We start from the raw sequence: 128,725 nt of genomic DNA, 5'->3' as shown, positions 1-128,725 counted from the left end.
CACATAAAAACTGGGAATCCCAATGAGTTAACAGTTGTTCTTAGAAGCTTGTGAGGGTTTCCATTTTGAAAGTAAAACTGGGTACTAATTCTGAGTTTGCTAAAGTACTCTTTTTCTCATATTTGAAATTTGTGTGAGAATGATAGTTCTCAGACAAGTCCCTACCCTCTCCCTGAACAATTTTATCTTTTTCTTAAATCTCAATACCACTTATAATGATCTGCAATTTAAGTCCACTCTTCCAGCCAAGATCGCTCTCAAGATCCAGGCCTAAATTTCCAGCTGGTGAACATTACCACATGGGTGGATCCCACCACCACCCACCCCAACCCCTCAAACTCAAAGCCCCACACGAAATCACCCACTTCCCCACAAACATGTTCTTGTGTCCCTTATCTGGGTTAATTGCATCACCATCATGTCAGTGGTCGTTTTCGACAACTTCCTCCCACTCATGTCCCCAAATTGCCAACAGTTACCTCTGTAGTGCTAACTTAGAGCTTCTCTTTTCTACCCCATTAATCACAAACTGAATTCAGGACTTAGTTTTCTTTCTTTGGAGGATTACAGTAACCACCCCCATGCCTTTTACCTTTATCTCTCACACAATCATCAGAGAAATCTTTCTGAACACAACCTTCAGATTCTTTTAGTGACAACTTGCCTGGAGTTGATTTGAAATCAACCTGCCTTTTAAGCTTTATTACCCTCTACAATCTCTGAACAAACAATCCTGCCACACTGAGCTGGTCTTTATCTTGACATTTACTGCCTTTGTCCTCACTTCCGTTGCCATACTCATTCCTTTTCCTCAGGCTTTAGTGCTCCTTCTTTCTCCTCCTTCCTTGTCCTTCAAAGCTTCGGTTTAGATGTTCTTTCCAAGAAGCCCTCCCTGGTCCTCACACTTAAATTAGCCCCCTCTTCTGTACTGTCTTGCTGCAGGGCCTTCATTGGCACTTGGTTATATGTACATCTGTTTCTCTCCTCCACCAAATTTTAAGCTTTTTAAAGAAGAGTTCCACATCTCTTATCTGCTAATTGAAGAAATAGATTCAGAAGCAATGTTTTAAATAGGGGAAAGGCGCTCATGGACAGACCAGGCACGGAGTTGTCTTCCTAGAGTCTGGATTGTTGAGCTAATGAAAAGTTGCAAAGTGTCCAAGAGTTCAAAATAAGCTCCTAATTCTACCCTGATGATCATTCCCTTTTTTCATGAAACGGGAGCCCCCAAATTTGAAGACTATTAGCAGTTACCTTTAATAACTTCCACTTCTTAAGGATGGTGTTTTTAAAAAGTTAATGCACAGGGGCACCTGGGTAACTCAGTTGGTTAAGCATCCAAGTCTTGATTTCAGCTCAGGTCACGACCTCACGGTTTGTGAGATGGAGCAAGTCTGCGCTGTCATCGCAGAGCCTGCTTGAGAGTCTCTCTCCCCCTCTCTGCTCCTCCCTCACGTGCTCTCTCTTGCTGTCTCAAATAAATGAAAACATTTTTTAAAAGTTAATGTACACGTAAGTTGCTCAAAAGTAATACTTTATCATGCTCCCAAGCTTTATGTTTATAGATGATATATGCTTCTATTAAACATTTTACTTTTCTCAGAAATTACTTCCCCGCTGAAAATCAGCTGATTGGTTGACTACAGTCTTAATTGAAAAACTAGAAAAGGCAAATCAGGAGAGACAATCTCCCAGTTTTCCCTCCCCAAATGAGTACAGATCTTACTTGACTTGTGATGGGGTTATGTCCTGATAAATCCATCGTAAGCTGAAAATCACATTAGCTGAAAATGCATTTGCTACACCAAACCTGCCGAACAGAATAGCTTAGCCTAGCCTACCTCACATGTGCTCAGAACAACATACATGAGCCTACAGTTGGGCACAACCGCCTAACACAAAGCCTATTTTATAATAAAGTGTTCAGTATCCAATAAAATTTTACTGAATGCTGAAAGTCAAAAACAGAATGGTTGCATGTGTGGATACAGAAGCGTCAGTGTGTTGATTATTCACCCTTGTGACCGCGTGGCTGATGGAGTTGTGGTTTGCCTCCCAGCATCGTGAGACAGTGTTGTACCTGCATATCACTGGCCCAGGAACATAACCAAATACAAAATTCAAAGTGCAGTTTCTCCTGAGTGCATATTGCTTTTGCACCAAGAAAAATTTTGAAAATTTTTAAGCCCAACCATTGTAAATCCAACCAGAAAAAATGAGGGACTATCTGTATATAGAATGCCCTGCTGCATCTTTCATTTACAATATAATACCTCTGAGAAGTGATTCATGATGAAATTAAACAAGAGGACGATGGGTCTTTGTGAAATACCTATTAATTGGCCTTTAAAACCAGAGCCTCTGGAAGGCGAGTGACAACTTGAAAACGGATACACGGAATAGGTCGATGAACAAGAAGATCTTTCTCCAACAGAACAAATGTCCTACCTGGAATTCCCTTCCTCACACCTGAAGAGCTGGTCCTGCTCAATTTTGCTTTGTTTTCGAATCTAAAGTAATTCATTAGACACCTGCCTGTACTAAATTTTAGGCCGCATCTTCCCTGTTCATTTTCTTTTTTAACTTGCAAACTTTTATAAAATAGTCATTTTTGCAGCCACATCATCCCAGCTGCCTTGATCATCTCATGCACCCTCCTTACTAAGGTCCCAGCTTTCCTCCCCACTCACAGCAGATACATCCTGTACCTATCATCACATCAATCTTCCTCTTGGATCACTGGCGCTTCTTCAGAATTGCTTACATCCCATGCTGGGGAGGAGGCAGAATGCTTTATCCCCACTTCTGTCTTTATAGAGTGAGTTAAGGAACACAGTGCTCCTAGCTGCCCCTCCCCCAGCCCTTACTCTTCCTTGTGCGGGCTGTACAAATAACCTACTTGGTGGATGATTGCCTTTGGTCCACGTTTCTCAGTTGGGTGGAACTAATCTCTCAAAGTTTGATAGACTGAATATAGGGGATTTGTTCTATTTGTACTTTTCCACAGAACCAGTAGGAAGGAGCAACTCTGGTGATATCTGCTCTGCCTGCTCACTTTCCTTAGGACAGGAAATTACCAAGCCCATTTAGGCTATCATATAAAGCTGTATCTTCCAACCCATTGATAATAAAAGTGACATTTTGTTCCTCCATCTGCTTTTCATCATATAGTTACCAAGAAACTATGTTCAGAACTTGGGTGCCACCACCTATTTGGCCCTTGCAAAACCCCCACAGCTAAAAACTGGGTTTGGGCCAGCATTCAGGACATACTATATCTGGATCTTAAGTAAAGGAGAAGTTTGGAGATGTGCTAAGCTTAACAACAGAGGACAGCTAAAACTTGTGAGGCAATCATAGCCAAACGATGTGGTTCTCAGCCATTTTTCCACGCTAACACCTTCCAAACAGTAACTGTGGTTCACTGTTGCCAAGATTCTCAACCAGGAAGCAGTGCACGCTCTTAGGATGGCATCTCAGAATCTGTAGGGGAAGATGTATGTTGATTAAATGACAATAAAACGTGATTTTAAATGCCCCTCCAGGGGAGCCCTCTGCATTGTGCCAGCCCTACGAGAAGCAGTGACCTAGGCACTGATTCTCAGCTCTACCAGTTCAGAAACTCCATCTTGTCAGCTCATCCAGTGATAATTGGACTCTAGGGTATTGAGTCACACAACTCACAGTCACAGGAGGCTGATTTATAATACAGAATGCCAATTAACCAATTTAAAGTGGAAGATCCAGCTTCCCAGCACTTGAACTACTCATGACCCCTTTTCAAACCACTTTCTAGTAGCTAGATGGCTGAAAACCAAATTAGTAGCCAACTATAGGAGGTTAAGAGAAAACTGGAATGACAAAAGACCTGGTTTTCAGTGCCAGTTCTGCCACTGACTTTGATCTTGGGCAAGTCAAAGCCTTTTTGAATTTGTAAACCTGAGATAAGGGGGCCTGCATCGCAAAACTGTCAGGATTGATTAGCACATATTAACATTAACAAGTCCTTTGTTAATTCCAAAACGTTTTTCACATATCAGAAACTTACCAAAGCATAGGAGAGTCTTGTTTTCAAGGATGTATCACCTATTCTAGGGCTTGCAGCACAATCTTTGTTTTATTGGCAAGTACCTCGTTTTTTTGGAAACTTAGTACGGAAGGTCAGATATACTGTATTTGTGCCAGATTCTTGCTCTCCATGTTGTTCTAAATCACACACATTTATTCTTCGTCTTTTAGGCTGACTGCCTCCTGGGACCAGGCTGCTTCTAGATAGCACCAGAGTTTCTGATTCAGTGGGAATGGGGTAGGGCCTGAGAATTTGCATTTCTTTTATTTTTTTTAATGTGTGTTTATTTTTGAGAGAGAGAGAGAGAGAGAGAGAGAGAGAGAGAGAGATGCAGCATGAGCAGGGGAGGGACAGAGAAAGAGACAGAATCCCAAGCAGACTCCAGGCTCTGAGCTGTCAGCACAGAGCCCCATGCAGGGCTCAAACTCATGACCAGCAAGATCATGACCTGAGCTGAAGTCAGAAGCTTAACTGACTGAACCACCCAGGTGCCCCAAGAATTTGCATTTCCAATAAGTATCCAAGTGATGCTGATCTAAGGACCACACTTTGAAAACCAATGATCTAGTTCAAATGACAGTGGTCTTGGCTGATACTAATAAGAAAGTCTGCTACTTCCCTGCTACTGGTTTGCGCTCACTCGGGATCAACCATGAATATCTGTCCTTTCCCCTCTTGGGTAGAAGTTTATACTATTTGTCCTCAGATCTCAGCTTTCGGGACTTGCCTGAGCTGTTCTGTCTCAGCTATATACACTCATCTCTCTCTTGGCTTTATCACTGTCTTACAGCAGAATTCAGAATTAAAAAAATATTTGTGTCATTTAGAAACATTTTCCTAATTGTCTTGAGTGGAAATAGCAGGAAGCGCTTCATGGTTTGTGGATGGCATCACTCTCAAGCAGAAAGGGAATAAGACAACTGACTTACTTGACTGAAAGCTCTTTGAGGGCAGCTCTTTGAGGGCTGCTTAGGTCCTAGCACCAAGTGCCCATGCACTGTCCTAAGGGACCTGTACATACTAACACATTTAATCCACAGAGCACTCCTGTACATTCTTATTCTACAATGAAGGAACTGGGGCTCAGGGAAGTTGACTTGTCTGAGTTCACACCATTTGAATGTATGAGAGCCAGGATTTGGACTCAGGCCATTTGACACTAGAGTATGAGGTCTTAACCACTATACTTTGCCATATAATACAGTGCTCAGTAAGTTTGTTCAGTGTTATGAAAGGCTATAAACTTCCTACTTCATAGAAGAAAATTAAGTCAATAAGGATAGCCTTCAACTTTCTCCCTTCTCCAATCTGTAAACTCATGTGTGTATATATATACATATATATATATATATACGTGTATATATATATATATGTATATATATATATACACGTATATATATATATGTGTGTATATATATATATATTTCCCCACTTCTTTCCTCCAGTTTCATTAAAGTCTCTCTCTCTCTGTGTCTCTCTCTCCCTCTCTCCCCCCACCTTCTCTCTCTTTTCAAGGCCAGTCCTTCCCTATGTCCTTAACCCCACCTCTTCCCACTTTTTCTGGACTTTATCAGTTATTCTATGTAGTAACTTCAATCTCTCTTCTCCTTACTCTCCCTCTCCTCACCCATAAACTTGCTCAGACGTCTAAGAAAATTCCCCCTATGGGACCCAGCATTCACCTTTCCAACCCCCATTCAATCATTCTCCCATTAGAGCTTCTTGAATAGTCCTCACCTCTTGCCTCCCCTCCCATTTTTGTCTCAACAGATGGCAGTCGGAGTCCCATCCTCATATGCTATTTCAACTGCTTTCAGCAAGTTCACCAGTATGTTCCCAACTGCTGAATGTTTTCAGTACTTATACACGGAAATTCTGTGCTGCACTCGATTGCTCTCCCCTCCTTGAATCTCTTATTCACTTGGCTTCCCGGAATCGGCTCTGCCCTCAGCCCCCCAGCAATTCTCCATCCACTCTTAGTTTCAAACAACCGTCTCTTATAACAGAAAATCTTTGTATCTAGTGTCTTAGTTGTCTTGGTATCTAGAGGGAAAGGGGAAGGTCTACCCACATTACCTTGTACAATCTTCTCCACATAAATTATCTAGGTTTCTGTCCTCTCATTAGATTCTTCGCTACCTGAAGGCAAAAACTTCCGTTCATCCTTATGTCCTCAACTCTAAATACAGCCTGCCACAGTAGACTTGCAACAGATACCTGCTGATATTACCCTTTATAACCTTTGCTTCACAGATGTCCAAACAATTTCTGTAGATGTCTCCAAATGTTTATAGAAACATGTAAAACATTGTACAGAGTGTTCTAGAGGTTCAGAAAGGGTGTTATCATTTGGGGCTGGGTAAGACTCGCTGAAGGTGATCAAACTTGAGCCAGAAATAGTTTAAAGTCCAGATGTGGGAATGGGGAGGGAAGAGCATGAACACTTGACTCCCAGGCCAGAGACCCGCAGGCGGCAACTGGAGTACCTTGTTGAAACCTCAAGTTTGGATACAGAAAGAGTAGAAGATAAACTTAAAAAGGTGGGTAGGAAATATAAATGTGGAGGGTCTGAAGGCTAAGCTGAAGATGTTACCTTTATTCTAAGAGCAAGTAGGAGTCTATACCGAACAGGGTGCTCAATGGTTCTAAACAAACCTGGTGTCAGAAAGTCTGCTGGACGGTAGCCAGGACACACAGGAGTCACCAGTGGGACACTCCGATGAACAAAATGAGAGCCTGATACCGGGTGGGAGCCCTGAAAACTACCATAGCTCTAGTACTTGACAAATTTCACCAAATACATACGTATTTGTGTGTATGCGCGCACGTATGTGTATTTTAACACCTTTGAAACTGAAATACATCTTATGGTTAATCACGTGTCTTAACTGGCAGCATCTCTTCTTTCTTAACAACATGTAAAGTAATGGTGTATCTTGAAATTGATATTGTCCTAGATTCAATGAATATATCTAGATGTGAATAAGAAATAAAGAATTCAAAGGCAAAATTGAAAACCTGGGTGACTGGAAGAACTCTATTATTCCTAATAAAGAAGGAAGGGCGTTCCCTTGATCCCTGGATAGGAGTCTAACCAAATCTTCTATTTGAGCCATGACCCACGGACAATATTGCTGCTTACCTACTTTCCCCATCTGAACAAATCAAAAATAATTAGAGGAAGTACTTATTAATGACAACTTTAATATGAACATGTGTTTGACCCTCCAGAAACACTCACAGCCTAAAGAGAAGAACGAGTTGCCATTGAAAGGAGTACACGATGCTCAGGGATAGATGGCATGCAGTTTCTGGATCCAGCTGATAAAGATATCAAGGCAACTGATAGCATGAGTCACTTGAACAATCGATACTTCTTCAAATACTGGTTCACTTCTTCTTTGGGGTAGGGACGGAGCGCAATGCAAGTGGCGATATTCTCTGGCTGCTCCAGCCACAGCATGTGGTCAATGTTGCTCTGTTGCAGGGTCTCAGCCAGCTCCTTCAGGGTGCTTTCATCTGCAGCCTACCAGGAGCAGAGCACAGAACACAGATTGAATGGCCCCTTTAGGAAGTGTCAGAAGGCAATGAAAAAAAAAGTGTGTGTGGGGGGGGTGGGTAGGGGGGTTTCCTCCGGACTGAAAAGTGGAGAGCAGCTCCCTCAACGAAGGAGCTGTAGAGCGTGTCTCCAGAAGCAACAGCTTTACTGCCCCACTTGCCATTCACTCTCTGCAGGACCTTAGATAAGCTGCCTGGGAGTAGGAGAGGGACAGGCTTAATATGCTTGTTTCTAAAATGGAGATTTTTCTCTTTCCTCTTGAGATGCTGTATGCGTTGTCAGTAATTATGCTCTCTAGATTTTCTACTTCGCTTCTGGCTGGTGTCCACACAGCTATCCCTAATGCTTCAGCCAGCTGTGATGTTAAGAGTGGACTATGAAAAGATTTCTAACAACACATCACCTCGAGCTCCATCCTCCCCTCCCATCGGACACCCTCCTAAACCTGGAAAGGTTTTCCTTTCGCTGGGACAGTTCCCACTTGTTAGCTCAGAGGGCAAACCATTCTCTAACATCCTTCTCAGATTGTTTCTCTGTCACCACACTGACTCCCATTAATAGGAGGTATTAAAGCTAGCACTCAAAAGGAAGATAGTGTGTTAGGGGCGCCTGGGTGGCTCAGTCAGTTGAGCATCCAACTTCGGCTCAGGTCACGATCTTGTGGTTTGTGAGTTCGAGCCCTGCATAGGGCTCTGTGCTGACAGCTCAGAGCCTGGAGCCTGCTTTAGATTCTGTGTCTCCCTCTCTCTCTGCCCCTCCCCCGCTCATGCTTTCTCTTTCTCTCTCTCTCTCTCTCAAAAAAAAAAAAAAAAAAAAGATAGTGTGTTATTTGGCATAATGTATATTTTTTGCCTGTGAGGGCGGAAGCCATTAAGATAACTAGAGGTTTGTCTTATCAACTAGGAGGATGCAGGGATTGCCACTCTTTAGCTAGAGTCCTCTGGGCACAGCCATGCTGGAGGAGAACTCATGGACTCCCCCCACCCCCACTCCTTCTTCAGCACCACATAGCAGCATAGGACAGTGAGTCAGAGGGAGTCCATTGCTCTGCCACTTAGTGATGGTGCAACCTTTGAGTTTATTTTGAGGGAGAAAGAAAGCATGAGTGGGGGAGGGGTATATAGGGAGAGAGAGAATCTTAAGCACGGCAGGCTCTGTGCTAATAGCTCGGGCTCCATCTCTCTCCAATGTGAGATCATGACCTGAGCCGAAATCAAGAATCGGATGCTCAACCGACAGAGCCACCCAAGCACCTCTCATCAGGTATCTTCTATACTTAAGGGAAGTCGTCTAATCTCTGTGGGCTTCAGATCTCTCATCTGAGAAAAGGGGTAAATAAATATATTATCTGCCTGAACGTGTGGGAGAGGGAGATGTCTGAACCAGATGATTTCTTGAGGTCCTCTTCCTATAAAAAGTCTAAATGAAAAGCTATCTGTTTCTTTTCTGTCTACTCATAGATTCTCAAGACCCTTCCCCCTAGGTTACTGACTGATGTTTTACTACCCAACAGAAATCTTTCTCTTGAAAGACAATCTGCTTTGTCAGCTGGCCATTAAGGGATTATCCCATCTCCGCCCTAGGATTCTAGTTTGTTTATAGTACATTTTATAATGTAAAGTAAAATATGTGTTTAATGTAGAAAACTAAAAAGAATAGAGAAGCATTAGAAAATAACCCAAATCTCACCACCTGCTCAATATGTGGATGTATTTCCTTAGTTTTCCCTTTCAAAATCTGGATCATTTTGTAGTTAGAATATAGTTCGGTTAGCATAACATAATGAGCACTCTTCCATGCCAACTAAATATGCTTCAAAAACCGTGATTTATACTAGCTTTATAATAGCACATTTTAAGCATAAAATTAACCAATCACTAGTGCTGGAAATTTGGTGATTTCCACATTCTTTACTATTATAAAGTGTTCCTATGAATATTCTTGATCTATACAATGCTCTTCGATGCGTCTGGTATCTGGTATCTTCCTAGGTTACACTTCCAGAAGCAGAATTGACAAAGGGAAAAGGTAAGGGTAAGATCTGTTTGGCCGCCTGCAAAACGAACCTTACCTCTATTTTACACCAGCGGTATCTGGTTATTTATGAAGCTAGGTTCAATATATGTACACATTTATTTTTCAAATAATTAGGTGTCATACCCCTCTATTAAGAGGGACGCCGATGAGAGCGGAAGGGGGCGGGAAGTCTTAATAACCCAATGTCCACTCACTCTTCACACAGGCCCCCGTCCCGCCGAAGTAAAGCTCCCGGGGCCATCGCTCAAGTCTCGGCAACCTTCCCAAACCTTACTTAGAAGACTCCTCCCCACTCACGCCACACCTACTCGACCAAGTAAGGCCTCTGCACCAAGACCACACCCACTTCCGGTCCCGACGACTTCGGCACCCCTCCCCCTCCGCCGGGTGCCTCACCTCGAGGACCACCTTGCGCATGCGCCCCAGGTCCCGAAGGTAAGCGGCCGTGTGGGGGTGGTCGCGGTGAATGTGCAAGGCCGCGGTGGCTGCGTGACAAGCCTGCGCTACCATTGCGCCTGCCGGCCAGGAGAATGGAGCCTGCGACAGATCCTTTCGTAACACCAAGTACTGGACTAGGATCTGCGGCTCTGCGCCAGAGGCCGCCATCTTCCGGGCCCACAGAAAGACCGGCCCTACTCCCTGGTGCATGCCGGGATGAGGGAGGGGCCCTGAGCGCAGCCATGTTTTTGTACGGTGGCGGCGCAAAGCACGCTGGGTCCGATTGGTTTGGTTTTGAAGGCGTGGACGGCGGGAACTCCACCTTGGCCTGGGTGAGCGAGAGAAGAGGTAAGGGGAAAAGAAGACCCGGTGGCGGACGAGACCGTGGTCGCGGTGGAAGGCTGAACAGCCTCTTAAAGCCGTGTTGTGGGGCACGCGCGGGGGCAAGTAGACTGCCGGCTAGGACCGGGGAACGGTCAGGGTAGGACGGGTCAGGGAAGGGGAGTCCTAGCAGTGTCACTTGGGGTGTCTCGCGACACCCCAAGTGTGAATAGATGTGACTTTCTTGCCTTTTCTCTTTTACCAGCAAGGACATCTGGGTCCCTATTAAGCCTTGCCTGCACAACTTCGTAGGAAGGCCGGTGGGAAACCGAGGAGATGGAGTGGGCGAATGACAAGTCCAAAGGAGGTATTCAAAGGGTCGCCTTTTCCCCCTTAGTACTGCTGCCAAAGAGGACGCCTAGATCAAAACAACCCTTTCCTCCTCTAACGGATGTGTGACCCGGCCTGCTGGGAGCATTATGGTGAAAGATCCAAACACTGAAGACTGAAAAGGCACAGGCCAGCTAAGATTATTCATTGCAGATGGGAAATTATTTCAGACATTTCTAGGCTCCTGCCCCTTTTTAAACGGATAGGTTGCACTCATAATAATGCTTAGTGTTTATTCGGAGCTACAGTTCTAGTCACTGAGGTCTCATTCCTTTCCAGGATTTTTTTGGGTGGGGTCATTTATGCATTACACCTGTGGAAGGATCGGAGCCAAGCAGTGACTTCGGTGTTGGTTAGACTTGGGCGTGTCCTGGCCCTGCCATTAGAAATAACGTGGCCTTGGGCAAGTTATTTTGCCATTCTCTGCTCTCATTTCATCTGGAAAATGGAGGCAAGTAGTAGCCTTATGGTGATGGTTGTGGAAGGAAAATAAGAACTGAATTATCTTCATGCTTTATTTTTTTTTTAAGCTTATTTATTTTGAGAGCGAGAGCGCGCGCGCGCGAGCATGAGGAGGAGACAAGCGAAGAGGGGAGAGAGAGAGTTCCAAGCAGATTTCACATTGTCAGCACAGAGCCTGACCCAAGGCTTGATCCCACCCTTGAGATCATGACCTGAACTGATATCAAGAGTCGGACACGTAACCGACTCAGCTACCCAGGGGCCCCTTCATGCTTTAATTCTTTACATAATGTGCAAGTAAAACATCTAGCACGGGGTCTTAATGTGTAGGAAATGTGCAGCAAATGCTTTATTGTTAGACTTGATTGGCATTATGAAACTGTGATGGTCCTTAATCTCTTGGGAACTGATATTTGCCTTTGAATTTCTGTCCAACTGTGAACTTGTTTTCCTTTCTAAATCCCAGTAATATTGGTAGACAGTTCCCTTTAGTGTCCTTTTAGTCCTGTGTGAATAATACTTCTCAGAGCTTCAAAACACTTAAGACTCTCTGGATGTCTGAATCCAAAGAGCTATGCATTAGCACTTTGGGGAAACATGCATAAAAGCCAATGTAAAAATCTACATTTTTAATAACAGTGTCTGAGAGAGTCAGTGAATTTGGTGACCCTGTTTTCCCCAGTCCTTATCATAGATAACTGACATGAGTTACATTCAGATTATGCTCACGTTGGACTGTCTTGGTCAGGAACTGCTTGTACATTAGTGCTCAACCTATAAGGCTGCTCATTCTTGATTCTTTTTGTCAGGTCCTCTGGTTTTATAAATCATGGCCAATGTCTAACATTTTAGCTGGTCAAAGTTCTAAGAAGGGAGTTAACCCTCTGTTCATCCCTGAAATTCTTCCTGTGGCCAGAGTCAGAAATCCCTGGATGCTTGTGAAATTGCCTTTTTACTTTCCTCAGGTGTTTTAGCTCACTTGGAAAGACTAGAGACTCAAATGAGCAGATCCTGTAAAAACTTAGAAGACCCACCGAGAGAGACAGCAGAGAGCGATCTTGGGACCAAAATTCATAAACTGAGGTGTCTGCGTGATAAGCTCAGGGCTGAAGTGAAACAGCGTCAAGCCAGAGTGAGTACAGGGGCCATGTTAGCAAGCTTTGCTGGAGCATAAAGAATAAGCATGATCTGGGAATTAACAGTTTGTATAATGGGTTTTACCTGTGATCTTACTGGATTGATTTCAGTCCTTGACCTCTCAAATGATCAGTTCTGTAGAGTCAGCTAATATCAATGTCAACCAATAATTGTTAGGCGTTACTGATAGGCCAGGCAAGTTCTTCATAATAGCCTCTTAACCTGCACTTGTAGACAGGAGCTTGTTACTTCAGTCTCAGCCTGATGGGTCATTGGTATTTTTGTCATTACCTCCATCTTTCCCTTACAGACTTGAAACCTCACAGTGAACTTTGACGCTTCCTTCTCTTCAGTTTTCTCTCTTGGCCAGGATAGGTCAGCAAGACCTGCCAAATTTTCCTTTAGGTTGTCTTTGTGCTTCCAAAGTATTATCCACATATGTTGTAAATATTTACCAGGGGATTGGGATGCCGGGATTATTGGAGTAGTCTGCTCGTTGTTTTCTCTTCGTGTATATCTACTTCTCCAATAAATCTTACACAGCCAGGAAAATGCTTCATAAGACCCTACATTGAATTTTATATAAATGTAAAAAGTGTAAACTTATGTCTGACTTGTTATTTTTGAATGCTGTCTGTGAGATTTATCCATACTGGTGCACATAGTGGTCATTCTTTTTTATTGCTGTGTAGTAATTTCATTTTATGAATATTCCACAATTTATTTGCTTAAGTGTATTGGCGACATTTGGGTTATTTTATTTCACTTCAGGGCTGTGAAACATTCTTGTTCCTGTCTTTTGATGTAAAAATACGTACTTTTCTATCAGGCGTATACTTTGTAGAATTGCTAGGTCATATTTGTCCTCAGTAAATACTGCCAAACAGTTTTTGGAAGTGATTCCACCAATTTTACATTCCCAGCACCTGTGTAAAAGATTTCCATCATTTTGCATATTTACCAGTAGTTGATATTGTCATTTTAAAAAATTTGTCACTCTGCTGAGTGTCACAGTATCTCATGGCGGAGTAATTTGCAATTGCCTGATAACTAATGCTGTTAAGTACCTGTATTGGATACTTGAAAGTCTTCTGTTGTGAAATAGGCTTTTTGAGGCTTCTGCAAAAATTTTATTGCGTTGTGTATCTCTTACTGAATTGTAGAATTGTTTACATATTTTGGATATGAATTCTTTAGTATATGTATTACGAATCTTCTCTTAGACTGTGGCTTGCCTTTTCACCCTAATGGTGTCTTGTGATGAAAAGAAAGTCTTCATTTTAATGAAGGTTGATTTAGGAGTCTAATTTTATACTTAACTGCTCTTGTTTCCTTTTAATAAATCTTTGCCTAACTTGAGATGGTGAAGATGGTCTGTGGTATTTTCTAAAAACTCTATTGTACTTTTTACTTTCAGAACTACAGTCTGTCTGGAATTGATTTTTGTGTATGGGATGAAGTAGAGGTCATACTACTACTTTTGTTTTTCCATGTGAATATCCAGTGCATTTGCTGCCACTTTTTGATGTCCGTTCTTTTCCCGTTGTGTTGTAATGGATCTTTGGGTCCACTGTGGGCCTGTTCTGTTCCATGTGGGTACAAGAGATTTATTTACTGTAAGTTTGGATACCTGTCATATATGTCGTCATCTTCAGAATAATCTCGGCTATTCTTGGCCCTTGAATTTTACATAAATTTGGGAATCAGCTGTCAATTTCCAAAAAACCTATAGTTTTGATTGGGATTGCATTGAATCTATACACGAATTTGGAGAGAATTGAAATATTTTCAATATTGCATTTTCCAGTCAGTGTACATGATGTATCTTTCCATTTATTTAGTTCTTTAATTTCTCTTAGTAATGTGTGCAGTTTTATGTGTAGAGATGTTTATTTTTTTTATTATTTTTTTAATGTTTATTTATTTTTGAGAGAGAGTGCAAGCAGGGGAGGGGTAGAGAGAGAAGGAGACACAGGATCTGAAGCAGGCTCCAGGCCCTGAGCTGTCGGCACAGAGCCTGATGTGGGGCTCAGACTCACAAACCGTGAGATCATGCATGACCTGAGCCAAAGTCGGACGCTTAACCGACTGAGCCACCCATGTGTAGAGGTCTTAAACATCATTCAGTATATTTATCTTTATGTATTTGATTTTTCCTGATGTTAACGTACGTATATGGCAGGGGTCCACAGACTTTCTGTATAAGGCCAGATAGTCATTTTAGGCTTTGTGAGCCACCTGGTCTCTATGGCAACTATTCAGCTCTGCTGTTGTACTGTGAAGTAGCCATAGACAATAACTACGTGCGTGGGTGTGTTCCAGTCAAACCTTATTTACAAAAATAAGTGTCAAGATAGGTTTGACCCACAAGTCCTATTTTAATAGCCCCTGATGTATTATCTTTTAGAAATTTTATTTTCATATTATGTAGAAATATATTTGATTTTTATATATTGACTTTATGACAACTTTGCGAAATCTACATTCTATTTATCTCTCTATTCTTTTGGGATTTCTACATCTGGAATCATGTCATATGCAAACACTAACAGTTTTACTTCTTTCCAATCCTTGTAATTTGTTTTCCTTGCCTTATTCTACTAGCTAAGTTGTTTCCTATATTGTTGAGTAGAAATAATCTTAGGGTCAACCTGTTTGCTCTAAATTTTGTATACATGCTCTTATCAGTTTAAGGAAATGGTCTTCTATGTCTAGCTTGCTCATTTAATTGTGATCAAGTATTGAATTTTATCAAATGTTTTTACTGCATACATTAAGGTGGTTGTATGGCTTTTATTAATGTGGTGATACATATTGATTGGTTTTTGAATGATAATGGCTTACATTTTTAGAATAAACCTAAGTTGGTTTGATGTATTACCTTTCTATATAATGTTGAATTCTATTTGCTAATATTTGCTAATAGGACTTTTACATCTAAATTCTTGAGATTGTCTTGTGCTTTTTTTTTTTTTTTTTTTTTAATGTCCTTTTCGGGTTTTGGCATCAAATTTAACTGGGTCTTATAAAGAGAGTTGATATATTTTCCTCTTTTTCTGTTCATTGGAAAAGTTTACATAAAATTGGTATGGTTTTTCCTTAAATATTTGTAAAGAACTACCTGGTAAAACTTTGGGCCTCCTTTGTGGGAAGGTTTTAAGTTTCTGATTCAATTTCTTTGATTAATATAAAGCTTTTATATTTCCTGTTTCCCTTTGGGTCATCTTTGGTAAATTGCATTTCATTTAAAGTTGTTTGAACCTTCTTGTTTTTGTTTTTATTTTTGTTTGTTTTGTTTTATTTTTGTTTTTTTAATTTTTATTAATAATTTATTTTTTAATTTACATCCAACTTAGCATATGGTGCAACAATGATTTCAGGAGTAGATTCCTCAATGCCCCTTACCCATTTAGCCCATCCCACCCTCCCACAACCCCTCCAGCAACCCTCTGTTTGTTCTCTATATTTAAGAGTCTCTTATGTTTTGTCCCCCTTCCTGTTTTTTTGTTTTTTTTTTTACTTTTTAATGTTTATTTGAGAGGGAGAGAGAGAGAGGCAGAATGTGAGTGGGGGAGGGGCAGAGAGAGGGAGACACAGAATCCGAAGCGGGCTCTGGGCTGTCAGCACAGAGCCTGATGTGGGGCTTGAACTCACGAACTGTGAGATCATGACCTGAGCCGAAGTTGGACACTTAACCGACTGAGCCATCCCGGCACCCTCCCCTCCCCCGTTTTTATATTATTTTTGCTTCCCTTCTCTTATGTGCATCTGTTTTGTATCTTAAAGTCCTCATATGAGTGAAGTCATGTGATATTTGTGTTTCTCCGACTGACTGATTTCACTTAGCATTAACACCCTCTAGTTCTATCCATGTAGTTGCAAATGGCAAGATTTCATTTTTTTTGATTGCCAGGTAATACTCCATTGTATATATATACCACATCTTCTTTATCCATTCATCCGTCCTTGGACATTTGGCTCTTTCCATACTTTGGCTATCGTCGATAGTGCTGCTATAAACATTGGGGTGCATGCGCCCCTTCGAAACAGCACACCTGTATCCCTTGGGTAAATACCTAGTAGTGCAATTGCTGGGTCGTAGGGTAGTTCTATTTTTAGTTTTTTGAGGAACCTACATACTGTTTTCCAGAGTGACTGCACCAGTTTGCATTCTCACCAGCAGTGCAAAAGAGATCCTCTTTCTTCACATCCTCACCAACATCTGTTGTTGCCTTTGTTGTTAATGTTAGCCATTCTGACAGGTGGTATCTCATTGTGGTTTTGATTTGTATTTCCCTGATGATGAGTGATGTTGAGCGTTTTTTCCTGTGTGGGTTGGCCATCTGGATGTCTTCTTTGGAGAAGTGTCTATTCATGTTTGCCCGTCTTCACTGGATTATTTTTTGGGTGTTGAGTTTGATAAGTTCTTTATAGATTTTGGATACTCTTATCTGATATGTCATTTGCAAATATCTTCTCCCATTCCATCAGTTACCTTTTAGTTTTGCTGATTATTTCCTTTGCTGTGCAGAAGCTTTTTATTTTGATGAGGTCCTGATCAGTTTTGCTTTTGTTTCCCTTGCCTCTGGAGATATGTTGAGGAAGAAGTTGCTGTGGCCAAGATCAAAGAGGTTTTTGCCTGCTTTCTCCTCGAGGATTTTGATGGCTTCCTGTCTTACATTGAGGTCTTTCATCCATTTTGAGTTTATTTTTGTGTCTGGTATAAGAAAGTGGTCCAGGTTCACTCTTCTGCATGTCGCTGTCCAGTTTTCCCAGCACCATTTGCTGAAGAGACTGCCTTTATTCCATTGAATCTTCTTTCTTGCTTTGTCAAAGATTAGTTGGCCATACGTCTGTGGGTCCATTTCTGGGTTCTCTATTCTGTTCCATTGATCTGAGTGTCTGTTTTTGTGCCATAAAGTTGTTTGAAGCTTCTTAAACAACTATCTTGTGAATAGGATTGATCAGTAGCATTGTCTCAGTTTTTAATCTGATTGGTAATTTGTGATCACTCTTCTCTTTTTCTCTCCTTGATCAGTCTTGTTATCAGTTTTGTATCAGTTTTATTAAAGAACCAACTTTTGGCATTATTGATTTTTCTCTTTTACACATTTGTGTTGCATTTTCATTGATATTTTCTCATAATTCACTATACCCTTCCTTCTATTCTTTAGATTTAAGTTGCTTTTTAGCTTCCTGAGATGAATACTTACTGATTTTTTTTTTTTTTTAGTCTTTCTTTTCCCCTTTTTGTTTGTGAGGTTATAAATTTTTCACTAAGCCCAGTGTCTTGGTCAAATATGGGCTGTTGGAACAAAAATACCATAAACTGGGTGACCTGTCAACAACACACATTTCTCACAGTTCTAGAGCCTGGGAAGTCCAAGATTATGGACCCGGCAGATTCAATGTCTGATGAGGACCTACTTCCTCATTGATGGTAGTCTTCTCACTGTAGTTGAAGTGCTAGAAGTGTAGTTTACATGCTGGAAGGGGTGAGCTAGCTCTCTGGGGTCTCTTACAAGGGCACTAATCTCATTCATGAAGGCTCCAATATTGTGACCTAATCACCAGCCAGAGGCGCTGCCTCCAAATACCATCACATCGGGCATTAGGTTTCAGCATATGAATTTTGAGGGATACAAACATTCAGTGCCTGTCACGTGGCTTTAACTGTATCCCGCAAGCTGTGGTAGGTCATGTTTTCATTGCTTTGCTACCCTGTGCTTACCCTAGACTTGCTTTACACCCTTTTCTTTTTCTTCTCACAATATTCTCCATTCCTATCAAAGTCCTGATTCTTCTTTGGGCCAGCACAGTTGCTACTCTGATTTCTAGCACAGTGACCCACAAAATTTTTCCTTTCTTGTGGATTCATAGCACTAATGGGTCACTGTAGCATAATACACTTATTACATAATAAAAAATACTCTGCATTTATGTGAGGGCAAGGACCCTGTGCTATGCCCCTTTGCACCCAGTTTGATTTGCTGCATATTTTGCAGATTAAAGCATCTACTGCCAATGCAGAACCTGACCAAACATTGGAGATCAGTGAGCAAGAAGCTGTGGGAGGAAAAGAGGAAAATATGAAAGCCATTTTGCAGGCATATCGTTTTACAGGTATAATTTATTTTCTGACCTGTTTCAGTCTGAGTCTCTTGTCTCTAGTGCATTGGTTTGCTAGATATATTATTAGTCCTGGACTTATTTCATGAGCATGGATTTTGCCTTCTTCAGCCTATACACACAAAGCTGGCATACTGTTTGTGGGCATCTTCACCTACAAAATCGGCCACTTTTTGCAGAAGATTGGTTGGTGGCCAGCTTAGATTATTCATTTTAGCTCTCGTGTGTGTTGGACCCTGTGGTAGAACTGCCTTTGCTGCTGGCTGGCTTGATATCACTGGTCAAGTTGTTTCAACCTAGTAAGTCTCTGTTTTCCTACTATAATGGGGATTTATCCTGCCCATTATCTATGGCATAAGAGGATTGTGGAAGGAACTGCACTATCATACATTATTTGACACTCAGAAAAAGGAGTAACATGAAAATTTCTAAATCTCTTCTTCCATAATTTGATATAAGGATGTTTTATCTTTTCCACCATCTTCCATGGTTTTAACAACTCAAATGTGAAGTGAGGCAGCGTCAGAATAAAGAGTCTATTATGTTCATTCAACAAACATTTGATTGTTCGTTCAACAAACATATTGTGTGTATGAGGCAGTGCTGAAGTGATTGCACAGCCGAGAAAGAAACTACCTTTGCTGACATGTGTTGACAGGTATCAACTTGTTTGCTTCAGGGCTCAGTGGGAAACGGACCAGCCGAGGGGTCTGTGTCTGCATCAGCACTGCTTTTGAGGGAAATTTGCTGGATTCCTATTTTGTCGACCTTGTCATACAGAAGCCACTTCGGATACATCACCATTCAGTTCCAGTCTTCATTCCCCTAGAGGAGATATCTGCAAAATACTTACAGACTAATATTCAGCACTTCCTGTTCTGTCTCTGCGAATACCTAAATGCTTACGCTGGGAGGAAGTACCAGGCAGATCAACTTCAGGTATCTGTCTGGGATCTTATATAGGATTTTATTAGCCCAGAATAGGCTCAAAAGGTGAAAAAAGGTGGGGGGCAAGTTATTTTTTATATTTTACCTTATTTTAATTTTTTTATTTTAGAGAGAATGCTCAAGTAGAGGATTGGGCAGAGGGAGAGAGAGAAAGAATATCTTAAGCAAGCTCCACACTCAGCACAGAGCCCATGTGGGTCTCTATCCCATGACCCTGGGATCATGACCTACTGAGCCACCCAGGCACTCCTCTTTTGTATTTAAAATGCTTTATAATTCTGAGCCAGAAGTTTGACCATTGTCCTTCTGATGCGTGTTTCTTATTTATATACAAGTTATTTTCCACCTTGTTCCCCTTTTGAAATTCTGGATGCTGTTGAAGCATGGATGCTGGTTAAGGGATTTTTCACTCCCGAATGGTAGTCGTCAAGCTTTTATACTTGACCCTTTCTTCCCTTCACCAAGTACAGTCATACCTCATTTTATTGTACCTCTCTTTATTGCACTGGGCAGATATTGTGTTTTTCTACAGATTGAAGGTTTGTGGCGACCTTGTGTTAAGCAAGCCTATTTGTGCCATTTCTCCAATAGCATTTGCTCATTTTGTGTCTCTGTGTCACATTTTGTTAATTCTCTCAATACTTCAAACTTCTTCATTATTTGTTATGGTGATCTGATCAGTGATTATGATTCACTAAATGTTCAGATGATGGTTAGCATTTTTTTATTTTTACTTATTTATTTATTTTATTTTTTCAACGTTTATTTATTTTTGGGACAGAGAGAGACAGAGCATGAACGGGGGAGGGGCAGAGAGAGAGGGAGACACAGAATCGGAAACAGGCTCCAGGCTCCGAGCCATCAGCCCAGAGCCTGACGCGGGGCTCGAACTCCCGGACCGCGAGATCGTGACCTGGCTAAGTCGGATGCTTAACCGACTGCGCCACCCAGGCGCCCCAACATTTTTTAGTAATAAAGTGTTTTTTAATTAAGATCTGCATATTGGCAGGGGGGTGCCTGGGTGGCTCAGCTGGTTAAGCGACCGACTCTTGATCTCAGCTCAGGTCATGATCTCACAGTTTGTGAGATCAAGGCCCATGTTGGGCTCGGTACTGATAGTGTGGAGCTTGCTTAGGATTCTCTCTGCCCCTCCCTCTCTCTCAATTTTTCTCTCAAAATAGATAAATTTAAAAAGATATGTACATTGGTTTTTTAGACATAACGCTATTGTGTACTTAATAGGCTACAGTATGGTATAAACATAACTGTCCTGGGAAACCAAGCAATTCATTTGACTTGCTTCATTGCAGCAGTCTGGAACTGAACCCACAGTATCTCTGAGGAATGCTTATACAGTTTCTGTACTGTTAATTCAGCAGGGATTTATAGAGTACTTACTCTGTACCAAGTGTCTTGCTGAATCTTAGGTATAGTTGCAAAGCAGAGTAATACATAGAGGAATACTGTCCATCTTTGCCTGAACTCTGGCCTACCTTCTTGGGGTTGCATTGGAGCTAGGGTTGGGTGAGAAAAAAAGTGCTTTTAAGTAGACAGGAAATGAATACAGATAAGGAATATATGACTTTTAGAAGCTGTGTTCCACCCATGCATTTAGAATGACTCTGAAGCTCTTAGTTGTCAGTTAAACTTACACTGATAACGTGGACACAGACACAAAGGATCTTAGCCAACTGTATGAAGACAATGAAATTCTTGGCAGAAATTGTATCTCCCTTACGCCCCCAACCCCCAGCCGTTTATTTAGTGTTTTCTGCAGGTCTTTCTAGGATGCCACTAACTCTTCACATCTTTATCATTAGTCCTTTTTACAGGCTTTTCTCTTTTGTTTAGTTCTCTGAAATTTGATTAATGGGCCCTATATTTGTAGACATGTTTGTTTGAAGTGTCACAACCACTCACTGCCTTTGGAACTGTAGTCATCATACATTGTGTCTCTCTTCTGACCCCCACAACCCTTAGAGAGACTTTGCAGCCTTTCTGGCTGGGCCCTTGCAGAGAAACTCGCTGTGCAACTTGCTGTCGTTTACTTACAAAGTGGAGCCACAGGGTCGGTCTTTCCCATTTTGTGCTAGACTGCTGTATAAGGACCTCACGACAACCCTTCCAACTGACGTCACCATTACGTACCAAGGTGAGAGGAAGGATGCCTCAGTGAAGAGATTACAATGTGCTCAGTGTTACTCAGGTTGAATGAGACGGTAAAATAGGTAGATTACATCAGTTGGACCTTTGGAGACCCGTTCTTCTGTTAATCTACCAGAAATTTACTCAGTAAAATACAAAGAATATTTTTCTTTTTTTTAAATATATTTTTTAATGTGTATTTTTGAGAGAGAGAGAGATTGAGAGTGAGTGATCTGAAGCAGGCTCTGTGCTGACAGCAGAGAGCCTGATGGGGGGATTGAACTCAGGAACTGGAAGATCATGACCTGAGTGGAAGTCAGACGCTTAACTGACCGAGCCACCCAGGTGTCCCAAATGTTTTCCTTCTTTCTACCAGTTTTTCTCTCCTTTTTGTGGGTAGTAGACATAATTTACCCTTGTTCCCTCTCCTTTGTTCCATCCAAGTCTGCTAATGCTCCTCCAGTTTAAGATTTGTTTTCTTTGGAGACCCCTCCTGAAGAGAGACCGCTCATGAGGCTGTCAGAGGGTCACTTGTGATGAAGAGAGCCAAAAGACTCATTTCACTAAGAAGCCAAGTAGACGAGTGTATATGTCGCTCTCTAGAGACCCTTCTCTGGATGGGAATTTTTTAGGGCTGGCTGAGAGAGCTTTATGATACAGTTTTATAGTTAAATATACCATCATAATGTGACATGGGCAATAATGAAAAATAGGAAAAAATATTTTTAGGAGGTGGAAAATTTGAAGCTGCCGCAGATTTCACACCATAGATTTTAGGCTTCCTTCTGGGCAGGGTCTGTTCGGGTCTCAAAACTTCATTGGTCCAATAAAGGGCAGCCTCTTTCCTCCAGACCAAAAGAAAAAAAAAAGTTACGTGGGTCCAGAACACCAGTGATCCAGGTTCAGGTTCCCCCAGTTGCACTAAATGAGATTGATTTAATTTATTTTAGGGACGGACGCCTCGTCCACTTCATGGGAAGAACAGCGAGCATCCCATGAAAATCTGTTTTTTACGAAGCCCCTGCATCAAGTGTTTACTTCGTTTGCAAGAAACGGAGAAAGGTTGGATATGAGCCTGGTCTCCTAGAATATTATTTTCACTGGGAACATGTCAAAAGTGAGTAAAGTAATACTGTGCACAGTCCCAGGTGTGGTCCTGGGAACTGAAAACTATTGAAAGACTCAGAGCCCTTGCCTAGGGACCATCCTTGTAATGAGAACATTCATCTCATCATGATGGTAAGGGGCAAGTTTGGACAATTGAGGTATTGATTTGATCATATATTTTAGCTGAAAATCAGAATGTGTGTGGGGCAGAAGGCATTTTGTGAAAGAGGGAGTATGTACCATTCAACTGAAGGGTAGCTTTTATGAAAGCTTTAATTCTGCCTCGTTTTCCTGAGTCTTTTGAAAATAAAGTTTTTACAACATTCTGGGTTCCTGAATGACAGTTAAGGAAAACGTGTTTGATCCTTAGATTGAAGCAGTGTATTCTAGGCCCGTTTCATAAAGAATATGGTGTGAGAACATACTGTGGATAATCAGGGCTCTATGTGGCAAATGCTTTGTTTTCTAAAACACGTCAGTTGAATTGTTAGGTCAGCTATAAAAAAGCACGATCAGAAGTCTGCTCAAACTCAGCGGTTACAAAGGGAAGCAGACCTCCCTCATCTGTCTTCTGCAAGCTCTCCCATGCTGCACAGGCCTGATAGGAGTCCTGACCCCCCTTCCTGCCCCAGAGCTGCAGCCAGGTCTCTACCGTGGTCACTCTTTGGACCCGAGGACCAGGAAGTAACCTATGTGTGTGGGAGCACAGGGGACTCGTAGAGCCAGCTCGGCCCACCATTAGAAGGAAGCAGCTTGAGAGTAAGAGAGATGTCTTAGTTCAGGCTCTTGCCTTCTAGGCATGTGGTAAGGATGAGTGGTGAGAGTTAGCAAAGCACTTAGCACTTTTCAGATGATTGGTATTAACAGTTTTCACAGTGATCACATTCAAGTTGAATAAAGCTTTTAATAAAACAGTCTTCTTTATCAATACCTGTAAATTCTCTTTTAAAGCAGTAGCAAAGGCGACTGTAGCAAGAGCTCAAGAGGCAAGGCAATATTGGAAAGTGTTTAACAGAAAGTTAAAAATATAAATGTAGAAGATCTGTTTATATATTTTTCTCTCAGAAATAAATTCCCTTTCCCTCCCTCCCACCAGGTAAAAGGAAATATTGCACTTTCTGCTCTCATGACTAAGGTGGCAGGGGTTCCAGAAGAACCTTTCAAGATTATCAGGAACATCAGCATGAGGGCCGGTTCACCTAGCCCGGACCATATGGAGACCAGCCGCTCTCCAGCCTGAAAGAGGCCTTCCACGTGCACGCCAGGGAGAGCAGCTGGCCGCTCGGTTGTCGAGTCCTGCCAGGTCCTCGTCCGAAGCACAGCTCTCCCACCTGTGCTCCCAGCCCCGCAGCAAAGGCAGCTCTGTCCCACCTCGGATACGTTCCCGCTCACAGTGGCCGTGGCCTCTCTGGGGGAAGGAGGGCTGGTCAGACCCGGGCTCTGGAAGGATTGTTCCAGTACTATGCCTAAGACCCCTACTCTCTGAGGAAGCTGCAGGCACGCTGAGGAATAGTATGGCCACCCTCCGAGCTCACGTATCCATGAACAAATGAAGGCTTGAGATTTTTAAACCTAAAGTCTATGTGAGTGTGCACTTCCAACAGTTTGGGCAGGTTGGGGCTTGGTCATTTGTCCTTTCCCAAGGCCTTTCTTTGATTCCAAAAAACAGATTCTCCCCTCCCATTTGGACTGTTGTGGGGCTCGCGGCCATTCAGGAGTTGTCCACCACCTGGTGGGGCAGGGTGACCGAGGAGCCGTTAGGGAAGACAGCTGGCTTCTCCCGCCCCTTCAAGAAAAAGGTTAGCAGCTCCCCCTTCCCTTTCACAAAGATGGGCCCTCGCCTCACAAAGCGGAAGCCGTACTCCCGAAGGATGGCTTGTGTTTCTTCCACCACCTGTGGAGGGAGAACATAGCGTGAGCTCAGCTGCCCAGAGGGTGTCCACATGTGGCCCACAGGCCCCAATCAGCCTGCCTGGAGTGTTGCTCTCCAGAACTGTTGGGCTAAGCCCCTTATCTGCATGCCAACAGGCACAGAGTGGACAGTGGCAGGATGCGGGGTTGCCTAGGGCCTTTCCCTCTCCCAGTGACCGTGCTCCCTGTCCCCAGAATCACTCTGTTTTGTCTCTTCTCCCCACTCTGGCGCTTTCTTGCCATGCGGGTGGCTTCAGGGTATTGGCTGTTGGCACAAGATGTAGTTCATTCCAAGAGGCAGGACAGCCTTACCAGAAACTTAAATCTAAATTTTGGAAATGGGGTCGAAGTATTCCCTCCCTTCTCCTGAGGCATCCCTTTCCACCCTTGCCTTTAATCTTCCAAAAACACCAACTTGATAACCTGGGCCAACAGAAAGGAGGCAGTAGCATGTGGCAAAGCACCCCCTATTCTGACTTTGTGCCCGGTCCCTGGGTCTGAGCACATGCTCGGCTCTCGCTGGACATACCTGAATGTTACCCATGACCCCTGTGGACTCCATCCTGCTGGCTACGTTGACCGTATTGCCCCAGATGTCATAATGTGGTTTCCGGGCTCCAATGACCCCAGCCAGTACCCCTCCTTTGTTCATGCCTGGTGTAGAAGCATAAAATTAAGCACAGCCACATGTCACATTTTGTCATCATCCCATCTCAGAAGCCCTCAACTCCTCCCCCAGAGAAGTTACCACCCGACCCCAACCACAGAGCTCCTAAATCTGTAACATTACTCCTGAAGCTTGTCTCTAAGCCACCAGAGGGCAGGCATGTCTCCTGTTTATCCTGTCCTTGGCAAATGTCAGCTGTCCCCAGTATGCTAACTAATGTATGCAGTGTGGAAGTTGACAGTTGCAACACATATCTGGTACTTCCAAGTGTCTTGTGACCTCACCCAGGAGTGAGGATCCCACCCCTACCCCCAATAAGGGCAGCAGGTGACATTAACTCCTAACAGGCTGGACAGAGGCAGCAAAGGCCTGGGCAGGCACACAGGACTGCTTGGGGAAATATCCTGACTTCCCAGCCGGACTCCTCAGGCATGCTTTTCACGGTCAACAGTACAGGACAGACAGCTAACCATCATTTTGTCAGATGTGTGGTCTGAACATCTGGAAGAGATCCCTGAGGTCCCAAAGCTGTGACCATGTGGCCTTCCTCGACCTAAATGCCTCAGGGCTAAGTCCTCTTCCCTCCTGATGTGCTGAGTCCCTTGTGTCAGAGGAACACATCGAGGAGCAGACAAGCCTGAAGCCCTTACCTATGCGCAGCATGAAGTTGTTGAAGGACTGGTTGTTGATGTTGGTGAGTGTGTCCTTCATGGCCAGAGCGAAGTCAGCCAGGTCAGCCAGGTGCTGCCAGCGCTCCCGGTCAGACTTTTCCTCCTGCGCCAAGGAGCGGCCGTGAGGGCAGCAGGAGCCAGCGTGGGCACCTTCCTCCCCTTCACGGTATTATTGAGGTGAGTTCTTACAGCTACATGTTAAAGGCCTTATTCTCCACTTCCTCCCACAGACAAGTCCATGACCTCTGCCTCTGTGTGTCACTGACGCTTCACCTGGGTCCCTTTGGATCCAGGGCAAAGCCCGGGCGGTGGTGGGGAAGACACGTCCTGTCAAGTCACTTCCTGTCTGCCATGTAGCAGATCAGTCCTGCCTCATCACCGCCTTGCCCGAACCTGGTCTTATAATTTTGAGATAGCTGTCCTCACTTTGATTCCTGAGCTAGATTATAAGCACTGGAAGGTCATGAACCATCTTAGATGCATTTCTTTAGCCTCAGCCATAGAATGGAGATGGTAGCAACACTTACATAGTATAGGACAGTTGTAAGACAAAACAGGATGATCACAGTGTAGGAAGAGCTCTTGGGACCAGGGCCCCCACAGCTCCTCTCCTCCCCTGGAACGAGCTAGCTAAATGGCTAGGTCCACAGGTCTGATTCAACAAGAGGACAGGCCGACGCCAGCCGGTGAGCTCTGAAGACCCCTCTTCTAATAAAACTGCTTCCAATCTGGATGTCGTCATTGTTACATAATTGTGTGGATGGTTTCTACTCCCTGGTTCTTTCCAAAGTATAGAACACGAAGGGAGCATGGCCACAGTTGAAGCAGCTTACACCTGGGCTAAGCTGTGCAGCAATGGAGGGGTTGTGTGTCCTATTTCTCTGCTCATTAAACTTTGCCAATAAACCTGATTTTAAATTTGCATTGCATGGTGCTGGCGGTGCATGTGTCCCTTTGGCACAACCGGTACCCGGGAACGTCAGCTACCCTCGTAACTTCCCGTTTCACACGTGCTGGGTGCGGGCCGCTGCTTTCTTGCCTTGGAGGCAGAGCCCCATCTCCTCCAGCCACAGAGGTGGTTAGCTACCTTGTTGGAGTTGGCGAAGCCATTGGTGTTGACATCCGGGGTGACTCCTGAAGCTGCCATATAGGTGCTGCCGATGGTTTTGATCTTGGTGATGACCCGGAACTTAGGATTGTCCAGGAGCTGAGGCCAGTATTAAAGAAGAAATGTCAGTCAATGGGGATAAATGAGCCAACTAAGTGACAGGTGTGCCTGTTTACAACAACCCCACAAGACAGCCCAGAGATGGTTTCCTGAAGTCTGATCAAGTCTGCCGCTTATCAGCCATGTGATCTCAGGCAAACTTCCCGATGAGCCTCAGTTTCTAGGACCTTAACGTGGGACAAAACTGCCAGTCCCCTAGGGTGATTGAGCATATATGTAAAAGCATTTTCCTTGGTGTACGAGTTACCTAATTTTACTGGATCTGAATTTGAGGGTGGGGAGAATCCGAGGGGCCTCAGGATCTTGTTTTAGCTAGTCGTACCATGAATTTGCAGGCGATTTCCCAGGCTCCTGCCTGCCCACTCAGACCCACCAGGCAGCAGGAGCTCCTACGTTAATGGGGAGGGGCTCAGCCAGAAAAATGGAGCAGCTAGGGTAGGGTAACGACAGCTTCTGACTTCTGCAGCCTGTCCTGGGATGTGATCCAGAGTGAGCTGGCTTAGGGGCAGGACGGGGACTCACAGAATCAAAATCTGAGATGATCTCGTTGAGGAAGCGCAAACACTCGATGCCACCATTATTGATGCTCTCCTCTGTGTAGAAGTCGGCGAAGTTGGGCAGGGAGGCAAACATGACTCCGATCTCATCGTAAGACTGGCTGTACAGCTCCTAAAAAGAGGCAGGCCCGAGCGCTCAAGGAAATGCTGATGGAACGGTGTGCCACAGAAATGACGATCTCCCGTGATTGGTGTACTCAGCTTTTTGGATACCTCCCAGGTTATCCCAACTTTGAGCTGTAAGGAGGTAGACTGTCACGACTTTGAACAAGAGTTTTTCTGGTCTCTGGAACAGCCCTAGCTTTGAGCAAGTGGGTGGGATGGAATTGGGAAGTGAGACAGAAGAACCCTTCTACGTGAGGGGATGGCAGCTGACAGGGGAGCTCTAGCCAAGGCCTCGGCGGAAACGGGGCCTTCCGGGGATGTGTGGCCCACAGGTTGGAGCGCTCTCTACCGAGCGCCTGTGAATTTCCCTCTTGCTTATGATGCAGCTGCAGCTTGGGCGTAGCCCTGCCTGGAACGGTGCCAGCTCCTGAGAAGACCTTGGGCCCAGAGGGGCTCCCTGACAGAAAGCCAGACGACACACAGCCTTACGGCTGCGAGCTATCGCACGGGGCCACCCCTCACCTCATCTCTTTTCTTGGACCCCAGGAAATGGCGTGCCACGTGCTCAGGCAACATGTTGGTGACCAAGGCCTCATTCCAGCGCCGCATCTCGTAGACGCGTTCCTTCTGGTCATGGACCTCAATCTTCCACAAGAACAGTGTCCGTGCCAATTTTTCCACCTGTGGACAGGCACAGGCAAGGTGTGTGCTTCAGCTGACCATTTGATGGAAAGATGAAGCGGGAATTTGGATGCAGGGGTTCCACGTGGGAAAACCGGAAGGAAGGTGGCTAAATGACAAGAGAAAGAAGCCCCGGAGAGACCCACCTACTCACAAAGGCCACCCTGCAGCTGTAGTGAGGATTCCAGCCTCACTGTGGTTATGCAGAGCTCCCAGAGGCCTTCTGGAGATGCGGGGCCTTCTGGGACCTAATTCTAGCTACAGGTCCGTCTTGGCCTGGGGGACGTGGGCAGCAATGGAGATCTAGCCCAGCGGGGCGTCCCCATTTCCAGCAGGCTCCATTAGGCCAAGAAGTGCCTCGGGAAGGCTGTACTTTCCCTCGCCAGCCACCGGGGGGCACCTGGGCTAACATGGAGCTACTTCACTCTCTCCCTCTCTGCTTATTTTTTTTCCTTTTAACCAAACAAAACTTCATCAGCTTCTTTCCCTTTCTCTTCTGGCTCCATGCGTGTCAGTGACCCCTAGAACCAGGGTGAGTGAAAATCCAGGAGCCCTTAGCCTAAGAAACAGATTTTCTCCAAGCTTTTATGCCTCCACTGTATGCTTCCTTCAGCATGTTGGAGGAAGTCAGAGGAAAGAGGTAACGAACTGTTCTCCTTGTATTGCAAGGGAGGAAACCAGAAAAAGGAGGGGGTGATGGTTTGGCCAGGGCCACATGCCAAGTTGGGTAAGGGAAACCAGCACTCCTGAGGAGCCGGGGTTCTTAGATCCCGAGACTGCTCTTTTAAGAAACCCTGACGGATTGTGCACAAAGACGGGAGAGGAGGGTGTGTGGGCACTCACGTGGCGCGAGAAGTAGTAAAAGCTCAGCATCATGATGAAGATCATCACTGTCATGGAGTACTTAGAAGGCACCAGGGGCAGCCTGTGGGACAGACAGTAATTCATCCACCCCTGCTGCCATCTTGGAAGGCAGCTTCACTCCCTCCAACTGGGCTGTGCCCTTCCCATCACCCTGAGCTCCAGAAACTTCTCCCAGCTCCTTAAGCACCTTCATATCAAGCCTGGACTCAAAGGTAAATAAATCTTAATCACTGGGCTCCTAATAGGCAGCCCTGCGGGGCAGCTCCTGGAATCCACACCAGGGCCACTCCCTCGATGTTTTAGTAAACACTGCAACTGATTGATAATAGAAGTAGGTGCAACCATGGAAGCCTCTGGAGAAAGGCGAGATGAGCATCAGAGTGATGGAACTAAGGCACCGTTTTATCATGCTGCTTTATAACTTCACGTTTTTGTACGGCGCTAACAGTTTTCATTACCACATAGTAGCCTACTGCATGAGTAGGTCACAATTTGTATACCCATTTGCTGTTGATGGGATCTGGGTTGGCTTCACCTGCTTTGGACGTGTGTGTGTGTGTGTGTGTGTGTGTAGCTATGATGAACACGACCGGACGTTTCTGCCCACACGTCCTGGGATGTACAGATGTGCATGGGTTTCTGTAAGGAACGTACGGAACAGCAGAATTGCCGGGTCATAGGTCTATTTGCAACCTCACTAAATAACTCCAAATGGTTTTCTAAAACGGTTGTAGCAATTTATACTCCCATCAGGAGCGTGTGTGTTACCATCGTACTGGATATTACCAGACTTCTTAACTCTTGAGAAACGGGTAGGTGTGTAGTGGTATTTCGTCCTGGTCCTAATTTTCATTTCCTTGATTACGTGAGTGCCTTTCATTTATTAGTGGCCATTTAGATTTCTTCTTTTGTGAAGGGTCTATTCAGTTCTTCTACCCTAATTCTGTTAGGTATTTTTTTTTTAACTTAAAAGTCTAGTCAAGGCACTGAATCATAAAATTCTAAAACTTTAGCGCTAGAAGGGACCCTGGAGAACTTCTAGTCCACTATCCTCTTCAAGTTGTGAAACGGACTCGAACGATGGCCTGCCTGCGGCCCCTGAGAGGACTCCTGCAGCTGGGGAAGAATCCATGCCTTCTAGATCAAGTGCGGTGCTCTTTCCCTCCTCCTCAAATGCAGCTATCACATCCATTTGGCCGTCTGTTGCCTCTCCCCTCACCTGAGCCCGGCCTCCACCCGACCCCCCACACCACACTGCCGCTGCTCTCCCGGCTCGCTCTCTGACCCGGATAGGCCACAACGGCCAGGTCCGTACCCGGGTCATTCCACCTCTGCTCCAGCCCTCCTACCCCTCCTACAGAAACACATGCTGCTCTAACAAATCTCCCACAGCGTGTGCCTTTGAAGGGGTGAGATCATGGCCTTCTCTTGTCTCTAGACGAAAGGGAGACTAAATGCAGAACGAACGGGGAAAGCAGTTGCCCTTACCTGTCAGTGCCGTTGAGCCCGGGGGTGGAAAGTACCTGCATCTTCTCGAAGGCGACCGCAGGAAAGCTGTTGGACAGATAATCGCACACTCAGGCCCCACCTGAGTACAAGAGGCTGATGCCCAGAAGCTGAACACGGAGGCAGCCGCGATCTTCCACTCATCGAGAATGGAAAGGATCTCAGAGGCGTATCTGTGAGAAGCCACGAACCCCGATTCCCATCCAAGCCTCGAAGGAGCCCAAGGCCCATGACCCTGAAGTGGAGACTTGGGCGGCGGGGGGAGGAAGGAGACAAAACAGACCCCTAAAGAGGCCTCATCTTACTCATGTTCCTGGAAACGTTTGCGGTCATATTCATCAAAGATGGGGCGCCAGGCGTAGATGTTGATGACGGCCACAGCACCCGTGACAAGCAGCATGAGTGTGAGCTTCACCATGTGGCTGACCTGCACCAGCATGATGGTGGCGATGAGGGACAGCACAGCGACATAGCTGTAATACTTGGGGTTCTCTACGCAGCCATCCTCTGCCTCCGTCCCTGCGGTGCTGTTGACGGGGCCTGTGTGGTACTGCAGGCAGCTAAGCTGGAGGGCAGGCCCGGGGTGGCAGGGGGAGAACACAGGGTACAGGGGGACAGCAGACACTGGTGAGAGAGGGCTGTGCACGGCAGTGTCCTTTCAGCTGCCACTTCCCACAGCTCCCTCAGAAACACTGACAGATGGGAAAACTTACCAAGGAATGATACAAAGGCCACTAGTTCCTACTAAGAGCTTAACCGTCTCTCATTTGCCGTCTATGAAAATTCCAGTATTTTTGCTATTGCCACCTTTGTATAGAAAACTCAGAGAGGCTGGACTTGCACAAAACAGCACAATGAGCAAGTGGTAAAGCCAGAGCCAGGAGTCCAGTATTTCAGTTTCAAATACAAATGCTCTTGCCCACACCACACTGTTGCTTGAGGGGTGGGGGGCTCCCCCACAGCGTCACCGCGATGGCAGCCAGTCTCCGCGCAAACACTTCCGTTTCTCAAGTCCTGCTGCCGAGCACATGGAGTCAAGGGAAAGTGCACCCATAAACTGAATCCAACCCACTTTCTGTAACTTGCAACCGCTGGTGCTCATCTGCCTTTGGGGAAGTTCTCAGCACGTGAAAAGTTTTCCTATACCTCCCTGGTCTTGCACCCCTCCATTGGCAACGGGCTCTCCCGCTGTCCATGACCCGGCACCAGGCTCCAGGTGGGTTCAGACATGCTAGGGGCCTGGGGCTTCTCTTCCCTGCGCTCGCGCATCGTGCGACCAGGGGCGTGTTAGGCTCTGGAGCCCCCAGCTTCTCATTCTAGTTGGACTTTGGCTCAGTTGGCCCTAGGGATTTTTCACCTCTACTACCACCAGATTCAGTCTCCATGGTGAGGTTTTGTTTTGTTTTTTTTTCCCTGTGCTTCAATTTTTAAAGAAAATAAAGCAAGTGCTATAAGATTTATTTGGAAAATGTAGGACTTTTTAAGAGTGTATATAATACTGCCAAAATTGTCGGGAGCCGTGACGAATGACAAGAAAGTCAACGACCGCTCCAAGCTGCCAATGCTCAGCAAATGACTGGCGGCTCTGAGTCAATAGATCGGGGTTTCCAACTGCTGTCCCCTCTCCCCAGGAAAGCATCTGGCTGCCCCCTTGGGACCTGCCGCTTCTCCGTGAATTGAGGAGAGCAGAGAAGAGGATCTGTCTGCCCCAAGCCATTTGGGCTCTAGGAAGGTCTGGCAACGTTCAAATGGACGAAGGCCAAACAGGAGAGCTCCTTTAGCGGAATGGGCTTACCTGCCCCCTAGATACCCCTTAGATACCTGGCTTTCACCACACTGTAGGGAACACTTCAGATATGCAGAACGCATACAAGTACTGTGCCCCTTGAGCAGCGAGATAGGGAGTTTCTTCACAGGGTTGGGGTTTAGACCTGCTCAGTCCTTTACTCTGCCACTTACTGGCCGTGTGACCTAAAACAAGTGAATTAACCTCTCTGAGCCTCGAGGCTGTAGGCAATGGTACCAACATCTCTTGGGACTGTTAGATTAAATGAGTCAACATCCAACACAGGATCTGGAGCATGGTGTCGGGCTCCTGCACTCTGGGAGAGCACGGAGCTGGGGGCAACAGGTCAGTCTCAGGTTTCCGGGGTAGAAGACGCCCTCCATTTGGCCAAGATAATCTGTTTAGGAAACTCAGCCATGTCTAGTTGGGAGGACCGGTTGACAAACTGCTCATGCTGGCCAATACAGAAGCCTTTCTCCACTGAGAGAAGGGGTGTCCCTTCTACAGCGACAGCTGGAGCTCACCATGTCCACAACGTTTGCCATAACCAGAATGAAGATGGCTAACATGGCCCAGGTGTTTCTGGCCCAGCGGGTCCGGTCGATCCAAGTCGAGAAGGCCACGAGCTTCTTAGGAAAGGCCTAGAAGAATGGAATTTCAGGGGCCATGAGCCTTTGACAGTCTTCTCTCCTGTAAATACAGCTGCTAATGACCCTTTGCCTGTGAGTCAACCAAAAACTGACCGGCAGACCTGAGGAGGTGGTGCAGGAACCTGATGCTCTGTATCAGTCCCACTGGAGGGGTCTGTGATACAGCGGGGCCTCCAGATACCAAAGCCCTTTCTGGAGCAGACACGGAGACCAGCCCAGGAGGCTGTGGGCAGTGCCAGCAGCAGCAGCCCGCTCCGTAAGTCCAAGCGGCAAGGCCACGTCAGGGAACAATGTTCGGGGCCGGCCATCTTTGCCTGGCTGCTCCTGCCTTTCCTGGGTCGGTGTGCCCTAAGTCCTGCAAATGACCCGGCAAGTCACCTGCCAGACCCCCTTCCCTAAAACACTGTTTTTCTCTGGTCATTCTGATCCCAGACTCTGCATGGGACCCCGGTGCTTACAGGAGAACGTCTCAGTCCCTTTGTCTGGCTTTCGCTGCATGTCACAATCGGGACCAACCCCCTTCCGGCGGGGCCTCCGCTGCTTTTCTACGCAGGTCCCCGTTTATCCGGACTCTGGCTTACACACCCCTGCTTGCTCAGCTGGAGCGAATGAATGACCGGTGTGGGACAAATGAATGAATGGATCAATGCCTGCACCATCCTAATAAAGGCAGCGTATCTGTCAGGATCTGACGGGATGCAGAACTCCGTCGATGCCACCTGCACTTGCAGAAGGTTTCGGAGTCAAAGGGGAAGCGGCTCTTACCCGGGGAAAGATGGCGGCCAGCGAGCAGACCGTCAGGATCAGAAGGAGAACCTCCCCGACCACAAAGGTCATGTAATTTGTCATCAGCCTGTGAAGGGGAGACGACAATGAGAGAGGGGAGCAGATGGGTCAGTGAGATCAGGTGAAGGGCCAGGAGAGAAGAGGAGGAGGGAGAGGGCAGGCCCTTCCATGCCGGCACCTGAAACGTTCACGGAGCCCTGCCTCCTGTTGTGGAGACGGGACGGAGGCCCTGAGTGCAGGGCCTGGGCATGTGCAGCCCTCCCCAGCGGTAGTTGTTGCTGGGGCACAGATGCCCTGGGCAGGGCCCAGGAGAAACACGGGTTTCTCAGGAATGAGCGCCCTGCCATGAAGGGAGAGCGGGGGACAGAGCCTCTCCCCTGCAGCCGAGGGCGGCAAGGCCCCCCCTCTGCCGACCGCACAGAGCTTCACAGCTGAGCAGGGACTTCCACACCCACCTTCTCAATTCCGAGAAACTCGGGGTCTCCAGATCCTCCCCGTACTCACACCCCCACCATTCGGTTCCCTAGGAACCTCTGTTGCCAAGCCAGCGCCTGATTCTCGGATTCTCAGTCTCTACTGAAGTATCTCCCTGTCGGTGAGGCCGTTCCGCCCGGGGTCATACACAAACGCCGACACAACGAAACTCGCCGCCAGCATTCCCCGCTCCCTTCTTCACCTGACTTTTATCCATGCCACCTGCCCCTGTCTGCATACGTGTTTTGATTATTCAACTGTTTATGTCTGCCTCCCTCTGCTAGAACGGAAGTTCCACGAGAGCGGGGCTGTTTGTACGCTGTCCTTGCTGCATATCCCTAGACCTCAGCGCCGGGCACAGAGCAGCCCGTAAATTCCTGTGCAGCGAATGAATGCATTTGATCCTTCCAACAGTCCTGGGAGTTAGGAGAGAGGGCATTATGATCTTCAAATTGTTATTACCATCATCATCTTTGGCTTTACCGATGAGTAAACTGATACTCCGGGAACCTTAGAGACACGGCCATACAACAAATAGGCAACACAGCCGTGTCTAGAAACCTGCGACTAAGTCCGAGGCTCCTTACGGTGCCCCCAACTGCAACTGGGACAGGGCTCCGCCCGCCTCCTTCTGAGGGGGAACCCCGTGCAGGAGTGAGCTGCTGATGGGCCACGGGGAGGGGGACCTCTGACCTTTACTCGGGCCTCAACGGTTGGGGCAAGGACTCCAGAACATGCCCCGTGCCCCGGAGGACCTGCTGCTGTGTTGCAGAAATCCGTTTGTGCCCAGAGCTTAAAATCACCTGCTAAGATGAGGCAAGAATGGGAAGCCAGGTCAGCTTGACGACTGAGGTTGAAGAGGGTCCCCCATCTTCTGTCTTCTTATCCCAAGACCACTGAGGCCCACACAGCCAAGGCCTCCATCCTCCTGGGCCCCTCTCTACCCCTCGGCTTTCTCCATCCTGGTTTTAAGGCTAGTGCTATTCTGGAACCCGAGGTAGACAGAAGGAAGGGGGTCCAGGGCACAGTCCTAGCTACACCTGGGCCCGAGATCAGCTGGGGCTGTTCCACCGAGGCGAGGAAGAGACCAGGCTTTTGCCCCAGTGTCAGGCTCCAGATGATGCACTCACACCCTTTACACCTCTGGCCTAGGATGCTCATCACCTTTCCTCTTTCCTGGCCTATCGGCTCCCACCATGCCCTCCTCACCAGGGGTCGATGAGTATCTCGACCAGGGCCGTACAGAGCAGGACAACACAGGAGCAGCTAAAGGCGGCCCCACTCTGCTTTTCCTTCTCCACGGAGTAGCGGGTTTCCATCTCGGGGTCCATGAACCGCATGGAAAGGAGGAAGGTGTTTCTCTTCTTCACTCTGCGGTGGAAACACGTCCCATGAAACACAGATGTCACATCTGCCTTGGCCTAACAGGAAGGGGCCCCGTTCAAGATGGCTAACTTCCTGAACCCCAAGTCAGGGCCTACAAGGTATATGCAGAGGATCCACTTACACCTGGGCGGACTCTCGCTCAAGCAGGGCCTCATTGAGTAGCTGGTTGAGCTCATGCTCGTCCTCAGAGGCGTCCACCACTCGATCAGCCAGGTCCTGAAGGCGCAGCCTCCGGCGCGGGTTGGGGAACGAGGGATTGTCCGCCTGCAAGGCAGTGCCCGAGGTGGGGGCGGGTGGGAGGAGTGGGGGCGGAGTTGGGGAAAGAGGGTGGTGCAGGGGTGGGGGGACAAAAGGGATCACACTCAGGAGGACTAACTAAGCCCTTCTAGAAACCACTTTACAGGAAGTCTTCCCTATGCCCCCACACGGCTCCATCTTGCTTGGGTCTGGACCCAAAGCCACAGTCCTTCCTGGTTTCCCAGGACCGTGGCTCTGCAGTGACCAGCCACTAACGGCAGCATGTGGGGCAGCAGCCACTGGCCCCGAGGAGGACACCCGGGAATGTGAGACCGCTGCTGGGGCAGCGCAGTCCCGGTACATCCTGCTACGAGGACGGGGTCCCACACAGCCACGCAATCGGCGTCCCTGGGACGTGAATGACAACCCTAGGGCTTAAGGGAGTGCACATCTGGTTCACTTGGGGGAAGGAAGGTCTGAGGGGGAAAGTGCTGGGAGAAGAAGGGACACCCTTGTCACTGGCGGGGTGACGGGGCTGGGGGACTTCTACCATTTTAATTCGCACAGAGGAAAAGTATCAGCTCGGGGCACCTGGGTGGCTCAGTCGGTTAAGTGTTCGACTTCGGCTCAGATCATGATCTCACGTTTTGTGAGCCCGAGCCCCGCGTCGGGCTCTGTGCTGACAGCTCAGAGCCTGGAGCCCATTTCAGATTCTGTGTCTCCCTCTTTCTCTGACTCTCCCCCATTCATGCTCTGACTCTCTCTGTCTCAAAAATAAATAAACATTTAAAAAAAAAAAAAAAAAGCATCAGCTCCAAAAGTATGACCCCAGACTGCGATTACACGGCCATCAGCCCAAATGGTAACTGAGACCGGGCCCGTTAGTGCTGTCTGTGCCGGTCCAGATGTATCTGGAAGCCAGAACCAAGACAGCCCGGTCCTAAGCTCGGGCGTGCCACTGGTTGCCAATTTGATCCCATGTCACTCGTGTTGCCCAGCTCCAGCTTTCTCCTCTGTAAAATGACGAGGAGGGGCGCCTGGGTGGCGCAGTCGGTTAAGCGTCCGACTTCAGCCAGGTCACGATCTCGCGGTCCGGGAGTTCGAGCCCCGCGTCAGGCTCTGGGCTGATGGCTCGGAGCCTGGAGCCTGTTTCCGATTCTGTGTCTCCCTCTCTCTCTGCCCCTCCCCCGTTCATGCTCTCTCTCTGTCTCAAAAAATAAATAAAACATTGAAAAAAAAATTTTTTAAATGACGAGGAAGGTCTGTTCCAGCACCAAGAACCTCTGTCCCTGAAGCGCATGCTGGGGAGTGTGGCTAATCGTGAGGACAGAAAAGTTACAAGCTGCTAAAAGGATGTGTGTTCTTGTCAACGAGTTATGTTGAGTCTACATTTCCACCTTCTATCAAGGAAATCACAATTGCTGAACGTCACGGTGATCCAGAAAACCTCCGTGAACTTTCAGCCCTGTCTCCCCTCTTGCTCTGCAGCTCCCTCATCTCAAGGCGCCGGGGCCGTTCGTCTGCCCCCCACCTGCCGCCGCCGGCGGCAGAAGGCTCACCTGAGCAAGGCAGAGACCCCCGTCTCCCAGGACCTGCCTTTATCACTGAGTGGGCCCAGGAAGCTCTTTAGTAACGGACAGGTCCTGGACGCTGTCCCAAGATGGGCCCTGTCCTCAGGGCGGAAAGCATGTTAATTCCTCCAGAAACCCCTGCCATCTGTTCATGGGACTTGTGGAACAGAGAGGTGGGCCCACCCTGAAGTCTCACTTCCAGAACAGTCTTGGTTGAATCCTACAGAATTCTCCACGGATGTCCTCGCTGCCCTCAAAGCCACAGGATTCTGGGACAGGAGGGCTAGACAAGGCCTCTGAGGTGAGCACCTCTTTGGACTTGCCCCCCTCCACCCCAGGAAGAGACAGCGGAACCAGGGTAGGAGGTGACGCCCAAGGTGGCACCGGTAAAAAAGAGAAGAGCCCAGGCCAGTCTCCCACTCCTGCAGCAACCTTCCCTACCCCGTCCCCTGCCCACACCTGGGCATCCTGCTCCTCGGGCTCCTCCGACGTGGAGCCGCTGGTGTGGATGCTTCCGTTGGGCTCCTTGGTCTCAATGAGGGCGGGAGAGCTGGGCTTTGAGGAAGCTGGCGCTCCGTTCAGCAGGGCCTGCGGTGGAAAGACGTGGCTGTCGGCCCCAGCAGACCTGGTTGGTCCACGCACTATCGGTCTGGAATCTTCCCACTAGAGTTCGGAAGCTCTAATTTCTAAAGAAGTTACCGTTTGACTCCTCCTCTAGAACATTAATTTTAAAATGCTGTACTTTTCTGGTATCTTTTTCCACGAGTAAAATTATTCAAAGCAGAGAAAGACCCTATTGTTCCAACTCCTATTTCTGAAACAGTCGCTTGACACAGTGATTCACAGAGGTCTTTTTTTTGGTGTAGAGACCGTCAGATGCCTTCCGAAAGTCTGAATAAATTCCACAAGCCCATGTCCCCAGTGATTAAGTACTCTTCCTTGACAGAGTAAGTTAAACGCTGAAACACAGGGCAGCAGTGTTACTGAGTCCCTGCTCTGTGACAGGAACTGCTCTAACTCCTGGGGATACATACAGAACGTCCTGACCGGGACAGCTCACGTTCTACTGAGGAAAGGCAGACAACAGGGAAGCAAGTAAGTAAAATTAGCAGAGCACGTAAGAAGAGGGTATGTGCTCTGGAGAAAGATAAAGCAGGAAAGGGGCACAGGATCGCAGGGGAGCGGGGCAGTGGAGAGGAGGTCAGCGAAGGCCTGAAGGAGCGAATCGCCTGGCTCTGGGGGGACAGAGGCCCTGGGAAGAGGGAGAAGCTGGTGGAAAGGCCCGGCAACGGGCCTGAGCAGCTGCCGGGAGGTCAGAGCCGCTGCCGGGACGGTGAGTGAAGGCAGAGCAGGGCGGCGAGGGCCTGGCCATGCCGGGGCCTTCCTGGCCTCCGCAGGGCTCGGGCTTTCCCTCCGGGTGAGATGGAGACCAACACAAGTGACAGGACTTCACCCGACACCTCAGCAGGAACACTGCCTGCCATGGGGACGGGGCCCCGGGGCCAGGTCAGCGGCCCAGCCCCTGGTGGCCCAGACGGGGGTGGCTGTGAGGGGGTGTGGGGGGGTCAGAGCTCTCTTTCGCAGGAGGGGTCAACAGAGCGCGCTTGTGGACGGCAAAGAGAGGGCTCGAGCACGTGTTCACAGTTTTTGGTCTGAACTGTTGAAAGAATGAACTTGTCGCTGACGGAGACGGGAGGGCGGAGGGACCGGCAGGCACTGGGCCTCGGACCTGGGGACCGAGCTCCCCCGTGTCTGTGCAGATGGACACTTACAGGGGCCACAGGGTGAGTGCAGGCAACAGCCGGGGCCGAGGGGGAAATCTGGGCATCATGAGAGATGGCATGTGAGACAGAGAGAGCAGGCGGGCCTGACAACAAGGGCAGTGTGCGCAGGGAGAGGTCTGGAAGCTTTTTAACACTCGGGAAAGACTCATCATGAGGACTTCCTGAACAGTTGTTGACCACACGAGCTACACGGGCCGTGATGAGTTCCGCGTGCCCCGGCGGCCGCCATGCCGCCTTGCAGAGAACACAGGAGGCGGGAGCTCCCGACCACAGCCGAATGTTCGAGTTCCCTGTGACACAGCGGCGCTGGCACACGACGGATGCCCCGCCGATGGCTGCTGGCCACCACATGAGCCAGGGTTCACTTCTCTAATAAACAAAGAGCCCCTACAAAGCAGAGAGGGGACTGGGCCCTCAAAGGCCACATAAAGCACAGAAGAAAACACCTAGCTGACAACCTAGCTGTCAACCTAGCTGACAACCACGGTAAGCGTCCAGCCTTACTAATGATTACAGAAATGAGGTTACAACAGTGGCCTATCACGGTTCTGTCTTTCAAATGAACAAACCTAACAGTGAGTAAAGAGCTGGGCAGTGAGGGTGCCCTCCGGGGGTGGGAGGCAGGTGGTGATGAGCGGGGGTAAAAGCTTTCCATGTGCAGAAACCTTAACCCAGCCTTTCTACTTTGAGAAATTGATATTTTCAGGAAGGGGCAGTAAGAAACTGTTAACAGGGCATCTGGGTGGCTTATTTGGTTAACCCTCTGACTCTTTGAGCTCGGCTCAGGTCACAGTCCCACAGTTCATGAGTTCAAGCCCCGTATGAGGCTCTGCGCTGGGGGCGTGGAGCCTGCTTGGGATTCTGACTCTCCTTCTCTCTGCCCCTCCCCGACATGTGCGCACACGCTCTCTCTCTCTCTCAAGATAAACTTTAAAATAATTTTTTTGGAGACAAACTGTTAAAATTCAACTTTACAAAAGTACTGAAAACCTGAATGGCCACAAAATGTCACTGAGAGAAGTGCTGAAAAGAGAACACCATTCACGTTTCCACGGGAACCAGTGCCGGCTGTCTTGTGTGATGGTGCACTTAAGAAGAAGAGGTTGGTTCTCTCGACCCGCAGTGCCTGTGCTCCGTCCTGTTCAGGCTGCGGCCTCGGCATGGGCCGTTTCCTGCTGGCTCACAGCTTCAGAGCTGATGTTTTAAGCCATGCAAGCACAGACTCAACTTTTCTCTCATTTGCAAGTGGAAGAATGGCTCAAGCACAACGGCTCCATGGAGACGGGCTCTGCCCAGGCTCCCTGGGCCTCCCTTCCCTCATCTGCACTCTCGGAGGGGTTCAGGTGCTGAGGAAAAGCCCTGAGCCAAATGACATGCCATGCAAGGGTGATCGGAAGAAGCGAAATAAAATACAAGATCAGAACACAGCGGAATGAGTGCTATCCCAAGGACGTGTTGACTGCTTTGTGACTTCAAGGTGGCCCTCCCGGTAAAACCAAATTTGTGGGTAAGTTTTGAAAGGAGTAACATTGCTCAGTTTCTTAAAAATTTTGTATGCCAGGAATTACAAATCTCCTACCGCTTTACAAAAGTAGCTGATTGCTTAAATTACTGTCGATTACTGTCTGGTAGAACAGCTTTGAAGAGACATTTTCAATGCGTTCCAGTGAGTATGTGACAGTTCCCCAAGGAGCACTCTTAAAAATATGAATGAACTTGTTAATTCTGTGGCAAGGTCAAGTCTTGGTTCCTAATTTTCTGAAAAACAGCTTCCTACTTTTCTGAGTTCCTTGGAGCATTTAATTGTAGCTCAGACTTCACATGCAGCCCAAAATACCTTGAAGTGTCCTTTGCTTTAACACGGGCACCTCGTGGGACTTTAAATTACTCAGGAGTGAGGCGGTGCCCACATGTGCAGGCTTCCCAGTGCTGAGTCCGTGTGAACACCTTCACACGGGGGCGCCCACATTCTGGGTTACGGGGTGGCTGGCAGGTCGGGGGCAGGGCCCTGCTCTGCCACCTACCAGATCTGCAACTTACGCAAAGTTCTGGGCCTCAGTTTCCTCCTCTGTAAAGTGGGTATGACGACAGCCCCCTTCTCCCAGGGCTGTCTTGAGGATTAAGTGAAATTACGGAGAAACGGAAGTACTCACGAAACAGTGGTTGCAATTCGATTTAAACGGATGAATCTTCTGTTTGTGTTTGATTTGCTAGTCATCACATACACGTGGGGGAAGGGGGAAGGCGTCTAGTTTTCTTTCCAGACTTTACAGGGGTCACGTCTTCAGCCACAGAAACCTCACCGGACCAGCTCAAGCCCTGCTTTAGCCATCATGAGACACAGCCTCGGCCATGGGATGGTCTCCACGTGCCAGCTCTGGGAGCACCAAACCCCCCAACTGTCAAATTCCCACGACTGGTGGGGTTTTTAAGTGCAAAGCTTCGAGGAGTAAAACGCCTTCCAGGCTCAGCAGAGGATGACAGACGGCCCAATTTCTGCAGCAGCCACTGGTGGCTTCTAACCAGACAGCCTGTCAGGAGGCTGGTGGGGGCAGCTGCTGAGGGCACTGGGTCTGACAAGATGCAGGAAATCAGCAGAGAGGCCAGGGCAGGACGGCCTCACTGCTTCCATCCGGTTCTTTTCTCATTTCCCGCCCCGCAAAGTTCCCAGCCCGGTTCTCCTCCGTGACCAAGCCAACCTCAGTGCCTGCCCCTGGCATCCTCACCCACTCCGCGAACTCGCTCCCTGGGTGCCCACGTCTCTCCCGTGATTCTGACTGCCTCCTCCACGCAGGGAGCCCTTCCCTAGCCAGCTGCTCTCCCGAGTGCCACGTACACCTCTCCGGGCGCCTGTCCTCTGCTGTACCACTCACCGTCAGCCTGCCGGGAGCCATGTGCACTACTCCCCCCGGAGCCCGCTTTCCCCCTGCGAGGGTGCCCCCCACGGCCCCGCCCGCTCTTCCCCAGGCCCTGCTTCTCGAACCCTGCCTTTCCACGTCCCGTGCGAGGCGGGCAGGGGACTCACCGGGCCGTCGAGGCCGTGCTGGGCGGCTGTTTTCTTCACCTCTGGCTTGGACGCGATGATGAGGTAGGTCTCGATGCCCTTCTCGTCCAGGTACTCACAGCGGCTGCCCCCGTCGCCCGGCTCCACATCGAACTCGCCCTTTAGGCAGTCCATGGTGCTCTGGGAGATGTGCACACGCCTGGACGGCAGCAAGAGGCCCGGGACCGTCAGCGGAGGGTCGGGCCACCCAGAAGCCCAAGGCTGCCGGGGAGGCGGGGACACACGTGCCACCAGAGCTCCAGCCGGGGCGCCCCTCTGGGCCTCAGTGCCACATCCGCGAAACAGGAAGGAAACACCCTCAGGCTGCCCGCAGCACCGGGCCAGGTGAGGAGCGTAGAAGGCCGCTCTGAACTCGGTGGTGATCCTCCCGCTATGCACCTCACATGGCTCCCACCCGCCATCAGGGGGTTGTTACCCGTTTCTGGGGAGTCACCACTGAGGGACAGAACCCTGACTGCCCCGGAGGGCCGCTCCCTGACCCAGGCGGGGAGGGTTCCTCTGCGTCCTCAGCCCGTCCACCCTGACTGGCTGCTGGTATAAAGGAGCTCGAGCCAGGTGTGCACCACGTCAGAACCTGTTCCTTGGGTTTGGCGCCCTGCAGGGAGCCTTGGAGGTGGAGGGAGTCTGTGCCGGCATCTGTGGCCCCACAAGGAGAGGACGGGGACGAGGACACATGGCTGCAGAGGCCCAGGCAGGAGGCAGCTGGGCCCGGGGCAGGCAGGCAGGAGCCCTGAGGAAGAACACTGCTCCTGGGTGTCTCCCGGCTGAGTCCCAGCCCTGACGGATGGACGGTCCCCTCCCTCAGCACCCACGCCCGCCCGCCGGGAAGGAGATGCTCGCTCACCCGGGGATGCCACCGGCCTCCATCTTGTTGGCCACAGTGACGTCAGTGGACCACACGTCATACTGCCAGCGCTTCTGGCCCAGGACGCCCCCCAGCACTGTGCCTGTGTGCACCCCCACACGCATGTCCACCCCAGTCTTCGTCTTCTCCCGCACGTACCTGCCAGGCACACACGGAAAGGAGGAGGGTCGGGCATGGCCGTGGCAAGGTGGCCGGCCCTCTGTGCCCTGCAGGAAGAGTCCTGCACTGGCTTTCTCCCACTCCAGGCCGAGGGGGCCGCTGGGCACTCCACAGCTCTCTGCCTGCACTTCAGCTAAGTGACCTGTGGCTAGGGGTCCAGCAGGTCGGCCCGGGCCCAGGCTCGCGTCGCGAGTTAGCGTGATGGGGGTGCAGGCAGGAAGCCACAGAATAATGGCCGCTACCTCCCCGCGTCCACCTGTACCAGGCACCCGCGCGCAACAGGGAAAGCTGCCCCGAGGTGAGGGAAGTGGAGGTGAATGATCCTGAACTACCCACCCCCCACATGTTCCCAGCACAGCATTTGTGTCTAGGCCAATGTCAGAGAAGCTCTAATCCAGAAGATGGTAACAATGCAAAACCGCCCTCTGGTGGCAAGGTGTCCCTTCCCCACCCCAACCACCCAGCCTCCATCCTGGTGGTGGGGTGGGAAACCTCAGCAAGGAGCCCCCTTCCCTCCTGGTGCCTGATCCCAGCCAGGGCCTGCCTGCTGGGGCCTCTAAGCCACCTGCAATGTGACAGCGACAGGGGAGGGCGAGGGGGGAGAGGGCAGCGTCTTCCCAGTGGCAGAGGCAGGAGCCCTGGCTGGGAGCCCAGAGCAGAGGCCGGGGCCCTGTCCCACCTCTGCTGCCCCACGTCGCTGCCACACTCAGACTTTCCGACCTGAGACGGGCCTGGAGGCTCACAGTGAGAAAACACGGAAAGAAGGGACGGGGAGCCTGGGGGGACTCCAAACCAGTGTGAGGAGGTGTGACAGCCTTTACCACGACTGCCACTTCTCTAGAAAACAACAGTGGATGCAGGCTGGGCCCCTCAGAGGCCACGGAAGGCTTTCGGCCCCTCAGCTGGCAAGAAGGCAAGCCACGTCCCCCCTTCCCAGAGCCGGGGGCTGAGCCGCCTGCCGACGAACACGGCACCCACGTCCCGTGGGGGCCTGGGGTGCGCCGAGCCCCCACGCCGGACCACGGAAGGTCCGCCTCTCCTGCGGTCCAGAGCCCCTCCTCCCAGAGGCCCCACTCACGAGATGGCCTCCACCATGGCGAGCCCCATAAGGATGGAGCAGACGGCGTGGTCCTCCCGGTAGTCGGGCAGGCCGCAGATGCAGTAGTAACAGTCGCCCAGGATCTTAATCCGCAGCTGGTGGTATTTCTGAAAGAACAGGGTGTGCGGCATGGCTCTGAGTCCCTTGCGGGCACGGAGGGCGGGCAGGGGGCAGAGCAGGCACCCGTGAGAGGCGACCGTGGGAGCCCCGAGGGTGGCCCCCCGGCGCGCCGGAGGCCGAGCGGGGGCCGGGTACTCACGGCCGCCAGCTTGTCAAAGCGGGCGAAGAGCTCGTTGAGCAGCTTCACGAGCTCCTGGGCACTGCAGGCGGAAGACAGCTGGGTGAAGCCCACGATGTCCGCAAAGAGGATGCTGGGAGAGCAGGGAGGGCGCCACCGTGAGGCTCCGGGCAGCGTGCCTGGCCCCACCACCAGCTCCTGCCCCAGGACCACAGCAGAGGGGTCCCTGCTCGACCCCAAAGCGGCAAGCCCTGGCACTCCCAGGGCGAATGCGGGGCTCTGACGTTTAGTTTATCCTCGTGGGCCTCTCCTCTCCGGGCCTCCTTCCCCCACGCTGCCTGTTCCTGCCCCGTGATGAAGTCACCCGTCTTGGTAGGAACACAGCTGTTAGCCCCTAGCCGGCCCAGAATGGCTGGGTGACCTCACAGACGTCACCCCCGCACTCTGGGTGACGTCTGTGCGATGATGGGGACTGACTACATGGCCCAGACGGCTCATTCTCGGCATTGGTCTGCAAGACTGCTCCCACGGGGGCCGAGGCTCACACTGAAGGCGTGGCCTAGCTTCTAGTCCTGGGGGAAGACTCTCGAATCCCACAGTGCTTGGCTGACCCCAGCCCCTGTTCCGCTCTTGGAGCCCAGGCCCACGGGCCGGCGCACCTGACATTCTCGTGGCGATACATGTACATGGTGTTGAACTGCTGCTGGTCCTTTTGGCTCTCGTCCTTCTTCATGTCCTTTAGCATCTCGTCAGCCACATGCTTGGGCAGGATGGAAAGCATAAGGTTCTCCTGGGAGGAGGAGGAGAGGGTTGGTGGAGAAGCAGGGTCTGTCTGGTCTGCACCCTTCCACGGGCAGGTTTGGATACTTCCAGGAAGAAACACCCCGATGCCGGTGACACACATCAGCCAGGAACCAGCTGACCTTCCACGGGGCCTTACAGGGGCCTCCCCCATGCTGGGAGGCAGCCGGAGGCCCAGGGCAACAGGCTCAGGGCTGTGACGGCACACCTTAAAAGCCCTCATGGGAGTCAGAAATCCATGAAGAAACCCAAGCTTGGTTCTGTACCTCCAGAGTGTCCTCAATGCCACAGGAAAGGTGGCAGTTCCTACGTGGACCCGTTCTCTCCTGCACCGGGAGGGTGCAGCATCTGGGTCACTCACCCCACCTTGCACAGAGCGATCACCCGAGAATTCTGACTGAACATGACTGAAGACCGACTAGGTGCCAGGCGGCATGCTATAACGTGCCAGTGCCACAAAACGAGCGAGTCGCTGCCCTCAGAGGGCTGAGGGTCTCATGGGGTGGGTAAGCAGGCCCAGCGCAGTGCATTACGGTCAATGCCCAGACAGAGAGGGACAGCGGGCAGTAACAAAGAAGGGTGGGTGTCAGAGTCTGCCGGGGGTGTTGGGGGCAATCAGGGACACTTCCTAGAAGTGAGGCTAGCCGACTGACATGCTGGGAACATCTCGTCAGAGGGAGCTGCTCACACCAGGCACAGAGACCTGGGACATGAGGTTCAGGGACCTGCAGTGGTTTCCATGGGGGCGGGAACAGGGAACCGCGGCCCCACCGCTAGGTTTGGAGGGGGGTCCACACTGCCACCTGCGGGCCAAACCTGGCTGCCGCTGTTCGCACAGATAGTGTCTCGTGGGGGCCCCCAGCCAAGCTCGTTTGTTTACATGTCACCTCTGGCTGCCCCCTTGCTCCAACAGAGTCGAGTTGCTGTGACAGAGAAGACGTGGCCTGCAAAACCGAAAGGGGTTTCTGGCGCTTTCCAGAAAACATCTGCCGACCCCTGGTTCGCATCCTGAAGGGCCTTGTGTGCCAGGCAAGGAACGGGGAGCTCCTTCCTGAAAGCTGTGGGGTAGGCCCAGTGCCCAGGGCTGTGACACAGGAGGGCGGGCCAGGTGACCAGTTAGCAGTCATCTGGGCAAAGTGGGGCTTGGCGACGGCTTGCATCAAGCAGGCGGGACAGGCCTGTGGCTTGGGCCTCTGGGTGGAAGGTGCCGGTCTCTTTAAGTGAGGAATAGAGAAGGAGAGAGAGGTGAGGGGAAAACCAGGGCAGATTTGGGACGCGTGGCAGGCAGACACTGAGCTGGCTCATGGGTTGAGCCTGCAGCCCCGCAGCACGGCTCAGGCTGAGCAACAGGGACAGGGGACAGGAGACAGCCCCCGGGAGTGGGTGCAAGTGGGTGAAGCCAGAGCCAGAAGCCCAGGCAGGGTGCTGTGCCAGGAACCCTGCGCCCCAAGATGGGAGGCAGGTGACGATGGGGAGAACCTGAGGTTCGCAGGATGGAGGCCGGGAAGTGGGGCTACGGCGAGGCTGAGTGGAGGCCTGCAGGGCACAGCAGCGAGAGAAGCGGGGAGGGGGTAGGGGAGGAGACCGAGGCAAGACTGGGAGCAGAGGCACGGCAGGGTCTGACCCCAGCGGCGGAGTGGTTCTGAGGGAGCCATGCCGCACAGGGCAGCGGACAGGGAGAAGGAAGGCGGGCAGGCGTGGGAGGGCCAGGCGTGCTGTGTGTCGAGTGCTGGCTGCCGGAGCCACCTGGGGGCTACGCCACGAGCTGCTGCCTGGCCTGCCCAGGGGTTACTGGACCCCAGAGGAACACAGGCTTGGCAGGGACACCAGCCTGGTGGGTACAGGGCTGGGGGACCTCGTCTCGCACCAGGGCCCTGGGCAGGGTGAGGGCCCCAGGCACAGGGGTGCGCCGGGCAGGGTGAGGGCACCGGGCTCCTGTTCTCCCTTGTGTTCAGCGGGCCCTGAGGCCAGAGAACCCAGCTCTACCTGTACTTTTAACACACCTTCTCTGAGGCAGGAGAACCAAGGTGGGGAGGTTCTGCTCCTCTCCTCCGGGTGGGGCAGCCCAAGAGGCTCCCCGGGGTCTGGGCAGAGGGCTGGGGCCTCACCTCCTCCGGGAGAAGTCAGCTTTGCTGCAGGGACAGCCCCTGCCCTTCCGCTCCTGGACAGTCTGAGACCAGAGCCCCCGCCCGCTCACCCATCGCACCACAGGAAGGTCCCTCTCACTTATCCCGGTTTTCGTGGGGGAGAATCGGTCCTCTTGCGGAAGTCACACCGTCGTAAGCAAGCGAGGCCCCCTCGGCCCGGCGGGCCTGGCACTTACAGTGACCACCGTTATTCTTCCATTTCCACAGCTGTCTCCAGCACTGCTAAAACCCTCACGAGCAGCAGCGTTGCAGGGGAATGAGAAGCCGAAATAACCCGTGTTATGACCTCCATCTGAGCCCAGGAAGGAGCAACGGGGTCTCCTGGACGCTGCACCCCGGCACACCCATCTGCCCTGCCGGTGTGTGGCGAGGGGGCTTCTGAAACCAAACTAAACCCAGGCACCTTGGAGAAAGCGCTCAGCTGGGGAAGAACAGGAGCCTCCGGGAGGATTTTCGAGAAAAGCCAGAGAGACCCGGGGCCCTGCGGGCTCTCAGGGCAGCCTGGGGGGAGGAAGCAGGCTGGGAGGTGGCAGCGAGCCTGGGGCTGGAATCCGGGGTCGTAGTCCCCGCCTGAGTGTGAGGCGCGCTGGTCTGTGCCAGGCCGGCAGGGACAGGAGGGCGTGGCGGTTAAGAGCCCGACGGCCCAGCTCCCTCAGTTCCCTATATTGCCACCGACTCACTGTGTGACACCAGGCTGCCGCTAACTCCCCTGTGCCTTGGTTTCCTCGTTGGGAAAGCAGGACGAAGTGACCCTGACCCGAAAGCACTGAGAACGGTGCCTGCACACAGCAAGTGCTCAATGTATTACAGCTCTTCTGTCACCTGAGGTGAAGTGTTACTGAGGGTGTGGGGTCGGCAGGTATCTCAGGAAGATGAGGCCTAAACCTCCTTTGGGCTTTGAAGTTGGCCACAGGTTTATAGCTTAAGAGTCCCAGTGGGGTGTTCAAGGTGAGCAGAAAGTCCTCAGCGTCACTTGGCCAGGAGTAGGAGCTCTGTCTGGTCAGGCACAATGACGAAGGAGATGCAAACAAGGGTCCCAGCTTCCATGCGTGTCTTAGCCTTTCTCTCCCTCCTTCCCCACCTCCCCTCCCCACACCCACACCCCACCAGAGGTGCATGCAGGTGCTCACTAGGGGGAGGAAGAGGCAGATGTGTGAGGAGCGTGGGGGGCACCCGCCAGCCTGGGGAAGAGGTCGCTCAGGTGTGTGAGCCAGCAGGGGGCGCGGGACACCAAGGATTAGGAAAGTCACAGTGCTGTGCTGGGCCAGCCTGTGCAACCCCAGCAGCCGTTACCCACACGGTCAGGCCTTTCCCGCCCTCTCAGACCCTGACCCTCCAGAAGAGCTTCTCTGGGTTCCCTTGGAGCCAGACTAGTCCTGAGAGGTGCTTCGTGCCCCTGACCACAGTCCCAGTTTCTCTGAAAACACAGCCAGGCATCTTCAGGGGTGCAGGGCCACCCAGAGCAGGTGCGGGATGTGGCTTGGCCTCCCCGGCATAGAGGCAGAGCCCGCTCTTCCTAAAATAACAACTACTATATGTTTCGGAAGTCATAAGAATGTTCCAAGTCTCTGACCCATCAATAGCTCTCCTGGGAATTTCTCCAACAGAAATAATCCAAGAAAAGTAAAAAGATGTGTGTGCAAGAACTGCATTGTAACCTCACTTATACTCGAGGAAAAGACTAAGTGGCCCAAATGCCCAGCTGATGGCTCATTCGACCGGGACACATCCTTCAGATGGAAGATTATGGAACCTCAGAAGTGACTATAATGAAAAGTGCTACGATAAGAAAACGACCAGACAGCAACTGTATCCTGAGAAGGGGACCACAGACCCACATCTGCATCTGAGTCAAGGCGGAAGAGTCTGCACGAAACACAAAAGGGTAACTTGATCTGGCGAATGGAATTCAGAGAAAACCTGAAATGTTTTTCAAAACTGCTATATAGTTATACTGCTGGGGCTGCTTTTTCAAAATACTTTCTAAACCGGAAATAAACACAAAACTTCCTGTTGCCGCCAGCTGTGACCCTGACCCCAGCTTGTCCGTAATAACCGTTCCTGCAAGTCCGGGGGTGGGGGGCGGGCTTTGGACCCCCATGTCTGCTTGGATGTGAGCTGAGGGAGAAGACTGATGGCCGGGGAGGACCCCTGCCCCACCGCACAACGGAGAGGAGGCAGAGGCCCTCTTAGGTTGCCGAGTGACAGAACAATCACCATAGGCTGGTTTCTTGCTGTAGCTCTCAAATACCACAACCCCCTGGGCAAATGGACACCAGTGACCAATATCAAAATCGTCCCTCTTCTTTGCTAAGACTTTCTCATCTGCCCTCGACTTTTACATACGTGTAATACTGTCTCCATTTTGCAGGTGACCCAACCAAGGCATGGAGGAGCTAAATGGTTTATCCCAGGTTCCTCAGAGTTAGTGACAGACAGCACTGGAACCCAGGGCTCTTTGACCAAAAGAACGGGTGGTGTTTTCTTCTACACCAAAGGATGTGCTTTTCACACACGAATTCTCCCACCCACACTGGACGCTGTTCCGCTACAAATGTGAAGGCACAAGAAGTGCCCAAATCTTCCCTAGCAAGGACCTGACAACACTGTTCTAGAAACCCAGAGGTGAGCCCACTGGAACATTCTGTGGGCCCCAGTGCTCATGGAGTTGTTAGGGCACCTGGCTACTCCTTGCAGACGGGGACTGAGCTGAGACGTCCGCGGTGCCCCAGCACGGGGCCCGGCAGCATCCCAGACCACCTGTGGGGCTCAGGGAGGCCAGGCCGGGCCAGTGGCAGCTGCTGGAATTTCTTCTGATGGGTCAGCAGGGGAGAGGAGGTGGGTGCTGCTGAGGTGGACCCCCGGGCCTCCATGACAGACCTGGGCAGGCCTCAGTGACCTCCCTCAGCCTCAGTGTCCCCCCCGCCCCTCACTGGCTGAGGGCACGAGAAAACGGGCCAGTGCTGGGAGGCCCTGTCTCAGTGACTGGCAGTGGACCCTGAGTGTAACCAACAGGGCCAGACATGAGGGCCCGGAGATGCTGAGCCACCCCAAGTCCGTGAGGGAGGCCAGCTGCGTCAGTTCCAGAAGGCCTCTGCTAGGACACATGTGCAGTGTGATGCCACCCAATGGACTGAAAGCGGCCCAAGAACACGTGGTTGATGTGGGGAACTTGGCATTCAACGCTGCTACCTGGAGGAGAAATCTATGGGGAGTCCCTGGATGTCGGGCTCAGGGAGGTCCCTGGTTCGGCTGAGTCATCCCTCAGGACATTAGGACCCACGACCCAGTCTGGCCTTCGGAGTGGCAGCCTCAGCATCACCTGAGGCTGGTTCCTCAGGAGGCCCAGATACCCTCAGGCAGCTCGCAAGCACATTGAACTTTGGAGGTGCCACTTCAGGAGCATCAGAGGAGAAATGTTTCCCCAAGGACACAGTTTACCCAGGCCCTCACTGGGGAGTGACCACAGGGTGTAGGAGCCTGAGGCCAGGCATCAAAGGGGGGCTGAGGAGCTGGGGAACCCGGCCAGAGGAGTGGGGGCTCTGCAGCGGCACAGAGCGACCGTCACGTCTGAGGACGGCAGTTGTATGGAAAAGGGAGGACACTTGCTCCGGAGGTCCCCCCGGAGGAAGCTAGTGATGGAAAGCTGTGGGGAACAGACTGTTGTTTCCAGTGCAGAAAGAATGTTCGAAGAGTCAAAGCAGTTCAGTCGAAGAATGCGCTGCCCTGAGAGCTAGTGAGCTCCTGCCCCAGACGCTGGGTGAGCAGGGAGTCAAGCGCAGGATGGAAGACTAGCCCGGGGACAGGGAACCACCAGACGCCGTAAGTCCAGAGGGGCCCTGCGACATGGCGCCACACAGAGAGACGGAGAAGGTGGTGAGCTGCCTCACTCGGTCTCCCTCTGGTCCTGCCGTGCTTGGATGGTTATCCTAAAAATACACGCAAAGTCAAGGCCGTGACCCTCTCTGGGAAAAGAACCAAATAAGCCAAAAGAACGAACAAGCCCTGAAAGTCTCTAGTGGGCTTTCTGGGTACAGCAAAAAAACTACCCAGGTCCTGGGGAGAAGCACCTGAGGCCCGTCCTGGGCGGTGTGCCACCCGGGGGTCGGCCGGGGGGGGGGGGGGGTGGGGTGCGGCTGGCTGGGGCGCAGCGCGCGTCCTGGGCCTGGGATGGAGATCTGTAAACACGCATTTGCTGCACTGCTCAGGTGAGCAGTGAGCCCCTGACCGGGGCGGTCTGTCAGCATGGTCCCCCCCAGGCTCTGGGAAGGAACCAATCGAGCCTCCTCCTCCTCAGTGGTGACTCAGGCCAGGCCGCGCCTCTGTGCTGGCTCAGGATTGAGACAGAGGCAGGAGGCCTGCGCTGTTCCCAGGGGCCCTGATGAGGCATTCAGGAGTTCATTACAGCAAGGCGGCCGGCAGGGATCTGGATACATGAGCTTGGCTGATGAGAAGCTAAGTTTCTGCAACATCCTCGAAAAGGGGGCAGCGGCAGGGAGGGAGACTTCAATGGAGAGAGAACTCAGCAGTGATCTGGTGAGATGCTGCATGAAGCAAACATGTAAAGTCTGTAAGGTGGGGCCTCGTGTATGCCCACGTGTGCCCTATACATGTGCTGTGTGTACACACACGTCACTACAACCCATCACGGGCGATGAGCAGAGACACAGCTGTCCGCAAACACATCTGTTCTGGGCCTGATTTCTCCAGACTCTTAGAGCTTCCGGGCCGCTTCGAAGCCAAAAAAGGCCAATGGACTCCAACAGTGCCCATCCTGGCCTGACCCGCTGGGCAGAGGAGGCAGCAGAGGAAGGACATGGGGGGGCAGGAGGCCCTGGGCGGCTAGCCCCGGGAGGTCAGAGCCCAAACGGCTCATCTCTCCCCGATGAGAAGGCGAAGGACCACGGCATGTAAAATCTGGAAACTCCAGAGCCGTGCCGGGGGGCAGGCAGCCACCATGTAGACTAGGGACCCACATGTGCTACTCTGCCCAAAAGACACGGTCACAACCTCACTCAAAGAACAGTCACTGGTCGTCTCTGCAAGTCCCCAAGCTAAATGCTGGGCAGGTCAAAGGTGAAGAGCACTCCTAAGAGCTCGGGTGGTCAGGGCAGTCAGGTCACCTGGGAGTGACTGGTCTCGGGGGGCAGGAGTGCTATGCTGTCTTCAGCCAGGGGTGTGGGAATTCACAGGGGACGAGGGGCTGTAGCACTCAAAACCCAGCATCTCTTTAAACAAGACCCTCCAATGTGAAAACAGGCTCTGAGCCAGCATCCCCAGGGTCTCTCAAGATGTCGGCTCCAAGAAGGAAGCAGGGCCACACTTAATCTTGGCATTGTGGGAGCCAGACTAACAACTAAGTCACCACCAGGACATGTCACCTGGAACAGAACAGAAGTTGCACAGAGCCAGGGGCAGCCCAGAACTCTTACCCTGCTGGAGGGGAAGAGGGGACACAAACCATGGGACTTCGGTCACTTGCCCGGAGGCCTGCCTAGTCTCTAGAGACGGGGGCCAAGGTGACTGCAATTATCAGATTGCCCTTTAGGCGCAAATACGGTCGCGTGTGTGGAATCTACAGCCCTCGCCTAGTGTGGCTATACAGAGCAGGTGCCCCTCAGAGATCTGGTGAGATGCTGAGCCGTCAACAAGGAGACGTGGCCCGAGGGGCAGGCCGTCACCCTCTAGCACAGCACTGCCAGAACTTTCTGCAAAGAAATGCTCTGTAACCTGTGCTGTCCAGTATGGTAGCCGTAGTCACTTGTAGCTGCTGAGCACACGAAGAGTGGCCAGTCCAACAGAGGAAGTGAGTTTTAATTTTTAGATTTTAATTCATTTCACTGAAGTAGCCACACGTGCCTAGTGGCTACCACATCAGACAGCGCAGCCCTAGAACGCCGCGGCACGTAAATACGGCTTCCGCGCCCACCGTGGGTAGCACAGAGCCGCTGCCTAGAGTGCCGCCTTGAGAACGACGCTGCAGCCGCCTCTGTGATCCATGGGAAAGAGCTCAGTATCCGCTTCCGACCTTGACCTGGAAGCAACAGCTCAACCCACCCCGGGGCACGAAGTTTCCAGCGGGTTAAACAGACCCGCTCTCTACTTGTGAGGGTCGCTCGTGGTTTGGCTTCACTCCCTCTGCCTCCTCCCAGGGGGGGCAATAAATCTTGCTGGTGCTTTTCCCAAACACAGCTTCCACCTTCCTCTTCTCCCTGGGCCTCCCCTCCGGTCCCACTCCAGGGCTGGCCGGGCTCCTGACCTCCCCCCCCCCCGCCCCCCCCAAACACACACAGGGCTGGCCTGGCTGCTGACTCTGGTCCCTCCCACACCAGGGATGAGCCACTGCAGTCCGGGGAGGACTCCCTCCGCCTCCCCGCTCAGCCCTCACTAACCTGCCTCTGCCCTTCCACGTGGATCAGGACTCCATTCTCCCCACCGCACACTGGCCAGCACCCACTCCTCTTCCTGAAAAGCCACCCAAGAATCCACATCCACCTTGTTAAATCCAACTCCGAACACACCTCTCTGAGCCTCCTCAGCAGGTGCTGACGCCCTCCACAGCCACCTTCCCCGGCGCCCTGGGCACCGGCTCCGCGCCATGCACTCTACTTTGCGCTCACGGCTGCTCTCCTGCTGCGTATTTAAGGAGCCGCAGAAATGCAAGCTCCCAGCTGTGCCCCGGCCAGATCCTCTGGGTTATACCGTCCCGTGTTGCTTCTGCCCTCTGGGCACGTAGCGCCATGTTCCCGGCGGCACATGCCAGGACCCAGAGGGACTTGGCGTGCCGAGGCAGTCGCCGGGGAAACAGAGTTTCTACTGGGTGCTTCTCTCCTTGTCCCCCGCTCTGGCTGCCTTCTGCAAGGCCCTGAGAGCCTCTGGGGCAGAAGAGAGGGTGCAGGTCTGAGACTCACGTAGCAGAATCACCTCCTATTGTCCTTGAGGAGAAATGATAAAAGTTTCCCCAGGTGCTGCCTGGTTGCCAACTGGCGTTGAGCTCCCCAGCCTGAGGCGCTGTCCTACAAGGCCCACCATCCTCGCCCCAGGAGGGCCCAGCAGGAGTCTGCAAATGCAGGCACAGCCCTCCCAGCCTGCCAGACGTGGGTTTAGCGCGCAGGATGACTGCCTTCCTGGATGTCTGTGAGACATCTCCAACTCAGCGGGTCCTGACTCTCCACCCCCCACCGAACCCATTCCTCTCACCATCCTCCCCATCTCCGTAAAGAGCCACCGGCCCTTCCGATCGCCTCCGGGTAAAATCCCGACAGCCATCACTGACTCCCCACTCCCCCATCCCCCATGCCACTCAGCAGTGAGATCTGTTGCTCTGCCTTCAAAACACACCCAGAATCCTTCCCCTCATCACTTCCATCCTGGTCTAAGCCATTATCCGCTCTCCCTAAAATTACTACATAGCTTCTAACTGGCCTCCCTGCTTCCACTGCTGTCTCTTCTCCACCGGCAGCCAGACTGATCCATTTAAAACCTACAACCCTCTATATGTCCATCAAACTGATGAATGGATACATAAATTGTGGTTTATATACACAATGGAATACTACTCGGCAATGAGAAAGAATGAAATACGGCCTTTTATAGCAATGTGGATGGAACTGGAGAGTGTGATGCTAAGTGAAATAAGTCAGGCAGAGAAAGACAGATACCGTATGTTTTCACTCTTATGTGGATCCTGAGAAGCTTAACAGAAGACCATGGGGGAGGGGAAGGAAAAAAAAAAGTTAGAGAGGGAGGGAGCCAAACCATAAGAGACTCTTAATAACTGAGAATAAACTGAGGGTTGATGGGGGTGGGAGGGAGGGGAGGGTGGGTGATGGGCATTGAGGAGGGCACCTGTTGGGATGAGCACTGGGTGTTGTATGGAAAGCAATTTGACAATAAATTTCATATTTAAAAAAAAACAAAAAAACAAAACCTACAGCCCTCCAATGTCTCCAATCTCCTTCAGGGAAAAAGCCATGGTCCTTACAAGGTCCTACAGGACTTGCTCCTCATCATCTCCCTACTTTACCTCCTACTTCTCTTCCTCTCACTTCTACTCCACATTCACCTGCTGCCATGATGTCCTGTGAACGTACCTCAGGGCCTTTGTACTTACTGCTCCCTCTCCCTGGAACATGGCATGGCTCACGCCCTAACTTCAGGTCTCTACTCAAATCTCACTTTATCAGAAGGGCTTCTCTGGCCATACAATATTAAATAGCAACCTTCCTTCACCCCCAGGCAATTCCTATGCTCCTTTTCCTGCTTTGCCCACCACTGTCCTACCTCTAATAGCATATGCTCATTTATTTAATATCTATCTCCCCCACTGGAATCTGTTCTGCTTACAACCACATCCCTAGTGCCTAGAAGAATGCCCCAAATATTTGTGCAATGCTCTCCTTTAGACCTTCTAACAATCTTATTCCAATCTCATTTCACAGACAAAGAAACGGGGCCAGAGGGCATGATAACTGACTCAAGGACACGGGGCAAGTAAGTGGCCTGGCGAGGATGTGAATGCAAACCTTACTCCTGAGCCCTGCGTTGTCAGATCCTCCCATTTCCCAAGGTGGTCAGAAATGCAAGTTTTTATATAGAATGTCCAAATCCTTAAGTATTAGAAATTTAAAACTCGGGGCAGGTCAAACAAAGCCGATGCCCACAGGCCAGATGTCCAGAGACTACAACTGAAACGCCTAGTAAACAGAACTGAACAGAAGCCGTGGCCAGGAGGGAATGCGTGCCAACCCTTCTCTGGGTTTGCTGTGATGATTAAATGAGATAATCCAGTAAAAATGCAGCCCCGGGACTTGACACCAGGTAACTGTCCAATCAACTACGCCATTACTAAACAAGATGTCGGTCCCACAGCCAGAGAAAGGCGGGGATGTTCCATAGCTGGTCATGGACAGCAGATGCTAAAACCGGGGATATAAGTGCCGTGGCAGGATGTGACCCCAGCAGGGCCCCAGCTCAGAAGCCACGCCCCCCCATACACAGTGCCGTCTGCAATGCTGTCATCACCACCAGGGCCCGGGTCTACCTGACACAGCAGATGTCCTCCCACTGCCAGGAGCCGGTCAAGGCTTTAGAACAACCTGTGCTCCGCGGGCTCATCACCTGCATTATCTAAAATGCGGATTTGTTCTAAGTGCTGAAATGCTAGAATGAAGAACATTCTGTGAAATCCAAGAAGTGGGGGGTGGGAACCAACAGAAGCACGGATTTCTACCCCACACCATGGGAAATCCGCCTTCTGGCTTTTCTCAAACCAAGATACATTCAAGGCTAAAAACGAAAACGTACAACTATTAGCTATATTCACGAGTGGGCGTGTGAGGAAGTTAAGACAGCAAGTGTATTTCTTGGTTGACGTTGGGATGAGGGGGTCCTCTGTGGCTGTCTAGTAGACGGCGGGTCTGTCCCACCCACGTCAGGTGCCGCTGGCACAAGAGCCTGGCCCCAGGCCACCACACAGCAAGAGGCAGAGCTGTGGCGCAGTGGGACCACGTTCCTCCCACCCCACCAGCCTCCTCTCCCCCGGCGGCTCCCCAGGAGACGGGTCCCCAGCCCCAATCTCACTGTTGCCAGGACAACAGTCACGATGGACAACTGAGGACAAGAGGTAGCTGATTTCTCGGTTCTTCTCGCTCGGTCTCTGTGTGTCTGTCTCTCTCCCGCCCTGACTTCCCTCTTCCCCACCAGCCTCTCGTGAGAGCAAGGCTCAGGGGCGGGATTAGTCTCTGCCTTACCCTCACGGCCAAAGGCCTCGAAGGGAACAGTGAAGCAGGCGTGGGCAGAGTGCAAGGAGGGACATCAAGAAGACAAGACAGCCGAGCTTACGAAATGGCAGCATGCCAGAATCCCAAGCTCGGGGGCTCCCGGGAGAGAGGTTTGTGGCTTTTATGGTAAAGGGGTGGGTCTTCCCTCCAAGACATGCTCAAGGGCAGAAGGTCCTGCACCTAGGGAAAGACTCCACCGTGAAGAAGAAAGGCCATCCCTGGTCACAGTGACCCTGGGCTTTGGGTTTAAGTAAAAGGAAAGGCAGAGCAAAGTGGCCATTCTGCCCTGCGTGTCCCCCCAGGAGCTAAGTGGAAAACCACCCAGCGTCAGCCTACACCGCACTCCCTAGGGCGCCCCGGATGAACATGACCTGGCCCTCACTGGGGCCGGTGGGTGGTTTTCTGACCTAGACTCAACCCTGCACGGTCAGCCCTGGGCTCTCCCTCCTCACCTCTGAAGGGTGGGGACAGAGGGCAGCCCTCTCTTCCCTGATAAGGACAGGCTGACCCATCTAACGGAACGTGGTCTGAAGGAAAGGCTGGCTGCCCTCTGTGCCATCCCGTCGTCCCTCCACCCTCCACCGCTTCCTTGACTTCAACCACGTCCCCCTCCCTGGGAAGGGAACTCGGAGCGTGAGATCCAGGGGAGCTCATGATTCTGCAGTTTGTACCTGGCAGTAGGTATGTACCGGGTGGATTTCCCTGATGCCTGTCGTTCCCAGATGGCTGCTGGGGCGCTTAGCAACCTGCAAGGTCCCCAACTAAACTCTGGTGTATGGCCACAGGGGAATAAAGGAAAACAACCCCCGTTCTTCAGTCCCCTGGGCTTCCTGCTCTACCTTAACGGGCCCATGGAGCTGGGTCCTCAAGTCCACTTTGACGGCCATGTGTCACAGGTAAGGGCCATGGACTGCCTACAAAGTGAGACACGAGCACGCCAGGGCCACCCTCCCGGACCTCAGCTCCGCAAGGACCTCAGAGCTGTCCGGCCCCGCCCCTCCCTGCAGAAAGAAGCCTGGAGCCAGGGAGGCTTAAGCAGGCGTGACTGGAACCTGAGACGCCCATGCCTCTTCTTTTCACTACCCGGACATGCCCACCTTGGTGGCAAAGCAGAAGGGGAAGCCTGTGCACCAGGCCCAGGGCTGGTTTGAACCTTCCCTGGGGACGACGGCTGATGTCCACCTGTTGGGAGTTGCCTGCCCTTAGCAGAAGGCTGGGAACTTTCACATGAGAGAGCAACCTCCCCGGTGACAGCAGTAAAGAAAACCGAATCAGAGGATCTGGGATGGGATCCCCTGGGCCTCACTAACTGAGGAGGGGCCGAGGCCCAGAGAGGAGCCTGCCCGCTGGAGGCCACACAGCCACCAGGGCAGGACTTCCCCTCAGCACACGGTGCTTCCTCCCAAGGCAGTTTAGAGGACAAGATAAAGCCACGCCGACAAAATACAAAGCGGGATGCGGATCGTAAGAGCCAAATTCTGAAATGGAGCCGCCTCTGCAAAGGAGATGCCGGCAGGACTTGCCTCTGGTGCAAGCTTCAGACTCTCACAGAGAGGAGCATCCAGCACGTGTGTGTGCACGGATCTCGGGCTCCTGTCCTTCCGGGCAAGGAAAGGAACCTACTGCTCGAGGCTGTCCCGACACTCACCAGGTACCCTTCTCTGCGGTTTTAAAAATCAGGCTTGGGCGTGGGGTTTTCTTTTGAGGCGATGAGTATGTTCTGAGACCAGACAGAGGTGGCGCCTGGACAACCCGGGGAAGGTACTCGACTGCACACTTTTACGTGGTTAACTTTGTAAGAACGTCCCCTCCGCGGAAAGGAAAAAGAGAAAGAAGCAAAGCAAACCCGCAAAGTTCTAAAACCTTTCCTAGCTGAGCACACGACTGATCACGTTTGTATTTTTTAAAATTGTTTTTAAAAGAAGCACCCAAACGATGGGAAGTTTGGGGGTCTTTTCTATACTTCTCTGTTTCTGCACACTTTTATCCACCAACAGCAGCACGACAGTAGTCAGTGCAAGTGGCTACGGGGTCCAGACACGGCGCTGAACACGCTCTTTACGTTTAATGTCCACAGCAGCCACAGGACACAGCCGGAAAGGCTCGAATATCTGGTTCTCGGCTGCTACTCTTATATTCTTATAAGAATTCTTGGCTGCTTTCTACGAGAATCCTCTACGAGAATGAGGAGGTACTTCTATAATCAGAAAAACATGGTTTTAGGACCCTCTCAAAACACAGAAGCACAAAAGACTTGAAAGAATAATTGTCTATCAGCGTTTTTTTCTTTACACTTGCGCTTAACAGACATCGCACGACATACGTCAAAAAATACACAGAAGCCTCTCCCAAACCCCAGTCTACCTGGCTGTGACTTGAACCAAAAGAGTCAACAGCAGGAAAGGGCTCACAGACCACCACGACCGCCGTGGGGCCCCTCCCCTGCCACTGGGGTTTGTCAACAGGCATTTCTGGAGGAGTTGCAGGTTCCACGTCAAAGAAGCCTTTTCTCAATAAACAAGGAAACTTTAACCGTCTAAGTGCGCTCCCATTCACGGTCGGGAGGAGTGCCAATTGTTAGAACCTCTATATGAGATGATTTGGTAATATTTCTCAACATTAAAAATGTGCCAGGGCGCCTGGGTGGTTCAGTTGGTTAAGCATCTGACTCTTGATTTCGGCTCAGGTCATGATCTCACGGTTGGTGAGATCGAGCCCCGCAACGGGGGGGGCCCGCCTGGGATTCTGTCTCTCCTTCTTTTTCTGCCCCCGCCTCAAATAAATAAACTTTAAAAAAATAAAATCACTAAAAAATAAAATAAAAACGTACGTGCCTCGTTTCTCAAAAAATTAGAACTCTACGTAGAACTACCATATGACCCAGCAACTCTACCTCAGGGTATATGCCCCCAAGAACTGAGAGCAGAGACTCAAACAGGTACCCGCACAGCCATGTTCACAGCAGCTGAAAGGTAGAAACAACCCAGTATCCCTCCACAAATGAACGGATAAACAAATGGGGTATACACATGCAACGGAGTATTATTCAACCTTGAAAAGGAAGGAAATCCTGACAGGGGCTGCAACACGGATGAGCCCCGAAGACACCATGCAGAGTGCAACAAGCCGGTCCCAGAAGGACAAATAGTGTCCGATTCCACTTTTGTGAGGTGCCTGGAAAAGGTACATTCATAGACATAGAAAGCAGAATGGCGGTAGCCAGGACCGGGGGAAAGGAGGTGGGAGAGCTCATGTCTAATGGCCACGGAGTTTCGGTTTGAGATGATGAAAAAGTTCTAGAAGCGAATAGTGGTGACAGTTGCACAACACTGTGGGGGTACTTGGTGCCACTCAACTGTACAGTTAGGAGCCCAATTAAAGAAATGTCACATCCCTATAATGGAATACAATGCAGTCACTAACAAGGATGAGGCAGTGCCACGTGGACCTAGAACCCTCTCGAAGCCAGCAGGTGAAAGATCAAGTACGGAAGAGGGGATATACTGTTTGCGTGGGTGTGAAAAGTCTGTGTCCCAGATCCAGATTTGGAAAGAACTGGAATCCTGCAAGGGCACACGAGACATGACGGTGGCTGTCTGAGGGATGGGGAAGAGGACGGCTGTGTGTGAGAAGCTTACCTTCCACGGTATAACCTTTTTCACACCTTCATGATTTTATACTATGTACATTTCTAGCTACTTAAAAATCAACATAAAGAAGTATAAAATAACATCCAACCTTTGCTTCTTGCTATTTTTAAAAAATGTTTATTTTTGAGAGAGAAAGCCAGTGCAAGCAGGGGAGGGGCAGAGGTGGGGGGCGGGGGGGGGGGGGGAACAGAGGATCTGTGCCGACAGCAGCGAGCCCAAAGCGGGGCTCGAACTTATGAACCACGAGATCATGACCTGAGCCGAAGTTGGACGCCCAACCGACTGAGCCCCCTAGGCACCCCTCTTTCTTGCTATTACAGAGGAGCTTACACCAGACCGACACTTAAGCCACGAACAACTACAGAAGCTGGATAAGACAGCTATCTGAAGCCTATGGGAAACAACCAAGGTGGCTAGGATGGGAGGGGACAAGGTCTCTGAGGGCAGGGAAACACACTTGAGTGAGCCCAACACACTCTGTCACTTTTGCCCTTGAGGTCAGGGTTCAGAGGATGGACAGAGAGCAATGGCTTCAGCTTTCAAGGGGGTGGAGAAGCAAGGATGGGTGAGCAAGCATTCCAAGGCAGAGCAGCGGGGTGAGGTCCTGGAGACAAGAGAGCCTTTCTCTACACAAATCCTGCAAGGCGTCTGCCCACCGCCAAGCGACATGGGGTGAGAGACCAAGAACCCAAGTGGAAAGTGAGAGCTGAGAGGCTAACACTGAAGGGTAGTTTGGCTGTCTTATTGTGGCCGGGAGTCCAGGGTCCTTCAAGGGGAGGACCAGCCTTTGAGTTAAGACCCTTGAAGGACTATTTCCTAAGAGTAGGCACAACAGAAACCAGCTCTCGGACTAAACCCCGGCCCCAAATCTTCTAGACCCCACATTGGATCAAGGTGAGGTGCAAGAAAAGTCAGTCCTCTCTGGAGAGACACATCCTTCAGAGCTGCTACTATTTTCCATACATGATATTCAGCATTTAATTTATCCAGCATTTTTTATTTAAAAAAAATTTTTTTTTCAACGTTTATTTATTTTTGGGACAGAGAGAGACAGAGCATGAACGGGGGAGGGGCAGAGAGAGAGGGAGACACAGAATCAGAAACAGACTCTAGGCTCTGAGCCATCAGCCCAGAGCCCGACGCGGGGCTCGAACTCCCGGACCGCGAGATCGTGACCTGGCTGAAGTCGGACGCTTAACTGACTGCGCCACCCAGGCGCCCCATATCCAGCATTTTTTAAAAAAGGCCAGGATGCGGGTGGCTCAGTCAGGTAAGCATCCGACTCATGGTTTTGGCTCAGATCATGATCTCACAGTTTCATGAGTTCGAGCCCCATATGGGGCTCCACGCTGACAGTGTGGAGCCTGCTTGGGATTCTCTCTCTCTTCCTTTCTCTCTGCCCCTCCCCAACCCGTGCTCTGTCTTTCTCAAACTTAAAAAAAAAATTTTTTTAATTAAAAAAAAAATGTTAAAGGCCATGATGCCATGAGATGGGACCAAAAATCAACAGGGAAAAGCAGACACGTCAGTATTTCAGATGTTGCCGTTGTCCAAAAGTTTAAAATTTTTACTATGTTCCAAAGAATAGATGACAAAATGGAGAACTTCACCAGAGAAGTGGAATGTGTCTTTTACTTAAGTCAAATGGAAATTCTAGAGATGAAAAAAATGCAATATTGAAATTAAGGATGCAACAGAGGAGCTCAAGCACTGAGCAAAGGATTAGTAACCTGGAAGTCACATCGGTATAAATATTCAGTCTGAAGCAAAGGAAAAAAAAAAGGAAGATTCAGAAAAAAACACAGAGATTTCTGGAACATGGTAATGTCTAACAAGGACATCTAGAGTCCTGGAAGGAAAGGAAAGAACGGGGCAAAGAGATACTGGCTGAACATCTCAAAACTGATGAAAGACATCAAGCCATCAATTCAAGAAGCTCCTCAAATACCACGCGGGGTAACTGCAAAGAAAACCGCCAGGCGCGTCACCATGAAACTGCTGGACACCAGAGACAGACTGTAAGAGCAACCGGAGGAAAAAAATACAAAAACTACGTATTACTTTAAAAGGAGCAAGAGTGTGTCAGCCAGCCAGCCGGCATTTCAACAAAAATAGCAGAAGCCACAGGATAATGGAATGACGCCTTCAAAGGGCTCTGAGTCCAGCGCTGTCGACCTAGAATTCTACCTCTGACAGCAAGTGACTTCCAAAACCGAAAGCAAACTGAACACATTTCCAGGCAATTAGAAATGCAGAGACTTCCCTAACAGACCTTCGTGAAGAGTGACACTAAGGGGAATTCTTCAAGAGGATGGAAGAGCTGGACTGACAGGGCAGAGCTTGCTTGGGATTCTCTCTCTCTCTCTCTGCCCGCCCCCCCCATCTCTCTCTCTCTCAAAATAAATAAATAAACTTTAAAAAAGGGGGGGGGCGCCTGGGTGGCTCAGCTGGTTTAGTATCTGACTTCAGGCTCAGGTCATGATCTCGCAGTTCAAGAGTTCGAGCCCCGCATCGGGCTCTGCGCTGACAGCTCAGAGCCTGGAACTTGCTTCAGATTCTGTGTCTCCCTCTCTCTGTGCCTCCCCCGCTCATGCTCTGTCTCTCTCAAAAATAAATACACATTAAAAAAAAATAATAAAAATAAATAAAAAATGGATAAAACTTGCAATAGCCAGAAAGTCTGGGGGGAAGGGGAATTAAATGTTGGGAGGCCCTTACACTGTGCCCAAAAAGGTAAAAATTTGGGGTAGATGCAAATGCATCATGATGGACATGTATCAGCATTACTTCATTGTTGGAAGATATTTTGATGCATTTTTGTAAAAATCCATGTTGTCTTTAAGTACATCAAAATCAATCAAAAATGAGAGGTCAAAAATCAAGTTCCGACGGATTTCAAAGGACTGAGATTACACAGAGTATGTTCTCTGACTGCAGCAAAGTAAACTGAAATCAATAATAAAAAGAGGGCCTTAAAAATTCCCTGTATGCTTGCAAACTAATTGATGTACCCTCAAACAGCCTGGGGATCAAAGATATCTCAGTGGAAATTAGAAAGTATTTTGAACTAAATGACAACAGAAATAGGACATATCAAAATCTGTAGAAGGAAGCAAAAGCACATAACGCAGGACATCCGAGCACCAGGAGCGTGTTTTAGAAAAGAAAAATGCTAAAATTAGTTAAATTCCATCTCAAGAAGGTAAAAAAGGACATGATGTCAACGTCAAAGAAAGTAGAAGAGAATCAAAGTCAAAAACATAATGCATTACTGAAGTGCACAAAGAAAGCAACAAAAAGGTGGTTCACTGAAAAGGCTCAAACATTAATAAACCTCAGCAAGACAGATTAAGGACAAATAAAAAAAAGAGAAGGCCCAAACTAGCAATATCAGTAATGAAAAGGGAATATCGCTATAAAACCCACGGAAAGACAAAAATCCCACGTCAAAAATGGGACATATTCATATGAAGTTGGTTAAGTTCCTGAAAAAACAAAAACACGTTATAACTTATACAAAAAACCTCGTACCTTTGAGGGAGACTGAATCTCATAAAGAAAACTCCTGAGCCACAAGGCTTCACTAATGAGTCATTTTTTTTTATTTGAGAGAGCACGCCAGAGCAAGAGAGTGTGCATGAGAGCTGGGGAGGGGGCAGAGGGAGAAGGAGAGGGAGGGAGGGAGGGAGGGAGGGAGGAAGAGAAAAAGAGAGAGAGAGAGAGAGAGAGAGAGAGAGAGAGAGAGAGAGGGAATCCCAAGCAGGCTCTGTGCTGTTAGCATGTAGCCTGATGCGGGGCTTGATGTGGGGCTCGATCCCACGACCCTGGGATCATGACCTGAGCAGAAATCAAGAGCTGAATGCTCAACCGAGCCACCCCGGCGCCCCAAGAGTCCTACTCCTGCAAAGAACCCATATCTTCTTCAAACTCTCCCAGGTTAGAAAGAGGAAACACTTATTTCCTAAACCCAGCACAACCATGACGTCCAAACCTGCCAAGGACACAGAAAGGAAGTAAAATTGCAAACAGATCTCATGCACACGGTCACAAGAGTCCTAAGGAAAACATGGGCAAACTGCAACACCCAGTTTTGGGGCGGGGGTGTGTGTGCAGAATTCCACCCCTCCTGATGGTAACAGTGCTTTTCTCATTCCCAAAGGGATAGACGCAGATTATCTGATTTTCACCAAAGGTTTTATTCTCACGTACACTTTACACATAGGGAAACTGAGGCCCAAAGAGGCGAAGGAGCTGGCCCAAGGTCACACTCAGGCTAGAGCTGGGCAAGACCAATTCATTCCACTCGATAGATACTTACAGGCACCTGCTGTGTCCCAGTTAAGCCTGGGGGTGTGCATCTGTGCCTCTCCACCCTGTGCGCCTCCCTTCGGCCTCCCTGGACCCCTCTCTCCTGGAGCCAGTGTCTGCTTTGCTACTGCTCACAACACAGCAGAGGAGCAGCGTGGCCCGGAGAGGCTGCCAGCGCCCCCTGGCTGCTACGAGGCGCTCGGGAGTCCCGGAGCAGGTAGGAATGGCCCTCTTTGTTAGGCTCCCAACCCTGCCCCTGCCCAGCGGGGCCATTAGAAAATGCCCATGTACTCCACGGCCTGTGCACTGCAGCCTGACCGTCCCCATTTCCAAGATCTACAGGTTACAAAGCACTTCTGCTTGTATTTCTGCCTTCAGGGAAACCTAAAGACAAGCATCAATACTCCTGCTCTGGAGTCTCAACACCCCCACTTTGCAGATGAGGAAAACAAGGCTCTAAGAGGGGGATAACTTGTCCATATTATCTATGCAGAGAATATCAGATCCAGGTGAGACACAGGACCTTCCTCTACTGCACCGGGACACCCCCCACCAAGCACTGTTTGATGTGACTGAGGATGTCCTGGATTATACCAACTATATGTCCTGAGACAGACAAGACTGACGGGTGTGCTGAAGGCTGCACAAATACTCTAGAAAAAGAACTCCTGACCTAGATAAGCGATGACACAAGCTTTTTTTTTTTTTTTTTTTTTTTTAATGTAGAGAATCCAGAGGGATGCCTCCACGGTATGAGAGAGGAGATACAGAAAGAACCCAGCCAGCATGTAAAACAGAAACTGAAGAACGCCTTTCAAGACACTCTAAAGCCAGTAAAGGACGGGATTCTTTACATACATTCAAGCAGAAACAGCTCGTGGGTAACCACAGGCTATAGGGGTGGGGACAAGGAGGCAAATTCAATGACCTGCTAAGCTTGGCCCCTTGTGGCAACAGAGGCTGGGGAGATTCCTCTTCTGAAACCTGTCTTCTGAAGGAGTGGAGTCTGAGGCCCAGCTCAGAAGCTTCTAGATCTCCTTGGTAAACAGAGAAAACACATCCCCAGGAGAGAGGAAGTGAGGACTCATCAGCAAATGACTCAGTGTGTGCCTTCGAAGAGCATCATCTAGAAAAGGGGAGGCCCGCCAAGGAGGCCCCCAGGCAAAGGCTCCAGAGAGGCCCCCGAAACTCTGGCCCTGTCCACCTGAGTGGAAAACAGCCGTTTCAGTGAATCCAGAGCCAAGAGCACCACCTGAACACAAAATGACATGGTTCCCAGAACAGGGAATCCTCTATTTTCAAACTAGTGAGTTTGTTTGTTAGCAGGAAATAAACCTATGGATAACAGGAAGTTGGTGGATGTAATTTCTGCAGACCTTCAAAAGGCATCGGAGATGAATCCAGACCAGAAACTATTTAAAAGACTGAATCACACGAGAACTGGGTGGTTCTGTGGTGGATCAGGCTGGAGTAAAGCCAGTAAACAAAGAGCGGGGGCAGCAGGCACTTCTCTCAAAGGAAAAATGTAAACAGTGGGGTCCCCAGGGTTTGGACTGGTTTTACTTCTTCATCGAGGACTCAGAAGGAGAAGGAAGTAGGAGACGCACAGAGCGTGAAGGAAACTTAGCGCCCTGGGTGGAGGCGAGCAGGTTGATGGGCCTCACCCAGAAGGCCCCCCTGCTATGGGCTGGGCCCACCCCGCTGCAGAGAACACGGCTCGGAGTGCACAGCAGGGACACATGGCGAATCTGCCATAGAACCGGAAAGGGTGGTAGAGGAGGACTGACCTGAAGTGATGCCCATGGGGGGAAAAGCACTTAGAATAAACCCAGAGAACTTTTTCACCTGAGAGAGAGGAACACAAGGAGTCGTTGGTGACTGCTTGGGCCAATGTAGCTCTTTAAAAAGTTTTAAATTATAGGGGGGAAAAAAACAGGAGGAGGGGAGGAGTAGGTCAAGCACAGAGGAGGAGAGAGGACAGGGCTTCCAGCAAGGCAAGCTCTCCGAAGTCAGAAGGAGCCCTGTGACGGTCAGAGGCCCAGGAGGCAGCCAACACCTGGCCCTGGCAGGTGATCCCCGAGCCCCGGGGAGCCCTGGGGGCGGGGGAGAGGGGGGGCTGCACTGTCCCAGGCCCACCCCCTCCCAATCGGCCCCTCTCTGGCCCTGGTCGCTGGCCCCGGGCTCCAGGCCTGCACGGCCGCATGGCCACCCCGCGAGGACCTCACCTGCTGCTGGCTCTGCTCCTCGAGGTTCATTTTCACCTCCAGCGACTGGCGGGCCTCCAGGAAGGCCTTGCGGTGCTTGCGGTCCGCCATGTAGTAGGACATGACGCCCACCATGATGGCGCACAGGTAGAGGCAGACGTTGGCCAGGATCTGTGCCCCGAGGAGAGAAAAGGACAATGGTGAAGGCACATGCTCAGGAGAGAGGATGGAGAAGGGGGGGTGGGTGGTAACGAAAATCAAACCCCTAGTTGTCCAGTGTCCAGGGAGGGCCCCGGCGAGCCTCTGACCCTGATGGGACGTTTAGGGCCCTGGAACAGACCCTGCCCCGCTTACCATAGGCGGGTGAGGCCCCGGCCTGGAAGGCTGGTTATGGGGCTGTTTGCCTCTCCTGCTCACAGCGCAGCTAAATTGGCCGATCCCGTGCACCTGTGTGGCCTGACGGTCCCTCTGCTCCCCAATTCATTCATTCTCTCATTTGTTCAACCACCGCTTACTGAGGACTCACTTATTAGGCGCCCTTAGGTGCTGTGCTGATTAGCTGGGAGGAGAGTGTACAAAACCCCGATCTACTAGCTGGGGGTGTATAATCCTAAAAGCTGCAGGTTGCACTGAAGGTCACAGATGTGAAGCCGTGTTGGGCCAACTCCCAGCCCTCACGCTACCTTCCACGTGACGCTGCAGGTATACAGGTGTCTGGCATTCACGGGCATCCTCCCAGCCAACCCCACCTGCCAGCAGATGAGGGGTGGCCGGTACCAGTACCGAGGTCCCATGAGGAAGTTACGGGAAAGGGACAGGGCAGCTGTGCGACGGATGTCTGTCCTGCAAGCTCGGTACATCGATACAAAGGCCTTCTTGGGCACTGAGTCTGTTCCTCCATCCTTGGCACCCTCCAGGCTCCCCTAGGTGTCTGTGGTCCCCAGCCCGTTTCCACAGGCTGCTGGGATTGCAGACTCAACCGCCTCCTGCTGCAGGTAACCTTGGATATGGACCTGAACGTTCAAACCACATCTCATTTCCTGGTGCTCATTTCCCGGGCCCCAGTCTTTGACCCTGACTGGGCCCCATCTGGGGCTGCACCAGGTTCTAGCTCCTCCTGCTTCTCCAAAGCCACCTGCCAGGAGCCAGCTCCAACAAGGTCTGGCCCTGCCCATGCCCTGAGGCTCACACCCTCCCTACCTGGGTTCCCTGAGGTCCCGCCTGAGGAAGGCAGACCCCTCCTCTGAAGGGCGTGGTTTCTCAGGCAGAAGTCTAGCTGAGATGTGGGTAGGGAGGCAGAAGTTCTTCATTTCTGGCCCCAGGGGGAGAAAGTGTTCTTTTAGTGAAGGATAATGGATTCTGGGTAGGTGAAAAATGCAGGGAAGTCAATTTTAGATTTTTAAAGAAGATGGCTTAATAGACGATGAGAGGTTAATTCTGACATTAATTTTCTGGAGACTCTTGGTTATGCCATATTCCCCTCTGTTTTTGTGTTTTATCAGGGCTGATCAGTGCTAACCCTGAGGACCCACCACCCCCGGCAGAAAGTTCCTGCAGGCCTGGGCACTCATCACAGGCCCACTGAATAATGAGTTAGTACATGCGACGTGTCTTGAGACTGGTCATAAAGTCACCAGACGCAGACCTCACAAGCTCCTTAAACTGCTGGTTCCAGCAACTAACAACTCATTGTGTTCTTGGGGCTGGGCAGCCCCATCACTATACCATTCATGGGGCAAGTGGGCAATTTCAAAAATCCTAAGGGATATCTCTTGAACTTTTGCTTGGACATGATAGGCCATTCCCACCTGAGCACTATCAATATGGCCTCAGGACACTTATTAAATACCTGATAACCCAAAGAGCTGCCAATTTACATTAAGTGAGTCAAAGCAAATCACAAAGATCACGCTGCGTCTCCAAGCCGGTCTGGCCTGAGGTCCAAGAATGTCTACCAGCCCAAAGGTCACCTTCCTTTAGGGGCTGTATAGCCTTAGAATCTGCCCAGTCCCAAATTCATGGCACAGGAAGCTAGTCAACAAGGTCAGGCTGTACCTCAGGCATCTCACCGAGTGGGGGCACTTTGCCAAAACCCACACAGGGTCCAGATACAGCAGTCACCAGGGCTGAGGGTCTCTAGGTCCTAGAGGTCAAGGGAGTAGCTGCACGCAGACGAGCCACAAGTCTGGGCCCCATACCTACCGGTGTCAACTCTGAACCAGAGGCTCCAGACCCATCTCTGGCCCTGGCCACCACCTGGGCTGTCACACTGAGCCATGGACAGAGCTCTACACCTAGGGGTCTCTTGCCCCCCAACAGGTCCTGCTGTCCACCTCACGGGGTGGATAGAGCAGACTCCATAAAGTGTAAGCACTGAGCCGGTGTCAGTAATAACTGTTTTACTCCCCATCGGGGTCCCTCCTTAAGTAAACCACCTGCTCTGTAGACAGAGAGCAACTATAACAGGAAAGCTTTAAACCAACTCCCACCAAAGGTTATTATCCAAAGAGTATAACAGGGGTGCCTGGGTGGCTCAGTCGGTTAAGCGTCTGACTCTCGATTTTGGCTTAGGTCACGATCTCTTGGTTCGGGAGTTTGAGCCCTGCGTTGGACTCTGTGCTGACAGTGTGGAGCCTGCTTTGCATTCTCTCTGTCCCTCCCCTGCTCCCTCTCCCTCTCAAAACAAACAAACAAACAAACAAAGAGTATAACAGGATTCAGGTTTGGTTCACAATGGAAACCATCTCTACGGGACAGCACTCCCTTCAGCCTATTTTAAAATAAGACCCACGTTTGCATTCCCCTTGGCAGGTGCAGAAAACAAACTTAGGAGGAGCCCTGGACTGTTGCCCTGCCCCTCGCCGGATGGGGAACCTGCTACGTCAAGAAACTTCCCTGAGCCCCCACTTCAGCACCTATGAGCTGAGGGGCCGCCTACCTCATCTCGGAAGTCCCTGCAGTCCTGACCCCGGCTGGCCCTCATCAGACCTCACTTCTGAGGGCAAAGGTGGGCCTGGAAATGACCTGCTTGGAAAGGCTGGAGGGAAGGCAAGGCGGGTCGGTTCCCAGGGTGGCCAGAGGGTCATACCGCTTCCTGTCCCCTGCCCACCCCTTCTTGACCTGCACTCTCAGCTCATCTGTGAGGGGATGTGGAGGCAAATGGCCATGTCCAGGCCACACGCCGGAGAGTCCTGTGGGTCCCGCACGTCCCCCCCGTGCCAGGGAATTCTCTCCCTGCATCGCAGTGAGCTTATTCCTTCCTAGAGGATTCTCCCAGGAGCCCCAGGCTGTGCTTCTCAGAGCTCCCCCAATTCTCTAAACTTACCTCAACGAAAGGGTCCTCAGGGTTGCTGTGGATCCCGTGCTCCCCAGAGCCACCTGAGGTAGTGCAACCACGTCACAACTTGCCCCTCACCCCGACCCCTTCAGAGGGGTCCAGTATGGTCTTCCCCCTACTTGCCCTTCCCCTTCTGGGGAGCAGATGAGCAGGCCAGAAGCCATCACAAACCTGACCTCCCAGCCTCATGGTCTCCCCGGGACGCAGCCCTCTAATATCCCAGCTGCTGCACCCCAACCCTCTCCCACGCCACCTCAGCCCAAGAACAGAGGAACGAAGCTCGGTCACTTTGCTGGGCGGGGTACAGGCCAGGACAGTAGTGGGGATGGTCCCGGAAACATCCAGGAGATGAGGCTGCGCAAAGATGCAGACAGAGGTCGGGTGGGTGGGGATCACATCCGATCAGGGAGGTGACGCACGGCTTCAGGAAGACGCGGGCTCTACAGAGATGGGGTCTCAGAAACAAAGACTGCCTCGGATACCACACTCAGCGACCAAGCATGGCAGGAAGGCTTCTCCTCTCATCATCGTCAATGACTGCCTGAGGGAGCTCAGTGCCAGGGGTTTGCAGACATGACACCTGACCCTGTGAACAGACAGGGAGGTTCCCAGCTCAGGCAGTTCCGAAGGCCAAGCAGGAGCCCTGATGCAGCCTCCTGGCTCTTTCGGGGTGGCCCAGGAGGGGGTGGGGGCAGCTTGTCACACTGGACTCAACACACATTTCCGTCTCGGGGGGGATTCCCCCGCACAAGCCTGAGAAGCTCTGCTCTGGGGTGCCACGGAGGTCACCTCTTCTTACCCCAGGGAACCCCTTTCCCCAGTGAAAGAGACTGGGCAGCAATCTCATTGCAAAAGAACTGTTATTTTTTCTTAAACACAAGATTTTTAAACTAACGAGGAGAATGAACGAATCTCCCAAGTGGGTAAACATTCAGACTCAACAGCTTCATCTAACCCAGGACAGCCGGATGAAATGTTTGTAATACCCCAGCTCAGAAATGCAGCCGTGAGAAAATTCCTTTACGAAGTCCTTCCTCTTGGAATTTGATGAATCACAATATCCTGCACATTTCTGCCAGTCCACAGGGACTTGGGGCTGCTCTAAGCAGGGCTTTAAAAGAGAAGTCATCCCCCTGGAGGCAGGCTGGTGCCTCAACTGCCGAGGCTGACCCCTCCCCATAGGCTCATTCCAGCCTGGAGATTCCAGAATACTCCAGAACTGGGGAGAAGAAACCCAGGGAGAGAAGGCTGCTCTGGGAGCCAACATCCTTGTGAGCTGCCCTTGGAGACCTCATGATGCTCTGCTGTCAGGGGAAGACCATACTGGAGCCTCTGTTCATTAAAACTAACTTAGATGTTTTGGGGAAAAAAAAAAAAATTCCACGGAGCCGTAAAGCAGGAAGGAACAGGGCAGAAGTTATCTCTGCAGGCAACCAACCTCCCCAGCCCAAGGAAGACAGGCCGAAGCCTGGGGTGGCCACCACTCAGTGCCTGTGGGCCCCACTCTGGAGCCGTGCTCCCTGCAGACTGGAGGGGACCTTCCTCATCAGTCAGGTCCCTGCTGACATGTCCCCTCCTCACAGAGGCCTGCCCTGACCTCCCCCCACCCCCCCCCCAACACGCTCTCTCTTTTCCTGTTTAAGACCCTGCAGAGAAGTATCTGCATTTTTTATTCGTCCTTTTATTTGTCCGTTTACTCTGTTTACTTCACTAGAAAGCAAGCTCCAAGGGGACGGGGCTTTGGTTCTGTTTCCCTGCGGATTCCCCAGTGCCTAGGACCGGGTCTGGCACACGGGAAGCCGCCAATGCCTACTGGAAGAACGAGTGGCAGAAAGAGGCTGGGCCGTGCAGTCACGCAGACCTCGCCTACCACCAGCAGGCTGTGTGGCCTGGAGCAAGTCACTTTCCCTTTCTGAGATGTGACTTCTTCATCCTCGCAGGAACCCCGAAGGCTGGGCCAGTAAGATCAAAAGAGAGGTTATATGCGACACGCCCGGGACAGGGCTTGGCACAAAATATGTTCTTAGTGACTTTCTATTCCTCCGGAGGGGAGAAGGGAAATTCGTGCCTAACAATAAGACTAATGGAGTTTCATCACACCTCCATATTCACAATCCTACTGGCCACAACAAGCAAAGTTCTTATTCTCATTTTACGGAAGACACTTGAAGCCCCCAGAAATGAGGCTGTGAGCCTGTGGTCTCCTGGCAGTGCTGACGCTGGAGCTCAGATCTCCTTACTCTTTTTTCCCCGCTACAAGCAGAGTTTGAGTTTTAAGGCATTAATTAAACATCTGCTCTGACCCACGGGACTGCGTATCAGAAGCCAGCCTGGCCTCGGGGTGGGTCCACCGCGGCTCTCATGCCCAGCTAGCAAGACGCCAGCCAAGCATGATGCCAGGGCTTTCCCTATGTCACTCAGCCGAGTTGTGACGAGGGTCAGTGGAGGCTGAAGTCCCAGGCACTGGGGGCCCGTGGGGAGCACAGAACCCAGGAAGGACCTGTGGCATCTATACAGGTAGGGAGGTCTGCAGACAGCGGAGGGGGTAGATGCTCTCGTGCTGGCCCACAGCAAACTCCAGCATCGCTGTGCCAGGAGATGTCTGGGGTCTCCAAGAAATATAACCCTACCCAGCACAATTCAAGGTTTGAGCCTTGGGGTACCGCTGAAGGGTCCTTCCAAGCTTGTCCGGTTTCTACCACGTGCCTCAAAACAAAAGGACCTCTAGAAACTTCCAATTTGTTTCATAGCTTGGGCGAGTCTCTGCTAACAGATACGCAATGTCCACCTTCTTCCAAAACAAAGACGACTTCCAGAATAGGCATCTAGCCAATGTGACATGTTACACAAGGCCCCTCATGATCTGCCAGGTAATCCCCAAACAGAATCAATCAATCAATCATTCATTCATTCATTCAAAGACTTAGTGAATGTCCACCCTGTGGCAGGTAGGTATTTGGCAGGTAGCAATGAATATGGCAGAAAAAGTTCCTGCTGTCAGGAGCTGATGTTTTGCTAACAGTAGATAAAAAAGAAGCATGATTCGATAATAAAAGTATCAGAGCCCAGCAGAGAATAAAAATGATAAAGTAACAGGTAGCTGCTTTAGACTAGAAGGTGAAGGAGATTGTTGGCCCCAATTCGTCACTCCCCCGTACAAGTATCACAGAGCCACACACTTGTCATAGCCTCACGGAGAAGGTTCCCTCCCGCTGACTCTGACCACGGGATCTGCTCTGGTCAAATGGATGTCAGCACATAGGACACGAGCAAATGTTTGTAATTTGCCTGCACTTCCTTCTGGGCTTCCACCGTTGCCATGAGAACAATATGCACCAAGAACCTCACTGGTACAGCGCATGAGGGACCTGTGGAGCCAAGCAAAACTCAAGCTCCAGCCTGGAGCAAAACCCAGCTGAACCCAGCCCAGGTCAGGCCCCAGCCTAGCCATGGATGTACGAGTGAGAAACGTGTGCTTGCGAGCCACTGACTTTCGGGTTGTTACACTGCATTAAGTGACAAGAGCCAGTTAATGCAGGTTGGTTAGGACAGGTGTTCCCGAAGTGGTGGCATCTGTCTTTAATTTACACCCAAGTTAGTTGGCATATAGTGCAATAATGATTTCAGGAGTAGATTCCAGTGATTCATCCCCTACGTATAACACCCAGTTCTCATCCCAGCAAGTGTCCTCCTTAATGCCCCTTCCCCATTTAGCGCATCTTCCCACCCACAGCCCCTCCGGCAACCCTCAGTTTGTTCTCTGTGTTTAAGAGTCTCTTCTGTTTTGTCCCCCTCCCTGTTTTTATATTTGTTTTGCTTCCCTTCCCTTATGTTCATCTGTTTTTTATCTTAAATTCCACAAATGAGGGAAGTTATATGATATTTGTCTTTCTCTAATTTTGCTTAGCATAATACCCTCTAGTTCCATCCACATTGTTGCAAATGGCAAGATTTCATTCTTTTTGATTGCCGAGTAATACTCCATTATACACACACACACACACACACACACACACACACACACACACACACACCACATCTTCTTTATCCATTCATATGTCAGTGGACATTTGGACTCTTTCCACACTTTGCCTACTGTTGATATCGCTGCTATAAACATTGGGGTGCACATGCCCCTTTGAAACAGCATACCTGCATCCCTTGGATAAATACCTAGTGGTGCAATTGCTGGGTCGTAGGGTAGTTCTATTTTTAACTTTTTGAGGAACCTCCATACTGTTTTCCAGAGTATTGCACAAGTTTGCATTCCCACCAGCAGTGCAAAAGAGACCCTCTTTCTCCACATCCTCGCCAACATCTGTTGTTGCCTGAGTTGTTAATTTTAGCCATTCTGACAGGTGTGAGGTGGTATCTCACTGTGGTTTTGATTTGTATTTCCCTAATGATGAGTGACGTTGAGCATTTTTTCATGTCGGTTAGCCATCTAGATGTCTTCTTTGGAAAAGTGTCTATTCATGTCTCTTACCCATTTTTTCACTGGATTATTTGTTTTTTGGGTGTTGAGTTTGACAAGTTCTTTATGGATTTTGGATATTAACACTTTATCTGATATGTCATTTGCAAATATCTCCTCCCATTCCATTGGTTGCCTTTTAGTTTTGCTGATTTTTTCCTTTGCTGTGCAGAAGCTTTTTATTTTGATGAGGTCCCAATAGTTCATTTTTGCTTTTGTTTCCCTTGCCTCTGGAGATGTGTTGAGTAAGAAGTTGCTGTGGTCAAGATCAAAGAGGTTTTTTGCCTGCTTTCTCCTCTAGGATTTTGATGGCTTCCTGTGTCACATTTAGATCTTTCACGCATTTTGAGCTTATTTTTGTGTATGGTATAATAAAGTGATCCAGGTTCATTTTTCTGCATATCACTGTCCAGTTTTCTGAACACCATTTGCTGAAGAGACTGTCTGTATTCCATTGGATGTTCTTTCCTGCTTTGTCAAAGATTAGTTGGCCATACGTCTGTGGGTCCATTTCTGGGTTCTCTATTCTGTTCCATTGATCTGAGTGTCTGTTTTTGTGCCAGTACCATACTGTCTTGACGATTACAGCTTTGTAACACATCTTAAGGTCCAGGATTGTGATGCCTCCAGCCTTGGTTTTCTTTTTCAGGATTGCTTTGGCTATTCGGGGTCTTTTCTGGTCCCATACAAATTTTAGGATTGTTTGGTCTAGTTCTGTGAAGAATGCTGGTGTTATTTTGATAGGGATTTCATTGAATATCTAGATTGCTTTGGGTAGTATCAACATTTTAACAATATTTTTCTTCCAATCCATAAGCATGGAATATTTTTCCATTTTTTTGTGTCTTCTTCAATTTCTTTCATAAGCTTACTATAGTTTTCAGTGTATAGATTTTTCACTTCTTTGGTTAGGTTTATTCCTAGGTATTTTATGGGTTTTGATACAATTGTAAATAGGATTGATTCCTTGATTTCTCTGTTGCTTCACTACTGGTGTATAGAAATGGAACTGATTTGTGTACATAGACTTTATACCCTGTGACTTTGCTGAATTCATGGATCAGTTCTAGTAGTTTTTTGGTGGAATCTTTTGGGTTTTCCATATAGAGTATCATGTCGTCTGTGAAGAGTGAAAGTTTGACTTCCTCCTTGCCACTTTGGATGCCTTTTATTCCTTTGTGTTGTCTGATTGCTGAGGCTAGGACTTCCAACGCTATGTTAAATAACAATGGCAAGCATAGACATCCCTGTCATGTTCCTAACCTTAGGGGGAAAGCTCTCAGTTTTTCCCCATTGAGGATGATATTAGCAGTGGCTCTTTCCTATATGACTTTTATGATTGAGGTATGATCATTTTATCCATTTCTTGAGGGTTTTTATCAAGAAAGCATGCTGTATTTTGTCAAAAGCTTTCTCTGCATCTATTGAGAGGATCATGTGGTTCTTGTCCTTTCTTTTATTGACGTATCACACTGATTGTTTTGCAAATATTGAACCAGCCCTGCATTCTAGGTATAAATCCCACTTGGTCGTGGTGAATAATTCTTTTAATGTATTGTTGGATATGGTTGGCTAGTATCTTGTTGAGGATTTTTGCATCCATGCTCATCAGGGAAATTGGTCTGTACTTCTCCTTTTTAGTGGGGTCTTTGTCTGGTTTTGGAATCAAGGTAATGCTGGCTTCATAGAATGAGTTTGGAAGGTTTTCTTCCATTTCCATTTTTTGGAACAGCTTCAAAAGAATAGGCGTTAACACTTCTTTAAATATTTGGTAGAATTCCCCTGGAAAGCCATCCAGACCTGGACTCTTGTTTTTTGGGAGATTTCTGATTACTAATTCGATTTCTTTATTGGTTATGGGTCTGTTCAAATTTTCTATTTCCTCTCATTTCAGTTTTGGTAGTTTATATATTTCTAGGAATTTGTCCATTTCTTCCATATTGCCCAATTTATTGGTGTATAATTGCTCATCATATTCTATTATTGTTTGTATTTCTGCAGTGTTGGTTGTGATCTCTCCTCTTTCATTCTTGATTTTATTTATTTGGGTCCTTTTTTTCTTTTTGATCAAACGGGCTAGGGGTTTATCAATTTTGTTAGTTCTTTCAAAGAACCAGCTCCTAGTTTCATTGATCTTTTCTACTGCTTTATTTATTTCAATAGCATTGATTTCTGCTTTAATCTTTATTGTTTCCCATCTTCTGCTGGTTTGGGGTTTTATTTGCTGTTATTTTCCCAGCTCTTTAGGTGTAGGGTGTATCTGAGACCTTTCTTCCTTCTTTAGGAAGATATACTTCCCTCTCATGACCACCTTTGTTGCATCCCAGAGGTTTTGGCATTATCATCTTCATTGACTTCCATGTACTTTTTAATTTCCTATTTAACTTCTTGGTTAGCCCATTAATTCTTTAGGAGGATGTTCTTTAGTCTTCAAGTATCTATCTTTCCCAATTTTTTCTTGTGGTTAATTTCGAGTTTCATAGCATTGTGGTTTGAAAATATGCACAGTATGATGTCGATCTTTTCATACTTGTTGAGGGCTAATTTGTGTCCCAGTATGTGATCTACTCTGGAGAATGTTCCATGTGCACTCAGGAGGAATGTGTATTCTGCTGCTTTAGGATGAAATGTTCTGAATATATCTGTTAAGTCCATCCAGTCCAGTGTGCCATTCAAAGTCATTGTTTCCTTGCTGACTTTCTGTTCAGATGATCTGTCCATTGCTGTAAGTGGGGTGTTGAAGTCCCCTACTATTATGGTATTATTATCAGTGAGTTTCTGTATGTTTGTGACTAATTGATCTATATATTTCGGTTCTTCCACACTGGGGGCATAAATGTTTACAATTGTTAGGTCATCTGGGTGGATAAACCCCTTAACTATGATATAATGCCCTTCTTCATCTCTTGTTACAGTCTTTATTGTAAAACCTATATTGTCTGCTGTAAGTATGGCTACTCTAGCTTTCTTTTGGTGATCATTAGCATGACAGATGTTCTCCATTCCCTTACTTTCAATCTGAAGGTGACTTTAGGTCTAAAATGGGTCACTTGTAAACAGCACAAAGATGAGTCTTGTTTTCTTATCCATTCTTTTTATATGTCTTTTGACTGGAACATGTAGTCCATTGACATTTAGAGTGAATACTGAAAGATATGAATTTATTGCCATTGTGTTGCCTGTAGAGTTGGAGTTTCTGGTGGTGTTCTCTGGTCCTTTCTAGTCTTTGTTGCTTTTGGTCTTTTTTGTTTTGTCTTTTCTACCCTCAGGAGCCCCCTTAAAATTTCTTGCAGGGCTGGTTTAGTGGTCATGCACTCCTTTAGTTTTTGTTTGGGAAATTCTCTCTCTCCTTCCAGTTTGAATGACAACCTTGCTGGATAAAGAATTCTTGGGCGCATATTTTTCCAATTCAGCACACTGAATATATCCTGCCACTCCTTTCTGGTCTGCCAAGTTTCTGTGGGCAGGTCTGCTGTGAACCTGATCTATCTTCCCTTATAGATTAAGACTTTTTTTCCCTTGCTGCTTTCATGATTCTTTCCTTGTCTGTGTATTTTGTGAATTTGACTATGAAAGGCCTTGTTGATGGTCAGTCTTTGTTAAATCTAATGGGAGTTCTCTGTGTTTCCTGGATTTTGATGTCTATATCTTTCCCCAGGTTAGGAAAGTTTTCCACTATGATTTGCTCACATAAACCTTCTACCCCTTTTTCTCACTCTTCATCTTCTGGGACCCCTATTATTCAGATTTTATTCCTTTTTAATGAGTCACTGTGTCCTCTAATTCTTATATCATACTCTTTTGCCTTAGCTTCCCTCTTTTTTTCCTGCTTCATTATTCTCCATAAGTTTGTCCTCTATATCACTGATTCACTGCTCTGCTTCATCCATCCTTGCCACCATGGCATCCATTCAAGATTGCATCTCAGTTATAGCATTTTTCATTTCATCCTGACTAAATTTTACCTTCTTTTATCTCCACAGAAAGGGATTCTATGCTTTTTTCAACCCCAGCTAGCATTCTTATTATCATGATTCTAAATTCTGGTTCAGGCATCTTGCTTGTACCTGCATTAATTCCCTGGCTGTCATTTCTTCCTATTCTTTCTTTTGGGGTGAATTCCTTTGTTTCATCATTTTGAAGGAAGAAAAAGAATAAAATAAAATTAAATTAAATTAAAAAATTAAAAACAACACAAAAAGGCTGTCATCAAAGGATGCTAGATCCTAGGTGTGTTTTGGTCTGATTGTCGAAACAGCTTGATAGAATAAAGGAAAAAGGGAAAGAAAAGAAAGGAAACAAGGAAAAAACAAGGAAGATGTTTGAAAAAATTTTTAAATGAATACAATAAAATAGAATAAGATGAAATCATGAAAGTAAAATAGAATAAAAACTTGCAAAAAATAAATATTGTAGAAAAAAATCTTTTTTATAAGAACGGAAAATAAAAATAAGTTTTTTCTCTTTCTGTATTCAAGAACAAGAAAAAAAGTGAACAGATGGACCAGCGAACAGAATGAAATATGATTGAAATTACATCCAGTTTCCCCTAGAATTCAAACTATGAAGACTTTATAGTCTGTAAACTAAGCAGGTGGAGAGATTTATGATGTTCCTCTACAGCATGCTTGGCACAGTTGGATGGGGGGCTTCGTGAAACAGCTCCGTTCTCCACTAGATGGAGCTTAGTTTACTGGGGTGGATCATTGTAGCACATATATGCATGTATGTGCATGCACAGGAGAGGTGAAACTGGTGTAACCCAGCTACCCAATCTCTAATATCAGAACTCTTTGCTCTGACTGGCAATCAAGCACCCCTCTTTTGTCTCTGGCTTCAGTCCACTCCCGGCTTCTACACTGTCCATGACCATGCCGTCAGGCTGCCAGGCAGCACCTCCGTCCCAAGTTTCATCTCAGATGGGGCTGTGTTTCCAAACCCCTCACTTCTGAGGGCCCTGTGGCTTTGACCTGCTCAGACCCTCTGGGCGAAGGTCTCCCCGAGCAATGGCTAGGTGCCAGCCTGCTCCCAAGAACGTTCATGCAACTGCACTGCTGCAGATGCCCAGAGACTGAGACCGGGTTCCAGCCCACCCCAGAAAAAGTTCGCATGATCATGTAGCAGCAGCATTTCAGGGATTACGGTAAATCACAACACACATCTGGTGCCAGGCTTCACCGCCCCTTAACATCCTTGTTCCAACACCAGCAAATGTGGCTGTTCTCTGGGGTCCACTGGGACCTCTGCCTGTGGGGAGGCTGTACAGCCTCTACCAAATGTCCTCTCAGCTGGGGAACTGCCTCTCCCCATGTGGCCCAAGGACCCCACTTTCTGCTCCTGGGGATTTGCCCTTCCCACCAGAGCTCTGCCAGGTATCAAGCTGAGGAGTTTCAGACTCTGTGCTCCCCTGTTCATAGTCTTATGGTATCCAAACCCTCTCCTTTCTCCTTTCTCACTTTCTTGTTAAGTCCTTTATGGGTGTTTCCACTTTCTCTTTCTCTCCAGCTGTTTTCAGGGGGAAGTGCTTTTCCTGTGCTTCCCCCACCCCCATCTCCAACCTCTCTCCACAAGCAAAAACAGCTCCCTACCCTCTGCGGGTTCTCTCTCCCCCAGTTCACCTCTTCATGCCATATATTTGCCGAGTTCTGTGGTTCAAGTTATGCAGATTGCTGTGTTAATCCTGAGATCAATTTTCTAGGTGTGCAGGATGGTTTGGTGTTGATCTAGCTGCATTTCAGAGATGAGAGATGCAAAAAACTTCCATGCTGCTCTGCCATCTTGGCCCCCCCTCCCTGAAGTGGTGGCATTTAAACAGAGATATGAATGACAAAAAAGACATAGCCATGGGAAAACTATTAACCAAGACCATCCTGGATGGATAATATATTGCAAAGGCCCTGGGACACATGCCTCTTTTCCATGGACACCCCCACCATACCCTCTGATACTTCTGAGTGTCTCTCTCCCAAACTAAAACACAGGAAGTCCCCAAGGTCAGGGTGTCTCACTCACATTTTCAGCCTCTGGGGCTGATACACTGGCTGACATAGAGCACAGCTAGCTGCATGAATAGCTCCAGAAGGCAGGCCAGAGAATAGTTCATTCTTCACAGAGGTGTTCCCCTTGATAAGAGAGCCAAAATCAAGCTAGAGAAAGGCTAGAAGCAGTGGTTTTCAAGTGGTGGTGGTGGTGGTGGTATGTGTGTGTGTGTGTGTGTGTGTGTGTGTTGGGGGGGGTGATCCGACCCTGCTGGGGGCTATATGGCCATATGTCTGGGGACATTTTTGATTTTTTGGTTGTGGTGAGTAGGCGGGAGAGTGCTCCTGGCATCTACTGAGTGGAGACCATGGCTGCTGCTGAATACCCTCCAGTGCACAAAGCAGGCCTCACAGTAAATAATGACCTAGCCCCAAATGTCAACAGACCCGAGCTCAAGAAACCTTGGCTAGTACAATGCAGTCTTCCTTTTGGATCCCTGAGCATTCATGTGAAATTTCCTAAGCTTTAATTACTGAACAATAATGAACTCTGAGGACAAAGATATGAGCAAGCAGATTTTTATGTCAATCATAGGCCTTGGGGCTAAGAGGAAAATGCCACTAACACGCGCTGAACATAAGGACACGATGTCTTGATAAATGCTCCTATGATGCAAAGCCAGCTCACATCACTGAGGGAGAGACGATTAAGACCATAGAAGGCCATCCGGTCTGTCTCCCTGTGGGAGGAGATGCAGGAATGAACACCCAACATTTAATATTTTATAATGACCCAGGGATTATTCACTTCAAATCTGAGGAGTAGGATGGGAGAGTCAGTGAACCCCCAAAATTAGGGGCAAATTGTGTTTTGCCCTTTTCTAGGGGAGCAAATCCATTGCTCTAATCGTATTCTCAAAAGGGCCTGTTAGCCCAGATGATTAAGAATCAAAGAACTAATCAAAAGTTCCCCCTCTCCCCTGGTGGCTTCACTTTAGAAACAGAAAACATGTGGTCACACTATTCTGTGTCTTCTCTTAGTCACCTTGGTCTTTTTTCTCTGGGCCAAATAATTCTAATTTTGCTTAAAGGACTCTATTTTAAAATGTTTAATCATACTTGGCTTCCAGATCCTTTAAAAAAAAAAAAACTCAACCCCACTGACATCTTGGTAAGTGGCAGGGCTCCATCCTGGGTCCTGAACAGTAAAAAAACGATCTCAAGAGCAGAGATAAAGAAGCTACTGGAAAAAGAGGAAGCACAGATTGATCCTGATGGAGAAAAGGGTAGGTCAGCAAAGACCCCCAAGAGGGAGTAAAACTTGAGCTGGCCCACTCAGTTGTGGTCCTACACACACACTCACAACACCAAGCTTGTGCAGACATTTTAGTATATGGATTCTGGATGGTAAAGGAAATTTAAGCCAATCTCTGATTACCAAAGTAAAAAAAAAAAAAAAAAAGAAGCGGTGTCTGGGTGGCTCAGTTGGTCGGGCATCGGTCTTTGGCTCAGGTCGTGATCTCCTGGTTCGTGGGTTCGAGCCCCATGTTGGGTTCTGTGCTGACAGCTAAGTCTAGAGCCTGCTTTGGATTTTGTGTCTCCCTCTCTCTCTGCCCCACCCCCCACTCATGCTCTCAAAAATAAACATTAAAAAATTAATTAAAAAAAAGAAAAGAAAAGAAAAGAAAAGAAAAAGAAAAGGGGCACCTGGGTGGCTCAGTCGGTTGAGCGTCTGAATTTGGCTCAGGTCATGATCTCATGGTCTGTGAGTTCAAGCCCCACATCAGGCTCTGCGCTGGCAGCTCAGAGCCTGGAGCCGGCTTCAGATTCTGTGTCTACCTCTCTCTCTGCCCCTCCCAGACTCACGCTCTCTCTTAAAAATAAATAAACATTAAAAAAAAGTTGAAAAAGAAAAAGAAAAATTAGCTACACACTTACGGGAGTAATCAGAATGACAACACAGTCCTATGCTGCCTGCTCAGGTCCTGTTAACCTCTGAGCAATACCAGTTGCATTTAATGTACAGATCCTGACTTTACTCAAGAGCAAATGTACCAGCCCAGAGGAAGAGGAGCACATAATCTGAAGACAGAAGATTCTTAGAGTTCCAGAAATATAATCATCACATAAACCTAGCATGAGGAAATGTGGAGGGAGATCACCAATCACACAAAAACATCAAAGCCCCTCTGTACGTACCCACAGACCAGAGCAAGCTCTTAGGATTCCAGAGTTCCCTACCTCTCAATTCAGAATGACTCCAGTCTTGAGAGTGAAACTTTTGGCAGACTCTCAAGCTGCAGAAACCAGCCAGTGCTCCTCCTCTTTGGGGACTCCCTCCCGTTTCTTCTCTCCCACTGTGCTTCTTAGGCATTACCCGGTGGTCTGTCTTCCCTACAGCCCCTCAGAGCCTGTCCAAGGACATCTGGAATGGTATTTTTAGTCCTTGGTTTCAACTCAACCCTTCGGGACTTACTCCTTAGTTGCTATTTCTCTAGGTCAGTGCTTCTGAGCCAAGTGCGCTGGGATCCCCAGGGGAACAGGTGAAGAAGGGAGATTCCTGGGTCCCACCTGCCTACTGAGGCCCACGGATCTGCAGTTCACACTCTCTTCTACGAGTTACTGTTCTAGGTGGTGTAATAAGCATTAAAGCAAAGCCAAGATCCTCTCACTTCCCTGGCTCTGGAAACCAAACTCTAGACACACAGGACTGCTTCATGTCATCTCCCTGTGCCTGTCACCTGCTTCTCTTCTGTCCACTGATTTGCTTTCCTTTTCTAATATTCACCCCTCACCCCAAGTGGCCACACCTCCTCCCCGTCTGACCAGCATCTCTTCGTTATAGTCAAAGCCACACCCACAGAGATGTTTTCCATCTATTAATGTGGTTTCATTGGTCCTGCCTTGAGTCTAGTCTCCTAGTCCTCAATTCGGATTTTAAGTCATTTTCCAAATTTCCTTCTTATGGTCCCTTTTTCTGATTGCCCTTCTCCAGTCTCCCAAAAGAGCTAGCACATATTAAGAAAAAGACTGGCCTGTGAGGACGCTGCCAGGCCGTGGGCCAGGTCGCTCAAGGAGGTCTTAATCACACGGCATATTCAAATTCCAAACTTTAAATTCAAAGGCCTGGCAAACTATCACATCTCCTAAATTTCTGTTCTTCTACCTCAACTGTCTTGGATTAGCACCACCTGGGGGTGCTCTCCGCATCCTTACCAGGGGTTCCCACCCCAGGCTTCACCTTAGAATCACCTGAGAGCTATACCCAGGCAGCACCCCAAAACAATGGAACCAGAGGCCCAGATATTGACATTGTTTAAAAGCCCCCAGGTGACACTCAGGTGCAGCCAGAGGTGCGACACAACACTTCGAGTGAGTGGGAATACCCAAGCCTGCCATGGTCTTCCCCACCCAGACTCATCTGAAGGTCCATTTCTGCCAGCTTAGGGATGGGACCACAGCTCACCGACCGTGCACTCCAGATAACTAGAATCCAGCGCTGAACGTTGTGCACACCCAGTAAACCTTTGCTGAACGCCTGAACGAGCACTAGCCCTGTCGGGCTGGTGGTCATTTTTGTGCCTCTAGTGGGTCATTCGTCCCGTGGGTCATTCGTCCCATCTGGTCTCCTTCCTTGTCACTCCTCTGGCCACTTCCTGGCCAAAGCCTTACCTCCCATAGGACTAGACACAGACTTCTCCCTGGGCCCTCTCTGATCCTGCCGACCCATCCCCTGGTATCACATTAATCTTCCAAAACTGTCTTTTCACAAGCCCTACCTCCTGCTCGAAACACATCAATAGCTTCCAATCGTCTAAAAGGTAAAAATTCAAAGTCTTGTGTGTGGGGAGTGGTTGCTGTGGATTTAGGACAACTTCTGTTTTCCTTTTTGCTTTATAACCCCTCTGTTGTGAATCTCTTTGTGAGAAGAAAATAAAGACAATGAGCACTATTTGAAAGTTCCTATTCTTCTACTCACTTGGAATACCCGGCCCACCAGCAGACTTGGGGACCCTTTGGGACAGAGACTCAGCTTCCTGGAAATGCCCTCCTCGCATGGAGAAGGCCCTCAATAAATGCCCCGTGGAGAGCAGCTCCACCACAGAGCCTCTGTATCTGGTCCAGGGGTCCACTGAGCAGCTCCTCTCTGTGCACCTGTTTCTACGGGACACACTTCTCCACCCACGTCTTTCAAAGGATCAGCCAGGAAGATGTATCTTCCTCAAGTCCTCAAACAAGACCTGGGCCCAGAACCAATGACTTCACCCTCTGCCCTCCTGCTCTGCTTTGTGAAATGCAGGAATTGGGAACCATAGGGTCACCGCCACCAGGAAGGACGGGAGAAGATGCCTTGCTTGCCCCAAGATCACTGTGCAGCATGCTGCCAGGCTAGTTGTTTGTCCCTCATCATTCAGTGCCAACATTTACAAAGGATGCATTCTCCTTATAAACTGGAACTGGTTCAGGCTGTCCGCACAGAATCACCATCTCACTCAGATGAGCCTTTCCTAAGGGAAGATCCTGAGTGGTTCTCTACCAGCTGATGCACATGGCACAGCCACCCCATCACCAGGGCTCTGCTGGATCATTGCTGTTGGCATGAAGGGCCTATCAGCATCAGCCTGACAATCCCTTACAGATGATGCCACACGACTCACTTGATGGGCTAATCTCCTTTGCAACCACCTAGTTTCCTTCCTCTTGCCCTCAAATGCTTTTTCCACCTGTGAGAGCCAACCGTCCATCCTCTCCCTCAAAGACTGGCCTCCACCACCCAGCCAGCTGGGATTTTCTCATCCTGGGAACACACATTTTCCAGGCTTCCAAACGAGTTCTAAAGCCAGCCCTTGGCTTCCTGAGAGGTTCTTGACTTTTAAAGTCTTTCCATTGGTTTTTGCCTAATTTTCCCATCTATCGTCCTTATGCTTTTGACACACAAATGACCTGATCAGGACCCTCTCTGCCCAAGTGTGGGACTTAAGCCCATCGTCGCCATTGCCAGCTCTGCCCACAGTGGCTACTGCACCTCTCCCAGCTCACAGCCTGGGCACCATGCTCCCAAGGCATCCTCCTGTGGGTCCCTGATGACCATCTGTCCCAACACACACACATACACACACACTCTTCCCTCCCTTGGTGAAATACAGCTTGGGGCCAGGAACACAGCAGTTAGACCCCGAGCTTGAATCCTGCCTCTACCACTGTTGGCTGTGGCCTTTGCAAGTCACTTCTGCTCTAAGCCTGCTCCCTTTTCTGTGAAACCAGGATAAAACGGTCCTGCCTTGGTGTGGGGGCGGAATGTGGTAAGACGATGGGGGTGAAGCGCCCTGCTTCATACCCTACTGGACACAGTAAGGCTCAATAAATATTAGCTATTATAATCAGACATATTATAAATTCCCAACATTGCCACTGAACTTCATTCCCAGTTTTCCAGCTTTCCTAGCCTCCTTTAATGTCTTTTCATCGCCCGGCAAGGTAGGAGTATCAATGGTTCCCAAACCTGTCTGCACTTGTATTCTCAGGCTCCACCCTCAGGGACTCTGCTTTAGTATATCTGGTGTAGGACCGGGAATCTGTATTCTGAATAAAGCCCTCCTCCCCTCCTCCCCTCCTCTATTCTGAATAAAGCCCTCCTCCCCTCCTCTATTCTGAATAAAGCCCTCCTCCCCTCCTCCCCTCCTTTATTCTGAATAAAGCCCTCCTCCCCACTGAACGGGATCCTGGCGTAGCCCGTTCTACCTGGGAACCACGAGATTCAAGTATAATCTTACTGCCACATTTTATTATTTAAATGCAACTTCATGGTCCTTAGCCTCATCCTGTAAGGTTCACCCTGATGCCTACTCAAGCTGTCCCCCCCATACAGCTTTCAGCGTCTTCCTGCTGCTGTGACCCTCCCCCATTGCCTGTCAGCTCTCCCCACATCGCTATGTGCTGGCGGTGTGCTCCAGCTAGACCCCAAGACCCTGCTGCTCACTCCCTCTCCTGCCCCCTTACCCACTCCAACTGGGAAGACCTTCTAGCAGTGCCAGCAGCTACTGGAACCACCTGCCCGAACTGCCCTTCCAAGTACCTCGCCAGCCCACGGTGCTGCCTGTTGTCCGGGGACACCAAAGAACCTGTCATGAGTCAGCAAGCCCTTCCCCTGCCCCTACAATAGGGGGCAGTGTGCTGCCATGGCATAAGCAGTGGCTTCGGAGCCAGACAAGCTCCTATTCTATCGTTTTGTTGCAGGTCCCATAAAACCTCCTCCTTCAACTTCCTCACATGGAAGGTTAGCAGCCTCAATACTCCCCTCCATTCAAGAAATCTTTGCCCAAGGTCACAAAGAGTTTCTCTTGTTTTTTCTAAAAGTTCTATAAGTTTTACTGTGATCTATTTCAAGTTAACTTTTATATGTGGGATGAGGTACACTTTATATTTTTCCCATACGGATATCTAATTATTCTAGTATCATTTGTTGAAAGATTATCATTTCTCCATCGAATTACCTTGGCATTTTTAGTTGACTATGAATTGATCAAAGATGTGTTAATTCCTGGACTTTATTTGGATTCTATCCTTAGGCTAGTACTGTACTGTCTTGATTACTATAAATTTATATTACATCTCAATCAGGTAGCATAAGTCCTCTTTTTAAAAAGTTTTAATTTTTCTAGCTCATTTACATACCCATATAAATTCTTAATCACCAATTCATACAAAAAAGACTGATGGGTTGGGGCGCCTGGGTGGCTCAGTCGGTTAAGCGTCTGACTTCAGCTCAGGTCACGATCTTGCGGTCCGTGAGTTCGAGCCCCACGTCGGGCTCTGGGCTGATGGCTCGGAGCCTGGAGCCTGCTTCCGATTCTGTGTCTCCCTCTCTCTCTGCCCCTCCCCCATTCATGCTCTGTCTCTGTCTCAAAAATAAAAAAAAAAAGCTGCTGAAGATTCAACTCAGTTTAAAAAAAACAAAAAACCAAAAAAGACTGATGGGATTTTGATTTGGACTGAATTGAATCTGTACCAATTTATAGAGAATTGACATCTTAATATGGTTATTTGCGATCTCTCCATTAATTTAGGTCTTTGATTTCAGCAATGTTTTATAGTTTTTACTATAAAGGTCTTGCACCTATCTTGTTAAATTTAGCTTTAACTATTTCATGGTTTTGGATGCTATTTTAAACGGATTTTTTTTTCAATCTCCAATTGTTGCCAATGTACAAAAATACAGATCGTTTAATACTAATTGTGTAACTTCCAAATTTGCTAAACTTTCTTCTAGGAGTTTTGAGGATTCCTTAGGATTTTTTACATAGATGACCATATCACATGAAAATGAAGACAGTTTCATTTCTTTCTGATTTGTAGGAGTTTTTTTTTTTTTTTTTTCTTGCTTTATTGTACTGGATAGGATCTAATGGAAGAAGTGGTGAGAATGAATTTTCTTTCTTGTCTTGTTCCTGAACTGAGGGACAGAGCCAGCTACGTAACTTAGAGGCCTACTGCAAAGTGGAAACAAAGGTTCCCCTCCTCAAAAAGCAGGAAAAAAGAGCCACTAAATGTACTAAAACATATAGCTTTGCCCTTTCCTCTGTGGCTTATTTTTACTTGTCATGATAATTTTTATTTTCTATTCAACATTGGTCTAAGAAAAGTTAAATTTTAAAATCATTAGCCCTGATTTCACTACCTTAACATTGTACAATGCCAATTTTATTTTTTTATGTTTATTTATTTTTTGAGAAAGACAGAGACACACAGAGTATGAATGGGGAAGGGGCAGTGAGAGAGGGAGACACAGAATCCGAAGCAGGCTCCAGGCTCTGAGCTGTCAGCACAGAGCCTGAGACGGGGCTTGAACCCACAAACCGAGAGATCATGACCTGAGCTGAAGTCGGACACTTAACTGAGCCACCCAGGCGCCCCTGTACAATGCCAATTTTATTTTATTTTATTTTTTTATGTTTTAACATTTTATTTTTTTTTCAATATATGAAATTTATTGTCAAATTGGTTTCCATACAACACCCAGTGCTCATCCCAAAAGGTGCCCTCCTCAATACCCATCACCCACCCTCCCCTCCCTCACACCCCCCATCAACCCTCAGTTTGTTCTCAGTTTTTAAGGGTCTCTTATGCTTTGGCTCTCTCCCACTCTAACCTCTTTTTTTTTTTTCCTTCCCCTCCTCCACGGGTTTCTGTTAAATTTCTCAGGATCCACATAAGAGTGAAACCATATGGTATCTGTCTTTCTCTGTATGGCTTATTTCACTTAGCATCACACTCTCCAGTTCCATCCACGTTGCTACAAAGGGCCATATTTCGTTCTTTCTCATTGCCATGTAGTACTCCATTGTGTATATAAACCACAATTTCTTTATCCATTCATCAGTTGATGGACATTTCGGCTCTTTCCATAATTGGCTATTGTTGAGAGTGCTGCTATAAACATTGCGGTACAAGTGCCCCTATGCATCAGTACTCCTGTATCCCTTGGGTAAATTCCTAGCAGTGCTATTGCTGGGTCATAGGGTAGGTCTATTTTTAATTTTCTGAGGAACCTCCACACTGCTTCCAGAGTGGCAACTATAGAAAGCTTATGAAGGTAGTTGAAGAAGATATAAAGAAATGGAAAGACATTCCCTGCTCATGGATTGGAAGAATAAATATTGTCAAAATGTCAATACTACCCAAAGCTATCTACACATTCAATGCAATCCCAATCAAAATTGCACCAGCATTCTTCTCGGAACTAGAACAAGCCATCCTAAAATTCATATGGAACCACAAAAGGCCCCGAATAGCCAAAGTAATTTTGAAGAAGACCAAAGCAGGAGGCATCACAATCCCAGACTTTAGCCTCTACTACAAAGCTGTAATCATCAAGACAGCATGGTATTGGCACAAAAACAGACACATAGACCAATGGAATAGAATAGAAACCCCAGAACTAGACCCACAAACGTATGGCCAACTCATCTTTGACAAAGCAGGAAAGAACATCCAATGGAAAAAAGACAGTCTCTTTAACAAATGGTGCTGGGAGAACTGGACAGCAACATGCAGAAGGTTGAAACTAGACCACTTTCTCACACCATTCACAAAAATAAACTCAAAATGGATAAAGGACCTGAATGTGAGACAGGAAACCATCAAAACCTTAGAAGAGAAAGCAGGAAAAGACCTCTCTGACCTCAGCTGTAGCAATCTCTTACTCGACACATCCCCAAAGGCAAGGGAATTAAAAGCAAAAGTGAATTACTGGGACCTTATGAAGATAAAAAGCTTCTGCACAGCAAAGGAAACAACCAGCAAAACTAAAAGGCAACCAACGGAATGGGAAAAGATATCTGCAGATGACATATCGGACAAAGGGCTAGTATCCAAAATCTATAAAGAGCTCACCAAACTCCACACCCAAACAACAAATAACCCAGTGAAGAAATGGGCAGAAAACATGCATAGACACTTCTCTAAAGAAGACATCCGGATGGCCAACAGGCACATGAAAAGATGCTCAACGCCGCTCCTTATCAGGGAAATACAAATCAAAACCACACTCAGATATCACCTCACACCAGTCAGAGTGGCCAAAATGAACAAATCAGGAGACTACAGATGCTGGCGAGGATGTGGAGAAACGGGAACCCTCTTGCACTGTTGGTGGGAATGCAAATGCCAATTTTAAATGCAAATATAAGAGCATTTAACACATATGCAGAACACAGAAATGGAACAATTAGTATTTCATGGCTTAGATGCACATATGTGTATTCCATTCTTACCGAAACAGTGGAAACACTGTACAAAAATAACTCAATTGTTTGTGTTTCACTTCTTGATATGCACACATTCTATTAACACTGCCCATCTTCAGCTTACTGATGAAGGACTGAAAAAGAAAAGGAACTATGGCTTCTATCCCTCCCTTTCCTTCTATGCCATCAATTTCTACATTAAATAGTTGGCTAACACAGGGACGCAATGGATAATAAAGAGATGACGTGGTTCCTCGCATGCTCACCCTTCTTAGAATGTCACTGCCCTCCTCCTGAATTAGAAGCAAGTTCTAGTTTGAACAGAAAGCATGGCCTCTCAGGATCCCCACTTGGTCGTAGATGTAACATGTTTACCTTGTACTTGCTTTGCATCTTGCTGAATCCCAGACACCGTGAGTTTACCAGAATTGATGCTCTTGGGGCACTGCAAACACGACATGAACATGGGCCAGGCAAAGAATGGAAGACACCCATACTGTGCATATTTCCTCTGCACGTGGGCATGTTCCACTATACAAGTAGCCTTTAATTACAAAACACGAGGTCAAAGATAAAATCAAGAATTTCAAGACTGCACAAGTCACATGCCCAAAAAGCCAAACCTGCTTAGGAGGAGAAGATTCAGATTTTCACTATTAAATACGATGTAGGTTTTTCATAGATGCCTTTGCTGAACTCAAATTTCCTATTCCTAGTTTGCAAAGAGGTTTTACCATAAATGGGTGTTCAATTCTGTTAAGTGTTTTTCTGTGTTTATTGAAATAATCATGAATTTCCCTTTTTAGTTTGCTAATATGTTGAATTATATCAATTGATTTTAACATGCTAAAACATTACATTCCTTTGAAAATCCCTAACTGGTCATTATGTTACCCTTTTTACATATTGCTGGGTTCTATTTGCTAATGTTCTATTAAAGATTCTTACATACACAATGAGAACTATTCCCTGCGGTGGTTTTTTTTCCTATGCCTTTTTCTGGTTTTGATATCAGGGCAATGCTGACTTACTAAAATTAGTAGGGAAACGTTCCTGCTTCTATTTTTTGGCATAGTTTATATAGAATTGTATTATTTCACCCTTAACTGTTTGGTGGAATTCAGTATTGAAACCATGTGGGACTGGGGTCTCTTTGAGACTGGAGTGTTTAAGTTCAAACTCAATTTCTTTAATGGATACAGGACTATTCACCTTTGGTAGTAGGTCTATCAAGTAATTTGTTTATCTAATTTGTCAAATTTGTTGGCATATAGTAGTTTATAAACATTTTATTTTTCTGTAATGTCTGTAGGACCTAAAGTCATGTTCCCACTTCCATTCCTGGTATTTGTAATTTGCATCCGCTCTCATTCCCCTGATCATCTAGCTAGAAATTTATCTATTTTGACTTTTTCAAAGAACTAGCTTTGGATTTTCCAATTTTTCTTTATTATTCGTTCAGATTTTGTTATTTTTTTTTATTACTTCTTATTTTTTTAAAAATTTTTAACGTTTATTTATTATTGAGTGACAGAGAGAGACAGCATGAGCAGGGGAGGGGCCGAGAGAGACGGGGAGACACAGAATGTGAAGCAGGCTCCAGGCTCTGAGCTGTCAGCACAGAGCCTGATGTGGGGCTCGAACTCACAAACTGTGAGATCGTGACCTGAGCTGAAGTCAGACGCTCAACCGACTGAGCCACCCACGTGCCCCAATTACTTCCTATTTCTTACTCTGGATTTTTCTACTTAAGGTGGAAGCCTAATTGATCTCAGACATTATTTTTTCTAATGTTTATTTTTTGAGAGAGAGAGCGTGAGTGGGGGAGGGGCAGGGAGAGGGAGACACAGAATTGGAAGCAGGTTCCAGGCTCTGAGCTGTTAGCAGGCAGCCCAACGTGGGTCTTGAAGTCATGAACCATGAGATCATGACCTGAGCTGAAGTCGGATGCTTAACCGACTAAGCCACCCAGAAGCCCCTAGACATTCTCTATTAATATAAACATTTAATACTATAAATTTCCCTCTTAGTGCCACTTTGCCTACATCCCACAAGTTTGGCCATGTTTTCATTTTCATTTAATTCAACACATTTTTTTTAATGTTTCTTGTGATTTCTGTCTTGACTAATGGGTTATTTAGGCATGTGTTTAACTTCCAAATAATTTTGTGATTTTAAGACATATTTATTTCTACTTCAATCCATCATTTTTGTCAGAGAACATACTTTGCATACTTTTAATCATTTTTTAATGTATTGAGTCTTGTGTTTTGGTCCAGCAGATTGCTTGTCTTCACAAATATTTCCATGCACTTGAATGCATTTTCTGTAGTTGCTGGGTGGAAGGTTCTATAAAATACCACTTTGGTCCAACTGGTTGATCAGATGGTTCAAGTGGTCTATATATTTACTCATTTGTCTATTTGTTTTACCAGTTACAGAGAGGAGTGATGCAATCTTCAAATATTATGGATTTGTCTATTCTTCCTTTTCATTCTGTCAGTTTTTGCATCATGTATTTTGAAGCTTTGTTATTAGGTACCTATGTATTTGGGATTATGATGAATTTTTGATGAATTGTCTCCTTTATCATTATGAAAAGTTATTTGTCCCTCTTTGTCCTTGATAATATTCCATATTCCAAAGTCTACAGGTTCTTTATGTATTGCTTAATACAGTCAGCCACTCCATCTTTCTTTTGATTGTCTGCATGGAATGTCTTTTTCCATCCTTTCACTTTTAATCTATTTCTGTCTTTACATTTAATCTGAGTTTCTTTATGATAGCTTATAGTTGGTTCTTGCTTCTTTTTTAAAATATTTGTTTTTTATTTATTGAGAGAGAGAAAGAGAGAGAGAGAGAAAGTGCACAAGTGGGGGAGGGGCATAGAGGGAGGGAGACACAGAATCCGAAGCAGGCTCCAGGCTCTGAGCTGTCAGCACAGAGCCCAGTGCAGGGCTCAAATCCACAAACTGTGAGATCATGACCTGAGCCCAAGTTGGACACTCAACCAACTGAGCCACCCAGGTGCCCCATTCTTGCTTTGTAACGTAACAATATCTGTCTACTAAGTTGCATCGTTACATCGCATACACTTAATATTTTCATCAATATGGCTGAATTTAAAACCATCACATTGATCGTCTTCTATTTGTCTCATTTGTTCTATTACTTTTTCCCTTTTTTCCTGCCACCTTTTGATTTTATCATTCTCCATTATTGGCTTATGTGCCATATGTCTTTGTTATGCATTTGTAATGGTTGCTCTGATATTTACAATACACCTAACTTAATACAGTCTACTTCAAATATTATTAACTTACATACATTTAAGAAAATCATGAGGTGCATCTACTCTTGGTTTTGGTTCAGGTCATGATCTCACAATTTGTGAAATTGAGCCCTGTATCAGACTGCACTGACACCATGGAGCCTGCTTGGGATTTGCTCTTGCCCCTCCCCTGCTCATGCTATCTCTCTCTCAATGTGGGGCTTGAACTCAGGACCTCAAGATCAAGAGTTGCATGCTCTTCTGACTAAGGCAGCCAGGCACCATCTCCCACAAAAAAAAAAAGTATTTCACCTTCATTTTCTGGAGAATATTTTTGTTAGGTATAGAATTCTAGATTTTATCTTTCAGTTCTATTGCCTTCTGCCTTAGAATAATTTCTGACCAGACATCTTCTATCATTCTTTGTTGTTCTCTATGTAATAGGTCTTTTTATTTTCTTTCTGATTGTTTTTATTAGTTTTTCCTTATTATGAGTATTAGGCAATTTGATTATGATACACCTTTGTGTGACTCTCTTTTTAGTATTTGAGTTATGTTGTGCTTCTTAAACTGTGGTTTTATAGTTTTTGGACATTTTTCTGCCATTATTACTTCAAATATTTTTTCTGTCCTCTCTTTTTCTGGGATATCACTGCTCCCTGCCCTCTACAGTTTACAGTCAAAGCGATCTCAAATAACTGTCTAGGTCCCCTGCTTCAGATCCAAAATTACCTTCCAGTTTTCTCTCTTACTATCTCACACATTTCTCCAAAGGATATCTGTTAATACATACATGCTCATCCTCTAGACCACTGCTCACCAAAATCTGCTTCTGCCTCTTCTCTATCAATGTAAGGCTCAAAATGGAATTTGCCCTTCATGGCCCAGCTCAGTAATGCCTCCTCCATGAGCCCTCTCCTAACCGAGGCAGAAAGATGCTCTATCTCTACACTCTCAGGTCTTGTGGGTCATAGTGGCCCCTTGAAGGCTTGAGGACATCCTTTCAGTCAACTTGGGATGAGCCCCACTCTCATACCCAGGAGAAGGAAAGGTATTGGACCATGCTCTCTCTGTGACAGGAGTACAAGTAATGATTATATCAAAATGTGCCTGCACGAGACTTTCCTAAGGGAGAAGGTGAGCAACAGTATCTTATGAAGGAGTGAGTCAGGCAGCATCTCTCTTTTTTCCAAAGGGAATAAATGAGCCACATCACAGATTAAGTCAATTATTCTGAGCCAGAGGAAATACATCTAAGGGTATTTACTCTCGGATCGGTCTCTCTCAATACGGCCTCTCAGGAGTTGGGGGGAAAAAAACATGCCAGCCGGTGACTTCCTTCGTACAAAGCCAGGAGATCTTATGGGCGGGCAATCGTGTCCCAGGAAGCCACACAGCTCCTGGCTCCAGGTCTCTGGGGAGAGAGCCCTGACCCCAGGGCAGCAAACAAGTCCCAAGATTGGGAGAACAAAAGATTAACCATACAACCAAGAGCAGTTCCCCAGCAAAAATCTGAAGCCTGAAGCCACTTCAGTTTCACACTGGAAACTCTTTCAAGGCACAGAACTCCAGACCAGCTCCTTCGAATGCTCTCACACCAGGTCACCTCCCCTCCCTCTATCCCCACCTCCTGTTCCCATCATCTTCCCCACACAACCACACACTCAAAAGCCTTCCACCTGAATAAATTCCTAATACCCCAGTAGCCCCTCACTCACCCTTGTCACCCCAAGTCCCAGTGCCCACCTACCCCTCCACCCATATCCCTCTGAAGCTCTCCCATCTCCACAGAAGTTCCTGGAGCAGAGCCACAAAGGATACTCATGAACAGGCCCTCCATCTCCTGTACTGTTGCAGGTCCCTGCCTCACCACATAAACAGGTGTCGTGGTGTTCCTTAGCTCCCTCTTTGAGTGGGTGGAAGAGTACTGGTTTGGGGGCCAGGAGACTGAGGCTACAGATGGGGGCTGGAATGACTGACACTGTCTGTGTGACCTCAAGCAAGTGACTTCCCCTCTGGGTCTCAGCATTCTTTCTCTGGAAACAGTAATATCCCCAAGGCTATCCCCACCTGGCAGAAGCAACAAGGGCAGTAGGGGACAGAGCGCAGCAGGAACAAGATCCTCTTAGATGCAAACCTCAACCCATCCCAATTTGTAAATTCCACTCAAGCAAAATGCTGCTGAGCACCTCTCAATGGGGATACATTTTTGGATTTAACATAGTTATCAACACATAATAACACTTGCATCTAAACACGGCTTCATTGTTTACAAAGTACTTTCACTCATTATCTCATACAGTCCTTGCCACAACCCAGTGGTGGGTCATCATCACAGCAAACCTGTGAGGTAAGCATTAGTCTAAGAGCTTTACCTATGGTAACTCATTTAGAGGTTTCATGAAGAAGGCACAGACAGGGCTAAGCAACCTGACCAAGATCACAGAGCTGATAAATGGCAGATCCGGCCCTGGAACCCCAGCATCAGCCTCGGGTCTGGCACTTACTCATCGGGTACATGCCCCTCTATCCTTCTCACTTTCTTCAGAAGAGCAAACCAAACTCAGTGACATCAAATGGCTTGCCTAAGACCCCAGCATCCACAGAGGGGCAGAGTTTGAACTCCACTCCTGTTCACTGACAAAACAACAGTGAAATGGGCAAAATCAGAAACACAAAGGATGTCAGCACTTGACAGAAACATGGGCACTACAGAGCTCCAACCCTCCAACAGAGGCTCAGGGTTCACCGAGAGATCCGCGGGCGTCTAGCTCCTGGCCTGGCTTCCCTCCTCCTGTACAAACCGCCACCCTCTCTCTTTCGCCCTGCAAGTTGACTTGTGTTGGATTTAGATGCTTTGGAGCGTCCCAGTGAATAAACCACTTGGACAAGGGCCACTGCAGGTGCCAGGACTAATGGCGGCCCCTGGCTCCCAGCTGAGATGCTGCTGTCCTGTACCCAGCAAGCTGGGCTGGGCTGGGCCCACGCTTCCTGCTCAGTGGGCCTTCTTGCTGTGTCACATGGAGGCTGGCGGGAGCAGCTTGCCACGCCAGCCTGGCTCTTCCTCCACTCAAGGAGCAGCCACACGACTACACACAAGAAGCCACCAGTGTGGACCTCAGGCGGGACCTCCTGGCTGGAGGAGGAAAGGGCTGTGGACTGCCCACCTTGAGAGGGAAACTGGTTACCAGTGAGGAGCATGTAGGCGTTAGCACAGTCATACTTTCACTGATTTGCATAAATGTATAAATAATCTCTCAATCCTAAATGTGCATAGATTCACATAAATATGCAAATTCATAGAAAGCTCTCTGCAAATACACCAAAGACTTGGCAATGGTTGCCTATGGGAAGGGGAGTGGGGCAGGGGGCTGGGAAGAGGGGCTTTCACGGCTACTCTTTACAACTCCTGCCTGGGTGGAACTGTTTCTTACAAGCACTTGCACAACATCGAGGGAAATCAATCTTCATACCTATTGATCCAGATATAAAAGGGGGCTCAATGCCACCAGTAGGCACCCTTGAGGGCTAATACTACGGGTAATATTTTTCCACACTATTTAGTATTTTCCGGGCTTTCCATAATGGACACGTTTGTTACTGTTGTAGTAGATTGAACCATATGAAATGCAATTAGCATTTCTTGCAGATTGAACATGGTTGGATATTGGTAATTTCATGTGATTCAACCTAATAAAAATTCAAGCATTAACATTCAACAAATATTTATGGAGGGACCGCTCTGTGCCGTGTCCATATCTGGACAAACTGTTTTGGTGTTAAGAAAGTAAATAAACCAAGTCAGGTCCCTCTTGCAGGCCGGACCCCAGGTTATTCTTCTCTGTAGCCCCAGCACCTGGCAACTTGTGCAAACATGCATCTAGAACCTATGTGTTTGGCTGAATGAAAAGATAAATTACTAGCTAGATGGACAACAGATACCCGTCAATAGACAAACAAATAAGATTACACAGTCTAGATGATCAATACCACATGCAGCATCCCTGTGACGAAAAAGGCAAAAAAGAGGATGGGTCAGACTCTGGTTAACTTGGCAATCCTGTGAATCTCGGCTGCTCTGGCAGGGTGACAGGAGCAGAGAAGCAACAGAGAAAGGAAACAGCGTGAGGGGCGTGCAGGCTGCAGAGGGTCACGGCCATGGGCAGAGGGCAGCCAGGTTGGCAAGCACAACCCCTCAGCCATGACCGGCGGTCCCCAGCTGAATGGTCCCTTGAAAGGGCTCCTCTGCCTCCCCCCACTCCCTTAAACAGCACATGCTGCCAGGCAGGGGAACATTCTAACAGTCTCCACAGAGCTGTCCCACCATCCAGGCAGCAGTGGGTTTCTCTATATTAATGTAAGTGTTTACACAGACTGTGATTCTTTCACGAAGGTTCGATACCTAAATTTTCCAAGAGTAGAGACCATTCTCCCCACCAAACCTTAAATTATAACTGTAGAAGAATTTCTGCCTCTAGTGTTCGTGTCCTGCAATGAGGCAGAACAGCATCTGTAAAACAGGAACAGGGGTCCCTGGGTACGGAGTTGCAGTTTGCATGCAAAAAAAAAATGCCTGGGATCCTATAAGGTTCAAAACCCACATCACCTGAGGACTTCTTGGAAAGGAGAAGTGGTTTAGGCTGAGGAGGGGACTAGGGGCAGTGAGATGGCTGAATTCAAATACCAGAAGGGCTGCCGGGCAGAAGACAGGAGGCAGGTGCACAGCACTTTCTCTGCATACACTTGAACAGGGAACAGACACTAAGAGAGGGCAGGAAGGGGCTCAAATACAAGGGCCAGGAGCGTGGGACAGCACTGAATATTCCAGATGAGTCAAGACCATCCATCCCTCAAGAAGACCCACTGGCCTTACACACACAGCCGCAGGATCCTCTCTAGAACACTCCTGCATTTCTGCTCTAACTTCTGGAGTGTTTCCCCACAGGCAGCTGTGTTTAGTCCCAAGCCTGGTTATGTCAGCTGTTTTTTGGTATCCTATTTACATAATTTATATATAACCTAAACAGAATAGGAGTTTGAAAAAAAGGCAATTGTTTCTAAGCAAAGTGAATATTCTGGAAGTTTTTGAGTGAACAGCTAAAATTAGTAAAGTAGTAAATTAGAAGTGAGCAAGATAGGGGCGCCTGGGCGGCTCAGTCGGTTGAGTGTCTAACTTTGGCTCAGGTCATGATCTCATGCTCATGATGAGTTCAAGCCCTGCGCTGGGCTCTGTGCTGACAGCTCAGAGCTTGGAGCCTGCTTCAGCTTCTGTGTCTCCCTCTCTCTCTCTCTCTGCCCCTCTCCCACTCGTTCTGTCTCTCTCTCAAAAATAAATAAAAACATTAAAAAAATGTTTTTAAAAAGTAAGTGAACAAGATAATAGCAAAAACATGGCCAGGAAGTCATAAAAATCTAAAATCCTGTACCCAGATTATTTCCGACTGAATTCTCTCTCCTTTAAAAGAAACTGGAAATTACAGATGACACATCTTAACTACAAGGGAAACCAATGTGGGCACCTAGACACAAAAGAAAGATCTTTCCCTCAACAAAAGATAAGCAGGTGACCATATAGCTAAGTGTATTCAATCAAAATAATGTTAAATACATATAAATGTGTATATACGTACAATTGCTTTGGGTTCCTGGATTTTATGGACTTTCTAAAAATCTACCTCACTGCATTACTCTTTACATACAATCAGCAAGTGTGTATTTTGATGAGTGCTGACAAATGCCTACAGCTATGTGACTACACCCACAATCATGATTCAGAGCCCCAAAAGGCTCTATTAGGGCCCATCCAAGCCTGCTCCCTCACCCCACAGTGTGTCCGCAGAGGTATCACAGCTCTTACCGCACTGTACTGAGGTCATCCATCGCCTACTATCTTTCCAAGCTTTGATTTTTAGTCCCTTTCCTTACAGTGACATTCACTCTTTTTGGTGTAGAGTCTATGTGTTTTGACACACAGCTATGTGGCCACCATCACGAGAACTTTGCACATTAACTGACCACCTACATGTCCCAATCTCACCTGGTAAGAGCATTTTCACTGCATTTGGATCTGGAAGACCTGAGATTAACCTGCTTGCATTTTCACTGTGGTTCTGGGCACCATATTTGCACCATGTCCTTCCTTCCCTTTCTCTCCATCTACAGTGCCAGAGGCAAGAATATCAACTCAAAGTAGGTATGAGGCCTAAAGACATTCAGTAGATAAAAAATATTTTAAAGATCTATGTAAATGTCCTTTGTAATTAGTTTTAACAGCACCTTCAGACCAATGAGGCTGTTCTGAAGGAAGGGGAGTGCCCCATCCCCAGAGAAATGGAAGCCAAGACTAGAGTATGTGCTGGGGAGTCCACAGCCTGCGAGTTGGACCATGAGCCCCGAAGATCATTTCCATCTCCAAATCCAGTGAGAAGTCTCAGGAAGTGTGTATTAGCGTATGCTGGTGAAGAGAAGCAAAGCGAGGCCACCCAGGAGGGCTGTCCCACAGCCCCAGGGTCCTCTTTATTCTCAATAAAGAAACCAAGCTCCACATGGCCCAAGTGATTTGACCCAATGGAAGAATGATTTGACATTCCTCCAGTCCAAATCATTCTGGAGCCTTTCTTCACCTGCTACCTACTCTTAATTCATCCTTCTCAAAATAGAGAAAGACATTAAATGAAAGGTCACTGCTATGGTACAAAACAAAAACAAGCAAAAGAAACCCCCCAAAAAATCAAAGGACAAAAAGCCTGCGTTAAAAGTCCAGTGTTCTTTGTCCTCATGGGAAACTTCACCTGAAAAGTTCGTTCCCTCTAACATGTCTAAGGCAACAACAACAAAATGTTGGCCTAGCTCCCCTATCCCCCAATAAGGGGAGTTAAGTTTCCAATGACCCAACCACGGTGCCCTCCAGACATCTGGAGCATGGAGCTTCTCTCCTCTCCCTTGGGACTGGCCCAAGTTGTTCTAAAATTCCTCTCCAGCGGAGCCAGTAATAACGACAGCAAAAGCCAGAGCAACAGGCACTGCTAGGCCCAGCGGTGCCTCAGCCCTACACTGGAAAGCCAGGTACATAGGTTAGTGCATTTCATCACTGCAATGACCCAGTGAAGGAAGATTACCAGAATCTACCAGAAGGAAGATTTCACAGAGGTAGAGACTAGACAGATTAAATAACATGCCTAAGCTCTTAAAGTTGGTAAGTTGGGAGCTAGGAAGTACTTTGAGTCAAATAACTGTGAAGCCGGTGCCTTTATGGATTCTCAAAGCACAAAGCCCATTGGCAGGCCAGGCCCCCAAGGTCCCTTCACTGGTTTATAACTATAGAGGTCAGTAGGGTCTGAGACCAGACACTATGGAAGGAAGAGAAAATGCTCCCTAAAATAACCACGCTACATTGGGTCCTTTCTGAAATAAAGAGACAAGGTCCCAGGTGTGTTCCCAGAGATGGGTGATTTAAACAACTACAATCCCAGTGTGCGGTGGGGGTAGGGGTGGGGGTGTTAGTGTCTTCCAGAGTGCTTGTGAAGTATAAACTATAATCACATGTAGGAGTTTAGAAAAAGAGCTGGAGAGAGAATTGTGCCACTTTCCTGGCTATCAGAGGGAGGCTATGTCTAACGGATGGAGTCACCAACACTGGGAAATGGGCCTATGGGCAGCAGGAGCAGTTCCCAGCCTGAGACGAGGACCCACCCTCAGCACCATGCACTGTCCTTTGCTCAATTCCCCTTCAGGAAATTACTGATCTGGTTTCTTAGGAATTTGTAGCAAACATGTACCGAGTAACAGACATACGTAGTATTTCCCTCCTTAGGAGGGTAGCCAGGTCCATCTACTATCATCAAGTTGGTGACCAAGCCTTGGGCTTACCAGTCAGTCTCTTAAGAATTTGGCCCACGGGGATCAATTATCCAGGACCCGGTCCCACCGAGTGAAAAAGAGCCTTCCCGGGGTAGCCAAGAAGCCCACCTAGAGCTGACCATGGAACTGGGAAGGGCAGCTGCCTGACCTTATGCTGCCAGATCAGACTCAGCTGGTTACATTTCACGAGGACCAGTCTTGAAATGGTGCAGGAACAACAAACCACAACCATGGAAATCTTGCAAAGGTTCAAATCCAGACCACGTACTTTGGGGTTTTGAGTGGGGGTGAAGGGTGGGGTGGGATTTCATCTTAAACATGTCATTTTCTGTTCTGTTTACAACAAAGAAAGCATTCTTGAAGAGAGGAAAGGGAAAAGAAAAACCTTCATTACTAATCAAAGGAAATTTCTTAGAAACCACAAAGAGGAACTTTGCTGGAGGAAACAGCTGAAAACCTGATCAGAGGAAGGAAGAGGCATCAGACATAGACTGGCCGAGAGGGAGCTCAAACAAACAATCCAATCTTACACCTAAAGAAACTAAAAAAAGAACAAACAAAACCCAAGGTGAGTAGAAAAAAGGAAATAATGAAGATCAAGACCAGAAATAAATGACAGAGACTGAAAAAAAATAAATAAAAAAAAAAAAAATCAGTGAAACCAGGAGCTGGTTCTTTGAAAAGATAAACAAAATTGATAAACCTTTAGCCCGACTCATCAAGAAAAAAAGGACCCAAATAAATAAAATAAATAAATCAGAAACAAAAGTGAAGTAACAACGGACACCACAGAAATACAAAGGATTGTAAGAGAACCCTATGAAAAATTATATGCCAAAAACTGGACAACCTAGAAGAAATGGATAAATTCCTAAAAACATACAATCTTCCAAAAGTTAATCAGGAAGAAATAGAAAACCTGAATTGACCAATTACTAGTAACAAAATTGAATTGATAATCAAAACTACCATAAAATAAGAGTCCAGGATCAGATGGATTCACAAGAGAATTCTACCAAACATTTAAAGAGACAATACCAATTTTCATCAACCTATTCCAAAAAATAGAAAAGCAAAGAAAGCTTCTAAATGTATTCTATGAGGCCAACATTATGCGGACACTAAAACCAGCCAAAGACGAAAGAAAGAAAAGAAAAGAAAGAAAAGAAAGGAAAGAAAGAAAACTACTGGCCAATATCCCTGATATACACAGATGCAAAAATCCTCAACAAAATACTAGCAAAACATATTCAATAATACATTAAAAATATCATTCACCACAATCAAGTGGAATTTATTTCAGGGATGCAAGAATGGTTCAATATTTGCTAATCAATCAACACAATACACCACATCAACAAAATGGATAAAAATCATATGATCATCTCAAAGACGCAAAAAAAGCATCTGCTGAAATTCAACATCTGTTCATGATAAAAACTCTCAACAAAGTGGGTTCAGAGGGAACATACCTCAATGTAATAAAGGCCATATATGAAAAATGCACAGCTAACATCATACCCGATAGTGAAAAGCTGAGTCCTTTTCTTCTAAGATCAGGAACGACACAAACATGTCTACTCTTGCCATGTTTATCCAACATGGTGCTGAAAGACCGAGCCATAGCAATCAGACAAGAAAAAGAAATGAGGCATCCATATGGGCAAGGAAGAAATTAAGCTGTATTTGTAGATGGGGTGGGGCATGGATGCTCTGGGCTAGGGAACTCCTCATCTGGGCTCCTCCCTAATGCTAGGTCCTAAGCCCACTTCTCTGGATTCCACACTTTCCTTGGGCAAAATGCACCCTCTCTGTGGTGATGGGGGCCATTTAAATGCTAATGATTCCCAAATCTGAAACTCTAGATTTCTCTTCTAAGCTCCAGATCTTGAACACAGGGCCTGGTGTTCAATAATTACCCACTGATGGCTCAGTCGGTTGGGCATCCAACTTTGGCTCAGGTCATGATCTCACGGCTCGTGAGTTCGAGCCCCACTCAGGCTCTGTGCTGACAGCTCAAAGCTTGCAGCCTGCTTTGGATTCTGTGTCTCCCTTGCTCTCTGTCCCTCCCCCATTCATTCTCATTCATTCATTCATTCTCTCTCTCTCTCTCAAAAATAAACAAACATCAAAAAAAATTTTTTTCAAATAATTACCCACTGAATAATCTGATAGTTCTACCCAGATGTCCCATGGACACCTCAAACTGAAGTCCTCTTTTCCATCCCATTTCCATGTTGGTGGATGGCTCTCACGGCATCATGCCTGGATGATTTTAGAAGTCTCCTAATCAGTCTTGCCCTCACTCAAGTCCACCAGAATGACTCTTCTAAATGCAAATCAGATCCTATCTGCCCCTGCTAAAATTCCTACAATGGACCTCATCATTGTAGGAATAAAGGCCAAAAAATCCTTTAGCCTTTCTGCTATCTGGCTTCTCTGCACCTTGTCTCTCCAGCTCCTATCATCCACTCATGCTCCTGTCACATAATAATGCTCACCAGTCCTGACCAAGTGAGAACCTCCTAGGACTCTGACTGAGAAGCCCCGCTCCCATTACTCCACCTAGCAAACTCCTACTCATCCTTCAAATTCCAGCTCAATGGCCAGCTCTTTAGAAGCCTTCTGGTTTCCCTAGGTAGGTCCTCACTAACAGGACTTGCACCATAGCCCATGAGCTCCTTGAGGAAGGGGCTAAGTTTTAGACATTCTCTGTATACTCTGACTAGATCAATGCTTACAACCCTGATGAAATATTTGATAAGTGATGGAAGGAATTAAGTTTCTCCAACTACAGGAACAAGCAGAGAAGGTGGGATGGTAACAGCTCCAACTCTGCTCAGCCATTCTCCTAAATGATCTCACACAAATCATTTTTGTGCAAGGAGATTAGAATTAGGCCAACAGGATATCTATGACCCATTTTTTGGGCTCCTAAAAACCCTCCTCTATTGCTGTTTTTCCCTACACAAGGATATGAACAAGTGGCAAAGGAGTATTGATCAGCACCCCTGAAAGGTTTTATATAAATCTTTCCTTAAAAAATAATTTTTGGGGTTCCTGGGTGGCTCAGTGGGTTAACCATCTGACTCTTGGTTTCAACTTAGGTCATCATCTCCCTGTTTGTGAGATCGAGCCCCACATGGGGCTCTGTGCTGACAGCATGGAGGCTGCTTGGGATTCTCTCTCTGGCCCTCTTCGGTTCATGCTCTCTCTTGTACTCCCTCTCCCTCTCAAAATAAATAAACTTAAAAAATAATGATTCTCAAATCACTCGGCTTAACCCTAAAACATTTCCCCAATCTTGGATCTAGCCAAAGATTTATGAAACTCTCAATGAGTTGATGGGAAAGGAAATAAAGGCAAAATCAGAGCAGGAACGTACATATTCAACATGTATAGAGCGAAGTCACAACCAAGGCACCACAAAGGGCTGCAAAGGAATTCTACGATCAGTCTTAGCCTCTCCTTGAGGCAATGACAACCTGTTAAGAAAGACAAATTTGACATGTTTCTGAAACATGTACATGAGCAAACTCCCACCTCCTGGGAAAGGAATACAAATATCAAAGCCAGGCTGCTGATCTAGATGATGTGTGGAGAGAAAGGACCAGCACTGGTGCTGGGGTTGTGGTTGGATGCAGAGACAGCTTCCCTGTAAATTGGCACAGTGCCCTGGACAGAGCAGGTCTGCACCCTTGACAAGAGGATTCTTCTCAAAAATATAATGCGTGAAAAGCTCACGCAAATGAACTATGAGCCACTGTCTTTTTTTATGTGCGCCGCAGTTTCTAAAAATTTCTGAAAAATCATAGAAATGATGGATTTCATAGAGAAGCAATACCTTAAAGAAGTTATATTACACCTTGCTCTGGACCACATTTCTAACTTTTGAAGCATCCTGTGGTCACATGGTATTTTGGTATCCTACCCAGACTCATGGATTTCTTTAACCCCTCCTCCCTAGCATCCCCCATGTGTCCCCTGGTTTGGTAGGTAGCCTCAGAGGATGCCTGCTCTCCATCCCTTTCCTCCCTGTATGCACGGGCCACTCTCACATCAAGGGGTAGAAGGTCCCCTTATCTTGCATCCAGGTTAGCGTGACCTTCTTTGACCACAGTGACCAGTCTAGCCTCTAAAAACAACTCTGGTAGCTGCCATTTCCTCCCAGAGACCACCACACCTGTGAGGAAACCCAAGCTAACCACGTGGAGAGGTCACTTAGAGGAGCTCCAAGGCTCCAGGCCTCCCTAGAGCTTTCCAGCATAGTGGTCAGCTGAATGCCAATGGCTGAATGCAACAGCCCAGGCGGTCAAGTGAGTGACCCCAGCCAGTGCCACCTGAAACAGAAAAACTGTCCAGCTGACCACAGTCAACCCACAGAATAAGATAGTAAGCTATTATTCTGAGGTTGTTACAGCAATAGATAACTGAAACACTTAGTAAATTGGATGCATTTATGTGCGGTAAGGCCAAAGAGAAGTGGGCCATTCCACATTAAAGAGTTTCCTAGAGAACCAAAATATCCAAACTAGTTTTTATCAAAACTCTGGCCAAAAAGGTTTTTAGAATGCAATACCACACCCCATCTTATACTAAATGTAACTTAATATTTTCTTGATGAATGGGTCATCGCTGCAGAGACATCAGGAACTACACTGTCCTAGGACCTAATGAAATCTCCAGAAGTCACAGAAGTATGTAGGCTTTTGGTTGCAACCCCCATTCAATCTCTGGACAGCTATACGCCTTGATCAGTAGCAATATGCCTGCCCCTAGAAACACCTCATCCTCTGTCGCATAGCGCCTTCTGAGGGTTGGGACCCTATCCCTGCTGGAACTTTATCTCAACAGGTCTGAGGAAAGACAGTCTAAGGGGTTCTTTTATGTTTGAAGAGAAGGAACTCTGTTACCTCACTGATCTGGGTTTGAATCCTGATCTGCCACCTGCTCGCTATATGGCCTTAGACCAGTCATGTCACTTATAAATATTTCAGGTTCCCCATCCGTAAATGAAAACAATATCTACCTCCTGCTGGGAGCTACTTACCGGAAACACAGCAAGAGTTCAGTGAATGAGGGCATCCTGTCTATACTCCATATTCAGTGGGCCTGGCCTTGCACGTGGGTGTTCCCCCTGAGCACACACAGCTGAGCGTTGGTCAGGATTACACCCACAGAAGCCTATCATCAAGAGTGCATATCAACGGGGTGCCTGGGTAGCTCAGTTGGTTAAATGTCCAACTCTTGATTTCAGCTCAGGTCACGATCCCAGGGTTGCAGGCTTGAGCCCTGCATGGGGCTCAGCACGGAGCGTGGAGCCCGCTTAAGATTCTCTCTCCCCATACCTCTCTGCTCCTCCCTTGTGCTTATTCATTCACCACATTCACCATGCTCAGTCTCAAAAAAAAAAAAAAAAAAAAAAGTGCCTATCAAGAGGACACAGTGGAGGCGGGGCCAGGGAGGGAAGGTCTGAATATGTATTCAGGGTTGGAACACCCTAGGGGGTTTAGCGTACAAACGTGAAGGAACTGGAGAACAAGAATGACCTTGGAGTCCTAGGAAGTCCACCTCTAGAAGCATTCATCAGGGCTGTTGGGCAGACCAAGTCCAGGGGCGTACGTGTGTGTGCATCCTGGAGTTTACAAAGCAAGCCTGGGGGCGGGGCAAGGGGAGACCAGGGCATGGATGTTGGGGTCCGACTGGCACTGCTACCCAGTCCTCCACTACTGGCCCAGCCCCAGGCTTTAGTTTACTCTCCAGGAAAACCAGCTAATGATAAAGTGCCAATTTAAAATAAACATGAGGGATCCGATATTCATGGCCAAACATGAGTGAGGTAACATGGTGAAAGGACCCACTGCATATGCACAACAAGGACATACTAGAAAAGCTGTTCTCACATACAGGAGGATCAGAAAAGGCCACACACACACACACACACACACACACACAACCGGGATGGGATTGAGGGGGTGATTTTCTGCAAAGTTGTTTCCATGTTCAGTAATGCACTGTTCTTCCACAGCTGGATTTGATGCCTCCCCATCCCTTCTACACCTTTCCTTAGTATTCTGGTTCCTAAAACATGCCCAGCTGCGCACACGGCGCAGAGGGATGACCCTTCTGTCCCACTCTGGGACGGTGGCTTTGCCTCCCCGCCCGTTTCCTGCACGCCTGCCTCTCTCACCCTGATGCCTCTGGTTGCTCAGAGCCCCCCAGCCTGCTGTCCTCCTGCCCCAATTCATCACATTTCATCTCACACATACCCACCCAGCCATGTCCCCACCAGGAAGAGTCTATCATGGCCTCTCCCTTCCTTGTATCCAATTCCCAGGGGGAGACAGGGGGGTGCCTGCTGTGATATTTTAGGGCCTCCCACCTCTTGGTACCTTTCTTCAACACCACTCAGCGAACGCATTTCGGGGCAGCCAGAGAAGCAGGAAGAGGCTCAGAAGCCTGCATTCCAGAGGAAGAGAGGATCTCAGGGAAGCTTCTGGATATGTCCTGCCCCCTCTCCCCATCATCCCCCCTTCTCACTCAGCAGGGACCCCTGCCCCGTTATCCAGCCCCTCCACTAACTCTCAACCTCCCTGAGCCTCAGTTTCCTCATCTGTAAAATGGAGCCAGTAACATCCAGAATCAAATGGGATGATGTATATAGAACCCTAAACTCCAGCCTGTGGATGAAGGAGTCTGGAAGCATCAGCCCTCTCACACAATACCCCTCCTACAGCTGCCTCCAGCCCCCCCCGGAGCGGAATGTCCATCCATGGGGTGAATGCTGTGTGATGTGTACATGTGGAGGAATTCCACATCCCCGGCATATCGTGTTCCCATTTGTAAATAAAGGTCTTAACAGCCTATTAATTCCAAGAGAAAATTTTGCTCCCAAACAGCCATTCTGCTATGAAATAGTTTTCAAATATTGTTCCTTGCCCCTAACCGGTCACAGACTCTTTAACAACCCCGCCAGAAGGGAACAGGTTGTGTGGGCGCATTGAGGGTCTTGGGAATCGCCACTGGCCTCAGGAATGCTCCCTACCACCTTAGCTGCATTTTCTGCCCACCCCCCCTTCCCCCATCAGCTGCTGCCTAGCCCTGCCCTGGACCCCATCCTGCTCCATCACATCACCCTAAGGGGCAGTTTGGGGCAGTAGAGGGCAAGTTGTGCCATAAGAGGAGGGTGGCGCCAGGAGCCAGGCAAGGGGAGGGATGTGCGGAGACCCCACTAGCTGCAGCTTGCTCCCCCCAGCCCAGCTCCCCTGCACCCCCCAGCCTCGGACTGGGATTGTCTGATTCCCATTATCCCCAGACCCCACAGGCAGCAAGGCCCATACTATTGCTCAGTAATCTTCACTCATCCACTAATAAGTGAAACCCCAGCAACACCCCAATCCCACACCCATCTGACAGCCCGGCTCGACCTACTTTTCTGGTCAGAACCCCAACCTTCCCGCCTCCTAGGAGAAGAGCCCAGGGCAGGCTGGATGTCTTGCCGCTGACATTTCAGGCTACCCTGAGGTCTCCCTGTCCCTGTCTATCCCCTACCCCCCACTAGAGGAGTATGGGTTTGAGAGCACGAAGGGTGCAGAGGAGGAAGCCATCAACAGTGAAAATGCTTCTTAGTGCTGCCGGTGGCAGCAGCAACAGGAGCATTCCCAAAGCCCCCAGATCCAGTGCCTGCTGGAACCCAATTCACCGCCCCCCACCGGCCCAGGAGGGAGTCACTGGCTGGATCCAACAGGTGATGGGCAAAGAAAAAGAAAAGGGGAGTCTTTAGGCAAAAGAAAGAAAAGCACGGTGGTGCTGGGGTCTGGAGAACATTCCTGGGGTTACCCTAGTTGGGGATCCGGCTGCCCCATTCTCACATCTCCGTCCCATCCTACCCTTGATCCCAGGAGGTAACATGGGCCCGCAGGAGCAGAGGGCAGGTGGGTGTTGCTTCATTACACAGCTGGAGGAGAGATATATCCAGTGTTCTCCCCACAGCGCACACAGCCACCTGGGGCTTAATTTCCACCACATTCAGAAATACTGAATGCAGGGACTCTGTGACTTAAGGAAAACTTGGGCAAGTGGGTCTGGGAACCCAGGCACCTTTTAAAAAGGCACATTAGTTCCAAACAAGTGACTCAAACTTCTGGAATGCAGCCCACTGAAAGCTGGGGCCTCCTGCATTCTATCTCAGGCTCCCAAATGGACCTTGAGAGGGACCTCCTCCTTCCCCTCCATTCCCAAAGTCACATTCAGGGCACTGCTTCCATGCCAGGGCCATGCTCTCCTGGGATGCTAATATTGTTATCTTCTATTTACTTCATTTTCTTTTTTCCCAGTTTCCTAATCTTTTGGGTTTTTTGTCTCTTCTTAGCAGCACCCAAAGGATACCAGCAAATCACGAGTTTAGTGGCTGGGCTCCAAAGGGGAGAATTTGTTTTTGCTCTCTTAAGGGACAGCGAAGCATATGGGAATCTCCTGTGGTCCAGGGGCCCAGACAGGGAGGAAGATGCCAGAAGTGACTGTTTAGTAGAAAGTAACGGTTCTGAGTTGGAGGTCAGACCCCAAAGGCTGCCACGCCCACCCGCCTGTCTGCTCTGAGCTGTGCTTCCTACCATTTCCAAGCAGGAATGACCCCTGCCACTCTTCCCCAGATAGCTTCCAGCAGGACCCTTGACTGGCAGAGGCACAAGCTAAAGTTCACAGACTCAAAAGTCAAGGTAGCAATGGCGGATTGTCACTTTATGTGAACAGGGCATCGGGAGAAAAACCAAGGGAACTCTTGGTGTACTCACGGGGCCCGTGCGCACCAGCCTGGGGCTGGGCTCCTGCAGAACGCACCAGGCTTCCTGAGAGAGGACCCTGCATGAGCAGGAAAAAGTTAAAACAGAAAACCTGTGTTTTCCTCTAACCAAGTGGGAGGCAATGGGACGGCTCCCTGGGGTTCTTACATCAACCCCTATGGCACTGCTGGGCCCATGGAGACTCAGCTCTCAAGCCCAAGAGACCATGATAATGGCTTTGGCAGAGATGTAGCCAGCATCATGACATAGGAGGAAGAGCACTGGAACCGGAATCGAGAAATGGACGCTCCAGGCATGTGATCACTGTAACTACTTATGCAGCCTCGAACAGGGCACTTTCCATCTCTGGGCTCACGAATAAAGGAGGCAGCAGGTAGGGCACAAGACTGTGGAACTCATTAAGCCCCGCAGGCTCCTCCAGATGGGTTAGTAGATAAACTCAGATGCTGAGAATCACACCTCCCAGGAGCGATTAGTTAAGTAGTGGCCCAAACTCCACCCCTTCCAGCAGAACGCGTCCTCAAAGAACTAGCAGACCCTCCACTATCATGGCCAGCACGATTGTCCCCATGTACGTCCCCACACCTTCCAACTGCTCTACACACCGTGAGCTCCCAGCGGCAGACGCAGGATCTAGGACCATCACGCCTTTGTGTTTCCCAGGGCATCTTCGCCCACATGCCCTCTGATCTTGAAAACAACCACTTATGCAGACATACGGTCCCCATCCGACAGAGGGGCACTGAGTCCACACAAGTCAGTCAACTGCTGAAGCTAGTCAAGGACAGGCTGGAGACCAGAGGCTAAGGGAACCCTCCCCTTCCCCATAAGAGGTCTTTCTGTTGGAGATCAAGGACAGAAGCAATGACCAGGACGACGCTGCCTTGGAACCAGGCCTAGTGGGCCTTCCTGCTGCCCACCTGGGCTGGACACGGGTGACAGAGTGGCCCTGAGGCCCAATGTCCTGACATCCTCCACTCCCTCAGGCCAAGCACAGAGAAGCTCCAGAGAAACTCCAGAGGTTGAGAGAGAGACGGTCTTTCTGTACAAGCAGCCCAGAGCCCCGGAGGCACTCCCCCAACATATGTTGACTCAAGGGCAAAGACAACAATGCCATCCCACCTTTGAAACTGGTACCACCTCGCAGGAGACCTGGTGGGAAGGGAAGCCCCTGGGTGGGACTCAAGGCGGGACTCACCTCCCTCAGCAAGTGCCTGCCTTTCAGGCCATCCTGCTGCTGCTGGGCCACGGTGACCCCCAAGACGAGTGTGTGCACAACACAGGAGACCACGGAGATGACGACGATGGGGCTGAGGCTGAGGGGCAGCGTGATGAAGAAGGAGAAGACAAAGAAAGTCTGCCAGCCCACCGTGTCGCTGGCCGCATGCGCGCGGGCAAAGTTCAGGCCCAGGTAGGAGAAAATCTGGGCAGTTATCAGCAGCCACAGCAGGTAGGGCACCACTTTCCGGGTGACACGGTCGGGGAGAAGCCCCTTTTTGCAGAGCACGAAGAGGAGGATGTCCAACAGCAGTCCCATCCCAGCGACGACCAGGGGAGCCAGCTTGTCGCTGGAGTAGACCACCGCGCACATGACCACCACGTAGCAGTCGAAGAGGGCCGCAAACACCACCAGCACCAGCAGCGTCTCATGGCGCTGCCGTTTGAAGTAGGTCTGGTACAAGTTCTCCAAGGACTCGGGCACGAAGGTCAGCCGCATGAATCGAGGCAGGCAGAGGCAGGATCCCGAGTTCCGGACAGAGATTTCATGGGTCCGGCCCACCCCGCGGTCGGGGTCAGAGGGCAGGCTGACCGAGTATTCGGCGGAGTACTCAGCCGAGTACTCGGGCTCCGAAAAGCCCTGGTTCCTTGGCATCCTGGCGACTGTCTGCTTCTACCAGCCCAGGAGAGGTGGACCGGGATCAGAGGAAGGGCTCTGGAACGGGCCACCTACCAGGGCTCTCGAGGGCCGGCCACCTCCAGCAGGACGCAGAGCAGGTCTCCAGGGCACAGGCAGCGCTGATCTGGAACTTAGAAGGACAACGCCAAGTAGATACACGGCTCTTCATTCCCATCTGTGGTTTCTCGTGACCCATCCTAGCCCTCCCGAACGAATCGCTGCTGCCCGAGGCTCCAGGCCCAGGGCCTTCTCCAGTCACCCCCACGCTCACGCCACCACCGGACCACACACACACACACACACACACACACACACTCATACCTGGTCCCGTCCTCACCAGTTTCCTGTCTGTGGCTTGCCAGAGGCCCGGCCACCTCTCCATCCCTCACACTCCGGGTCCATCTGTGTCATCCCTTCTCCCTCAGTCCCTGACTTCCTCACCTAAATTTCCAACAGGCCCAAGCCTTAGAATCTGGAGATTAAACGTGCCCGGGAGCAACCAGAGCCATCCCGGGGATTCCTGAATCTTCCTGGTGTTTACTTCCTTCTCCCACCCAACCCTGGGCGCCTCCGGCTCTCCGCCTCCGGGCACTACCTGCCCTCGGGAAGGCTGGCCTGCCCCTGCATTTACCTGTGCGGGAACTCGGGAGCCGCGTGGTCCGGCCGGTCTCCGCTCGGGCTGCGGGGCTGGGTCACGCGTGTGGCGCGCGGGGGCCGCGCCGCCCCGCCAGCGTCCCGGTCCCCGGCAGGAGGGCGACCCCCCCCCCCCCCTCACCGTCAGGCCCGGGATCCGGCCGGGAGAGGCGCGGGGCTGCCCCTCAGCATCCGCGGGAGCCCGGCCGCAGGAGGAGGAAGACGGCGGGGGCTGAAAAATCGGGGGGCGCCCGCCTCCGGGGCTGCGGCTCGCGCGGCACGGCCGGACCCCTCCCTCTCGCCCCCGCTGTGGCGGTGGCGGCGGCGCGGCTAGGGGCGCACCCGGGGCCCTCTCGGGCGGGAGCGCGGGCCGAGGCCGGGGCAGCCCGCCAGCATCCTCTGGGCCGCCCGCGCGCCGAGCGGAGCCAGCCGAGTCCGGGCGCGGCGCGCTGCACTGTGTGAGTCCCCGCGCGGCGCCGGCGGCTCCGGGGCCACGCGCGCTCCAGGCCCCGGGAGGCGGGCGGCGCCCCTCCCTCCCCGCAGTCGCCGCCCTCTCGGCGAGCGCGTCCCGGAGTTGGGGGGGGGGGGGGCGAGCGCCCCGATCCAGCCCCGCGGCCGGCGTGGGGTAGGAGGCGGAGGAGCGCGGGGTCGAGAGTCGCAGGGGCCCCGGTGGCCCCGCGCCCCAGCGGCCGGAGGCGAGCTGCCTGCGGCTGCTGCGTGGAGGCGCCGGGGTGGGCGGCGGGCAGGAAGGATGGGCGAACCGATTCCCCCGCCTCCGCCCTGGGCAGGCCGGGTCTCGGAGGATGAAAGCCCGGGACGTGCCCTCCCGCAGGTGAGGCGCGCTCGCAGCACCTCTGCCGCCGCCTCTTTGGCCGCGGCTTCCTTCTGGGCGCGGAGAGGAGAGGCCGGGGCTGAGGTTTGGGGCTGGCTGCCCCGCAGGGCGCGCCGGGCCTAAGTGTCCCCGCCCACCCTGGCCCAAGCCTTCCGCCGAAGGGCCCGCAGCTGAGCTCTGAATTGTTCCTGAAGGAGGAGGGTAGGAGTGGCCCGGTAGGCACCTGGCACGTGGAATCGCAAGAGATCCGCTTCAGAAAGATCTCCCGTGCACATTCCACCTGCCTGCGATGGGTCTGAGTTTACAAACTCCGCTTAAAAACTGAAATGCTCCTGTGAACGGTTAAGCCTATTAGTCTCCTACACCTTAGTATAAATTACGTTTCTCGGCTTTGACAGAACACCTTGCCAAGATCAACCACAGACTTTAAGAATTTAGATAAAGGGAAAGGGGAACAAAACGTGTGTGTAGTGCGGGGTCGGGGGTGGGGAGTTGCTGAAGACTGCCAGCAGCGTTAGGGAATGGGCTTCCATGGGGAGAGCAGAAGAAATGAGTCAGAGAGGAGAGAAACTCAGCCATCCAGGCCCTGGAAGGACAAGTCTCTTCGTGCCACTGAGAGTCATCCATGAATGCCCTTTCCAAAGCCTCAGCCACCTCACATCCCTCAGGAATAGATTCATCAGAGAATTGATGTTATCACAGCTGTTTCTGTCCTTCTCTCTACTAATTCTGAAAACTTGCCAACCTCAGTCCAAACCTGTCAGGGCATTGATTACCAAGGCGGGGGGCATAGCATCAGAGTTTGGAGGAGCATAATTTGAATAAAACAGCACCTTTCCCCTTTGTTTTAATTTGTTTGGTGTTCCAAAGTTGTTTTTTTATTTTTTTATTTTGAATTGCTACAGGATGTTAAAGGAGACATGATTTTTATGTTTAACAAAGGGACCTGTGTTAATAAAGGGGGAAAAGCCGATAAATACTGTTTGGGCCTGCTTTGGGACAAAGGACACCCACATTGCACCTCCCCCTTTCCTGGTAATAAGACAATCCTTGGAGTTCTCCTGCCCGGCTTCCTACTTGGCAAGACCACCTCCAGCTCCCGGGCCATGTGGGTTCTTTGCTGGGCCTTTGCCCTCACGTCCCAGCCTTTGTACCACACTCACCTAGCAAAGGGAGAGTTTTCTGCACAGATACTCCTGGTTAAAAAAAACAAAAACAAAAAAACAAGCCTGATTAACTGCCCCTCCTGCCCTAATCACTGGCCTACACTACTCCACTTCCTGACCTTCCACAATCCTCCTCTCTCTGCTGTGGACACCTATCAACGGCCGGGCCGGGCATCAGGGCAGGCCAGAGGAGCCACACAGTCCCTGCCCTCAGGATGCCTGCCGTCTCTGCGGGGGCACCAAATAACCAATAAGACAGACCCTCGGCTGCACCCAGGTGGCAATCAGAGATGACCCGAAACTGGGCCTTTCAGGACTGGGTGGAAGGATCTGACTCGTTCTGAAAGGGGCGCACTCAGAGACCTGAAGCCTCTGACAAGGCTCCGCGGGGGAGGGGAGCGTCCGGAGCACATTCCCATCCCTACTCTGCTTTCTGGGTATGGGCTCAGCCCTTCCCTGGGGATGTGGGAAGCCCCATGGGCCTCCCTAGGAGCCAGAGGCCACTGAGTGAATATTCCAGAGCAGGAAAGCAGCTCAAGGTCCCGCATGCGGAAGACATCAGAGAAAACACAACTAGTGGGAGACGGGCAGCCGGCCCTGATAGCCTCCCGCAGCTTCTCCGGCACCTGGAGCCAGATAGTCACTGAATGAATGATTTCCCTAGGAAGAAATGGCACTTTGTAAGTGCACCTCTTGCCCCTGAGGGAACCCACGGGCCTCATTCACTGATGCTGAAATGTCCTGGTCCAGGGAAGTTAAAAATAACCCCACTCAAGAAAAGGGTAGGAAGTGTCTTCAGTTCCTAAGCTATACATTTTGCATCTATCTTAAAACACATGTACACACAGGCACGCACCCACGCAACCCAAGACCGTGAATGGCTGCGTGGGTGACTTGCCTAGGACGCATGTCCTAAACTGGGGACAGAACCTGGGTGTCAGCTGCCTTGGAGTTCTCCTGCCCGGCTTCCTACTTGGTAAGACCACGCCCAGCTCCTGTGTCACCTCGGGTGGGTGTCCTGACTCCCACCCTAGCCCAGGACAAAGGATGGGTACCTCTTTGCTTGTATGGTTTGAGACTACAGATGATTGCAGAGTGTTAATTGTTGTTGGATAAACAGGAGTGGTTTGGGCCCCTGGGGAAATGTGGCGGCTCCCGAATCTAGCAAACAATAGATCCGAGCAGAACCCTGGTGTCCTGGGGAAAGAGAAGTGGGAGGAAAGAAGATCATTAGCTCCTCTGGTGCTGGGCCCCAGGAGAGCCCTGTTTGGGGCCTTAGCTGAAGGCAGAGCCCGAGACCAGGGCCTGCAGACAGCTGGTTTAATTGGACAAGTGATTCCCAGAGAAAGAAGGTGGGGAAGCCGGTAAATACAAGGGTGTGTGATGAGTGGTCACCACGGACAGTAGGGCTCAATCCATGAGTGCAAAAGGCAACTCAGAACTTTCCGCTGGAGGGCTGGAAGAGGGGAGTATTCATGCACTCGCTTCCCTACCCCACTGGGTACTTCCCGGTGTGCACAAGCTTCAGGGACGACGAGGCAGGGAACAAGACAGTGCAGAGAGGCGACATGCGTCCGCTGCATGACAGAGTGGACAGGTGGGCCCAAAGGATGGGCAGACACCACACCACTGTCCCATAAGGGACCAGACCCCTTGTCAACTCCTGCCAACTCAGAGGTTTGGATCCTGTCACCTGGAGGAGAGAGTCACGTGGTACAGGACAAAGCTGGCCCCTGTGCACTGGCCGTGTGTCCTGGCAGGGCAATGACCCAGCACTAACCCCTAGAGGGGGTCACTGGGAGGAAGGAGGAAATTAACGGGAACCAAAGCGGTTGGCAGATCTCCACGGAGCAAGTCAAAGGGAGGAGCTCCCATCCATCTCATGGCCGGATCCCCAAGGCGCTCTGGCCACTTCTGTCCCAGCGTGACTGTTCCAGGGTGGGCTGCTGTCTCCCTCGAGCTGTCTCTGGTTGCATCTGGGAGCTTGTGTGATCAGTGGGCATCTGTGTGATCAGTGCGCATGTGTGTGATCAGTGTGCATGTGCATGAGGGTGAGCGTGAGCAAATGTGATGGGTGTGAGTGAGCATGTGTGATCAGTGTGTTTGATCAGCATGCACGTGGGTGAGTGTGTGTGAAGTGTGAGCACGTGCCCTGTGGGTGTGGCTCCAGCCTCTCCTTCTGGTCCCCATGCCCCACTTGTTCTGTCCACCTGCACGGCCTACTCGCTGCCCTTGGATCTTTTGAGCTCTCGAATAGGCAGACAGAAGCGAGTAGAGAGAGCACAGTACTTCCAGACCCTGTGGTTTGTGTTGTCTCCTTCAGTTATATGACGTAAGTACGAACGTCCCGCATTACGTGAGTGAGAAAACTGGGGCTCAGAGACCCCTCAGTTAGGGGCGGCAGAGAGGGGGCTGGATGCCGAATGTGCTCTTGGCCACACAGAAGTCAGGCTCAAGTAGGAATCCTCAAGAAGCTTCCTCCAGTCAGTCAGTTGCTGCCTCTCTAACCAAGGGATACTTGATCTTGGGGACCAGGTGCTTAGCCAGCAGCCAGAGGCAGCCTGTGGAATTGTGGCTCCCTAGGTGGCAGAGAAAGAGACTCGAGGCATCATTCTGCCCCAGCCCGGATGAGGAAGTTGAGGCCCAGACAGGTTAAATTTGGGGAAGGCAAGACACATGCCCATGGAGTGTGAAGCAATGTGTGAATGCTGAGTAATCCCGGGGCCTCTGTGGAAATGTCACGTTTCCAAAAGCACTCAAGCCAGGGCCCCTCTGGGAAGAGTCACCATAGAAATATGTGCTAACAACCCTCTCCCTGGCCTGCTGGGGATGAGAAGGAACAGACAAAGATTTTAGAACAACAAAAGATGGCTAGAGAAGGCCCGGGTGGGGAGGAGATGGGGCCCGGACCTTCACCGTCCCTCTCACAGGTGGGAAGCCACAACACCCTAAAGAGCGAGGCTGAGACCCCTGGGGGGTCAGGCTGGAGGGGCTAAAGGAGTGTTGGTGAAAAGCCCTCACTGCAGATGAAAACAATCTACTGTCCCCATGTCTGCTTCCCCCCAGTCCCCACCTCCATCTCAGGAATCACCCTTGCCTCTGCCCTTCTCAACCCCCAGCCCATTCTCTACCCCCAAAACCAGGGCGATTGTTCCAAATCCAAATCTGATCTTGTCCCCATCTCCTTTGAGAATCCGGTCGCTAGCTGTCCCTGCCCCAGCTAAGAGGACTGCCCACCTTGCCACACGCTAGGATTAAATAAGATAGTACTTATGAAGTGCTCAGCTATCACCTTGCCTTTCAAGTTGCACTAAAGGAACGCCAGTCATTTTTTACTTCGGTTGAATGGTGGCCCCCAAAAAGGTACATCCGTGTCCAAATCCCTGGAACCTGTGAATGTGACCTTACTTGGAAAAAAAAGTCTTTGCAGATGTAATTGGGTTATGGATCTTGAGATGACACCATGCTGGATTGCTTGGATGGCCCTAAATCCAAAGATAAGTGTCCTCAGGTGAGACAGGCACAGAGGAGGAGATGATGTGTAGATGGAGGCAGAGGTTGAGGGGAAGGGGCCGCAAGCCGGGGAGTGCCTGGAGCCACCACAAGCTGGAAGAGGCAAGGAGGTGTTCTCCCCTTGAGACTCCAGAGGACGTGCAGGCCTGCTGACCAATTGATTCCGGACCTCTGGCCTCCAGAATGGCAAGAGAATAAATTCTGTTGTTTTCAACCACCCAGGGTGCAGTCATTTGTTATGATACCCACAGAAACCTAAGACAGGATCCAATAGTACACTTTCTATACCTGTATTTAACACCTACTAGGATTTGTTGTAATTTTACATGACTGTTGCCCCACTCATTGGATTTTGAGCCCAGGGTCAAGGCCTTGGTTTACTTGTATACCTGGAATGCCAGCCCCTGGTAGGTTATGAATAAACCTTGTTGAATTAAAATAACAGTTCTAGGGAGCCTGGGTGGCTCAGCTGGTTAAGCATCTGACTTTGGCTCAGGTCATGATCTTGTGGTTTGTGAGTTCAAGCCCCGGATCGGGCTCTGTGCTGACAACTCAGAACTTGGAGCCTGCTTCAATCCGAAGATTTTGTGTCTCTGCCCCTCCCTCTCCCTCTCTCAAAATAAATAAACGTTAAAAAAATTTTTTTAATAACAATTCTGAGGCACCTGAGAGGCTCAGTAGGTTAAGCATTCAACTTCAGCTCAGGTCATGCATGATCTCCCGGTTTGTGAGTTCGAGCCCCATGTCTGGCTCTGTGCTGACAGCTCCTAGCCTGGAGCCTGCTAAGGATTCTGTGTCCTCCTCTCTCTCTGCCTGTCCCCCGTTCATCCTCTGTCTCTTTCTGTCTCAAAAATAAACATTAAAAAAATTTTTTTTAATTTAAAAATACAAACAATAACAATTCTGTTGGATCCTCTTTTCCATTTGCAGAGCTTCTTCAATGACCTAGAGACATGCCAGGGGGTGGCAAAATCCACCTCATAGTTATTCCCAGACTTCAATTGTACTTGAAGTGATGTTTTTTTCCCCTTGGAGGAAAGTCGAGTGATTTAACCGGCAAGTAATTTTAATCACGATTTTTATCGCGAAACCATCAGGGATTGATTGGGGAGCGGAACACATGAATTTGTATCCGTTCTGGGGTACAAGACAAGACTGTAAGGAAACGGACATAGGATCGTGCCTCCAGAGCTCGTGGAGGGCTCGTTCTCTCTGTGTCCAGGAATGCTGGAGACGCCCAAGGTCCACGCCGTTACCCAGGCCTGCGCTGCTGCTCTCCAGCCGCGTGGAGCTCTCACGGTTCCGAGCACGCTCTCATGCCCTCACCACTTTGCATATGCCGTTCCTTCTGCCTGGATCTCTCTTCCCTCCTGTTGTCCACCAGATACCCATCCTCAAAGACCCCCTTCCCATGCCATGTGCTCTGTGAGGTCCTCTCTCATTCCCAGGCAGGGGCGGCCCCCCGAGAACCGCTGTGAGGACGGTCTGTCTCCCACTCTGGTGGAGTCTCTCATGGGCAGACGATGTGTTCTCATCCACCTCCTCACCCTGCTTCGTCTTTCTTCATGGCACATTCTGCCTGAAATGACAGTGTATAACTGTTTGTTCCTAAGTCTTGTTTCGTCCCCATGGAATGTGAGTTCCGTTGGCAAAAACAAAAACAAAACAAAACAAAACAAAACAAAAAAACCCTGTTTTGTTTTGGCTTTTTAAACTGCTGATGCTCATGTGCTTAGCATCAAACCGGCCCATAGTATATGGATTCCTTTCCTATAGCTCCCATAACACATTTAGTGTCTAAATAGTACAAATGCATATCATCTTACAGTTCTGGGGGTCAGAAGTCCAAAATGGGTTTCATCGGGTGGAAGTCATGGCTTTGGCAGGGCTTCGTTCTTTTCTGGAGACTAGGAGAGAATCTATTTCCTTACCTTTTCTGGCTTCTAGAGACCACCCACATTCCTTGGCTCATGGCCCCCTTCCTCCATCTTCAAAGCCAGCAATATTACATCTCTCTGGTCTTTCTTCCATAGCCACATCTCCCCATAACAGAGCCTGGAAAGTCCAATTTTAGGGACCCCTGGGAAGGTTAGACCCACCTGGATAATCTCCCCGTCTCAATGTCCTAAGTCATATTTGCAAAGTCCCTTTTGCCATGTAAGGTAACACACTCACAGTTTCTAGAGATTAGGATAATGACAGTTTGGGGGCCATTGTTCCATCTATCACAGTAGGCTCCCGATAGGATGGCCAGGCAATGCTGCCTATAGCAAGGATCCATATTAGTTCATTTCTCCTAAACAAATCTTCCCCAGATGTTTCTAATCTTGATGCTGCATGAAATGTCACTAACAGGTTAAATCTGGAGATTGTAAAGCATCTTAAAAGTCCATGAATTGGGGCACCTGGGTGGCTCAGTCGGTTAAGCGTCCGACTTCAGCTCAGGTCACGGTCTCGCGGTCCGTGAGTTCGAGCCCCGCGTCGGGCTCTGGGCTGATGGCTCGGAGCCTGGAGCCTGCTTCCGATTCTGTGTCTCCCTCTCTCTCTGCCCCTCCCTTGTTCAGGCTCTGTCTCTCTCTGTCTCAAAAATAAATAAACGTTAAAAAATTTTTTTAAAAAGTCTGTGAAAAGGTGCTTTTTTTCTGAGAGGAAAGAGGTCCTTGAAATCTTTTGATGCAAGAAAAAGCTCTAGAAGGAACTCATCTATCTGCCTGAGATCTTCCCCACCTTTATTCCACATTACCTAATCTACATTAACAGGACAGACCCATTGTTCCAGGAAGGCTGGTCGGGAACAAGAGATGCCTGAGATTTGTGGGATTCATTCCAAGGCTCTCCAAGTCCCCTTCATGCCGTCATTAGAATTGTCTTCCAGAACTACGGTTTAGACTTTGCACTTCCTCAAAATCTCCTATGGTTTTACTGTTTTTAGATTCGATTCTAAAGTCCTTAGCATCCAGGATATTTCTTGGTTGGGTCTCAAGCTCCTTATCTCATGTAATCATCACAACTGTTCTATGATGTAAATATGATTATTATGTCCATTTTACAGATGGGAAAACTGAGACTAGGTTCATAACTTGCCTGAGGTTCCACAGCAGATAAAGGATACTGCCAAGTTTGTACCCACGCACGTGACCCTAGGGCCTGGCACGTAGGCTCTGTGCAATCCGACCTGCCCAGCCTATCAGTCATTGCTGGAGGAATGATAGACTCAGTAGCCTGACCCCCTGCTTGGGTAGGGGTCAAGTTAGTGCCAGACCACAGGGTGTGAGTCAGGGGAAAGCAAAGCAGGAGAGAGACTAGGCCTTTGCCAGAAGATATGTCTGTTCAAATCCAGAGTTGTGTCGCTAGCCTGGGAGGCAGGAAGGCAGCCCAGTCGGAGGGTGGAAAACGAGACAGCAGGCCCACAACAGGGCGACACCCAGGGGGACCCTGCAGCCTGCAGCCCGACTAGGAAAGACTCAGGTCAGCTTGATTTGCATGCTGCTGACCCATTTTCATATCTTAAAATAAGAAACATTGAGTATAAGCTTCCGCGATTATATTTACCAAGTCAGAGCAGAGTGAGGCCCAGGTCTGTAAAGCTGAGGTTTATCTGTCCCCCTTGGTCTTTTAAGGCACCCTCCCTTCCCTTCTCCCAGTGTCTGGGCCTCTCGCCTTCTCTTCTTCTTAGGACCAGATCCCAGAGAGTGATCCACCTGAAGCTGGAGAGATGGACACGTTACTGCTGAAGTCTTGAAGCCATCAATTCCGCCACTGCCTGCTCCCACTTCTGAGCCACCTAGGAAGCGGACCCTGGAAGCAGGCAGGTGGGGCGCACAGGTCACCCGGGATGGAGTGAGTCAGAGCTTGGGGCTCAGACATTTGGCCACAGTCTGTGATAATGCTTCACTCTGGACTTGAGCCCCTTCACCTAGCCCCAGGCATGGGGGGTGGCCAAATGTCCCCCCTCCAGGTGCAGAGCCTGCCCTGGGGATATGGAAGTAAGAGAACAAAATGCACACTATCGCTCACTCAGCTAGCAAATGAGAACAGAGTGAGAGGGCCAAGCAGATGGGGCTCAGTTCCTGTTCCCCATTTCACCAGAAGAAAGTTACTGAAGCCAGAAGAGCTCTCCAGGGGGGTCTCTGTAGAAGCAAAAGAGGGAGAGGTACTCCACTAACAGCCATCTCTACACACGCACACACAGACGCATGCATGCATGTGCACACACAGATGCATACACATGTGCACACACAGGTGCATACATGCATGTGCACACACGCACACACAGATGCATGCATGCATGCACACAGATACACACAGGCATGTACACACATGCACACACAGATGCATGCGTGCATGTGTGCACATGCAGGTGCATGCGTGTATACATGCATGTGCACACATGCACACACGTACACACATGCACACAGAGATGCATGCGTGAGTACACACACAGAGACACATGCAGGCATGTGCAGACACGCACACAGATGCACACATGTACACACACAGACACATGCATGCATGCGTGTGCGTGCACACACGCGCACACACACACACACACCTTGGATTGATGGTCAAAGCCATGGGTCAAAGGAATAAGTCAGAAAGATGGTATTTCAGATTTCACTAAGGAGTAAGAAAGATGGTATTTTGTAGGCAGAGTGGCCTTCCCAGCACCCCCCCCTCCCCAATTAGATCAGAGCATACATGATCCAAAAGTACAGTGGAGATTGTAGAGGAGAGGTCGCTGCCTCCTGTGCAGGGCTAGCCCCTCCCCTTGCCCTGGAGCCCATCCCATACACCCCACTCTGCTCCTTCCCCGTCTCTCCTGACTCTTCCCTGTCAACAGGCAAGGCCGCTCCCATCTTAAATCATAAACAAATGACAACCCTTCTGGGTTCTTCATTCCCTCTAGCTGCCACCTTATCTTCTTTCTTCCAGGTCAAGCTTCTTGCGGAAGTTTACTCAGCAGCATTCATAATGTCTGCTTCAAAAAAGGAGACCAGAAAAGGCTCCGTGCAGTAGGATGCCCCTGAGAAGGAAGAGGGGGAAGAGTATTTGCCCGGAATGAGGAAGGGGCAGCCAGCAGAGAGGGAGCAGCAGGAGCAGAGACGTGGAGGCGGGGAAGTCCAGCAAGCGTGTGGGAATGGTGAATGCAGGTGGATAGCAGAAGGGTGTAGAAAGAGAAGTCGTGGCAAGGCAAGAAAGGTAGAAAAGGGCCAGATCACAGAAGGCCTTGAATGCCGAGCTAGAATTGCTACGTTTGGGCTTTATAGCTGTTGAGGCTTCATTTGGACAAATGACAGGTCCTGACCAGCTCCGTTCTCTCAGAGGATTGATTTGGAATAAAAGATGGTTTGGAAAAGGAAGAGACTGTCAAGGGAAAACTGGCAAGAAGGCACAAAATAAAAACTACCGGAAGACAGTGGTCCAAATTAAGTAATGCTCTCTAGGATTCGTTCCACAAAGTTCTCAGGCCTCGCACATGAAGCTGTCATGTGGATCTGCACTCAAATTAGACACGCACAGGTTTTTGGGTAAGCATATTCATGTGTTTTTACAGATAGTAACGTTTATAGCTGTTAAATAATTCATGCTGGCATTGTTTTCCCTCTTGTGCTCTTAAAAAAGATGCTGTTTACTGCACAGGCGCTGGCAGAAGGAAGTCAGCTACCCGCTTTGCCGTCCTTTTTACAACCTTGCTGTGCCACGTGGGGGGTGCCAGGCACCTCTCTGAAAATGTTCTCTTCAGTGGAATACATGCTAAGCTTTTTCAAAACCAGATCAAGGGCTTAGCCCTTTTTGTTTTTATTAGAGTTTTTATGATTTTTTTAAACTTCTCTTTATTTTTGAGAGACAGAGAGAAATAGAGCACAAGCAGGGGAGGGGCAGAGAGAGAGGGAGACACAGAATCCAAAGCAGGCTCCAGGCTCCGCGCTGCCAGCACAGAGCCCGACGCGGGGCTTGAGCCCATGGACCACGAGATCATGACCCAAGCCAAAGTCGGCCACTCAACCAACTGAGCCACCCGGGTGCCCCTAGAGCTTTTATTTTAATTTAAATTTTTTCATTTGATTAAAACCCATCTTGGTGAAATAGGTTCAGCGTGGGTTTCAGCAGGTCTGTCTCTCACCCCTCCTCTAGGATGCCTCTGGCTTTATGTGCAACCAGCCCCGACCAGGGGGAGGCAAGCGACCACTTTCCTCACCGCTGAGCCATGACCCAGAGCCTCCAGTGCAAGGCTTTCCGGTCCAGATGACTCTAGCCCTTCCCTTCATTAACAGCCCCACAGAGCCCACACTACCTGTCAGCTTTAAATCTGTTTGGACAGGAAAGCTTATAGCCCTGCTCTGCTATTTTTAGGAGGTGCTAGCATTGACTCAGTCTTTCTGCTGGCTGGCAGCCCTCTGCTCTCTCCTTCCTGCGCTGTCACTTCTTGGGGCGGTGAGCACGTCTCCCGTCTCCCTGCCTGGCTCAGCTTCGGCCCGCGCCCCCTTCTCGCACTTTCCTAGGGCAGGGGCACATCTCTCAGGGGCCGCATTTCCTTGCTTCTCAACAAGAGCTGTTCCACAAGTCACAGACACTAACCTGGATGGAGCTGGAGACTGCATCTTGTTCGTAATTTCGTATGAATGTAGCCGTAAGCGGGAGTTAGGTGGTCTGTTTTTTGTTTTAATGAAGTCTAAGTTCAAATACGCCTTTAAGCAAAAATAATTTTGGGCGCCTGGGTGGCTCAGGTGCTTAAGCGTCCACCTCTTGATTTCGGCTCAGGTCATGATCTCCCGGTTCATGGGATCCAGCCCCGCGTGGGGCTCTGCACTGACAGTGCGGGGTCTGCTTGGGATTCTCTCTCCCTCGCTCTCTGCCCCTCCCCCACGTGCTCACACACACACACACACACACACACACACACACTCTCTCTCTCTCTCTCTCTCTCTCTCTCTCTCTGTCTAAATGTAAATAAATAAACATTGTCTGGGGTGCCTGGGTGGCTCAGTTGGTTGGGCGACCAACTTCGGCTCAGGTCATGATCTTGCAGTTTGTGAGTTCAAGCCCCGCGTCGGGCTCTGTGCTGACAGCTCAGAGCCTGGAGCCTGCTTCCGATTCTTTGTCTCCCCTTCTCTCTGCCCCTCCCCTACTCATGCTCTGCATCTCTCTGTCTCTCAATAATAAATAAATGTTAAAAAAAATTTTTTTAATAAATAAACATTGTTTAAAAATAATAATTTACAGGGGCACCTGGGTGACTGAGTTGGTTAAGCGTCTGCTTCGGCTCAGGTCATGATCTCGCACTTCATGGGTTCAAGCCCCTTGTTGGACTCTATGGACAGCTCAGAGCCTGGAGCCTACTTCAGATTCTGTCTCCCTCTCTCTGCCCCTCCCCTGCTCATGCTTTCTTTCTCTCTTCTCTCAAAAATAAATAAACATTAAAAAAAATTTTTTTAATAATAATACAGTTGACCCTTGAGTAACACGGTTCTGAACTTCATGGGTCCACTTACAAATGGACTTTTGTGAATATATACAGAACAGTATTGTAAATGTACTTTCTTTCTCTCCTTTATGATTTTCTTGAAGGCATTTTCTTTTCTCTGGTTTACTTTACTATAAGAATACAGCATTAATACATATAACATAAAATATGTGTTAATCAAACCTTTATGTTATCGCTAAGGCTTCTGGTCAAAAGAAGGCTGTGAGTAGCTAACTTTGGGGGGAGTCAAAAATCATACTCAGATTTTTAACGGTGTGGAGGTTGGTGCTCCTAACCCCCCATGCTGTTCAAAGGTCAGCTGCACATTTAAATAGCTTTAGAGAGAAAGATGTGAAGGATTTAGATGTTAGCTATAAGTTGAAACTTATTGTTCATTATATTTTTACCCCAGAGGATAGCAGAGTGACTGGCATAGAAAAGACACTAAGTAAATGCTTGGAGAAAGGAATGCTTAGGAATAAATGAATAATTTCAAAGGTGTTAAAAGCTTGGTGATTTATCCCTCTCAAGGGTAAAATTTGTAGTTTTATGCAGAAATTGTCTTTAATACACTGAAAATGATGGCGTTCTCAGATATCTCTCCCAGGGTGGGGCCAGCAACATTTTTGGCAGTTGGGTTATATGATAGTTGTTGGGGTGATTTCTTTTTTTAAAATGTTTTTTTTTTAACGTTTATTTACTTTTGAGACACAGAGAGAGACAGAGCATGAACGGGGGAGGAGCAGAGAGAGAGGGAGACACAGAATCGGAAGCAAGCTCCAGGCTCTGAGCCATCAGTCCAGAGAGCCCAACGCGGGGCTCGAACTCACGGACCGCGAGATCGCGAGATCGTGAGATCGTGAGATCGTGACCCGAGCTGAAGTCGGACACTTAACCGACTGAGCTACCCAGGTGCCCCAAGGGGTGATTTCTGTCTTAATAATCCCAAACTCAATTCAAAATGGCTTAAATGGTAGACAAATGTATTACCTTTATAACAAGTTTTTGTATAGGACCTCTACCCACTCTTTGGACAGAACAGGTTTAAGGTTAGTTATTCAATGGCTCAGTACCATCTTTAAGGTTCATGTGACTTTCCATCTTCTGCCCTGCCACCCTTAGCATATCAGCTTTGCCATCATTAAGGTAACATTCCCCATGGCTGCAAGATGGCACCACAGTCCGGCATCATTTGTAGATATGACAATGTACTATAGAAGAAGAGGAACAGTTTTCTCCTATGCCTTTCTTTTTGGGAGTACAAAATTCTTTCCCAAATCTCCCCAGAAGAATGCCCATTATGTCCTTTGACCAAGGCAGGGTCACATGCCCACTTCCAAACCAATCACTGGCAATAGAAATGATACCATTGTGGACAGTTTCAATCACTCATGATTTACCACTGAGCCACACAGTGAGGGACACGTACCTGGATAACATTAGGAATCTGCCAGCAAGGAAGAAGGATGAATGGTGATTGGGTAGGCCATCGACAGTGTCGGTTCTGGTGCCTCTCAAAGGCCAGGCCTGGTTCCTGGCAAAGCCAACTCTCTTGTCAATTTTGTGAAGAACTTCCACAAACTAGGGAAACACTTAGACAAATTTCATCAAGAAAACTACACCAAGATTTGATTGGTTAATGAGCAACATATTTGGGTGCTAAGGGCACCCACACTCTTTTATTTTCTTACTCTCATTTGGGCCTCCTTTTAAATCAACATTCAATTGTATTCTGTAACTTGTTTCATAATCTGTTGGGAATTGTGTGGTTGGAGGATCTACAACCTATTCCACAGTACAGCAACACAGGTCACTCATTCATTCATTCA

The 128,725-nt window shown here is 49.0% G+C and overlaps 3 protein-coding genes across 8 annotated transcripts; 1 reads left to right on the top strand and 2 right to left on the bottom strand.

Moving 5' to 3' along the window:
- Positions 1–7,253: 7,253 nt before the first annotated feature.
- Positions 7,254–10,335, bottom strand: PTRHD1 (peptidyl-tRNA hydrolase domain containing 1). The gene is made up of 2 exons (XM_027033322.2): positions 10,062–10,335; positions 7,254–7,595 (listed from the first exon to the last, which is right to left on the bottom strand). Exons 1-2 carry the CDS (start codon positions 10,311–10,313, stop codon positions 7,425–7,427), a joined length of 423 nt encoding a protein of 140 aa, XP_026889123.2. The 5' UTR covers positions 10,314–10,335; the 3' UTR covers positions 7,254–7,424.
- On the top strand, positions 10,313–26,915 carry CENPO (centromere protein O). Of its 3 annotated transcripts, none has more exons than XM_015087573.3 (8): positions 10,313–10,451; positions 10,690–10,791; positions 12,242–12,408; positions 18,419–18,536; positions 19,222–19,481; positions 21,471–21,642; positions 22,586–22,697; positions 23,839–26,915. In XM_015087573.3, the coding sequence occupies exons 2-8, from the start codon at positions 10,761–10,763 to the stop codon at positions 23,840–23,842; spliced, it is 864 nt and encodes a 287-aa protein (XP_014943059.1). In that variant the 5' UTR covers positions 10,313–10,451; positions 10,690–10,760; the 3' UTR covers positions 23,843–26,915. The 3 variants fall into 3 exon arrangements, with proteins under 3 accessions (XP_014943059.1, XP_014943058.1, XP_053057133.1); XM_015087572.3 differs by having other exon boundaries at positions 22,586–22,752; XM_053201158.1 differs by lacking the exon at positions 21,471–21,642.
- On the bottom strand, positions 23,644–114,845 carry ADCY3 (adenylate cyclase 3). Of its 4 annotated transcripts, none has more exons than XM_027033321.2 (22): positions 113,919–114,841; positions 112,589–113,417; positions 67,945–68,094; positions 45,691–45,821; positions 45,053–45,164; positions 44,773–44,900; positions 43,515–43,673; positions 42,632–42,809; positions 38,282–38,410; positions 36,136–36,278; positions 35,838–35,999; positions 34,134–34,221; positions 33,243–33,359; positions 31,238–31,359; positions 30,915–30,980; positions 29,406–29,487; positions 28,404–28,562; positions 27,742–27,888; positions 27,079–27,198; positions 25,971–26,094; positions 25,183–25,307; positions 23,644–24,636 (listed from the first exon to the last, which is right to left on the bottom strand). In XM_027033321.2, the coding sequence occupies exons 2-22, from the start codon at positions 113,261–113,263 to the stop codon at positions 24,454–24,456; spliced, it is 3,300 nt and encodes a 1,099-aa protein (XP_026889122.1). In that variant the 5' UTR covers positions 113,264–113,417; positions 113,919–114,841; the 3' UTR covers positions 23,644–24,453. The 4 variants fall into 4 exon arrangements, with proteins under 4 accessions (XP_026889122.1, XP_026889121.1, XP_053057131.1 ...); XM_027033320.2 differs by having other exon boundaries at positions 31,238–31,497; positions 113,919–114,840; XM_053201156.1 differs by lacking the exon at positions 23,644–24,636 and having other exon boundaries at positions 24,979–25,307; positions 113,919–114,845.
- Positions 114,846–128,725: the final 13,880 nt, after the last annotated feature.

The sequence above is a fragment of the Acinonyx jubatus genome, chromosome A3, assembly GCF_027475565.1.
Source record: "Acinonyx jubatus isolate Ajub_Pintada_27869175 chromosome A3, VMU_Ajub_asm_v1.0, whole genome shotgun sequence".
In the NCBI taxonomy this organism is placed as follows: Eukaryota; Metazoa; Chordata; class Mammalia; order Carnivora; family Felidae; genus Acinonyx; species Acinonyx jubatus.
Note: the sequence above shows the minus strand (reverse complement) of the source record. Positions and strands in the feature narration are given on the sequence as shown.

Bases quoted from the DNA above. Each gene is read 5' to 3' on its own strand.
- PTRHD1 (XM_027033322.2), bottom strand. From the start codon at position 10,313: ATGCACCAGGGAGTAGGGCCGGTCTTTCTGTGGGCCCGGAAGATGGCG. The intron at 7,596-10,061 runs GTGAGGCACCCG...TGCTCCTGGTAG, and splicing joins TGCGCAAGGTGGTCCTCGAG to GCTGCAGATGAAAGCACCCT.
- ADCY3 (XM_027033319.2), bottom strand. From the start codon at position 113,263: ATGCCAAGGAACCAGGGCTTTTCGGAGCCCGAGTACTCGGCTGAGTAC. The intron at 38,411-42,631 runs GTGAGTCCCCTG...TTTCCACCGCAG, and splicing joins AGCACGGCCTCGACGGCCCG to GCCCTGCTGAACGGAGCGCC. The intron at 27,199-27,741 runs GTGAGTCCCCGT...TACTGGCCTCAG, and splicing joins TCATCTCAGATTTTGATTCT to CTCCTGGACAATCCTAAGTT.
- CENPO (XM_015087572.3), top strand. From the start codon at position 10,761: ATGGAGTGGGCGAATGACAAGTCCAAAGGAG. The intron at 12,409-18,418 runs GTGAGTACAGGG...CATATTTTGCAG, and splicing joins TGAAACAGCGTCAAGCCAGA to ATTAAAGCATCTACTGCCAA. The intron at 18,537-19,221 runs GTATAATTTATT...TGTTTGCTTCAG, and splicing joins GCAGGCATATCGTTTTACAG to GGCTCAGTGGGAAACGGACC.